This window comes from Mytilus trossulus, chromosome 7, assembly GCF_036588685.1.
Source record: "Mytilus trossulus isolate FHL-02 chromosome 7, PNRI_Mtr1.1.1.hap1, whole genome shotgun sequence".
NCBI classification, from domain to species: domain Eukaryota; kingdom Metazoa; phylum Mollusca; class Bivalvia; order Mytilida; family Mytilidae; genus Mytilus; species Mytilus trossulus.
In genome coordinates, this window is record NC_086379.1 from 54,972,898 (window position 1) to 55,096,748 (window position 123,851).

The window sequence follows — 123,851 nt, forward strand, 5'->3', positions numbered from 1 at the left end:
AAATAAAAAAAAAACATTAGCCATGTTATACCACATACATACAATTATTTGCATTTACATGTTTAAAACCAATGAGTGGGTAAGAATATTTTTAGAGGTTTTTTTTAAAATAACTGTTAAGGAACGAGACAAGACATATTAATTCTCAAGATTGGCATTCTATATGGCAATTAGGAGTTAACTTTGATATTTGTTTTTTCTTTCTTCAAATGATAAAGTCTTTACTAATAATTCTGTTTGTTTTCAAATAGTCTTTTTCATACTTCTTCACATTGGGAGATCGGAATCCTTCTTGAAATTCATTATTTTTACGCAGAAACCAAATAGTATTTTTCACAGTTAATCATCTATTTAACTACAATTAATTGAAAGGATTTGTATATAGGGAGATGTAGTATGATTGCAAATTAGACAACTATCCACCATATATCAAATAACAAGGATGTGCACAACTAGAAAATATATTGCCAGAGTTGTTGCTTACTTAAGGGCATACGATACAGTTACAGTGAAGGTAATGACGTTGCTAACGTAATTTGTTATTTTCGCGACGTCAAACTGTTACATATCGGGAAAAGATGCATTTTTCGACTGATTTTTATCATTCAAACTGATTTAATTTGAAAACGAGTTCATGGACCCCTATTTTTCAAAACGGCATTTTGTTTCATTTTGCAGGGAGATTATGTGACCCAAATTTTATAAAACTGTAAATAGAGGATTTTTTTTAATTTTGATAAACATGCAGTAAAAAATGACGTTTTTTCCTCAATTCATGAACATTTGATAAATATGAGTTATTTCTGAATAAAAAATTGCATACTTTTTTAGAATATTTATAAAATACAGAAATTACCGATTATTTGACAAAAAACATTTTGTGGTTAATACCTTTTATAACAAAAAAGTTATGTCTTTCTTTCGAAAAAGAAATTACGGCCACAAATCTAAATTTTGAGCAAATATACAAAATTTCTACCTCATTTTACTCAAAAAGTAGCACATGAAGGTATATTTTTAATAACATGTTTGATTTAATCAGGTAAAAAATAATCTATATGCAAATTTTCATGAACTTGTAAATACAGGATCAAAACTGTATCGTATGCCCTTAATAGCATCTATTTTGCTCATTGTTGAAGGTTGTATGGTGACCTATATAGATAATTATACGACGAACAACACCCACACTGTAAATTAAGCATCAATTGTGGATTTTAGCAATGGCATATTGTTTTTTAAAGACCAAACACTTGTTCATTTTTGTCAAGGTCAACATTGATGTATTTTTTAAAAATATTATTGTGAAGTAATTTTTAACTCTATCCTTTATAACTATCATTAAGTTAAATAATTTTGCAGTCAAAATCATTTGTGACATAGTCACTGACTATAAAACCTTGTTTGTTATGTTAACATTATGTTTTTATAGAATTAAATTCATGCTGCTGCTAAGGTGTATAGAATACTATAGTGTGCTCTTCCTACCTGATTATTGAATAGCCATTTATAACATTGTTTGGAATTGAAATATTATTTTGACTCAACACAAAATCCTCTGTGAGCCTTGCATTTCAACTTGTTTTTAAGGCTTTTACAATTACATTATATATTCAATGACAATAAATGGTAATTTTATATATAGATATATAAGTATGTATAACTGGAAAAAGATTCTCAGTAAAGAAGCTAACTAAACATTGTTGTATTTTTTGCTGTTTTTTTATTAATTTTTATATCTCTGAATATTTGCAATTTTTTAAATTTTTTTCTTGCTCATATGTTATGATTTGATAGAGAATACACATCACTTAGTATTATATATAATACATCAGCATGATAAGTAGATTTACCTCCTTTTGAATTCACATTTTTGAGGTTCATTTTTAAAGTCATGTGACTTCATGACATCAGCCTGCCCTACACCAAAAAAGATTAATCTAATAGTTGTTGTTAGTTGCTATTTGTTATATTTGTTTTTCATTCCTTGTTGTTGCATAAATCAGGCTGTTGCTTTTCTTTTTTTAATTTTACATTTTGCCATACTTTAATTGCTAGGTTATACTTATTGTTGAAAGCTTCACATTGACTTGTAATTGTTCACACTTTTGTTTTTTTGGTCCGTACAGATAGTTGTAAATGTCTCATTGAAAATCATATTACATCTCTTCATGTTATAAAAACAATGCCTATAATTGTGTATCAAAAAAAAAGTTGGAAAAAGATCAAAGATGTTTTTCCTCATTTCTTCAATAAAACATCAGTTTAACACTTGACTTTGTCTGAAAGTGTTGCATGACAAAACCGATAAATCTCTGTGTTACTTGTATTATTTGGTAGCATTTGATAAATTGTTTTTTTTTTCTCAATAAAAAGTGACTTTGTTTAAACTCTTTCTGTTGAACTAACAGCATTCAGTATTAAATAAAACATGTTGTTTTTAATTTTATCAGTTGAGCTAGATTATCAGTGAAAAATTATGTAGGACCATTGATTACATCTTTTGTAATTAAATACTTATGAGAGACGATTCCCAACATCCTCAACCTAACACAACTTATAACTGTTATAACTTCTAACATTCCATTTCTCATAACATTTGATTTAAATTAAGACAAAATTTGAAATAAGTGAATTTAAAATTGTTTGGTTGCATGCTTTTTTTTGTTTTGTTAAGAAGATAAGTTGAAAATTGATACAAAACAACCGTTTTTGTTAATTTGAATATAATAGATAATTTCACCAATTATGTAAAGTTTTCTTTATTTTTCCTTAATTTGATCATTTTTTTAAATCTTCATATATGGCATTTTATTTATGTTTTGCTTATGTATGCAATAAAGCAGATGATATGTATATACATGTAGTAATTGAATGAAATAATTGTCTAGTCTTATGCTATTTTTATGTTTGAATGTCTGGTTTCAGTACCAGTTGTCAAGAATGTTTTCGGATTTAAAAACCTTTCAAAATCAATACAAAACCTTAGTTGACATAAAACCAGTATATCATACATTTTATCTAATCCATCACTATTTAAGGTCAAATTATCTCAGTTTTTGAAAAGACTATCATTTATGTATTAAGGAATGCTGTATTTTATCTGGAAACAAACCATAATTTGGAATACACCATTATTGCTGTCTGCAAGCAATCAAAATTACAGATTATCATGAAACACATATATTATGTAATTACATGATGTTTAAAAGCAGACATACTAAAATTGGAAATGAAAATTTTTATGATATACATTTCTATAGTATTATCATTAGGGAAAGTTAAACATTTTAATCGAGAGTTCGAGTTTAACCACGATGACACATGTTTATACTTTTTGTAAATGGATGCTTTGTCAGTATTAATTTTATTTGTTTAGGAAATGTTGTTTTCTACTTATTTATTACTGTTTATTCAGAAATTATTGCCTGCATTTATAAAGGTCATTTTTGAAGAATGATAAAAAATGTGAGATTTATTATGACCTTATAAAGAAATCTGCATATAGGTGTTAATATTTGATATAAGAATGGAAGTTCTTAATTTTTGTTATCCTCACTCAGTTGCATTATTGGCAATGATAAAAAACCTCCCAATAATTTCCGAATTAATAGTTTTATATGACCATACACTTAAGGATTGTTGTAAACATATTTATCTCATAGTGCAATGTTTTTCATTTTGCAATATTTGAAAAGTTCTGAAAATGTTTGTTTCTCCAAAGTGTAGATATTCACTGATGTGCTTGATTTTTCTGATTTCTATCCCTATGAAGATGTGTATGCATATCTGCCTTCATCTCTAATGATAGATTAATGTTTGATGATGAGGGAACTTTTTATACATGTTTAGTTAAATTAAATTTTAAAACAGTAGATCAATTAGATAGGCTATAAAGAATTAGTCTACCTGGATGAAATGTGAAAATTTGGATTGCCAATGAAACTAGATATGCAGGTAAGGCAGATAAATATAGATTCTTACACTGCAACAAGTGTATTACGATATTTCTCCACTGGAGACAGTTAAATTTTATTATTTAAAGCGCGAGGCTTGCCGAGCCCGTTAAATAATAAAATTTAACTGTTGGGAGTGGAGAAATATCGTAATACAGGAGTTCTAGTGTGGGAATCTGCTTCTCTAATGCTTTTTATCGTTCTTTTTCAAAGATTTTCAGAAAATTGTGCTCTTTATATGCGACGTCATCAGGCAAGGTCGCCTTTTTCCATGACGTCACAATAGGAAAATTCAGAAGAAAACAAAACATTTAGATGTCATAATCAAATTTCAACTAATCATTTGCTGAGAACAGATTTTTCACTAGTGAGGAGAAATATTTTTCTCACACCGTGCAGGAAATGAGAAAATAGCACAAAAATTAGAGAATTCATGTTTCACTAGGTCCTCTTCCTATCCTCTTAAAGAAATGGCAAGGAGTTTTTAATGAACAGAACATTTTTCATTCCCATCATTACAGTTTCAACTTTAAACTTTCAAAGCAATACTCGATAAATTCTACTACAACGAAATGCTATATTTGGAAGAATGATTTTAAAGGCTTTAATCAGGAAATTGATTTTTAGATTTTTTTCTTTATTACGTTTTTTTTCATGAAAAAGAACTCCTATTCAATCAAAGAACATATCATTGCACTATGATAACTTATGTTTTACAAATTTTATAAACTGTTATATATGATTATACAGATAATTCAATAGAACATTGTGCCATGAAAAATAAATGGAAGAAATGTAAACTTGTTGTTCTTTCAGGCAAATGCTTTACAGGTGTGAAGTGTAAATAGTCAACGAAGGTACCACACACCAAATTACAACTAGATTGTGTTGGATAACATTCCCCATGTTTAATAACTTTCTTCCCAGACCCTGGTGAAGTTTAACAACGTATGAGTAGCAGCTGCAAGCTCTTGAATACCGAATAAATTGGAAGTTATATCCCATGTGTGGGTGAAGGTTGTTTTAATTGCTATCTAGATGGGGGTAAAATTGAGCACTAGCATTTTTAAACGAGTTTGTCTGTGTCCAATTGATAAGTCTTATTATATTATAAAACAAAACCTCATATGGGCAGACAATATGTGTGGGCCTCAATGCAAATGTAGTCAACTAATTAAATGTTTTAATTTCAATTTACACCATGTTAAAACAGTCTAACAAACTTCAACAAGACAACATAAGTTAACAGTACATTAAAAATACGTTATGGTGGCCATATGCTATTTGACTAAGGTGCCTGGTATACAAAGTTATAAGCCTGGTATCTTTAATTAGTTGATACAATAAGTAAATAGATTTCAAGATCACCGAGTACGATTGTATAGCTTATTACAAATATTTAAAAAAAATTACAGAATTAATGTAGAGTTGTCACGTGCAACTTCTTGGAAAAAATGCAACCATATGAAATATTTGACAATAAAAGAACACTCAATTTCCCAACTCATACACTACAACAGTAGTGGATAGATTTAATAACTTTGCAGTTGCTAGAAAAAGGTAAAATAAAAAAATACCGCGCTATCAGAAAAAATCAAAAGGGAAAGTCTGTAATCAAATGACAAAATCACAAGCTCAGACACATCAAACGAACTGTCATATTCCTGACTTGGTAAAGATATTTTCTTATAAAGATTATCTTTAAGCATTAAACTTAGTTTTATAGCTAGCTAAACCTCTCACTTGTATGACAGTCGCATAAAACTCCATTATGTTGACAACGATGTGTAATAAAAACAAACACACATAAGAGGTAAAAATTTCAAAAATAGGGTTCTAACAGTCAGCATTGTGTTATAAATTAATCTTAGGTACTATTGAAACAAAATAATATGTAACAAAAAAACACAAAAAGGCATAAAGACCAAGCACGGTAGCAAAAACGAAAGATGATAAACACTGTCAGTACCAAGAAACTACACTTCCAGACCATCGTGTATTACTTGTGAAGTTGATACGGAATACAACAAGGTCTAGGAATCTTCCCTTCCGATGAACTTTATTTTATTTTAGAAAAAGGACGACACGTTCTTTAACATACCCTAGGTTTATCAACTTTCTACCCATACTTCGGTGACGTTTAACAAAGTATGAATAGCAGCTGCAAGCTCTTTTAATACCGAACAAGTTGGAAAATACATACCATGTGAAGGTGAAGGTGGTGTTATTGCTATATAAAAGGGGGGGGGGGGAATTGATAAATTAATTGAAACCAATCAGAAAAGTTCGGATTGGTTATGGAAAGAACAAGAACATCATCAATATATCTGAGTGTGAAAATAAGTTCAATTCAATTCAATAGTTTATTTAAGTCTTATCTCTCAATAATTATATAATACAACAAATTACATTAAATGTAAAAATATATAAATATAAAAAGAGAGCCATTCTGTACAGAATTTCAAGAGACTATAACATTAAAAATTATACAAAGAATGCATCTATTATAAAACATATTGACATTAACATTATTTACAGTATAAAACATTTCTACGTCTATTTAAAATAAATGATGAGGCTTTTTCCCCTTGTTTTTGACAAATGTCTGAAGGAAATCCGACTTGTTTATTAATCTTAAAACCCATGAAATATCCATGACAATGCAGTTCCTACTCGATATATGAAGACTAAATGCCATTAAAACATGTAATATTAGCGTGCCTTAAAAAGAATCGTTTGGTTTGATAGTATTTCTCTTTTGTCACTGGCTACGGTTACTTTTAACTTTTCTACCCTGTACACAAGTATTCCCCATTCCAAACTAAAAGATAGATTGAAAGAGTTGGTAATGCTTTGTTTCATAAAAAAAGAATGGCAAACGAAGATACTAGTATCTTGTCTTTGGGAGAGATAAATCCGACTTTGTAAAGGATCATACTGGTTTTGAAAAAAAATTCTGAAACTGACAGTATCAAGATGCTTCGGTTCTTGATTGACAACATATTTGTCACGTTATGAGGACTATCGGCATTCTAATTGTATCCCTCTTCTTTTCGACTTGTTTCTTTATTATTATGAGGCTGACTTCATACAGGAACTTCTAAGGATTAAAAATAAGAAGTTAGCAATATGTTTTACCTTTACTTTCCGCTATATAGATGATGTTCTCTCACTAAATAATTCAAAGTTTGAACGCATCATTTCCATCGAACTAGAGATACAGGATACAACAGATACAGTTACGTCTGCCTCATATAAAAAAAATTCAATGCGGGTCGTTTGAAAACAAAATTTTACGATAAACGAGATGATTTCAGCTTCCCAATTGTGAACTTTCCATTTCTATGTAGCAACATTCCAGCAGCGCCTGCATACGAAATATGTATCTCCAAATTGATACGATATTCCCACGCTTGTATTTCCTATCATGATTTCCTTGATAGAGGTTTGCTGCTCACAAGGAAATAAACTCATCATAGATACCAGGACTAAAATTTGCATATACGCCAGACACGCGTTTCTTCTACAAAAGACTCATCAGTGACGCTCGAATCCAAAAAAGTTAAAAAGGCAAAATAAAGTACGAAGTTAAAGAGCTTTAAGGACCAACATTCCTAAAAGTGTTGCCAAATACAGCTAAGGTTATCTTTGCCTGAGGTAGAAAAGCCTTAGTATTTCAAAAAATTCAAAATTTTGTAAACTAAATTAAAAAATATAACCATATCAATAAAAATTCATGTCAGCACAAAAAGTGCTGACGACTGAGCCTGTGCTACCCTCGGGAAAATAATTCTCCACCAGCAGTGGAAGCTATTAAACCAAGAGTTCCAAATTGTGAAGTTGAATTCATCCCTTCGTCAATTTTACGGACGCCAGTACGAGTTGGTTGACCGTTATGGAATAACCGTTTCACAGATGATATCGTATGTTTCTTACGTCGTAACCACAATCCCCTGCCCTTGCCATGAATGTGACCTACCAAATTAGATTATTAATCGGGGTTGTAATAACACGAGTAACACGACGGGTGTCACATGTGAAGCAGAATCTGCTTACCCTTCCAGAGCACCTAAGATCACCCCCAGTTTTTGGTGGGGATCGTGTTGCTTAGTCATTAGTTTTCTATATTATTTATTGTGAACTAATATTTTTGTTTATATTTTTTTCATTTTTAGCCATGTTTATTTTCAATTTGTGAGTTTCACTGGTCCTCTCGTATCTTTCGCCCCTTTTGAAGTCAGAAGGTCAAATATCTCTTATTTGTTTATTCTAGGATATCTTTGAACAGGTGATACTATTCAATGCGAAAAATAAAATCCTATGATTTACATGTAAGAGAGGCAAAGGTGTAAAAAAGAGACATTCAAACTCCTAAGTCATAAATAGTTTTACAATGCCATGACATAAAAGGTAAAGAGAAAAACAAAAGTACACAAAACTCAACCACAGAAAAGACTGTGATCAACAAGAATCACAACACAAACCGGAGCTTCAGGTTGATTTAATTTTACAAATTGAAAGGTAGCATTTACGTAATTAAATAGCACAGAACAGTGACAATATTATAAATAAAGGCAACAGTAGTATACCGCTGTTCAAAACTCGTAAATCCATGAACAAAAAACAAAATCGGGGAAACAAACTAAAACCGAGGGAAACGTATTAAATATAAGAGGAGAACAACGACACAACACTGAAACGCAACACACACAAAAACGGACCAAGCATCAGACAAAATCCAACGAGAATAACACATATAACATCTAAACCAAATATAACACATGCTTTATCACGACTTATTTTACAAACGCATGAATAAATCCACTCGTTGGATGTGTTTGGGCTTTTGATTTTGCCTTTGATTAGGAACTTTCCGTTTTGAAATTTCTTCGGAGTTCAGTATTTTTGTGATTTAACTTTTTTTTAGGCAAACCAGCTATTATATATAAAAAATATACCACACCAGGAAGGAGATGCTTTAATCAGATATATCATCTCATTTTAATTAAAAAATATATTTAACTAAACTCTGGTTGATAATTATAAGATTTTTTATTTTTTACGGTCTCACTTAATTCTTTTTAATTCATACAAAATTTTGGTCTTATGATACAATTTTATCACACGGAGCAAGGACGTATAGGCATAAATACACTTCTTGCATGGAAGTATATTATTTAACTTTGCTGTAAAGAGTACAGTCGGCAAAGAAGGATGGAAAAATTTTAATAAGATTAAATAAATTAGTTTACACTGTAATTGCAAAAAAGTCATAAGTTAATTGATTGTTTGTTAATTTCATCTGTCTTATTGTACAACGAAAAATATTGAGGCTTTTTTATTTTAATGCTGATCTATACACTTTTTTGATATTTTACATGTAGGAAATAACGAGTAGGCGATTTTGTTTTATTTCAGTTAATAATTTAATTTCTATTTGAAATATATAACAAAAAATCGTTCTCAATAATTTGTCATGTGTTTGATAAAGATTCGGATCGAATTGATATCCGTGTTTATTCGAGTGTCACTCATTATTTCGTAGACCATACTCGGATATGCGCGTCTGGCGTTCACAATTAATGTTAATCCGGGTGTCTATGATGAGTTTATTCAATCGGTTAACTATACATTGAAAGAGGATTAAAACAAGAATGATGTTACATAATTGATTTTGATAAGATATAACTACTTCAATCATGAAGAAATTGGAAAACATTTCATCGCATTAAAAATGGTTTGACATACATTATAACTAAAATTGGGTTCACAGACATCCACGTGCTTATCATAGTAGCATAAGGTTTTTGAGAATGTTTAAACAAAATCGTTGAGTCTATATAGTTATCAAAGGTACCAGGATTATAATTTAATACGCTAGACGCGCGTTTCGTCTACATAAGAGTTAGCAGTGACACTCAGATTAAAATAGCTATAAAGCCAAACAAGTACAAAGTTGATTACCATGGACGATCTAAAATTCCAAAAAGTTGTGCCAAATACGGCTAAGGTAATCTATTCCTGGGAAAAGAACATCCTTAGTTATTCGAATAGTTAAAAGTTTTGTGATAGAAAAATTACCATGCAATTGATATTCATGTCAACACTGACCAAGTAAGTAAGTGCTGACTACTGGGCTGGTGATACCCTCGGGAACGAAACGTCCACCGGCAGTGGCATCGACCCAGTGGTGTGAATAATTACCATAAGTTTGAAATGTTTGATTTAATTTTAATGTTATACGTGTATATGTATAAAACAAGTTTAGTCAAATCTAGTCAAAAACCTGGTCTGAACAACGTTTTGAACTGGCCGAGTTGTTTTTAAAGTGATAGTTCCTTGGTCAGACTTCTCCTAATTCCCTATTAGAACTGAACGAACAGCTTCAGATTTGTCGGCCTGTTTCTAGATATTGTCTTGCAGCTCAGTTTTGTTCTTAACAACCAAGATCTAATAGATTCAGAATCAGTTAAGACTGTGTGAACTTTCAGGCTGAAGCTATTCATATTCTTCATTATAAAAGAACGCATGAATCTATCCTTAACTTTTATCTCTTCCGTCCGGTCAGCTGTAAGTTGTTTACACACGTTATCACAAGACGACAACAGAACTGTTAGTAGTTATCAAAGGTACCAGGATTATAATTTAGTACGCCAGACGCGCGTTTTGTCTACATAAGACACATCAGTGACGCTCATATCAAAATATTTATAAAGCCAAACAAGTGAATAGTTGACGAGCAATGAGGATCCAAAATTCCAAAAAGTTGTGCCAAATACGGCTAAGGTAATCTATGCCTGGGTTAAGAACATCCTTAGTTTTTCGAAAAATTCAATGTTTTGAAAACGGGAAATTTATAAAAAAAAAATGACCACATAATTGATATTCATGTCAACACCTGTTACCGTGACTCAGAAACATAGGCGATATAACCTAAGATTAAAACAGGGAATCAGTTTTACATCAGTAAAACGTTGGTATCTCCCTTAGTGTCGGAAGCTACCGTAAGCTTTATTTAAATACCATGAGATCTAGTGCATATCATATTTATGGAGTTCGATATTTTTGTTTATAAATTTTGTATCAATTTATTTCGAAACAATTAATCAGATATTATGTACTTTTATATTAGAGTTAAAAAAGTATTTGATTTAAGTGTAATATTAGTATTGTTTCTGCTAATGGTGAGCTGTTATTTATGGATTAAATTTATGTATGTTACACGTTCGTCAATGTTGAAAGATTCTGGTGTTTTGATATCACACAAATGGAACAATTTTTCAACGTATAAAGGAATATCCATGATAGTGCATCAAACTTGGAGAGATGGGAATGTACCGGAAGGATGGCGGATAGCCCAAAAAACATGGCGTGAAAAAAAGTGCCAGAAAAAAGAGATAACGTACTTATTTTGGGACGACTTGATGTTAAGAAAGTTTATAAATGATGCATTTCCATGGTTCATAGAAACATATGACAGTTATCCCTTTGATATTCAAAGAGTTGATGTTGCCAGATATTTTCTTCTGTTTTGCTTCGGTGGGATTTATTCAGATCTTGATATTGCTTGCCGTCCAAATGCAATAGATAAGATTCTCAACAGTTTATCTGCATCCCAGGGTATCGTTTTAATGGAGACGAAACCATCGGGAATTTCTAATGATCTCATGATTGCTGCAAAACATCATCCGTTTATGGAATATGTTATTTCTGGACTTGTTCCAGCAAAGAGAAATTATATAATACCTTATTTTACTGTTATGTTGACCACTGGATCAATATATTTGACCAGAAAATCTCAGTTGTACAACAGACAGTCACAGATTTTACATATTAATAACTCCTTATACGGAAAAGAATATTTCAAACATTTTAAAGGTGGCAGTTGGCACGGTGTTGACGGAAAAGTCTTTTGGCTTATTTATTCAAAACTTAACTGGTCATCCTGTAGTAAAATTTTCTTGTTGACCTTATTTTTGGCGTTTACATTGATAATTGTAAAGCTAGTCAAAAAGAAAGGACGAAGATACATTTTGATTATACGGAATTTTGTTTGGCGCAAGTTTAGCGACACAAGATAGACACTATCGATGTGTAGCGTAACTTATTAAAGCATGTTTTTTTTATTTTGTTGTGCTGATCTTATAATGCCTGGACCAGTATCTAATTATTTATATTCAATAATAGGTTAAATGTTAATTAAATAAGCGTGTGTTTACTTGACAGTTAGTTTTTAAAGTCATGAAATGAGATACTTTTTATTGTGTTATGGAAATTATTGAACCAATGCATGATTAAACCGGTCTCTAAAAACACCGCAAAGGACCTCCTTTGTGCACAAAGGAGCATAAAGGATTCAAGATTCAATAGTTTATTAAAGTATCACCACATACAACATGATTAAAACAAGATACAATGATAAAATTAATTATACAGTAAACATAGTTAAAACAATTAAATACATGTATTTGCCATTCTTAAAAGAATTATGAGAGACTATTAAAGTCATAAGAAACGAGTGACCGGTGAAAAATAATGTTCTTCCAATTCTTAAACCAATGCATACAAACATCATAAACTTGGTCTTCTGTGCTCGAATTTATCATTTTTTTCGTGTAAATTTCGTATAATCGTCAATTTTTTTTTCAATCGGTCAGTGTTGTTGTGAAAATATGGCAGGTAATTAAAGTTCGTGTTTTGAAGCCGAAGTTTAACGATTGTCACCTGTTTGTCAACAATTGACGAAAAATAAACAAAAAAGCATGGAATTTGAGCACGTGTTTAACATGTGAATTCAGATAATAGTTTATTTTAAGGACATCCATGCGTATTGTGGTCACCGGATTTTTACGAGATGGGTCACACTGAGGTCACCTTGCATACGGAAAATATATCGGGGGAATTGCTTGCTGGAAGGAAGCAATTCAAATAAAGTAAACTTCTTCTAAATATGAATAAATTTACGAATTTTCTTCAGAAAAAAGTATATGTACATAAGTTTTACAATGAAAACTATTCATTGAGTTATAAAAAACATATGCATTATTTTTTTTTGATTTGAGGTTTCTTATGACTTTAAAATACAAATAATACTTATTCATTTTATAAAATACTACAAATACAGTAGTTAATGATATAAAATACTGTTTCTCCTTGTTAAAAAGGAGCACTTAGGATCCCAAAGAGGTTTGATAAGAGCACAAAGGACCTGAAATTGTTTATAAAATGGGATAAAAGGGATTTCTGACAAACAAATGATTTTTTATTAATTATTGAGTTAAATTCGTATTAGAGTTGAAGATTTACAAAACCGTGTCTGTAATCGGTACGGATGCGCATAAGATTACTGCCCTTTCTATAAGATTTATTTTTACTAAGTTATGCATTCATGTATTGAAAAATATTGAGAAAACACAAACACATAAATACAGACTGGACATTAAAACGAAAAAAATAAAGCAAACAATGTTTGTCAAGATTTCAACTCGACAATTAATAAGTAATGTTTAATAAGGACTTGATTGCTCTTGGGATGAACACAGCGTTATTAATTCTTTACAGTTAGTTTTATAAAAGACAGTCTTTAAAAACAATGATATTTATAACATAATATCAATATGTTTTTAATTAATATATTAAGAACAAACAACAAAATAAATTCAGACATATGAACAATAATTTTTGTCTAATATAAATTTCGGCAATCAAAGACATCGTCTATTGAAGTTTAAACAAAAAGAGGAGAAATTTTAACCATTTACTAAATGATTTTTTGGTAAAGTCTCTTGTCTTAAAAACATTACAACAACAAAATATTAAGAATAATAATTGACTTTTTCTTTCATCTGCATTATATTATAACTATTTAAAATTCACATGCATGAACATAGCCCGGATATAAAGTCGGTTCCGAACCGATACCGGTGATAACACCAAATCGTACATTATAGAAATCGCAATTTTTATTGAAATTGTTTGGGTTTTTTTTTCATTTTTCTTCAGGTATTTTCTCTAGGTATGCAAATTTAAAGTTTATATGAATACATAATTGACTTTTTGTTTTACCTGATATAAAAACTTATACACAAAAGTCGTTTTTGTGATACAAAATTCCTGTGAGACACAATTCAATTTTGTGTTACAAAATTCATGTGTGTGTTTTTTTTGTGTAGACAAAATTAAGTATTGTTGAACAGAAGTGAAAATTAAACAAAAGTCTATTTTGTGTTATAAAAGTCATTGTTGTGTCATAAAAGTCATTTTAGTGTAAGTCATTTTAGTGTCATAAAAGTCTTTTTTGTGTCATAAAAGTCATTTTTGTGTCACAAAAGTCATTTTTGCAAAAGTCAATTTTGTCTCAAAAATGCCACCAAGACCGCCTTCATTCAAATGTAGAAGATCAGCACGCTACATTTTACCTTGATAGCGGATAAGAATTTACCATGAACTTTTCAAAAGAAAACTGATTTTTTTTTTCACGTAATAGCCGAAAGGAATCTGTGACGTACCCATCCATATTACAGAAGTGGGAAATACAGGATCCATGTACACCAAAATACTAGACCAAGAACACGGGACCTTTGCTGCAATTTTTGTACTTCAGTAAATTTTAAGTAAAACATTAATGATAGTTTATGCAAAGTATGTAGTCAATGTATTGAGGACGAGTTTCATCTTATTAGTGTGTGTTCAAAATGAGAGACATGGGTTCAAAGTTTAAAAAACCCAATGCTACTTGTATAGACCGAGCGTATATCAACTGATATAGTTGTTAACTCTATAAAATTGTAAGCAGTTTACTTTTGGTGAAAATTTATTATCCTTGCATTTAAAATAGGGACAGCATTTTACAAAATAGTTTAAATTCTCTGTCAACTAAGGATTTTCTTTTTCCAGGCATAGATTTCCTTAGCCGTATTTGGCACAACTTTTTGGAATTTTGAATCCTCAATGCTCTTCAACTTCACTCGTCACTGATGAGTCTTATGTTGACGAAACGCGCGTCAGGCGTACTTAATTATAATCCTGGTACCTTTGATAACTAATTATATGCAATCCAAATTTGTAATTTCTTGTTTACACCGATAAGCTGTAAAGTATAAGGCAAGGGTTTGTATAGTTAGAAGGACTGGTAATAAAGTTTATAATCTAAAATTGTGCTTGTAATTCAGTGCCGATTTATTAATGAAATATTTGTTGAAAATTATATGATATTTGTCTTTATTTTGTTCATTAATAAAATCAACGGTACCAATTTTGTTGCACCAGATGCGCATTTCGACAATACATGTCTCTTCAGTGATGCTCGTGGCCAAAATATTTGAAATCCAAAGAATATATAAAAGATGAAGAGCTATATTTCGTATCCTATTTGTCGTCTCTATTTAGTAACAACAAGACTTTATTTACAAAATATCTCAAATAAGTGAAAAAATACATTTTGAAAGAAATTATAGTCAGTATTAAAAGAAAAATTCAAAAAGTGGGACAATCGTGAAGACACACAAAAAAGCCACATTTTCTTTTAAAAAGATATTTCATAGCAGATTTTAACATTAAAATAACAAATATCAAATAATTGCAATACAAACAAGAAATAACTTAATTAAATTGTTTACACAAGTTCCTATTTCGCCTTAGTAAATTCTTTTTTACCTGAAACTTTGTACGTACTAAGCTAAGGCGAAATCAGCTAAAGCCGTCCACTGCAGGTCACTTTGTTTTTGTTCTTGTATAGAAATATAATCCGGTCAACAATATCAAACAAAAAGAAAATAACAAAAAATACTGAACTTGGAGGAAAATCAAATCGGAAAATCCATTATCACATGGCAAAATCAAATAACAAAACAAAAAAACGAATGGACCAGAACTGTTATATTCCTGACTTGGTACAGGTATTTTCAAATGTAGAAAATGGTGGATTAAACCTGGTTCTATAGCGCTAAACCTCTCACTTTGTTGACAGTCTAATCAAAATTCCGTTATATTTACAATGATGCGTGAACTAAACAGACATAATAAATAAAATAGTCAAAATATTGGCACAGCAGTCATCATCGTATAACAATTTTAAAAGGAACAATTTAACAGAACAAAAACACATCTATCTACAAACACATTCATTGATTAGCGTGTATAACGTCAGAAAGTTTTATGTGTCACCAATTTTTTGTCGTTCAATAATTATACAAAAATTTTTGAAATTTCACATGGGCAATGTTACCATACAGGGTTAAAAAATTGAAAAGTATGTAGAAACTAATGTCAGAAATAGATCGAGATTTATAATAGTCCCAAACGTTCTATAGAATTTATAAGAATCCACAAATAGTTCATTCCACTACGCGATTGAATAATTTTGAAGTTTGTGGTTCAACGTATTTTCCAACTCATAATAGAAATATATCATAATGACATATCATAACACAATAACATACTGACGGGATCTTTTAAAGTATAGAGTCACGTTATAAGAACCAAAGAAACACAAAAAGTCGCATATACAAACACAGCAGCAAAAATTGAAAGATAATATAAACATATTGACGGGATATGTAAGTACGGAGCCACAATAATGGATATCACATAAAACAATCCAACAGTAAAAGTAATATTGATAATAGAACAAAGACAAATGAAAGAATAATATAACACGTTGTTAAGATGATAAACAGCACCAGTACGCAGAATCTTTTCACCTAAACAATAATGTATTATTTGTGAAGTTATAACGGAATATTTTCCAACAAGGTCTTGGTACCTTCCGATGAACTTTTTTTTAGAAAAAGGACGAGACGTTCGTTGACATACCCCTGGTTCATCAAATTTTTCATTTTTATTTTAAAATCGTCTCGTTTGTCATAGATTCTGGTACTGAGATTACTGTGTAAGTCAAATTCGAGATATACGTCTAAAAATGAGACGGAGGAAGCCGTGTCTGTTGTTTCTTTAATTTCTAATTTTGTGGCAAATAATATAATAATATAATTTGTTGAAATAGTACTAGATAAACATAATTTAAATATCACCTGAATTTAATCAATAAATATATCGAATCGACAATTTCTTATCTGCACATGCAGCTACTGTACCCGTAAACAACGAAACAGATGTTTTTATCTCCATTGTTTTCAAAATTTTAAATACTAGTAACCAAGTTTATAAAGTTATGTGATTGACACCTTAAAATGGGTCCTCCACAACTCTTAACTTCAGCAAGATGGCAGTCTATCAACATGAGAAAAGGAGGTATGTCGCTGTGACAATTGCACGTATTGTTGGTCATCACCATTCCACTATAAGTCGTTTTGAGAATAAAAATCAGGCAACAAACGATGTTAAAGACCTTCCGAGAGCAAGAAGACCCCCAATAACATCTGCTAGGGAAAATCAAGCATAATGAAGATTGGTCAGAAGGAAACCCATTGCATGCAATACAATCCTAAAAAGAGAGTGGTAGCCATACAGGAGCCTTTAAACAAGAACTGTTTGAGATCGACTCATCGCTCCTGGTTATCGTGGGATAAGACCGTTTCGGGAACCTTTGCTTACGAACACAGTTTTCCGTATCCAATGTATTGCAGAGCTCGCCAACATTGGGAATTAGCATCGTGAAGGAGGATCCATTGTTCCAATTGAATTCGGTTCATCTTCCTTGGCCCGATCGTAGTCCGGATTTAAACCATATCGATCTTATATGGGACACTATTGGGCGTAAATTGGACGAAAGGACATCCCAGTTCAAACACGTCATGAAATAAACAATGCCCTTCATCATAGCTGATTTATGACAGGAATCAGAAGACGTTAAGAAGCGGTTATCCGTTTGAATGGAGACTGTGCACAAAGTACTTTTTCTTTTGCGTATAACGATAAACCATAATGTGAACAATCATCTTTATATTAATTTTAAAATTTCTGACATTGTGAAGTTCGACTACAGTAAAAGTTGGTACAAAAAACACTTCTTTTTATTAAAATTGTGGTAAGATAAAACATTTTTTTTCAAACATGTATTGTTCGTTTAAATGCCAATGTTTTCATAAACTATGTTACAATATTATGTTACAAACATTTATCACATTCAGTCCAAAACAAAAAAAACCAGGCTGATTTTTCAATTTATAAAAATTCAAGGTGTTGCAATACTTTTTTTCATGTGTATACATGTTATATCAGTATTACAAATCTAATCATGAACTCTAATAAAAAATAGAAATTTAAATGTGTCGTCACTTTTGTGCGTTGATCTCTTCGGCTAATATATTATACGTTGATTTGCTGTGCCTTTTTATGTGCTGTTTAAGGTTGTTTTACGTATTCATTTGTATTCTGTAGTTAGTCACCACTTCGGTGTTAACATGTATCTCTATTATATAATCATTTTTATAAATTTACTGCTGGTGCAAAAGTATGAATTATCTTAAATTCTAATGATGTTCTTTTCCAAGGCAGATTACTTTAGCCGTATTTGGAACGTTAGATCCTCAATGCTCTTAACTTTTGTACTTGGTTTGGCTTTCGAAATTTTATTTAATCTGAGCGTCACTTATGAGTCTTATGTAGACGACACGAAAGTCTGGCACCTTAGATTATAACCTATTGATAGCTATTATTTGTGTGTTTCTCTGTTCTGTATGTTCTCCCATTTATTTGCATTGTAATCCTGTCATGTAAAGTTGTCTTTTAATGTTATATTTAACATTGTCATAAAAAGGGAGGTTTGGCTAGCCAAAAACCCGGTTCAACCATCCATTTTTTCTACAAATGTACTGTACCAAGTCAGGAAAATAGCCATTGTTATATTGCAGTTCGTTTCTGTGTGTGTTGCATTTAAGTGCTGTGTTTCTGTTGTGTCGTTGTTCTCTTGTATTTGATGTGATTCCCTCAGTTTTTTTGTAACCCGGATTTGTTTTATCCTCGGTCGTTTTAAGAAATCAGAACAGCTGTATATTACTGTTGCCTTTATTTATATTTATAACGAATCTCAAGTAGATTTGATAAATATTATTTCAGCCAGTGATTGGTGATCGAAAGCTTATGCACGTAAAAATGTGTCGGAGAATTCAGCAAAACCAATCAACACCGAATCGTTGAAAACATAAAAAAATAAGTGAATTGATATAGGATCATGAAGATGTTTTTCTATTTTTTCAAATTTTCTTTCAACTTTTACATGAAAGTTGTTAAATGATTTGGTCCATAAGAATCAATAATTACTATGTAACTTACAATACACGTTTGGAATACATCCTTTCATCACTGCTTAATCCTCGCCCTTCAGGCTTGGATTGTAAACTTAGTAGCCACTCAACTATATAAAAACGGATTAAATTAAAAAAAAAATTGAAGCATCATATGAATTAGTTATTATGATAATAAGAAAAAAGGCATATAAATGTAATAAGAATAATGATGGAATCGCTTTTGTAATAAATTTTGGTATTCAACCTACCATCAGTAGTCATTTCGAGGAAAAGGTATACATATGAAGCAGATGTATTTGTACGTGTCGGTAGTATCTTTTATTTCAAGTTCACTTGGATATGTTAAATGTAAGTGATCACTGAATCTATTATTATTAAGAGACAGTACATCATCAATATACCAAAAGTTGAAATTAAAACACTGGGCTATTTTCTTTTTTCCTTTCTGTCCATGACCTTGGATAAATTCTGCTTCATAGGAATACAAAAACAAATCTGCAAGTAGAGGAGCGCAATTGATGCCCATTGGGATTTTAATAATCTGTTGGAAGACCAAACCTCCAAATCATAAAATATGTTAATTAAAAAGTCCAGCATGGCAGTGATATTTTCTTCGGTGTATTTTTTGCTTAAATCTGTATGATTTTTCACAAAGTAAGCTGAATTCAGGCCCAAAACTAGATATTTAAAACGTCTTCAGTCGAGCTTTAAGTTTAGTATGTGGAATAGTAGTATAAAGAGTTGAAAAAGCAAAGGTTTTAATGTTGGAATAAAGTTTAAATGATTGAGATTGTAAATTCACCAATAAATCTTTTAAATTTTTCAGTATCCACATCTGATTAACACCACTTCTTGAATACAAGTATGCCGTTTGGGAATTTTTCTGAAGTCCTTCTATGACTGCAGTGAGTATGACAGTAAGAACTTTAGAAAGGGTTTTAGTGGAAAACTGGGAAGAACCTGCAATATAGATTTCCTTATAAGGATTCTTGTGAAGCTTAGAATTCCAATATAAGGATGGAAGATCCTGGTCTTCATCCTTTAGATTACCACGAAAGGAGATTAAAACCGATTTGTGGTTTTCCAGGATCTCCTGCTTTGTAAGCTTACTTAGTGTATATGTAGTATTTTCAAGTGCGTTATTTATCTCGAGTTCCTAAATCAGGCAGTCAACGTAGTGTTTCTTGCAAACAAAAACAATATTGTTTGAGGCTTTGTCAGCTGGAACGACAACATATTTGTCAGGGAGGGAAGACAACTCCCCTATGACCTGATGGTCTTTGAAGATGGAAGGAGCTTTGGTGCTCATTGACCCTTTAAGCTTACTTACTCTTATCTGAATTAATGACCTCAATGATTTTACCCATTTCGAAAGAGTTTCAACCTCAACCTTTCCTCTTTTTGTCCAGTCTTTTGCATAACCCTCAACAGAATCCATTAGTAGAAGTTCTGCTTCCAATTGATTGCCTGTGGCTCTCTGTATTTAGGACCCTTGGACAAAAGCTGTCTCAACTTGTAGTTATTGACTATGTTTGGGTCTCCAGAAATAACATGGCCAGCAGGATTATACACGAAATGGGATTGTGAACAGGCACAATCAGGTGGTTTAGCTTTGAGGTCATCAATATTTAGATTCTGCAACACCTTTTTGTGATATTTTTTTTTAGATGCAACAGGGTTGCTGTAAGAATACGATACTATAGGAGAAGAGTGATCCTTACAGTAAAAAGGAATGTTGCTTTTTACTCTTTTATGGTAAAGAATACTACTTATATTTAGCATCAATACCCTTGTTTGTGGACTTCAAATTGAAGAATGAACGTTTTTGCATTTCCTCCGAATATTCAAAAACGGGTCTGAATAATCTATGGTTGGCAATATCCATCCCCATGGCAACTATTTTATACTTCAATAGAGAGTTCAGTCTAGAAAGCAGAAGTGAGTACAGTTTAAAGTGGATGTGATGAATTCCAAGAACTTTATTGGTATGTTTGGCCAGGCCATCTATAAAAACATCATGCATATCAGGTGCATGATAGCGACGATGTCCATGGCTCCTCGGCCGACGAAGAGACCTGTTGAATAAATCCATCACATTCAATAAACTACAGATAGGGCTACTCATGTTACCTGCAGTATCTATTTTATCGTTACATCCATGAGGTGTTGCAGTACCTAATTCTCTGATCCAATACTCTTCTCTTTGTCTGCGAAACGGTGTACTTAATGTTGGAATATTGGTGTGGTGATAAAAAAAATTCCTTAATGCAACCCTTCATGGAATTTCCTGAATGGTCAATTTGGTTGAAATGTTGGTAAACGATTTGTTGGTTATGAATATCGTTTACACTTGACCTACTGTATGTCCGTTCACTCGGGTGTTTAATCTGCTCTTTGTTTCGCCTACATAAATCTTACCACACAAAATACCGTAAACAAGATTAGAGGACTTACAATCCAAATCATCATGACTACGTGTATTATAAGTTTTGTTAGTTAAACTACTGGTAAAACACGTGTCCGTTATTAACATAACGCACATTTTACAATAATATTTAGAATTACACGTAGATATACTAGTATTACAGTTTTGTTCGTTGTCATTGAAATGTAAAACGTCGGTTAATTTAACAGTGCAAGGTTTTATATGGAATTGACTGTAATTTTGTTCGACATCAAGATCTGAATACTGCGTATGTGTCTCTGTAGAGGTAATCACATTGATCTGACGTTACCGTGTTTGTAGCAACGTCAGTTCCTGTGCGTTTTAGAGGGCAACATCAGAGCCACTGTAGCGTTCCTTTTTTGTTAAGATTTCATGTTTGATAGTTTGGTAATAGAAATTACTGTGAACATATCGATTCAAACTATACAAGTATCGGACTTATATATAACTATAAAATCACACCTGCTATACCGCCAAAGAAATCCTGGTGTAGTACTAACCAACGACTAATATTTAGATACTTATCAAACTAGTTATAGACAGTAACTAAAGATATAAATAGGTAAGGGAAATCCAAATATAACGGAATAGAAATATAAAGTTCACTTGCACACTTTATAACTAATAATTTAAATGTTAGAGGTTGCACTATAAATTCAGCTGTTCTTCAAACCAGGCCTCTTTTTGTGAGATATATAATATTCATAGATAAATAATTCTGTTTACATATTTTTCCCAGATATGATCTCGTAGAGACATACCTTAGGAATGTTACCTGTAAATAAGCATATGCATTTTGGTCTAATTGAAATCTATGGGAACCCCGAGGTCAGGTTTGGGATACTATGTAAGAATTTAGTGTACTGTGAACTCATTATTAATTGTTGGATACCATTTTAGTGCATTTCGTGGGAACAGGTGAACCACGAAATGAAATATTCAACAAATACCAAATAGACTTTTTCGATACTTCGATAAAACCACGAAATGAAATATCCACGAATATGCAAGTTTTCTTCAATCCTTGAAAATTGGTACCCACGTAAATAAATGAATCCATAGTAAGTTTTAACTCTTGAAAGTTCGGGGCATATAAATGTTTTAAATATGCAACATAGTCCTATATTTTGTCCTTTGATAAAAAAATTGTAGGGCATATTAACTTTCCATACAAGGATATATTTTTTCACAAAAATTCATAGTAAAAGTGGTACAGATTTAGCCGTAAAAGGAGTTCCTATGGGAAATTGTATCGTAGATATTTACAAAAATGCAACCTATAAGGATAAGGATAATGATATATAAATATCATGAAGAAAAGGACAATGACATATAAATATTATAATGATTTTAAAGGATCGGGATATAAAAATATTATAAGGATCATGACATGGATATTGATATATATTCATATTATAAAGATAATGATAATAATATACAAGGTTAATGATAACAACTTTTTTTTTTTGGTAAGGGGCTTGACATAAACGTTATGCTCGGTAGCCCTTCACGTTTATTGTAAGCGATGGCCGTACTTTTTTTTCTTCAAAATTTCTTATGGTTTACATTATTGATAGTGTTATCAGCCAAGTGTTTCTAAAATCTATGACCGATTAAATTTTGTTTAAATACCATGTGATCGAAAGCATATCGTTTATCTTGGTGTTCGGTATATTTGATTAACACTTTTTTTTATCAAATTACATCGTGATACCGAATGTTACACTATGTTTTTTCATCGAAGATTTAAGAAAATATTTGTGTTTAGTGTAATATTAGGAGTGTTTCTCCTAATGATGGGATTTTACGAATGGATTACATTTATGTATGTTACACGTTCCTCGTTGATTAAAGATCCTGGTTTATTAATATCACATAAATGGAAGAATTTTTCAACGTATAAAGGAATACCTATGATAGTGCATCAAACATGGAAAGATAGGAATGTACCGGAAGTATGGTGGGCAGCCCAAAAAACATGGCGAAAAAGAAAGTGCGGGAAAATGGAGATAGTGTACTTATTTTGGGACGACTTGATGTTAAGGAAGTTTATGAGCGATACATTTCCATGGTTCATAGAAACATATGACAGTTACCTCTATGATATTCAAAGGGTAGACGTTGCCAGATATTTTCTTCTGTTTTGCTTCGGTGGAATTTATTCTGATCTGGATATTGCTTGCCGTCCAAATGCAATAGATAAGATTCTTAACAGTTTATCTGCATCACAGGGTATCGTTTTAATGGAGACGAAACCCTCGGGGGTTTCGAATGACCTTATAATTGCTTCAAAACATCATCCGTTTATGGAATATGTTATTTCTGGACTTGTTCCAGCAAAGAGAAATTATATAATACCTTTTTTTACTGTTATGTTGACTACTGGATCAATATATTTGACCAGAAAAGCTCAGTTGTACAACAGACAGTCACAGATTTTACATATCAATAACTCCTTATATGGACACAAATATTTCATACATTTTAAAGGTGGCAGTTGGCATAAATCAGACGCAAAAGTACTTTGGCTTCTGTATACAAAACTTAAAAACCTTGCAAGTGTGTCTCTCTTTTTAAATGTTTTCTTGTTGACCATTCTTTTTGTTTTTATATTGATGATAGTAAAGAGAGTTAAAAGAAGAAAATATATAAGGTATATTCTGGGTTCATTTTGCATTTTTTAAGACTGTAAATAAAACTTAAATGAAAGGTCATCACACATGTTGCCCGGAAGAATTTTCTGACAGCAAATGTATGAATACATATACATCGGTATAAATATAACTTTGGATGACAGATTTTTTTTCATTATTCCTCTGCTGTGAATTTGAGAAACGTATTCGACGGACAACACAATTTATGAAATAAGAATGATCATAGATATGAGATTAAAGTGCACACTTGAGTAATATTATTAACGTTGACAATCACCAAATTAAGAAGGATGGTAATGAAAGATACTGGCAGAGAGAACAAAATTTCTTATTAATTTGCGTACGAATGTGAGCATCCGCAATGTATTTCATTTCACCTTGGAGATAGTCGGAAATATGAAGAAAAATCTAACCATTTAAAATATAGATACATTATAAAAGGCAGATACAATCAAACCAGTATGTCTAAAATATCTGATGTTTGCCTGACAATTTCAATGTCTCCATTTTAATTTGTATCTCATAATAAAACCGAGAAAAAACAACAGCGCGTGTCTACAATTTGAGCGTCACTGGTGATGTTTTTGTTTGGCGTAATACAATAACATTTAATACTGGTATCTATGATGAATTTATATCAACTATATTGTGAAAAGTGTTATTTAATGCAAACTGTAATATAACTATGATGCATTTCAAATGTATTATAATTTAAGCAAGCATAAGTGCTATAACCATCAGCTTGTCTACTGTTTCTATCCTGTCTACAGCTTGTAAAAGTCTAATACCGGCACCAAATGCTTCCTGTTCACCGAACTGTGAATCCTTGAAATCTTCTACATGAGCAACACCAACAGTCCTATGAAAAATAAATCTGAATTTAAGGAGGAAAATCTAGTTATAATATAATCTTTCAATTTTCAATCTTTTGATGTTATCAGGATTTTAGTACTCCTTTTGAATTTACTTTGAAGTTCGATAGTTGTGTCAAAAATTTATACGTTGAAGATACTATCAGGAAAAAGGACAATGACACCATATAATTCCGATATATACAAATCGGTGGTACATATTATGACCAAGACATGAAATATTCTTAAAATTTCAATGAATTATCATAAAATAGTATCAATTGATGATAAACATTACCCGATATCAGTAGAGTTAATTCCTATTTTCGACTTCCTTAATTCTAATAATTTACAGTAAACAAGTTTTTAAATTTCAAGCAGACATAAAATTAAAAAAATCGACTTGAATAAGACTGTCTTTTTTATAATTTGACTAAAGGTTCAGATTCTTCAATTTTAAAATTAAAAAAAAATACATTCAAAAATTAAGAAGTCAGAAGATTTAATGCTTCTGTTCATTTGTCCAAAATTTTAAATACTGTATTCAGGCTAGTTTAATTGCTATGAGGACGGGATCAGGCTTAATGGCTGACAAAGTATACTAAAGGAGAGATAACAATTTGAATAGGAGACGAAATGACTATCAAAGTTTTATTTTGCCCTGTAATTAAACAAAATTTTAAAATTCGTTAATCGTTTCATAATGATTTTTATTGTATCGAGGAATATATGGGATAAAATAGTTTGGTTACTTCGTGAAAACATATTTGTTATGATGTTCAAATGACATCATAAGGACGTAAAAACTGGCAAATTTGTTAAAAATAGTCGAATGACAATTTTACATACAAGTTTGAATAAAATCAAATGAAAGCAAGAAGAAATTTTCTAACAAAATGTCGATTAAGCTTCGATTAAGCTGGTGCTACTATTTTCAATTTAATAGAAAATATGAATGATGACGTATTACCGTTACCGTGTATATAATATTATTTGATAGATGAATGCAACACTCAATATTTGTATTTTAGAGATAATTTACATCCTCCTTGTCATCAGAAATTATAAATCATGCATTTATAAATGTTTTTTAAATTATTATCTATATCAACCATTGGCATATCCAAAATGAGGTCCATGGAACTGTAATCCCCCTTTTATGACGATCAATGAATTTGAATGGGGACATATAGTTTATCCCCCTTTTAAAAATGACTGTATCCGCCCCTGTCAATTCAGCTTGTTTACAACTTAAGAAAATTAATAAAAAATCTTTATTCAACTTAATGATTTAATTTCTCACCTTCGTATGAGTTCACAACCACAGAATCCTGTTACCTCTGACATAAAATTCCCAATACTGCCACTGATGCAGGTCATATGTTCCATGTAAATTTGCACTATACAAGTATCAAAAATAAGTATACTAGTAATTGCAACTACTATGTAATGTTTTTAAATTAATGTCTGCATGAATTGTGTTCGGTCGTGAATTTTATTTTGGCCACAAGCATCACTGAAGAGACATGTATTGTCGAAATGCGCATCTGGTGCAAGAAAATTGGTACCATTAATTTTATTACTGAGTCTAACTTCTCAATATGGCGGGTTCTGTGAGCAAAGCATGAGACACTTTTCCCTGTCGACGACACAGTTTGCTCCGCTTAATGGCTTAGAGCTCAAACACAATATAGCGACTCGGTTTATACAGAACAAGCACTTGTGCAAAAATATATATGAGATAAATGTACACTAACATTCTTGTATATATACATTTTATAGTGAGGTACACATGTAACGTAGGTATATAATGTTTTTCTAGAAAAATGAAGCATTGGGTTATTGTTGTCGTTCCTCCTCTGTTTTGGCAAAAGAAAAAGAAAATAAAACGATCTGGACACAATAAAAGTGTGATGAGTAACATTGGTATTAAATAAACTCATCACAGATACCAGGAACAAAATTTTGTACTGAGCACGCGTTTAATATTTATAAATTAACTGTTTACAAAATTTTGAATTTTTGAAAAACTAAGGCTTTTCTTCCCCATGCATAGATTACCTTAGCTGTATTTGGTATAACTTTAAGGAATTTTGTCCCTTAATACTCTTCAACTTGGTACTTTATTTGGCCTTTTAAACTCTTTTGGATTCGAGCGTCACTGATGAGTCTTTTGTAGAAGAAACGCGAATCTGGCGCATATACAAAATTTAGTCCTGTTATCTATGATGAGTTTATTTTGTGTACAGTGATACTCGAATAAAAAAAGTAAATGAAGACAAATAAAGTACGAAGTTAAAGATCATTTGGGACCAAAATTCCTGCAGTTACCAAATACAGCTATTCAATTCAGGGGTTAAAAAATCCTTAGTTTTTAGAAAAATCCAAATTTTGGTAAATTCCTAACTTATAATTCTGACCTAATCAATAATAGTTCATGTCAACACAGAAATGTTGACTACTAGGCTGATAAAAGGTGGGGGAATTTACCAAACCTACCGTGTCATAGATATATGATTTCGTTATGTCCAACGAGCACGCGAGTTCCTATTGATCTGATTCATAATTTAATCAGATTGAACAATAACAAGAGCAATATTAACCTTCGGTGATTAACGTGGTATAAGAGTTATACAAGACGTAAACGATCATGAACCAGATAGAATATTGACCATAAAATTATGAAAATCGCTAATACAGATGAGATGTTATAAAGACATCAAACCAATCTTTAAAGATTAAACATGGTGACCATTAAAGTTCATAAATAATTTAAACAAGTAGAAATTTATAATCATTTCAAAAGAAGATTTCAAAAATGTAAAAATTTTAACAACAAAGGACAAAGAAACTGGCTACAATTTAAAAGACTGCAATCATAATCAATCCTATATAAAAATGGAAAAATTACATCACATGAGTCCATATTTTCTCTCACTTTTAAAGCTCCAATTCCAAATTTCTAAAACTTTTAAAACGAGCTATTGCTCAGCGTTTCACCAGCCTAGTAGTCAGCACTTAAGTGTTGACATAAATAATCATTGATGTGGTTACATTTTAACGTTGTGTTTCTGTTGTGTCGTTTGTCTCCTCTTATATTTGAGTGTGAATTCACATTACTATAAGACGTGTTACGGTACTTTTCTATCCCAAACTCATGTATTTAGTTTTTATGTTATATTTGCTATTCTTATCAGATTTAGTTCGTTTCTGTGTGCGTTACATTTTACTGTTGTGTCGTTGTTCTCTTATATCTATCGCGTTTCCCTAGTTTTAGTTTGTAACCCAGATTTGTTTTTTTTCTATCGATTTATGAGTTTCGAACAGCGGTATACTACTGTTGCCTTTATTCATAATTATAATAAATGACCTGTTCATAAAACTTTGAATTTTTTCGATATACTAAGGATTTTCTACCCAAGGAATAGATTGCCTTAGATGTAGTAGGCATTTTGGGTTCTCACTGCTCTTTCGACATGTCAACTTTATACTTTATTTTGGGCTTTTTATTAAACTTTTTTATTCGAGCGTTATTGAGTTTATTATGTAAACGAAAAGCACATTTGGTGTACAAAATTATAATTCTAGTGGTAATGATGAATTTAAAGATATACTTACCAAATCGTTTGCCTAGATTGACAATACCATAGGCATACTGACGATGGGTATCGTTGTCCTGTTGTGTTGACATATGTTGATAGTAAGTAAAAATTAAGTTTGCTAAAAACATTCCAACATCAAAAGCACATGGTCCAACGAAGGCAAACTCTATATCCATCATCTGAAATGTAATAAATAATATTTTAAGAATGGAACATAAATGTGCAACCTCCTTTCAAAAACTGATTATGTTTGGGGGAAAGATTGAAGAAAAAAGGTTTGCAGGACGAAACTGTGAAAAAAAATTGTGGCAATCATTCTTGAAATTAAATAACGAAAAACTGAGCTATATAATTTATGGGTTGTAAGAAAGATGAAAATTGATATCCAAATATGTATTTTTATAGATCACAAAAGTAAAATTCACAATAAAACGGAAACAATGTTGTTCATTTATTATAATTTGACCAGTAATTCAAACAAAACTTACCTTTGGATCTTTCCCATCAGAAGTACACATAACAGAACCAGTATGCAAATCTCCATGCAGCAAACATTCCTTCTTTTCTAAGAACAATTTTCTCATTCTTTCAGCAGTTTGTAAGACATGGGGATCATCATATATTTGAGGTAACAATTGTCGAACGTTATCTGCACATTGATTGGTTGGTTCCCCATTTACAAATGGTGCAGTAAAAACAAACTGTTTTGTTAATGCCACCATTTCTTCGTTTCTGCAATGTTTAAGGTAGCTTTTATCTAAGGGCATTTTTTATTGTAAAATATTAGGAACACTTATTAAGTACGTGTACTTTATTATCAATATATAATTCAAGAGATGGTACGGGCGTAGCGGGTTATTTTACAGTGTGCACCACATTTTTTTTATGTTATTTCGAATAGAATAAAATAAAATATTACAGTCATTTCTTATAATTTAATTATAAATTTCTATTTTAAACCGTAGAAAACCATGAAAAAACGTTGATGACATCACGGTCACATGACTAAATTATGACTATGGGCTCATAAAAAAATAACGTCAGCCAACCAGAAGACGCGTTACATCCAAAGTTAAATTATATGTGTACAAACATAACTTTACGATTCTTTAACTTGTTGTTTTTTGTTTCAAAATCCAATTGACAAATGCTTCACGATTATAAAAGACGGTTAAATTAACATTTAATGCAATAGGAGTTAAGGTGATGCGATAGGGATGATTGATGGGACATTCGATTGTCAAAGGAATGTGAGGGAATGATTAATAGTTTTAAGAAATTTTGCATCGTTACAGGTAACCTTTAAACCACTAAAGAGGGTTGTTAAAATTCCAAAATGGACGTAGCTTTGTATTTCTATACTGCGCACAACCAAACAGACGTGAGAGCGTTTTTATACAACCCGCACCACGTATCGAAATACTTTAATACTTTTGCATTTGAAAAGACCACAGGAAGACCATGACATACCTGTGTCATCCTTTGAGGTTTTCAATTAGATCATTTAGGACATATACCGCAATTACAACTTATACACATTGTTGTCAATATGAAGGAATTATATACAAGTGAGAGGTTTAGCTAGCTATAAAACCAGACATAATCCACCATTGTCTACATAAGGAAATGTCTGTACAAAGTCAGGACTATGACATTAGACATTATTTATTAAACCAATCATGGGCCCTTGTCAGGCAAGATACAAAAACATCATAATACAGTGATTATATAAACATTAGTGACTATATTTTCCGTTTGTTTGATTTGTTTGTGCTTCTGATCTTGCCATTTGATAATGAACTTCTCGTTTGATTTGTTTGTGCTTCTGATCTTGCCATTTGATAATGGACTTCCCGTTTAGAATTTGTTTTATTCTACTTTTTATGACACACTCCACTGATCAACATGTTTCTGAAATCAAACACATAATATTAGTCATTTTATGCTGCTATTTAAGCTGCAGTTTCTTTTACTTCTTATTTAGTATCTAAAATACAACATATATAATTTAACTGAGTTTTGAACATATATGTTTCATTCTCGTCTTTGAAAAAAACCAAAATAATCCTAATAGAGATACATACTTGAAATTTTCAGTTAATTCTTGTTTTTCTTTCTGTGATAATTTTGAAACATGTGTTTCTTTGTGTATATGTGCAATGTTTTGTGCCAATTTTAAAATGGCTTCCTCACAATTAATTCCTTTTATAAGCAATCGTCTCATTAATTCATAGCCTTTCAAATCCTCCATAAAATCTGTAATTATAGGTAAAATTATGTTCAGAAACAAATTAAAAAAAAAATATATATTCATACTTAGTGGTCATTAAAAAAAAGAGTAGACAACTTTAGAATAACAAATTTTACTTTCGACATTTGGTAGTTAACACTGAATTTTATAAACATCAAGCATGTTTTTTATTTTATTTGTACCCTAAGAAGGACCAATTATTTGATTACATCTACATGAATATAATATAAAAAGATAATCAGACTATTTACTTGGTTTGAAATAATATGAACAACATGTCGGGGACCACGTATGAAGCATGATCTGCTTACATTTCTGGAGCACCTGATATCATTTTTGGTGTTCGTGTTGCTTAGTATTTTGTTTTCTGTGTTGTGTCTTGTGTAGTATTATCAGATATTCTGTTTGCCTTTGTTTTGTTGTTTTGTGATTTTGATTTCAATGTATGAGTTTGAATGTCCCTCTTGTATCTTTCGCCCCTCTTCTATATGAATATGAACATAAATCAACTTACATATATTCTCGTCTGGAGAGCGACACAGTGGTTTTGGAACACAACCTGGTATGATAGAGTCGAATTTGAACAGCGCATCATATTCTACTTTGTTTCTGTTAATGGTCAGTGGATATTCTGGTCCTAAGCACTATAACAAAGTTAGAAAAAAACATTTTAAAGTTTTTGTTACCCTCTTCGATGTATTTATTTTGTTTATCAAATGATATCCCCGATCTAGTGTGTATTTTGAAATGCGTACTTTTGTTCTTTCTCTTCATTCAAAAACTATTGGCATAAATCTAAGAAACTGTCCTAAAGTCTAAATATTTGCACAATTGATCAATATTTACCTTTATATAAGGAGGACCACGTTTTGCAACTGCACTGTTTTTTCCTTTAACACTTGGCGACGATATTCTGATAACATCATTCAGGTTGCCGTCTCCAACTTCTTCAACCACAAGGTCAGAAACGTTGGTCGCAAACTAAAAAAGTGGAGGTAAAAGGCTAAGAATTTTGAAGTACTTAGTAGCTGTTGCACCATTTTTGAGGAAAGCTATTTTTTTCAAAATCACATTTTTGTTAATAACTGACAATAATGCACCATAGTTTTCTTCACTTGAACGGACCTACCTATTATATTTATGGTTGATTTGATCTCATCCTGAATGCAATATTTGTTTAGCAAGCTGGCATTTAACAAACCCAATCAATCCAATTTAACAAGTCCCTATAAAAAGTGTTAATTGCAGAACTGTTCATTAGTTATCAATGAAAGCTTCTACTTTGTACAACACTTTTTTGTACTTTTATTCCAAACATGTCAAATAGGAAACTACAACATAATTTCATTTACTTAGAAAAAGGATCAGAATACACATAACAAATCTAATATTTGTTTAGCTATTATTATACTTTGGGTTCGATTTGAAGATATAAAATAAAACATATCAAGTAGAGCTATAAAGGGCTAGTAAAGATGACACTAAATATGGATACATTACATTCAAACAGAAAGTTCTTTTTCGAAATGACAGTATAGTTAAACAAAAAGATATAGAGACTTTAATATTCGAGCATGGTCCAAAATATGCTTGTGACTGACATTTTAAAAATTGTTCAGACTGTTATATATATATCAAACATCATTAAGTCACGAAAAAAAGTAGGAACGTCTAAACCAAGCCCGTCAAATTGCAGTTAAAAAGAAATAAAATAATTAGTGAAAAATGAAATCTAGTAGTAAGAATCCATAAAAAAAAAACACTGAATAAGAGGTCCGCTACAATGTGTTACAGCGGAATTCATTGCCGTGTGTAGCGAGAGGTAATATCTTTGGTCAGCCTGGTTGTTAGCTGAACCGTTAAGTCATTATTAGGTCAGGTATACTACCCTCCTTTCGAAGTAGCATAGTCCAACAGACAGATCGATTGGTTTTCTGTTAGACTAGTCTATTCTTGACGTAGTACGTGTAGTTTACCTAACCTATCAATGACTTCACGGTTCAGCTAACAAGTTAGCTAACCAAAGATATTACCTTTGGCTACACACTCAATGGAATCCGCTGTAATTGTAATGAAGAAATGGCAATTAATGAAACAGTTATGAATCAAGTATAGGTTTTTAAACAAAAATGTTTCATGTAAATACCATCTTGTTAGAACTTTTTATATATAATAATTAAAACTTCAATTACTACTCATTCAACTATCTTTCGAGGTTCGATGAACAAGTACTTGTCACTGAAATAGGTTTTCATATACCTTAAAAAATATCAGTAAGGTATATATAACTTGTTCTTGAGGGTCGATGATTTATGTTAATTCTTACAGTAACTGTTGGTCATTTTTCTTGAATTTAGAAAAGAGGATCATTGCATTCATTTCCATGCACACAGTTTATATGTATCTACAATTGTTTCCTTGAACTGACGATATCCAGATTTATCGCTATTTTGTGAATTTTTCCTTTGATCTTTTTTTGTGATAATTTTTATATCATGCTACTCGCTTGAGATGGATAATTATCGCTAGAAACTAAGGAACCACGTGGCGTTGTTAATGAAATTGACATGAAATTGACAACGTCGTCATAGGTAAAATAGCGACAAACAGATTATCATTGGTCATCTCAACTCGATTGCTTTTCTCGCTTTCGCCGTGACAGGCTCAAGTGAGAAAATCAATCTCGTTGAGATAACCAACGATAATCTAAAAATATCAGGAGAAATAGGTTATTATCAGAATATTTGTTTACAAGAATGTTAACATTAAATCTTTCATGAGCCATCTGATCGACGTACTCGCTAGTGTAAGCATGATATCAAGGTATGACATTGAAATCCTTGAGTAACACATGTGTTTGTGCAACAAGTAAACAAGTATGTTATTTCAAGGAGCACTAGTGACTTAGGAGAGGGATAATTATGAGTAGGGGTTTGTGGAGTGAATGATCAATCGACAACGAGACTAGAACAAAAACAAAGTAAAACAACAAGTGTCTATGTTTCTATTGTCTAGCAGTCTAGATTTTCATTTCATTTCAATTTTTTTTTTAATTTTCTATAAAAAAAAATCAGAGCCAATAAGGGGTACACTAGCATGTTGGTCACCTGGCTCTTACGTTAGTGAGCACATTCCATATAATTGAAAATTGACGACATTTCATATACCCTATCTCAGTAACGTTTTTCGTGATAAAAAGGTTTGGAATAGTTTTTCGTGATAAAAAGGTTTGGAATACCCCCCCCCCCCTTTTGCTCATACGTCAGGAAGCAAATACTATATGTATAAAAATTGAAGATGGTCTTTTATTAATATATCCTACCTCTAATCCTTTACAGCCACGATTGTCGTGACATATTCGTTTCACATTTTCAAACATTGTCGTGATGTCCTCTACAAACATGTTTAACAGGATATATGAATATATACAGCCTGCAATAAAATACTTTAAACAAATAAAACAAAAATTGACATACAATACAAATATAATTCAGTGAAACGAACTTCAAACATATTTGGAATATGATTATAAATAAAATATCTTATCAAATTTGATGTCTAGTGGCCAACCTTAGTACAGTAAGGACTTAAAGTTCCTAAACGTTTTGTCAAATACAGCTCAGATAATCTATTCTTGAGGCAGAACATTCTGAGCATTTCAAACCTTTCAGTTTAAAACTTGTAATGTGGTGTGGACGGTTGCCCATCGTTGGTTTTGTGATCTCTAAAATTTCTATTTTATAGGCAAACTGAAACAACTTTAACAACTTGTCTTTCTAAGATTTTTCTTTCAGTTGGCAGAGGATTAAACAAATATGCATTTTGAATATAGTAGTATTGTTCATGGATAACTTTGTTATTTTTTGTTTGTTTGGGAGAAAAAAAAATGAAAAGAAAACAGAGCAGAACAGATCATATTAATACACATAAAACTGGATTGAGCAATACAGACGCATAAAAAAAACCCCAAAATTATGAAGTGAATTCATATGCTACGAAAGGTTAAAATCTTCACTACATATATGTTTCATCTGAAAAGTCGCTTCAGACGAATAAAAGGAAAGTTTTATTCCTTTACTGTATTTTTTTCTTTATCGATCTTTAGTTATAATACCTAACTAAAATGTTCGCATTCACATACTGAAATTAAAGATGCTCAAATTTGAAATTGAAAAATCCGAAATGAGTTATCAGTCAGACATTAACCTAGAGAAAAAAATCGAAAAGTTCAAGATACGAAACTGACATTCTACTTTAAGTAGTATCCTTAATCTCAAGTTCAATGGGATATAATATGTGATTCAGTGGCGCACATTTACATGCACTGAAATGTTTTATAGCATGTTAGTAATCTAAGTAACAGGATATAAACGAGATATAATAGTTTCGGAAAATGAAGTTGAAAAACATGGCCGCTGAAAGTTTTAACTATTTCTGATTCAGAGGGTTTTGTATGAATTGTGTTTCACATGAGGACGAAAACAAGTCGGAAAGTAGAGTGTTCAATTATTACCATTTTCTTGTCGAAAACTAGAATTTTTTATCTACTTTCCCCAATAGGTTTGTTTAAAAGTTCTGGTTACCGAGAAGATGTATTCGATCATTGATAAAACAAAATATTTTGACTTGATGTTTCTTTTTAAGTTATTATTTTAATACTGACAACTGAACATGCTAAAGCCAACGCGTGACAGTCAGGTTTCTTTAAAGGTTGTATATCAAACAGGCTGTGGTATGTCAGAATAAAAAAAACAAACATATGTGATTGAATTTTTGACTTGCAAACAAATGATTTATCTCCATTGTTTTTTTCGTAATTTTAACCTAAGAGGGGGCCGTTCCAGTCACGCTTCAATGATTCCCTATACTAGGCAACAATTTTTTTTCCCAAAAAGTGGGGCCCGGGCCCCTCTTAAATCCGAATCTATTTTTAACACAAAAGAACACGACACAATAGAATCAGTGACAAGCCAAACAATAAAAAATGAAATGAATTGCTAATTAATTTACATATGAAGAAAAAATCACACCAGAATGAATACATCTGAAATTAGAAGTTGGATGCATAAAATATTTTGTAGTGTTGGTCAATTTAAATTACGTTGCAGTTTGGTATTTAGATATATTTCGATCAGTTGTCTTTCTTTGTTCATTTGTACATTTCCTGTTTACACAGGAAATAAATGTCTGCTCCCATTTGATGACGATCATGTTGTGATATTGTTTATTCTTCCTCAATCATGGGGAATTGCTTAGGAAGGTGTTTTGGTATTTCTGACAAAAGGTGCATAATATTTTTATGAAAACATTCGGTAAAGAGATTACCTGTAAACACAAGACGACACGCCCCCTTTATTGAGATCTAGGAAAAATTATCTGATATAAATCATACTTACTTTCGATCACCTGTGCACTGCAAACTGGTCTATGTCACGAGGGTCTGTCGAACTATAGTCCCAAAATCGATCACGGAATGAACCATTAGTCCGGTAATATTGTCTTTGACCGGTCAGATGTTTTTAAGATGCATACAAATATAAATATAAAACGGTCTAATCGGACAAACAAAAGTACCCACCATATATCCTATATGAAATGATCAAATCCAGTTTTCAATGCAAAACTTATTCAAATAAAAATATTTATAGTGTAGCAGCTGAGTTGGAGAAATATACATGTCTATGTTGAACTATAATTTCCAGACTATAATTTATATTGAAAGTGCTTTCTTTGAAAATTGAAATGGATTAAAAAAAATGAAATATAGCCATAGGTCTCCAACATGAAATACATTCACCTGTCTATAGAACATTATTATTTTAGTAAAATGATGAAAATATATACCTCTAATCAAAATTCAATTATTTTCTCTCTGAGAGCACTGTATGATGGATTTGAGCTAAAAGCTAATTACCATGATATAAATAAGCATACATGTACCTTACTTTCACTTTGACCATGTTGACAAAAATACTACTTTCACTTTCATCAATTAATTTTTCCCAATGTTTTTATTATTTTTTAACATGTTTAACATTTATGTAATAAAAAGCTGCACTAAACTATTTTACCATTCAAGTGAAACCCGCCATGTAATCAACATTTTGATGCCAATATACATTTGTAATTACATATTAATCATTAAATATTTCTAAAACAAGATAATCAAAATTACAGTCCTAGATTACCAAATAATGAAATAATCATGAATTATTTGGTCCAGTCATCAGATAATCATTATAAAAATGGCCAAGTAATCACATAATCAAAAACTGTATGAGGAGGCTCTCAAATGATACCAAGACAAACCATGGCCAGAAAGTTCATTACCACAGTTATATATATGTACATGTAATACTTGGAAACTACAAATATTTTCAGATAATAAAGAAATGGAGTTAATTGTGATAAGATCTATTAAGCTTTTGAACAAGAAAATAAAAATGTGAAATTTTATCACAATCAGACAATTTCTTAAAAGGGTTCAAAGGGCACTACAATGTAGCTGTCAAATTCATGTTCAATTATTTGACTCAGATTCTTGTATTAGATTTATAAAAATGTAAAACATTATTATTCACTATTTCACTTTTATCAATGATAATGATAAAAAAAATCATAATTTAAACTTTTTTATGTATCTTTTAGCTGGTGCCCCTTTAAGGATGTTGGCTTGTCATGTTTTGGAATTTTGGTAATTTTTTCGGAATCCTCTGGTTTTATCCATTTGAATGCCATTAAAAAAATAGGCCCATTTTTATACGACCGCAAAAAAATTTTCCAGTCATGTATTTTGGTATGAAGTTGGCGTCGTCGCAATCAACTGAAGACACATTGGTTTTCGCAATATAACTGAAGTTTACCAATTGAGTGAATAGAAATCTATGAAATTTATACAAGGTTTAAGACCACAAAAGGAAGGTTGGGATTGATTTTGGGAGTTTCGGTCCCAACAGTTTAGGAATTAGGGGCCTAAAAAGGGCACAAATAAGCATTTTTCTTGGTTTTGGCACAATAACTTTAGTATAAGTAAATAGAAATCTATGAAATTTAAACATAAGGTTTATAAACACAAAAGGAAGGTTGGGATTGATTTTGGGAGTTTTGGTCCCAACAGTTTAGGAATAAGGGGCTTTAAAGGGGCCCAAATAAGCATTTTTCTTGTTTTTTGCACCATAACTTTAGTATAAGTAAATAGAAATATTTAAAATTTAAAACACATGGTTTATTACCATAAAAGGAAGGTTGAGATTGACTTAATGAGTTTTGGTTCCATCAGTTTAGGAATAAGGGGCCCAAAGGGTCCAAAATTAAACTTTGTTTGATTTCATCAAAAATTGAATATTCGGGGTTCTCTGATATGCAGAATTTAACTTTGTATGTAGATTTTTAATTTTTAGTCCCATTTTCAAATTGGTCTACATTAAAGTCCAAAGGGTCCAAAATTAAACTTAGTTCGATTTTAACGAATGTAGAATTCTTTGGGTTCTTTGATATATGCTGAATCTAAACATGTACTCAGATTTTTGATTATGGGCCTAATGTAGCTTTAAGGTTGGTCCAAATTGGGGTCCCAAATTAAACTTTGTTGGATTTCAACAAAAATTGAATTCTTGGGGTTCATTATCACTGAACCAGTATATATTTGTTTAGGGGCCAGCTGAAGGACGCCTCCGGGTGCGGGAATTTATCGCTACATTGAAGACCTGTTGGTGACCTTCTGCTATTGTTTTTTTATTTGGTCAAGTTGTTGTCTCTTTGACACATTCCCCATTTCTATTCTCAATTTTATCTTTGATATGCTGAATCGTACCATGTATTTAGATTTTTGATATTGGACCGTAGTAAGTAAATGTCAAATTTGAAATTTTTAAGTTTTTAAGTTTAAGTTCTTAGACCACATTCATTCTGTGTCAGAAACCTATGTTGTGTCAACTATTTAATCACAATCTAAATCCAGATCTGTTTCAAGGTTGAATGTTGTGTTGATACTTGCCCCAACTGTTCAGGGTTTGAACTCTTCGGTCGTATAAAGCTGTGCCCTGCAGAGCATCTGCTTCTTTTTTTTTTTTTTTATCTTTTGCTAGTATAATTTAAAACCATTTGTAAAAGTCTTATAAAATCATATTAGTTTTTTTTTTATATAGTTTTTGAGAACTTAACTTGTCAATGATAAAGCTATGAAAAATCAAGAGAGAACATTTTTCCCATTGAAATTTTTTTTTTTTGGGGGGAAATGTTCTCTCTTGACTTTTCATAGCTTTATCATCGACAAGTTAAGTTCTCAAAAACTATATAAAAAAACAAACTAATAGGATTTTATAAGACTTGAATTAGTTTACTCTTCTTGTGGTTTGAGTTAAGTATGAAAAAAAGAAATAGAACTCTTCATGCATGAAACAGATATATCAGGCATAAACCATTAATGATTCATAATGCTCTCTTACTGCAATTTTTAATTCTTGAGGTTTTTTTCAGAAGAAAGTTTTTGAGAACAAGATACAATGTAGAAAGAGATATTTCAATAGAGGTAAGTTTCCTTCAGTTAATAGTTTGTAATCTTTTAGAGTGTACATGTATGTGCTGTGCATGTACAGATTTTGTCTGACATGGATGGATACCCTACACTGTGAAAGTACTTTTATTCGTGGGGTTTCAAATTTCATGGTTTTTTGTGGATGACTTTATCCACAAATTTAAGTGTCCAACGAAATGAAACAACCATTGTCCAAATCATCCCCATCGGTAGGTTTGACTACTGATGGGTTTCTAGAGAATATATTGAATAAAGCCAAATCTGAGAATACTTGAACAGCAGTCACAGAACCACAACCACATGCAGGATTATACCATTCAATCTTTAATAACCTAAACTGTACAACTTTTGATCTTTTAATTCTCATAAAAAATATTTTTGATCGATGAAAGCCAGATTTTTCGGTATAGATATGCTAGTATTATAAAGTGTTTTATATCCTCATAGTTCTCGTACATATGGGAAATAATAATTTCATGCTGGGCTTGATTTTGATAAGAATTCTTTGACAATTCAAGATATGTTTATAGCATCTGTTTATGTTATTGTTTTCTTTAGGTGACCTGTTTATGGCCTAATTAACAGTTTGATGGTCTTAAATCCGTTGATCACTTTAGCATGGGTTAATTAGAGTTATCATTACGATTTACACATTTAAACAGGTCAATGTTTACTTTGTAATTTCCTTCAATCCAGACTATTTGTAATCTTTGTTTCTAAAACCTTTTATTTTTCAATAATTTTTTTTAAAAACTAAAATCTACGAATTTAAAAACCCATGAATATGGAAATATTGCTCAAACCAAGAAAATTGATACCCACGAATTAAAGTACTTTCACGGTATCCATTGTTTTTTTAAAGAGGATATGGAAACCACATATTTCCTAATTTGATCACAAATGCAGATTCAATAGCTTACAGTCTTTATTTCAACTGTTGGTCATGAAAATGTTGCATACTGGTTATCTGCATGTTCAACATTGAATTATATTTCCAGTAACTCTTTTATTTCCATGCTTATAAGGTCAAGGTCAAACTTTGAAAAAGAATAAGTTTACAGGGTATAAAAATTCATTCATACTATAAAATTTCCACTGAATATGGTACATGTACATGTACAATGTATAAAAACTTCATTAATTCAGCATGCACTATTTTGTATCTGTATGCACTATTTTGTATCTGTATGAAGAGTTAATTGTTGCTTCATCTTTTTGTGGGACTTAGTTGTTCATGGTTTGTGTAGTCTACTGCCCTGTTTGTTCAGTGCTGAATTCTATAAAATTATGTCTGGTGTATATTCATGTTTTATTCTTTCTTAAAGATGTTTTTACAGTTTACAAACTGTTTATGAATTTTATTTTGTTTTTTGCCAATAATTTTCTGACCCATAATATAATATAACACAGTACCACGATAAACAAAACAAAAGACAAAAAAGTAATGACACAAAAACTAACAAGAAAACAAAATGAGTGACGCAACACAACACAAGTCAACTGGCATTACCCTGATGCTATCCAAATATCCTTGTTAGAACACTGCTGCAATAGTTATGGTTCTTCCTATTATCTTTTTCATGTATTCTGAGAAAAAATGTTGATTTTTGTCTACCTGTATGATGTAAATGTAACTAACTGGAAAGAGTTGTTAAAAAGAAAAAAAATCTCATAAAATGTCAGCTTATTAGAAAGAATAACTTCATACTAAGATAAAAAATTTATTTCAGATACGTATTAATAAGTTGATTTTGATTGTTGATTCCTCACAATATAATCTGACAGTAACTAAACAATTGCTTCATGATTCATGTTTGATTTGTTCTTTATGAGTAACTTGCATGAAATACATATGCCTTTGTTTTTATGATTTCACCAGTATATAAAGTGTCTTATTTTTATTTCTATTAGCAGACACAGGTATGGTTACTACCCAACTATTTTCCCAATCACCAACAAATTGTATTTAGATTAGCTACACATTGAGACCCATTTTCCAACCCAATGCACAGCTACCTCCTGTTTTGAAAAAAAATACTAAAAAGTTAAAGTTATAAGCTGAGACTTAAACATTTGTATTTGTTGGTCCAGGGATTTTCAAAGAGGCCCAAAGCTGGTTTGAATCAATTTATAGAGAACTTATATGTAACACCTTAATGCATTTAGGTAGGCATCATCTTCTTCCTTTGAAATTACAGTTTACACATTGATCTGAATATATATATTATTTGAAAGTTATTTAAGAGACACAATTTGGCATTTTTTCAGTATTTCCTAGATCAGATGAGCCAAGAAAACATTTATTGCAATGTATATTCCCTTAAAATTAGTCAACAAATTACGGTGACAAGTTTCAGTTTAAACTTTTTTATACACTGTTAATTTTTCTTTGCAAGACATTCAACATATGTTTACTAATGAATATCTTTTGAGGTCTATAGTTTTTTGTAAAGTAATATTTTCTGTTGTATTATAAAGTTTCTCTTTGTTATTTCCCTGGCAATACCATAAAAGAAGCTTTGAAAAAAATGACATGTAACAAACAAGGCAATCAACCTATGATTCTATATCATATAGGAATGATAAAACCAGACTTTAAACTCTAAATTAATCTCTTCCATACAAAGAATTTTGTTCACATAAACTGCTCAATATTTCTGAAAATCCAGGTATATATACCAATTTTGTTGGAGTTTCAGATAAAATTGCCTACCACCAATTGTCATGTTTGCAGGTAGAAAAGTCCGTTTTCAATGCTATTCAAAACCCAATTATAAGTGAACAACAATGGAAGTTGCACAATTATACTTCCGAGTTTCATAATTTCAAGTTATTTGGAGGAAAAGTCCAGTCCAAGAGTTAGATTATTCCGTTTGAAATATAGATGACAATTTAATGTCCAGTATATAGTTCACTATGACTTTTAATAACAGAAACAATGAAAGACATTGGACCACAAACTCTGTTTGCATGTTTAGGCCTAGAACATGACAATACTTTGATGTTTTAAAAATGTTTAATGAAATCAATTGATAAACATCAATGTAATAACAAGAAAAGATTATTCAACAACAACAAATAATGAAAATATGAATAACAAAAGTACATTTACGTCAATAAATTATTTAATAAATCTACCTGATATTTTATGATAACATAAGTTTAAATTAAACAACATATCTTCTTTTATGCCATTATTTACGTACATTTCTCTTTTTCTCTCAACAAACTTTGTCTTCTTTCAATATTTCATTGTTGGTTTATACAATCCATGACACTATCCATGTGGTAAATATTGTCAAAAAATAAAAAGAAAATGAAATGATTTACATTCTTACAATATGTAATGATACCGTTCTATTTCTCAGCAGTGTTGCTCATTGTCGTTTTGTTTACGGTGTCAACAGAACCCAGTACATTGTGTTGACCTTCCCACAAACAACTTTTTGAGAACAACGATTTCAAAACAATGGAATTTCAGAACAGGTCATTAAATTTCAATCTTTTCAAACTATGTAACTGGAAATTAAATTTGGTCAGAGAATATGGAAATTGGTGTGATTGTATTTAAGCAGACATACTTAAGGGCAAACAGTTTTCAATTAAAAAAGAAAGTAATATTATAGTACATTTTACAGTACATTGCATCGTTCGTAAAATCTCAAACAAAAATCATTATCCAAAAATTAAATATTTGCAAAATATAAGTACAGGCAACCAGGAACATATATATTGGCGTTAGATATAGTGTTCCCATGCATAGACAACATTAGTATATTGATAACAGAAAACAACATTTATACTTCTGGACAAGTTCTGGGTACTCAATCACACGATTAAGAAAAAACAAGTTTATAGCCTGAACATAGACAATTGGAAACGTTTTGTTTTACTAATATACTTTTATATTAAAAACAATCAGAGACAAGTGCCTGTGAGTCTAAACTAAGATGACAGATTTTCTACTTTGTTTTACTCCAAAACAAAAAAATAACACCACATAATAGATTGTTGGTCAAAAGTTTCATTCCCCGCGATCTTTCAAGCAATACATGATAATTTTTTATATGAGATAATTATACTGCTTTGATTAAAAAAAGTAAGGTAATCATTTGTGTAAAAGGAGGTACAAAGAAATCTCTATTGGCCATATAATTTCGAAATCAAAAAGTCTTACATTTCAAATAACATCATTTAGTAAATGAGCTTGCACAAGACGCGTTTATGACAAATCTGTCAGAAATCAGAATTTATAAATTTGAATTGAACCATTTAAGACTTCAAATTTCTAAATTTGAATTGAACCATTTAAGACTTCAAATTTCTAAATTTTCATTTAGAAAAACTTAATCTACCAAATAGCCTCATTAAATACAGAAAATTTAACGAAAATTACTATACATTATTCTTGAAGGCATTTTTAGCTTAATTGACATTCTATCGGATTTGGGTTATGTAGTAAACATCTATCGTTCATTTCCATATTTCTTTGTGTACATATTTTTCTTTAACGTGTCGATAACGATTTATTTCCATATGTTTGATAATTCCATTTGTGCGATGAAGTCACTTCAGTTCAAAAGCATACATTAACGATAAACTGTCGTTTACTATAATCTGTATAAATTACTAAGAATACGTCTTTAAATTGTTAATACAATATGATATAGAATAACACACATAGGAATAATTTTATATTATTCGTCAACTATATGCTACTATTGAGGCATTGTAAAGAAACATAAATAAAGGATGACCGATGTTGAACTGATTCGTTTTTGAGACAAGGTTTTCGTATGATGACATTCACATTTTATAACAAGGCACTAATGGTTCATGCATGGACTCGCTTATTTGTATCCTCAAAATGTGTCACGCTGCCGTTTAAACTTCTAACAATTCATTCTTGAATCTAAGACAATAACTTGTGTATGAACACTATATGGAATGTAGAAAAGTATGAATTAGAATTTACGTATCCATAGTGAACAGATGACATGTTTATGGTTTGTGATAACTTCTATTTAACAAACAGCGTCATCCTACTTATAAATACAGTCACATTCTGCCCAAATTGAAATGATGACATTGGGTTCTTGTTTACTGCTAGTGACGCGGACCAGGACCCTATTAGCTAATGACAAATAACAGTAACTTCACTTTATCGACAGTAACTACACTTTATCGCGCTTTATAATCATATCGTTGTGAATATTTGGGTGTTCCGTAGCGGCGTTGTGATCTATTAGAGCTATCTGTAAAGGCTGGCGATACAACATCGATCCGCACTGACCGAGGCGTTCTCGGTGAATATGTTTCTGAGGGCGGAGGAAGCGCCTTTCTTTCATATCTTGGACTGTGGTCACGAATATAGTACGTAGGTTGCAAAGGAATTGGTGGTACTTTTTCTTGTGGTTGAACTCTCAGAATGTTGGCCTTTTTCTGTGCACGAAGGTCTCTTATGAGAAGACAACTAGCAACAACATATAAAGCAGCAGCGACAATTGTCAACCCAAGTGACCAGGATCCAAAATACGATGCTGGAATCTCAACCAGCCAGATAATCATTCCAATCACACAGAAAAACGCTGAAACAGAAACGAATAAAAAATACCATGTAATAAAATGTTTTATAAATTACAAATATCAATTGTTATTTCCTTAAGTGAAAACAAAGCGTATAGATATAAGACAGTGTTAACTCTACACGAATATCAACAGGAAAGTAAATTAGACTTTTTCTAAAAATGTATTTAATGCCCCCGTCGTAGCGTAGGGGCATACTGTTTTACCATTGTCTGTCTGTACATCCGTATATCCGACCGTTCGTCTGTCCGTCTGTCCTTATGTCCGTACGTCCCAGAGTGGGTTTCCTTTCTCTAACTTTAGTGTGCCTTAACCAAATGAAACGAAACTTATACACAATGCGTATTACCATTACCACAAAAACACAGGCCAAGTCTGAATTTTGGTAGCGTCAATTTCACAGTCATAAAGTTATGCCCTTTTACAAATGGAAAAGTTGCTGAATTTTTCGTGTTTCTCTATCTTTAGTTTACCTTAGCCAACTCTAATGAAACTTATATACAATGCTTATTACCACAAATACAAATCAAGATTGAATTTTGATTGTGGTATAATACATAAACCCCTCATCCTTATTTCTTAATCAACATTATAATAAATTGACACTAAATTAGGATTTAAAATGGCATTTACATATATAAAGACTGAATTAAATTTGTTTACAGAGGCAATTCAACTTTGTTAATTATAATTAATTATTGTATATCGTATTTTGCATTGACATAACCTTAATCTAAATGGAACAACTTACTTGATGCTAAGCTGAAGGTCATTATGGTAATTGCGAAACATCTTGTTCTAGCCTTTTCTGTAGCAACATAGATAACTATGAAAATAGTTGCTAAAATGTATCCTACCATTGCAAGTGACTCTAAAGCTTGGGTTCCAAGAAACGAACCTGTAAAAAAGATTTTTCTCAAAATTATATGTTCCAATCTATAAGAACTCTTGTTTGTAATTTTTCTCATTTAAGAGATAAATGTAATACTTTCTCATTGTTAAACATTAGTTCAATTCGGGAGCCTTTCAAGAAATACTTTGTTTTCCGAAATTTATGTCTGAAGTTTCATATTTGGAACACCTCGGCATATCTAGCCAACTTCTAAGTTGACGCGATAGGCGGCGGAATATGTCGAGGTGTGTCGATTGTGAAGTTACTAACTTACAATGAGCTGAGAATAAAATGATGACTGTAACATTTGATTATTCAAGAACTGTTATCCAGCCAAACGAATTTTATAGAATACAAACTCTTAAAATTGATTGCTTTACTTTAAATTTGACCCCTTTCAACTTTTTGTGCCATTCGCATACTGTATAGGCCAACCTTAATTTGTTGTAGCATTTGTAAATGATTTATCAGTTTATTTAAATTATGGAGCCTTGATGTAATAGTTTAGAGCGTTTATTTTTTATTTTCTTAGAAATACGATACAACAGAAGTGGGAGATAGTAATATCTTCAAATTAATTTTTTTTTCGCTACTTGCTAAAATGGGCATCAAAAACTTCGTGACCCTCTTGATGACATCATACGCAAATTCTCCACGCAGAATATGAATACCTTGTGGCAGGAATCGAATACTGGTCACCCTTTTTAGCTCACTTGGCCCGAAGGGCCAAGAGAGCTTTTCTCATCACTTGGCGTCCGTCGTCTGTCGTCCGTCGTCGTCGTCGTTAACATTTTACATTTTGAACTTCTTCTAGAGAACCACTGAATGGAATGAAACCAAACATGGCATGAATGTTCCTTATAAGGTGCTGACCAAGTGTTGTTACTTTGTAGACGATCCATCATCCAAGGTGGCCGCCAGCGGAGGACTTAGTTTAACTTAGGACCCTATGGGAAATGCATACAAATGACTTATTTTAGAGAATCACTGAATGGAATGAAACCAAACATAGCTTGAATGCTCCTTATGAGGTGCTGACCAAGTGTTGTTACTTTGTAGCCGATCCATCATACAAGATGGCCACCAGAGGGGGACTTAGTTTAACATAGGACCCTATGGGAACTGCATACAAATGACTTCTTTTAGAGAACCACTGAATGGAATGAAACCAAACATGGCATTAATATTTCTCATGAGGTGCTAATCAAGTTTTGTTACTTTGTAGCAGATCCATCATCCAAGATGGCCACTAGCAGGGAACCTATTTTAACATAGGACCCTATGGGAAATGCAGTCACATGACTTCTTTTAGAGAACCAATGAATGGAATGAAACCAAACATGGCATGAATATTCTTTATCAGGTGCTGACCAAATGTTGTTACTTTGTAGCCGATCCATCATCCAAGATATCATTCAAAATATTTGAATGAAAAAGACCCAAAGCATGTCAAAGTGCATCGCAAAGTGGAAAAAGAAGAACGAATTAACTTTTCAATATAATGGATAATGGTATAAAAAAAACCAGTTAAATTAATATATCTTTTTCAGACTCTTGATTTTATGCCACTAGGTTACACTCAATATTAAAAAATGACAAGAAGCTAGTGAAAAATTCCAGACAAAATTCCTTTTCCGCTGTTGATTTCAGAATCAGCAAAAAAAAAGTTTGGTATTACGAAATTGAATAAAAATATGACGTAAAACCATCTCTTTTAATATCATATTTATACTATAACCCACATCTGAAGAAGAAAAGAAAAAGAAAACTTAAAAGACAACTCCATTAAAATGCTGAGGAAATAAAAGTTCATACTGGGATGGTTTTCAAAGAGCTTCCAAAATAATTGTACGAATAAGAAATCTATGATATTTGATATGTATATATTGCATTTAATGTGTGAATTCAAATTTAAAATATCATTTGGTTTAAATGAAAATGAAAAGTAATTCGTTTTGAATCTCTGCATATCATGCATGTAATAAGTAGAGACTCAAGATATCATTTTCACAATAATATGATACATAATAACATATTTCTCACAGGCACTTGTCTCAGAATTTTTTTTTCCTATATACCTTATTATAATAAGGTATATAGGACATTTTTTTTCTGAGACAAGTAGCCTGTGATATTTCTTCCTTATGCGTAATGAGTGCTAAAAGTAAAAAGTAAAATTGAGAATGGAAATGGAGAATGTGTTGGAGACAACAACTCGACCAAAGAGTAGAAAACAGCTGAAGGCAAAAGAAAAATGGGTCTTCAACACAGAGGGAAAAACCCCTTACCTAGAGACGTGTTTCAGCTGGCCACTTAACAAAAATGTGTACTAGTTCAGTGATAATAGACGTCATACTAAACTCCAAAACATATAAATGATTTTTTATACGCCCGTTTACATGACGTATTATATATACTGTTGTCCGTTCGTCTGTCCATCCGTCGTCACGTATTTTGGACTACCATTGTCCGTTCGTCTGTTCGTCCGTCGTCACACATTATGTTCTACCATTGCCACGGTCCGTTCGTCTGTCCGTCCGTCGTCGACATTTAGGACAATTGCTTAAAATCGCTGTTACCAATTTGCACGAAACTGTGTTGAATTGTTTTTATCGCACCGCGGGTAAATTATGACGTTGTGATTGGTTTAACGCCGTCACGTGGTGACCCCCTATGAGACCGTAGGGGGTTAGTAAGTTTCATAGGGGGTTCGTGACGCTGTAATGGTGACGTCATCTATTAATGTTGTTGTGTTTCGTTGTTTATTTTACAACAAAACGCAGCAGAAAAAGTCTAGCGTGCGATAAATTCGTTATACGGTTAACTACTGACCCCCTACGGATCCATAGAGGGTGAATAAAATCCATAGGGGACTCGGCCTCCGGCCTCACCCCCTATGAATTTAACTAACCCTCTATGAATCCGTAGGGGGTCAGTAGCGAACCATATAACTTATAATATCTATTGGCGTGAGCTCCCTATCGATTTTTATAAATTTTATATTTTACATTTCCGAGTTATGAGGTGTTATTCATTTAAGAGGGAGATTTTTTAGTTTTTGGACAATTTCTCAAAAGTGCTTTGAGAAGTGATGACTGGTTTATATTAAAATAACATACCCTTTTTCTTTTTTTAAATTTCTAATATTCCATTGATAAATTATGGAACTTTATTCTTTAAAAAAGTTATGGGGTGTCACGCGCTCATGGTGCAGCTCTTTGTTTACATATGTATTTCAAATAATAAGTCGTCCAAAAACGTGGATTAAGGGGGTCTTGGATCCCAGGCCCTCCTTATGAAGCTTCTTACTCCGTACTTTGCCTACTTTGCTCAACCTTTTAAAATCTTGGGTTCGCATCTGATTCAGTAAAAACATGAAATAGTTGACTGACACTGTAAGTTAGGCAATATGTTATTAATCGATCTAAATATTAATGTAAAAGAGATTGAAATAGTGAAAAAATAATCTGTAAATAGGGACATAAAATGGGTTATGCTTCTTTTATTTTACGTTTAACGTAATTTTGAATGTTAAAACAAGAACACACGTGAGAAAAACGCATCATTAAGGTAATATTTTACGTATGTTCTTTATTTTAGCTAGAATCAAAGATTATATTTTATCGACAAATGTGCGATATATGGCAAGTAAAATTAAATTACCAAGTTTACGTATTTATTCGCCCGTCATATATGTTGAATGTCCGTCTGTTATTTTATCCGTTCGTTTGTCCGGACTTTATTCGTTAAAAAGAGAATGCGCTGTTCGCTTATCATTGAGCTTGTTTGGAATATTTGAAACGAGGGAAGAAGCTGCTTTTCGATTTATTGATATTTTCTATTTGTCGTTTCAAATAACAGTAAAGTCAGCTTGATGGTAATTTAGCTAGGGTATTTATGGTACTATTGTTTTGATTGGTAAAAGTGAAATCATTTTTTTTAATTTTTTTAATTTTTTTGTCTTTCGTTACAGAGGTTTTTGTTTAATTTAGTTGGTACTTGAAATATCGAGTCACAAAAATCGAGTATGCTTGGATCTATTTACGTCAAACTTCATCTTGTTGTAAAGATTGTCAAAAATAAATTGTTTGTCATTGCACAGTTGTGAGACTGGTTTACATTTATGGGAATCTGTCCATGTCGCGCACTAATACGAATATGCTTGAATCAATTAACGCAATATTAATGTTGGGATTTAAATTAGAGAAAGATCGTTTTTGTGTTAAATGAGTGTTGGCAGTCTTTTTTCAATTATGATGTTGGCCGTCTTTCGTAGACTTATAATTTTACAATGACAGAAAGCTGTAATTTTAATCATTAAGATAAATTTTGAGTGTTTATTAAATAAATGAACTTTCCTTATAGACAACAACATTTTCAAGAATTGAGTCAATGTTTTGCCTTTCAGATACTATGCACGAACTATAATTCATGTAGGTTCCGAAAAGTCTTCGTTGTAAATAATACAAGAACATACCGAACTTATTTCATTGTCAATACAAAGCACAGGCAAACGTTTTGATTGCATGCATACGTGTAAAATTAAGTAAAATGTCTACAATATCATTTAGGCGTTTAATATTCAAATTCCGCGAAATTTAATCAACTTTCCGATTCCTCTTTTGAAAAAAAGACTTAAAACAAAGTTCAGACTTTAAGTAAGATCATTTTCATACATGGTGCTTATGAAAGAAAAGTCACTTTGAATGATAAATGTCGCTTAATGTTAGTGAACAAAAGTTAGTTTGAGTTTGCCCTTGGTTTAAGGCAATTTCTTTTACGACTTTTTTTTATTAAATAATACGAACAGCAAGTAGTAAATCTTATATTTACGTGAAAGATAATATTAAATAATAGATTTATATATTAACTTCGATCACATCCCTTTTAGACTTTCAAATATTTTTTTCCCCCAAAAACAACTTTCGAAGAAACAATATCCTTACCGGTTTTATAAGAATCTGGAACACTGCTAGTTTTACATGACCCTGAGGAGCAATCATTCACTTGCCAAAGTCCTATAGAAACATCTAAAAGTTGTCTGATTGTCTCTGATACCATCCATGCTGGAGTTGCATATCCAGATATAAACAATGGTAATCCAATTAAATCTAAAATTGCGGCAACTTTTGCCCAAGTTGAAGCATCACCACATATACCCATGGTGACTTTAATTTAAAATATTGTTCACATTTACATTTTACCAAATCTTAATTAGAAATGAATGCTACAAACTTCTGTCAAAAGTTTCGTTTGACATCATTTAACATTTGAATTTAAAAAACGTACGGTCTATTGATATGACGTGATAGGTGCGAAGTTTTTTTCATTATTCCATTTCTTATCACGTGATCAAATATTTTAATTAAATACGCGGTTGATATTGTCTATTCATTGCCTTTCATGTAAAACATTTACTTTTCCCATTTTGATTTTTGAAAGGTATGGTATGTTCGTTGTATTCTACAATAATGCGTCATGTAAGAAAACAAATATGTTATTTGCCCTCATATAATGTTTGTAGATTCGTAGACAATACATACATGATATATACACGAAAAACGTTAAGAAACTGATGTTATGAGAATTGAACCATTATTTGAATCATAACAATGATAATACAAGTAGAACCTGGTATCAAATATTATTTAAGATATTTATTTTTATATCATAACGTTAAAATTATATTTGGATGGAACGCTTTTGTACGAATCCGTTGAAATATGATTGAGTAACATCACACGTAGCGCTTAGATACCGATGCACCGTTCTGCATTTAGATATATTAAAAACCAATTTCTATTCTATAATGTACCGTGTAATTAACATTTTAAAATAGGAAATTAAAAGTTGAATAAAGTGCAGACAAAACATATGTTTACATTATCATATACTTTGTAATGTTTGAAATGCAATCTAATGTTAAGCTCCGTCAAATCTGAAGATAAAAGCTTAACTATTTCAGTACTTAAATTTCAAATTAACATTAAGTCGAATATTAAGACGATTTGGAATTCATCTTGCATGACAAAAAGATAAATGATTTCATCTTTTTTTGTAAACTCATTTGTATGGACATTTCAGCAGCATCTACACATAAAGTTGATGCTATATATAGATTTCTGTTTGATTAAAGGGAAATTAGCTGTCAAATTTATGTCCAACGATTCGACGCAATTTTTTTTATATTTGATTTGTTACATTATACCAAAATTTACAAAAACATCAAAGAAACAATTGTAAATGCATGGACTCTTTGTAATCTTATCAGCATTTTGTGCGTTTTTAGAAAAAGACTCAGAATTAACCATCAGGATGAATTTCGAAGAAAACTTCCAAAACACCTTCAATATCAATAAACATATACAGACCAGCACGTGCAAATGCCATTCATATTATAACATTTTTTCTAGGTCTTAGATTCCATGTCATCATGTTAGATTAAAAAATATGAAAATCTTTGTTTAAGCTGTATAATTTTGTTCTGGAGCGTATTCGTCCTCGAAATGGTTCTTTGGAGACTCCATTGTTCCACTTATCAATGTCGACTTTCTTTTCTTTCCAATATCCGAAAATTCACCATCATGCACAAGCAATGTCCGGCTCAGTGTCAAGTTGAAGAATGCATGCATGCATATTTATATGGGGGTGGATTATTGAATTGCAGGCCAACTATAGATAAGCGATAGTTTCCACAGCTAACATGTATTTAGACAAAATTAAACCAAACTGACTCCTAAAATTGTTCTATTATCCTGCTTTTAAAACTGTTCAAAAGAAAAAAAAAACAAATAAATAGGTTGCTGAATTTTATACGCTTGTTCGAATTCATAGAATATTAATTTAGATTGATATAAAACGGATAATTTACGAATTTAATGCACGGGATGTCTAGAAATTCAAATGTACTACACTATTTAGAGCACTATGTGAACTTTTATGGAGCCAACTTTATCCTATTCAATGACAGCGATCTCCAAATAAAATGGAATTAAAATATGGGGGGAAAAAAGAATTAAGATATGATTAAATACCCCTGGCTGTGATCCTTCAAATTGAGCTATATTTTGCGGTTGAGAGGAGTATTGAGAAATGTACTTCTACATGGTATGAGATTATTCCCTGGTTTTAGCACATACATCAAAAAAAGAAGAAGGAATTAATAAATTGGACAATTTTCATATTTATAACCTCTTTATTTTGTTTTAATGTAAATGAGCTTTAGTTTATTCGTCAAGAGTAGGTTCAATAACTTTTCAGTAGCCAAATAGACCTTTCAGTTTAGAGGTAACCTGAAGAATTGGGCTTATCATTCTGACATTTTTAAAATTGTTTAAAAAAAATTGCTTTGAAGAGCATGTTATGTTACATTGTCTACATGTATCTTTTATTAATCAGAAAGACAGTTCAATTATTCTTTTTGTGTTTTGTGTTTTTGCTCTCCTGATTTAGTGTCATTGATTGGTACCCCCATCATTTCTTTTCTACTGAAGATTATAATTGACAAATGATAATCATGATGGTCATATATGATACAGATAAGTGTTCAAGAATTTTCTTTCTTATTTTTTCCAGTTTGAGAATCTGATGGACGATGTAAGTACAATGATAAACAGTAAAACTGAATTTTTATTTAAAAAATAGAAAATATGTAAATATAAAATCGACAATGCGACACCTCACTATGTATATAAGTGTATATTTATTTCCATAAAGAGAAAAAAAGATACAGGATATAGATTTTTTTCTGACATACTGACGCACTGAACTTTGAACATTTCACATATAAATATGAAAAAAATCAAAATTTATCGATGACCCAATTTATAATTTTCTGATACGTTTACACTAAAGAACTTGTATATCATGAAGACGTTATTTATATATAGCAGTGAAACATTAGTATTTCAAGTTATTGAGAAATTCGTCTTTATAACGCTCTGTATGCGAACGACCACTGCGATAGTTTTCCTTTTGAAGAAATGTTTTACCATTAATTCATTAATAGGCGATAATTGTCTCACTTTTTCATGCTTTTGTATAAAACAGTTGAATACGTTACAACGGATAAGTATATATGTTAACGTTGTATGTATTGACTCTTTACAATCTGAAATATACATCTTGAAAGAAAACTAAATTGATATAAGGACTAAGACCTATATTTTTAAATTTTTATTTCAAATCATTTGATATGTTTATCTTTGTAGGACAACAATGAAGATGAAATGACAAGGTAGGACAATTACGACTCGGAGGACGTCAATAACTTATAAATGATCAGTCAAGTCATTTGTATAGGGTTTTATGAGTATATAAAAATCCCACAATGCACGGTAAACGATTGTATTAGTAGATATAAAGAGTAGACTTTTAGGGTATTTGATATATGTCATCCCTATCGATGTTTTATCCCTGTCAAAGGTTCTAATGAAAAGAGAAATCATCATGTTAAATCTGATATACTGTATAAAGAAAGCATGGGTTTTTATCAGTACAATGGTTTTAATCGTATAATTTGTACATGTCACAATCATTATTTGATTACACAAGTACTATTTCTATTAACACAGAATTCAATTTAAGAAATTTATTTCTATTTAAAAAGAAGTGCATGATAAACTGCATACAATGATATATTGAAATATTTTTGTTGAAATAAATAGGTTAAAAGAATTATGTTGTAAAAAAAAGATTAATTTTTCTGCAGGTCATGTTGAGTTTTTGTATGCCAACATTTTGTCTAATAGTTCGACATGTTCAAAAAGTCTATATAAAAAAACGAAATTTATAAAGAATGTGTATATATAAATATATATGAAAAATAAACCTGAAATATAAAGGCAAATAATAAAAAGGTTTAATAATTATTGTATTAATAAAGTAAAATAGATATTCTACCGTAAACCAGTAATTTTGTAAAGAAAGAAATAGAAAAGGTAGCCATCGGATACTTTCTACTCATACACGCGATGTAAAAGCAGTGCTACACTTTCACAGCGTTTATTTGTAGCCATTTTGATTTTATTTCCTCAAAATATTAAGGACAAAGAGCAAACACTGGTGAGCTCATCATTAATAACGATATGAGTGAGATGATGTACATTCAAGTGTGCTAGCACGTTAAAATCTAAGACATTGTTTCAGTGTATAGAACAAAGTAAAATAACAAAAACACTGAACACCGATGAAAATTCTAAACGGAAAGTCCCTTATCAAATGTCAAAATCAAATGCTCAGACAGATCAAACGGATGGAAAACAAATGTCATAGTCATGATTTGATCCAAAAATTTCCATATGTAAAACATGGTGGATTAAACCCGGTTTTATAGCAAAGTAAACCTCTCACTCGTATAACAGTCGCATCACATTCCATTATATTGACAATAATTTGTTAACGGGGATATAATAGGTAAAACCGTCAAAAGTAGGTATTTATATTGTATTATTATATTTCATGCACTTTTTTTTGAATAAATATTGTTTAAACTAAAAGTAGGGATACATCTATAGTTGTTAGTATCCGTGTCATTAGATCTCTTGTTGAGAGTTATCTTATTGGCAATCATACCACATCTTCTAATTTTTATATGTCAACATTGTGTTGTAATCTTAAACAATATTAAAACAAACAGATATGTCAACCAAGAAAAACAATGGCATAAAGATCAAGCACTCAGGCAAAAATTAAAGTCGAGAATACAAAAAAAAGACTATTTATTGCACAAAAAACAATAGCGGGATGAATCAGTATCGAGCCACACCAAAAGAACATGTCCAAACATGGACTAAACACTAACGCATCACTGAAGAGACATGTATTGTCGAAATGCGCATCTGGTACAGGAACATTGGTACCGCTAATGTTATTTACAATTTACAAAGACAAATAAAATAACACCAGAACACGAAATTAAGATGACAAACAACGTCAGTACCTGTAATATACCTCTCGACCACCATGCACTTGTGAATGACACGGAGTACGTTAATACGGAATATTTATCAACAAGGTCTAGGTCCCTTCCGATGAACTTTTTCTTTAGAGAATATACCAGATGTTCTTTGACATACCCCTGGTTTATGAATTTTCTGCTCAGACACTGGTGACGTTTCATAAGTCTGAGTAGCAGCTGCAAACTCTTCAATACCAAACGAGTTTATAATCCGAATAGTGCAGTCGTTTTATTCCGCTTTATTTTGATTTATTAAGATCAATTTTGTTACATCTTGTGATCAATTTTATTTTGCAATCGCCAATGGCAGTGAGCAGGATTAAAGAACATCAGTTGTTCGACCTGTTAGTCAAATGCGATAATGTCAAAACTAATTTCGTCTCCTATGTGATATATTCTGGTACTGAGATGACATCCTACGTCGAATTCGAGGTATAAATCTAATAATGAGGTGGAGGCAGTAATGTCTCTTGTCTCTTTTATTTCTACTTCTGGAGGATATATTAATGGAACCCAATGAGAAAAGTGTGGATTGCTAATCGATAGAACATCATCGATATATCTGAATATGATAATTAAACGACTTAGGTTCTTTGATCTTTTATTTTTGACAAGTGTCTGAAGGTTCTCTGACTCATATGAATGTATACAGTTCTTTCCAATAGGAATGGCGACATTTTGTTGAAAAAGTCTACATCCATTTTCAACATACTTGTATATATGTTGTCTATTATAAACTCTATCATACTGATCACTGGTTTCTCTGTGTCGCATGTTTCCCCTTTTTTGCTTACTATTAACTTATTCATAGAGTATGCTGCCATTTATTTATTGAAAAGCATCATTTTTCAATTTCACATGAATGATGGTATACAGGTTTGAAAATGCAAACGTTTTGATTGAACTATTTCAGAGAAGGATCGAATTTTAGAATTATTCAGAAGTTCTTCATATTTTTTTTGGTTTTTATAAAATCTGCATATGGCAAATACCACTTACAGATGAGGGTATGTTCATACCACTTTATTAAGGGATGGTTAAGTGGAGCTCCTCCACCTAATTTTGCTACATAAATGGTAAATGTATAAATTGTTTACGTGTGTCACAACCCTGACACTGCCTTGTTTGGGTCCCCTTTTTAAAAATTCTGAATCCGCATCTAAGATAATCTAATAACATGTTTCACTTCTAAGATACTCCCGTTGTTAATGTCAATGGGATGGAGAATCGATTGTCATATAAGTAAAATTCATAGCAGATTTAAGCTTTTTTTCAAATGGAGCAGTTGATTTTGTAGAGTAAATTTGGAATTACAACCAGGACCTTTCACAGTTTCTTCCTATGCTGAGAGGGTAAGGTAACTTAAAATTAATACCAAATGTTGTACGTGGCTGTTTTTAATTATTTATTCATGTTGTGCAAATAAAAAATAAAAGGTCTATTTGCAATGTTTTTAGTTTATTAATGTCTGCATGTGTTGAATTTTCCTTTTGTTTTTTTTGTATATTAGATTGGTGACTGAGAAAGAAAAACAGCTTTTGTTGAATAAATCTTATACGGACATCGTTAAACACCAAAAAATACTTGATGCAGAAATCGACTCTAAGGTAGGATAAAAATTCCTAACAGTTTCTTTGGTATAAATTCTTTTGTATCCATTTGTAAAATTATCTTTAAGTGCAAAATATTTATTTTTATTTAAAGTTTCAAATCCAAGACAGATGTTTATTTAATGACTGTCTAGTAGACAAATAAACCCATTTTAATAATTTTATATATGCATAAATGAAGGTTTAGGAGTAATCGTTATTGGGTAATAATATTTATGAATACTCTACTTATTTAGTTTTTACAGAACGCTTCACTTTGCTATATTGTTTATTCTGTTATGTTTATATTTTATTATATTTATATAGTATGTTATTTTATAAAGTTGTATGCACATGTAATATAATTTACGTTTGAATATATTGAAAAGATGTTAATTTTGTTTTGTATTTTGTAACGTCATGTTTATACACTTTCTTCATATATTGTTAATGTTTGTTGGAGCTTTTCTTTTAAAAGTTTTAATAAAAACAGTTTATTATCGAACATTGGTTAGATTTTTTTTTATCAGATCGAACTTTAATATCAAGTTTTGCGTAGTTAATATATTTAACGTATTGCTCAAATGAAGTTTTACTTAGCAAGTTTCGATCTGTCTTTGCAACAGAAACATTATACAATTATAATGATATTTAATCAAGCGAACCCAGAGCTAATTCAGATAGGTAATAATCATTTGAACAATCACTACAAAACTTAGAAGTGCAATCTCAAATAAAATTTTAGATAAAGTAATCATTTATTTTGTGAGTCAAATTCGTAAATAAGCACGAGCTAGTCTTATCATTGACAGAAAATTGTCAAATAATGAAAAAATAAATTTCTTAGAGTAACAACAATCATTTACACTCAGCTATTGCAATTATTGTCAGTAAGTATAGTTAGCAAAGGTTTGAAATTTTAACCCTTTCAATTCTTTTATTTGTTACTTTCAAGTTGAGACAAGAAGAGGAAGAAATCCGAGCTGAAGAAGAAAAGTTCTATGAAGCTAAACGTGAAGCAGCACGGGTTGCTAAATTTCAAAAAGCAAAAGAGACAACTGCAAAAAATAAAAATACTTCCAAAAGCAAATCATGGCTTGGTGATGATGAAACAGAATGGGAAATGTAATTAAATTTTAGAATCTGTAAAAGTTAAGATTGTTCCTCTGATTTGTGGTAACTACCGAAGTATATCACGAGAACGTTGTTTCATGTTCATTGTTTCCATATTATGTCCTCACTTGAACACCAATCTGGTAGATTGACAGTTCTCAAGGTTAACACAAATTTAATAGTCAGTGCCCGTTGATGAATTCATAAGTTGAGATTATTATGAAGCTAAGATTTTAACTGGTTCAGACAAAGCTTACGTTTGAAATAGACGAATTTGTATTTTTTATGTCACTTTAGTCATATATCTTTTCATTGTGTTTTGGTATTATGCAGTATTTGCTGTCAGTTGTTTTAGTTTGAGCGTTCCTGATGAAGGTAGATCAAGAAAAGCGCGTCAAACTCATGATCTTTAAGACGAGATTTTTTTAATTCAATATGAAGGATTTTTATTAAACATCACACAATGAGCTGAATATACAGGCCATGTTGATGTGGTTGTCTTTATTATTTGAAATAAGAAAGTTGATCAAATATGTTGCCTTATTGTTTTGCTGTCTATTTGCTTGATTTTTTGGTATACAGTATTATTATACAATCAAAAAAGATCTTAATGCTAGCAATCATAAAAAAATAGATCAGGTATTTTGAAGATTCTCCAGGACTCTAATCTTTTTTCATTGTAAAACCTCCATTTTTATATAATGTATAGAATCATATGCAAAATAGTGTGGCTGTGGCCATTGATTGACGTCCTAAATTATCCCATTGACTGAGACAGATTATGTGAACGTTTGTCTTTAACGACCACTGCTCACTATGTACTTGTTAAAGACACATAAACTGTGGGGTTACCACAGGTTCTCAATACCTAAATAAAGTAATTCAAAAATATAATCATGAATAACACGATGTTATGATTTATATCAAAAATATAAATCAAAACATAAAGGTTATTACTGATTAATTTTTCGGATTATTTCATTATTAAAGGCGTAAGAACCTTTGGTGACCCTACAGTTTATATTCAATAATAAGTAAGTAGTGAGCAGTGTCGTTGCAGACAAACGTTCACATAATCTGTCCCAGTCTTTGGATGAATTAAGGACATCAATCAATGGCCACAGCCACACTGTTTTGAATATGATTCTATGTATTTTTAAATGTTTCAGAGCAGGAGGAGAAGATGATTTTGATATGTTCTTAGAAAGTGTAAGGGCGCGATCCCTCAAAAAGACTCATTTAAATCACGGTAAGTAGGTGATTTTTGAAGTTGAAAGTATTTCTAAAGGGATTAACACCCTAAAGTACATTACTACCGATGCAATTGTTGGGTATATTTGAACAGTTAGTGTCATTATCACTTGTTCCATACGATTAATGTGTATCTCGATAATGCATATTTAAAACGTTCAGAGGAATATAATTCTTTCATATCAAAACGAGAACAATTGATTTTTATTTGAGTATGGATTCTGCTTATATTGAACCGACACAATGTCCACAGCCTAAAAGAAGATTTATCATCTCCATACTCGGACACATTCTTTTGTATCTGTCACACCAATTATTTGCACTTAATGTTGTGTGTTTAGAGAAGCAAGTCTTGGATTTAGCACGACCGGGAATCAAACCAACGACCTCCAAACTAGAGGCGACCGCGTTACAACAAAACCACCACGATGGTCCATTCCATACCCAATAGAGGCAGTCTTTATGATTGAAAGATAATTTTCCAAATTATGAATAATAGTTTTGATTGTCTGTTTTTATGCCCCACCTACGATAGTAGAGGGGCTGTATGTTTTCTGGTCTGTGCCTCCGTTCGTTCGTTCGTCCGTCTGTCTGTGCGTCCGTTCGTCCCGCTTCAGGTTAAAGTTTTTGGTCGAGGTAGTTTTTGATGAAGTTGAAGTCCAATCAATTTGAAACTTAGTACACATGTTCCCCATGATATGATCTTTCTAATTTTCATGCCAAATTATAGTTTTGACCCCAATTACATGGTCCACTGAACATAGAAATGATAGTACAAAGTTCAGGTTAAAGTTATTGGTCAAGGTAGTTTTTGATGAAGTTAAAGTTACATCAACTTGAAACTTAGTACACATGTTCCCTATGACATGATATTTCTAATTGTAATTCCAAATTAAAGTTCTGACCCCAATTTTCACGGTCCACTGAACACAGAAAATGATAGTGCGAGTGGGGCATCCGTGTACTATGGACACATTCTTGTTTTTCTATAAATTACTCTGATGTAAACAATGGTTGAAGTAAGTCGGTGCCATGAGAGATTCAGTGTTGGCCTTCACGTCACTAAGATTTGAAAAAAACCTAAAAAGAGACGTTTGAATCAATGTGAAGCTAACATTTTTGTAAAAATTATGGTGAACAAGAAAACTGTGTTTTTAAATCAAATGAACGTCTGTCTCAAATATATATACTATTTTACATTGAACAGGCTCAACAGATGGACATAGTTCCACAAGTTCTTTATCAGGGACACATACCAAAGACAAATCATCATCGATAGACTTAGAATGGGAACACGAAGAAGGTAAGCCATACTAAAATATATGAGCAAGAACAGGAAACTGCATATGGATGAATAGGTAAATGTAAAGTGCACTTGATAAAATTTCTCACTTGCTACAAATCATGATTGAATTTTACTGTAAATTGCGTTAATATTATGGACTTGCTACAGGTATCACATTAAGTTAACATTATCTATGATCTATGAAAATGAGATCAGATGAATCTGAGCTGTCATATATAATATCTGAGAAATTGACCTTACTCAAATTTACATTTATCAATGAAATGGGAAAATTAGGTAAAGATCAAATGAACCATGACAGACAGTCAAGCACACCACTGTCATCATTACATATGTTGTATTCTCCAAAAAATGTTGACCTATTAATTAAAGTATTTGAGAAATGAAACTTTTCATCAAACTTAATTTTTACCAATTTACCATAAAAATATGGGCACTGCAAGACAAACATGTCACTTTTAACTCATTTATGCATGAAATATGGTTTACACTTTACGTATAGTATCTGAGAAATAGACCTAATCAAGAATAGTAAATGCTGATCAATGAACTATGCAAATATAGTCATATCAACCCTGTCAGACGGGAAGGTAGAAGTATTACAGACTTCATCAAGGAGCTTTAAATGAAAAATGATAATATATAGATATAGGAAGATGTGGTGTGAGTGCCAATGAGACAACTTTCCATCCAAATAACAAATTATCAAGTAAACCATTATAGGTTAAAGTACGGCCTTCAACACGGAGCCTTGGATCACACCGAACAACAAGCTATAAAGGGCCCCAAAATTACTAGTGTAAAACCATTCAAACGGGAAAACCAACGGTCTAATCTATATAAACAAAACGAGAAACGAGAAACACGTATATATTACATAAACAAACGACAACTACTGTACATCAGATTCCTGACTTAGGACAGGTGCAAACATTTGCAGCGGGATTAAACGTTCCAAACCTTATCCCTTACATCATCCTTCTACTATACGTCATTCTATGGAAGTGATGACAACTCACAATAAATCTTTTTAAAGATTAAGTTAAAAAATTGTCACACTCATTACTTTTCTTCTTCAATTATTTGAATTGATTTTAGGTGTAGTGCCTCAAAAGCGACAAAGATCATTAACTGAAGAAAACCTTTATGCTACCATTGGTACAAGAAACAAAGAAAGTCCAGCACAATCCGTTGAATTAGAATGGGATAATGACTTTGTATCGGCTGACTGTGATACAGAAAAACTTCTTACATCTGATAAAAGATCTCGAAATGATTCCTAATACTACACATTCCAATGTGATATGTTTTTGTGGTTGTTGCCATTAAAACTTAAAATGATGTAAGGTGCTTTGTTTTTTTACGAAAACAAAACATTTCAGGTTGGCTTTATTTGTTTTTTTTTCTAATCACTTTTTTTTTGTTGATACTAATTTATTTAAACATGTTTAATCTTTCATGTACGTACATAGCTAACCCAGACTTTGTAATACATAAGTTTAACTGTGCCGCCAGTTAGGGATGAGGGAGTCTTATGTTTTCAGTACTTTTGGCTTCGTTATTACAGTACTATGTGGTTAAAGTTTTTACTGGTAGATTACAGTTTAGGTCAGATTTTATATACATCAACTTGAAATTTGATGTATAATTTCATTATGAAATCCATTTGTGTATACATGTATATGCCAAATGAAGGTTTTGATCCTTCACGGTTTATAGAACTTGAAAATGTGAAAGGTTTTAAGTTTTGGTTTTTAAGATTATATGAAGCCACATCAAATTGAAAGTAAATACTCATAGAGAACAAGTTCATATATTCCAAATGGGGTTTGAGGTAATTTTCCTGGTTAACAGAAAATTGAAATATGAAATAGAAAGCTGGGCATGGTGTTCTTTGAACATTTTCTTTTGTTTTTAAATTATAAAACCTGATCTTTATCGTAAATTATTTTGTTCTTAACATGTTTTCCTGTTTGAATACACAAAAGTGGATTTGTAGGTTTTCTCAAAATTAAAGAAGCCTTAATTCAACCATATATAATGTCCTATCCATTTGACACAATGTTTGATATGATATATTTGAATCATTATATGCTATAATAAACATTCCAATGCATATCAGATAAGTATGAATGTAGAATATATGTTTTTTTGTTGTGAGCAACATTTTGGAGGATCCAAGTTGTATTTATAATTCAGTGTACGTTATTGAGAATTTATATATACATAAACATATACATTTTATAAAGAAGCCTTTATATCTGCAATAAATGCTGTGAAAATAGACTTGTTGAACTATTATATGCAGTTTTCAAAATAGGACTGGGCTTTGTTGGCCTAGAGTCGTAGTGTATCTACAGCTTCTCTAATCTTTCAATACTGAGGTTATGTGTTGGAAACCCACCATTGACAGGTGCGTAAGCTCCAATCTTTATTGACTAAAAAAAAGATTGAAGATACCAAATTGATATTCAAACACATAATTTGAAAACAAATTGACGACGTTATTGGAAAAAAACGAAAACAACGAAAGGAAAGGACAAACGCACAATTTCCTAGAGGCGTTTAGTAAGTTTTGGTAACACAGTCTTGATTTTAAAAATTAACCAGTAATACAAAAATAACGTTCATTGCAATCCAAAACGTCACTACAGACACGGACATAGCGAACCAGTTTGGATTTATCGGTCATTAAAAGAAGCTTAATCGTTCATCATGTAAATAACAAACCAAAACTTTGCAATAAATGAGTTCAAAAATGCACCGCCACTGAGGGCATAACGATTTAAGTTCTTTCATGTGGGTTCCTTCTTGCAGTTAGAGATTAGAAGTTTTGATTATAAATGATTACGTTTTTGATTGATGTTGGTTCGTGTTCATTTGAAACTTATTGTTTATTTTCATTATGTAGTAAACCGTGTAATATGTTTGCCAAATGAGGTATTTGACCCTTTACTGAACATGAAAATGTGAAAAGTTAAAGTTTGATTGAAGGAAGGTAAACGTCTTGTGCAATGTTCTTAGTGGTCACATAAAGTTGAAACATACAGATGATATTTATAATAAAGGGAACATTTTTTTAGATTCCAACTTAAGGTTTGAACTAATTTTCCCTCCACTGAAAATAGAAATGTGATATTGCGAGCGGGGTACAATATCCTACCGACAAACATTTGTGTTGATGAATTACATAGCTGGAAAAGATCTGCTTTTTCTGTAGAATATCTCCTTCTTACCACTATCGTCCTCTTTAAATAAGCAGAATGGTTATTCTTTTTTAGGATTTGACGCCTAAATTCTACCATATTTAATTTCTAATCGATTTGACACAAAACTTGATTTGATATTTTTAAACAATGCATATTGTAAATTGCATTCCAGTTCATACCAGAACAGTTTGGAAATAGAATACATGTTTTATGTTGTGAGCAATACTTTGGGGGGATTCAATGGTTTCCCCTATAAATCACTGTACGTTATTGAGAATATTGATAAGTTTTCAAATTGGGATAGTGCCTCCTTTGCCGAGTGAACTGGTGAATCTATAACGACCAAAAGTCTTAATATACTGAGGTTGTGTGAAAAAAAAACCCGCCTGTTGCATGGACGTTAGCTCCGATTTTTATTGACATAAAGTGAGATGGAAGTTGCCAAAAAAAAAGATTTTATAATAAAACAAAAACAGGCTGACGACGCTTTGGGCAAAACAAAAACAAACAGGAAAGAATCACTATTTCACTGTTTTAAGTAATTTGATGTAACACAATCTTGATTATAGCTTTTTATCTTCGTTATTGATTGGACCTTGCATATGTTTGGAGCGCAAAATTGTAAGTCTTGTATTCTTGGTCAATTCTTACAGAAACTTTGTCGTTACAATATCTGTTAGAAGTTGTTATATTACATTCAAAGTAATCTAATTCTGTATGGAACTAATACCTAAATCATATCTGTTTTTAAATGACTAGGAATAACTTGTCATAAAGACATAACACATACAATGGAGGGTATATGCTTTATTTCTGAAATTAGACTTCATTGCTTAAATATACACAAACCCCTTGGTATCAAACTTCTACCAATAAAGATAGGACTACAATGTGCACATAATGACAAGGCCAGGAGCCTTCAGTTGAATATGAAATAAAAGTTTAAAAATATTAATCAATTACATTGAGTTATTGTATTTTATGTGTGACACAACATGGTACTGTTTACTGAGATAATATTATTTAGTAATTTAATCTAGAATAACATAACAGATGTATATACTGTCTTTATAGACATTCATTGTATTTTGGCTTCTTGAAACTTAATCTCAATCTGGAATTATGTTAATGATCTAACAAACCGACGAGGCCATTTCGAAGTTAGACAAGAAAAAAACATAATATAAACAACTATTGAACTTAAAGTGTTGTTTGTTTCTTTACACAATTTGTCTAATTAAGTATATACATTATGAATTCCTGTTAAAATTATAACTTAGTTTGCATGAAAAATTATATAGGAAACTAATAATGAAATTAAGGTGCATTACATTGCGATATAATAATATCTATGAGTTTTAGAACTATTTAATTATTTTTTCTTATAAAAAGACCAAGAGTGTGAAATATAACAACACGGAACACTCCTTTTAAATTTAGATGTTGTTATTATAAGTTAAGACTGGTACATGTATGCACATTTAAATTTCTCAAGGATTTCAACTTAAAGTCATATGAAAATATTGACTGGTGACAAATAATGTTAATCCAATTCTGAACCAATGCATGCATATATGGTAAACTTCATATCATAAGTATTCTGTGCACGATTGTCTTATTTTTTACGCATCCATATCGTATAATCCTCCAGAAAATATTTCACTTGGTCAGTGTTGATTGAAAAATATTGCAGATAATTAATGGTCGTGTTTTAAAGCAGAAGTTTAACGATCACCTGTTTTTTTCGACAACGGTCACACTGAAGTTAATGCATACGCAAAACATGTCGGCGAATTCTTCGTTCTTCGCCAATAAATAAAAGAAGTAAAGTTCTTCTAAATTAGTTCAAATTAACGAATTTTCTTCAGAAAAAAAGTAAATGTACATCAGTTTTATAATAATAGCCATATTGTTAAAAAAACCATAAGCATCAAATTTGTTTTTATTTTGCACAGTATTTTCTTTATTTTATATTTCAGAATCCTATTATTTTCTATATTTTATATTTCAGAATCCCATTATTTTTTATTTTTTACTATTTTCCCATATTTTTCTCTTTTATTTTCGTTACTCCTTTTATCGTTATCCTCCACAGGATACCCAATTTCCCTTGCTTCAAACCGAATCTAGGCATCCTTGCATGTCCCTATTAAAAAAGTAAAATTTCGTTATCTGTGCTGGGTTTGTCTAAGACATTGCAAAATATATCTTATATTATAACAACTGCATTTGTCCACACGCAACACTGTCTTATTTCGTAACGCAATACTTCATACACAACAAATGTTAAAACAAGAAAACAATTCAATGTGAATAAATGGACGCAGGTCTTATAAATATCCTTTATAAAACTCGTAAAATCCTTCATTGTCCTTTGCTTCTGTCCCGTCTGGTAAAATAATTTTGACACTCTGTGCCGTACATGGACGTGATTCAGGTCTAACATCTAATTTTGCTGACAAATCATTGTTTCCCTCATCTTCTGGCGCTGCCAGGCTATCCTGAAAAAAGAGGAAATAATGATGTGATATACTACTAGTTGGTAAACTCCACAATTTCCAAACGGGTAAAAATAAGCAATGTCGTAATTCTTCCGTCCATCCGTTTTTTAGTTTGTTCTTCAGTCCAACTATTTTATCTACACCTGTTTCTGAATCATTTGACATAATTGTGTGAAACCTTCAGTTTTGCTTCTTAAATCTGATTGTATCCATCCACATATTTTTTTGTGGTTTGCTTTGACAAGAAACGGCATTTTTCTGTGTTATCATTATGGCAGCTTTGTTCACCATATCTGCTATTAACTGTAAATGGCTGTATTCAAGTAAACTGTTATTAAATAGTCGCATTTCTTACAATAACTCCAAATCTGCTTATCAATGATAAGAACTTTGTTTTGGGAATTAGATTTTTACCATATTACATATGACATTCACTAAATTCTGGTCGTACTTGAAGGACCCATTAAACAGCGTAAATAGAAACTGCCATTTGCTTTGAGGATCCCCTATGATGAGATTCTATACAAAACAAGATGTGGTGTGTGATTACCAATGAGAAAACTCTTCACAAGAGACTAAATGACTCATAAATTTACAACTTTATGTTATCGTACGACCTTCATCAATGAGCAAAGCCCATACCACATGATCATCTACAAAAGACCCCGAAATGACAAATGTAAAACAATTCGAACAAAGAAAACCAACCATCTAATTTATGTACATAAAAATGAATGAAAAACTATAACGTAACACAACGAACGACAATCACTGAATTGCAGGCTCTTGACTTGGGACATGCACATACATCCAAGTACAGATCTGAGAGTACTTTGTTTGTGGAAATGTAACGTTAATCTTGAAATTTGACATTGCTGAATATAAAAACGAATGTTATAATAACTACCTTTACAAACGGAATCTTAATTCTATTATTTGGTAGACCACCTTGTAGCACTGTACATGTATATTGGTACTGTAGATACAAGTAGATAATATTTTTTTTGTTTTCAAACGATGGTTGTCCACTTAAAATAAAAATATTAAAATAAACTTTTAGATTGCTTCGCAAGATTTGTTCCAACTGTTTAAGTCAACCAAACTATGATGAAGAAATCGCTGAATTAAATTCAACTTTACAAATAGTTTCATCGAAGGAAGCAACCATTTTATCAACGGAATAATGATAGGAAATGTAAAGGAAATGTTTCTACAAAATTCGGGAAGCTGCTCAATTTGTTCATGACTAGTAATGAGAAAAGGGTATGACTTCACTATCATCTTAGAACTGAGGTATACATGTTTTTGAACGTAAAATACACAAACTAAATCTAAAATAACATTTTCTGAACTATAAATCTGAATTTCTGATCTATAGAATTAAAAAAATGTTATAGGTCCATGAGGTCAAAATTTTTCCTTACCTTTGGTTTGACTTGTTCATCATCAGATTTAAAATCACCCAATGTTTCTCGTATGAGACCCAACACGTTTGATGTATCTATATCATTGTTGTATTTTTGTTTTCCTCTGGGATCTGAAAGGAGATAGTTATGCATATTGACTGTTCGTACCAGTATCGTATAATCAAATCAGATAGCAGTTTATATGATTAAAACTTCCATTTAGAAATTTGATGTTCATGTGATTGTCTTTTAAAACAAAACTATCCAGATGTAAGCAATTAAATAGGACCTTCAAAAATGATAAAAACTCGCACCAACTTTATTTTGCGCATTGAATTTTGTAATTGTTCCTCTTTCACGAAAAATCTTATAAATATTGCATGCATAGTAAATAAAAGAAAATATTTAAGTATACTTCTATAAAATAGTAACACATCAACCTAATATATTCATGAAGACACATTCGGAGTTGAATATAATTAAATATAAATACTATATACTTACTATCTTTGGTACGTTTTGATTTACTGGAGCTAAATTGAACCCCCACTAAACTTAGTATATCTTTCATAGTTGTTTTCACAAGCTGCATTATGCCAATAGTATCAGCTGCTTGAGCATGTCTCACTTCGGAAATACTCTCGTTCAAAATGGCGGAAAACATTGTCATTAATGTAAATATTACAAAGAAAACATAAACAAAGAAATACAATTCTGCGAATGCTGGTGAAGCACTAATCATTGAATCCAAACTATTTCTTCCTATCAATGTGTTTGTTAAACTCCCAAATGCTATAAACATGTTTCTGTATTCACGTACAGTGGATCCAAAGAGTAGATATCCAAATCCAACGAAGTTGAAAAAAACACACATAAACATCACAGCAAACTGGCATATAGGATTTGCTCCTTTTCGCAAAACTTCTGCAACTTCTGTCAGCTTTTTGTTGTATTTTAACGCACTTAGAATGCGTAAAGTTGCCGCAAAACAGAGCCCGCCAAGAATACATGTAAATATATATTCCCAGACAACAATATGTTGGAAATTGATGAATGCATCTCTGTCATCGTTAAACTGCTTCATAGCTTTTCTCGTATAGATATATTTGAATATCCACACAACAGTTGCAGCATAACTCAGCGTGCACAAAACAATGTCAAGACCATTCCAAAAATTTGTGAAAGTTTGTTTGCAGCCTTGTAGCCGAAACTTTTTAATTAGTTTGTACGTTAAAACGATGATTATAATTAAGTAAATTATGTACAATAGTATAGAGAATGCACCTGTAGCATCAGTTATTGTAGTTGCACGAAAACTTTGAGTGTCGATCCAATTATAAGCGCCTCCGTTTTCCGAAAATTCGGCTAAATAAATAGTATAGGAAAATAAGTTCAAATTAGGGTTAAAAAGAGTAAACTCGACAAAAACAGCACGCGTAAATCTATCTATCCACTTATTTGCCGTTAGTTCGTCAATGGCATTGATAGTTAAAGCTTTTTCTTTATGGAAATTTTGAATAAACCCTCCACCACTATAAGTGTTGTATAAACCAGTGATTGCAATTCCCCATATTTCATCTGCGCCGATATACTTCCAAGCGTTAGATGTGTATGTTATTGGACCTATTGGTACCATGAGTGATTTGTTCTCTTTGTCAGTATCATATGCAGGCACACAAAAACGACTTTCTGTAAGGCCACCATATAAGCAGTCATCTGAAGATAAAAAAAGAAAGTGTAAAATCATTGCATCAAAAATCACAATACTTTTGACAAGATCCCCGTATGATGAGTCTTATGTAGACGAAACGCGCGTCTGGCGTACTAAATTATAATCCTGGTACCTTTGATAACTATTTACACAACTTGGTCGATGCCACTGCTGGTCCCCGAGGGTATCACCAGCCCAGTAGTCAACATATCGGTGTTGACATGAATATCAATAATGTGGTCATTTTTATAAATTTCCTGTTTACAAAACATTGAATTTTACGAAAAACTAAGGATTTTCTTATTCCAGACATAGATTACCTTAGCCGTATTTGGCACAACTTTTTTTGAATTTTGAATCCTCAATGCTCGCCAACTTTGTACTTGTTTGGCTTTATAAATCTTTTGATATGAGCGTCACTGATGAGTCTTTTATTGACGAAACGCGCGTCTGGCGTACTAAATTATAATCCTGGTACCTTTGATAATTATTTGCACCACTGGGTCGATGCCACTGCTGGTGGACGTTTCGTCCCCGAGGGTATCACCAGCCCAGTAGTCAACATTTCGGTGTTGACATGAATATCAATAATGTGGTCATTTTTATTAATTTCCTGTTTACAACACATTGTGTTTTACGAAAAACTAAGGATTTTCTTATCCCAGACATAGATTACCTAAGCCGTATTTGGCACAACTTTTTTGAATTTTGAATCCTCAATGCTCTTCAACTTTGTACTTGTTTGGCTTTATAAATCTTTTGATATGAGCGTCACTGATGAGTCTTGTGTAGACGAAACGCGCGTCTGGTGTACTAAATTATAATCCTGGTACCTTTGATAACTATTTTACGTATTTTAACATCCCAGGCTTTGGAAGAACACAGTTTATAAAATGCTATTTTCCTCTCCATTTTGTTTTTTTGAAAACCGATTCTGACAATCGATCATTTGAACTATTTCACACAGAAATGACGAATGTTCTAAGCACGTTTGAAAACAAATCCGAGAAATGTTATTAACTTCAATTAAATGAAAGTTTTACATTTAACAATTCCATTACGAACTATTTAAATTATTGTTTTAGTGAAAACAACTGTATAAAATGTAACAAATGAATTATGCATGACCCAGGTACTAGTATTTAAAAATACAATAGAAAGTTCACTTAGGCGCATATTGTGTACATTTTATAAAAAGGGAGAGGACTTTGAAATGGAAAATACATACTTACAACACCATTACATGGCCATTAGCACATTTTCTTTAAACAAAATTTGTTTTCATGCCCACCTACGATGGTAGAGGGGCATTATGTTTTAGGTCTGTACCTCCGTTCGTCTGTTCGTCAGTACGTCCGTTCGTCCCGCTTCAGGTTAAAGTTTTGGTCAAGGTAGTTTTTGATAAAGTTGAAGTCCAATCAACTTGAAACTTAGTACACATGTTCCTTATGATATGATCTTTCTCATTGTAATACAAAATAAGAGTTTTGACCCCAGTGTCACGGTCCACTGAACATAGTAAATGATAGTGCGAGTGGGGCATCCATTTACTTGGGACACACTCTTGTTATCTATGTTTGTATTTAGTTATTTCGTTGCACTAGGTTAAATACAACACCAAATATCTGATGCATAATATTTTTTTTTAAATGTGTTCCTCACATAATAAAATTTATTTGAAATCTTAATCAGAAATGGATATTGAATGGTATATCTTGTACGTTTTTACTTTTATACGAATCTTTAGAATATTAGCAACTTCATCATCCTCTAGTGGATGAATAATCTGACGTGCAACTTATTTACATGTGAATATAAATTCTGTGTTCTATTGTTATTTACCTTTATTTGCCCGGACCTGTCGAAGTCTGACTTGTCCAACACGAACATTTTCCATGTCAGCTACATAGTATTTGTCAAAAGCACTGATGCCTTTGCCATTATATTTTTCAGTTGGATACGTAAATGGTATTAATGTTTGTTTAGTCCAATTTACAAATGCTTCTTGTGAAAGAACCTATACAAAAAAGATCGTTTTTCTGAATATAAATATACTAATTGTTTTTATAAGTACTTCATTGTTATCTTCTAATGTAAAATGTGATTGAACTATTTCAAAAACCAAAACAAAATAACCGTTCGACAATGTACATTAAAAAAATGGAAAACCATAAAACATAACTATAACATTTACTTTTCTACATTGGTTAGAGGTATAGGGGGAGGGTTGAGATCTCACAAACATGTTTAACCCCGCCGCATTTTTGCGCCTGTCCCAAGTCAGGAGCCTCTGGCCTTTGTTAGTCTTGTATTATTTTAATTTTAGTTTCTTGTGTACAATTTGGAAATTAGTATGGCGTTCATTATCACTGAACTAGTATATTTTTGTTTAGGGGCCAGCTGAAGGACGCCTCCGGGTGCGGGAATTTCTCGCTACATTGAAGACCTGTTGGTGACCTTCTGCTGTTGGTTTTTATTTGGTCGGGTTGTTGTCTCTTTGACACATTCCACATTTCCATTCTCAATTTAAACATGATAGCGAATGGAAAACACACATCATTTCCCTGAATTGATCTAGACCTGAATGATATGTTTTTGTAGAATTAGAGTTATATTGCTCAGTTTTTAGTGTTCTGTGTTGTGTTTTGCTGATTTCTCGTCTTTCAACAAAGATTTTTGTTTTTTTCAGCTACGGCGTTGTCAGTTTTACTTCGACGTGAAAGTTTGGTTTTCCATAGGTATCGCCTACCACTTTTCATGAGAACTTTAAAAACTATCAATTTTACGTATTGTTTTATATAGACAATTAAGTGCAAACGATACAGTTACAGTTGAGGTAATGACGTTGCTAACGTAAATTGTTATTGTAGCGACGTCAAACTATACATTATCGGGAAAAAAATCAGTTTTCGACTGCTTTTTATCATTCGAATTTATTTAACTTGAAAACGAGTTCATGTACCCCTCTTTTTTAAAATGTCATTTGGTTTGTTTACGCGAGAAGATTATGTGTGCCAATTTTCATGAAAACGCAAAGAGTGCAATTTTTTTACAATTTGGTACATATACAGCAAAAAACGATGTTTTTTTTCTACATTCACGAATACTTGATAAATATGAGATATTTTAAATATAAAATGTATAAATTTTTAGGTTACTTTTAAAATACATAAATTACAAATCATTAATCAAAAAACAATTTGTGTTTATCGTTTAAAAAAAAAAGTTATGTCTTTCTTTCGAAAGAGAAAATATGGCCACAAATCCGAATTTTTAGCAAATATACAAAATTTCGACCGCATTTTACTCAAAAAATAGCACATGAAGATATGTTTTTTTTCTAAATATTTGATTTAATCAGGTAAACAAAAGTCTATATGGAATTTTTTATCAAATGAAAATACGGGACCAAAACTATATTGTATGCTCTTAAGAATGTATGAGCGATGCACTAAATATTGTAAATGATTGTCTGATAAACGTTCTTGGTTTTGGCTTTTTTTTTATCGCGTATAAATTACAATGTAATAGCAGTAAAAGTCAGTTTTTAATCATCACTAAAATAAGTTTTTTCCCTGTTTTACAAAAAGACTAGTATACTTTATTGTAGCCGAATCACTATTTTCAATTTGTTTTCCACTGCAATGCGTGTAATGAACTTTGTTCACAGCTTCCAAAAATATAAACTTGTGAGATTTTTTGACTAGCTGAGAAATTTCAGCTGAATGAAAATGGAAAAACATAAACAAAGACAGCTTACTTTAGAAAATCCGTATTGAGTTTTACTGCATGCATATAGATAGTTATCGATGTTTTCTTTCTGTCTATAAAATCTGTCGTCTCGGTTCACGTAGCTGATTGAAAATATTACAGCTGCAAAAAGTATTTGCAGGATAACCTCTATAAAAGCTTGCTGTGCAATTTTCTCTTTCATTCTTTTAATTCTCTGATCTTGAAGTGCATTCTCAACAGGTGGTCCTGATTTAGACATTACTTCCATTCTAAATGCTGGAAAGAATAAGATATATTTTCAAAAATATGGACTTCATAATGATAGAGGTGTGATGCTGTGAGTTTCCGTTCAGTGGCAAACATAACATGTATACCATGAGGAAAATCTAATGAATATGAAGTCAGTTCTGTACTAGACCAACACATTGAACTAGATTTAAAACGTGCTAGAGAAAATCACAAGGTATTAGCCACAGGAAGAAATTTCACCTTACCCGGAAAACTTATTCCGAGGTAACCAGTTTTTGTTCTGATTTCTAAATGACTAACGCATAGAATAAATACTTCAAATACCCATCTCTCAATAATTTATTTAACGTAACCGAGGAATGACACCACAACTTCCAATCCTTTAAATGCTGATCAAAAACTACATTTTGCTTGATAAATGACAGATATGAGCTTAACATGGTAATAATATTTTGATATAATATGTTTATTCGGAAAATGATGAATTCATCTCGGACAAAACACTTTTGGGAGTTTGAAGTTTAACTTGATATGAGACTTATATAAGAAAACTGGGACGTATTGCAAATCTCAAGTTTATCGATAGGTTGTGGGTTTCTCTATGGTGACTCATTGTGAACTAGTAATATCAGACCTCCTGTGTTTCATATATGGCTAAACTCAGAAAAGGTCTGTCTAAATTATTCATGTATAAATTAAAGATTTCTAAATCTACGTTTGTTATTAAATAACATTAAATAGTACCAATTTCACTGCACCAGACGCGTACTTCGAAAACTAATGTATATATAATATACCAGTCTCTGCAAAGATATTCGAAACCAAAAATCCAATACCACTTTTATAGTATGAAAACTCTGTAGTTATATAACTTGGTCCATTGACATCTGATTCACGTCTGTATAACATGATTATTATGTAGAAAGGGGGATAATTAGTTTTTCCTTAAGTTTACCTTCAATCCCAATATTTCTTAATATTTTACTTACAAAGGAACTGTTTTGAATTATTTTCGGTGCTGTTCTTGCATTGTTCTCGAACAGAATCTAAATCTATCTTCAGATTTATATCATCTGCTGGTTTCTTAATCAACCATGCAATAAACAGCGCAATAATCAACACCTGAAATTAAATTAACAAAATAAAATATGTTTGATTTAAGGTACGTAGCATAATTTTATTTGAAAATAAATTCAAGAATTGAAAATGTTTTTTTTTAGTTTCTTATGTTCAATGACATTGATTCAGCAAAACATCTATTCACCATAGCAAAATAATTGTAAGTTATTTTTACAAACAGTCATTGCTTTTAGTATTTGGTTTTCGATACTAAAAATATTCAAACATGCACAATGAACTTGCATTGATTCTTAAGTTGCTTAATGGGAACAATATACGTATGAAAGGTGTAGCATGTAGAGTTGAATCTGTATACCTTTCAAGAGCAACTGAAATCTCCTCCGTTTGTGTGTGTGTGTGTGTGGGGGGGGGGGGGGGGGTTCTTGTTGTTCAGTCTTTAGGTTTTTTTGTTGTGTTTGCATACTGTCGTTTGACTTTCGGTCTTTTTTCGGACTTATGAGTATGAGCTTCCCTTGTTATCTTCAGTCTCTGTTCTACGAAACGACATATTTTGGTTTATTGACAAGTTTAAAAAAGTGAAAGCATTATAACACGCCGACAGAAATTTCACAACCAAAGCACGAACCATTTTTTCAATGATAAATACATGATGCAATACGATTGTGAGACTCAATGGTTCTCATCTTATGTTTTATGTGTTCTGGTATTTTATTTGTTTTAGATAGAAGCACTTGAGTAGATATATGTTCGTTTTGTTGCCGTTATTAACTTTGCGCTGAATATATTATGTAAAATACAAATGATTTCTTACATAATATTATTAATCTATAAACAGTTTCTTATCACTCTAATTGTTACAAATAAAAAAAGTCTGTATATGTATCTCAAATATCTATATATTTTCCCTCCAAAGAAGTTTATACTGTAATTTCTTACCTTCAATGGATCTACAATAAACAGAGATTCTACAAAGGACAACACGAATGTTGTCATCCATTCTTCAGATTTAGATGTACCCCATTCCATACTATAGAGTAGCATAAAGAATGCTGGAACAATTATAGATAAAGCTACTATTATCCATGATATGTAGATAACCCAATGCGGATATTTTGCCTCTTCTTCCATAGTAATTTCTCTCGATTTAAGAACAGTTTTATCATGCTTTCCATCTTTTACAATTTTCTTCTTCACTCTTGTATTCTTGAATAAGTGTGTAATTATCATAATTGGTATTACTGTTATTAAAACACCAACTACAGAAATGTACGCTGTTTTCAGGGAAAGCCGGAGTTTTCCAATCCGTACCGTGTCCGCAATTACTGTTTCTTCATCTTCGGTTTGAAAAAACATTGCATTTGTAATCATAGTAAGTAAAAGTAGTGACATTAAACAGGAAAGTCTTTGTACTCGGGTGAACAAGCTTCTCTGAGGTCTCACCACTATGGAAAGCCAAAGATGGTTTTCAGATATATTGAGACGTGTTTGCTGTGAAAACACTGATTCAAATCCAGCGTTATCTTTATCAAGGACTGGCAATAACCTATCAACCATTCCATCATCAAGGTCCAGAGCCAACCATCGGTCACAAAGGAATACAAATCTAAAAAAAATACATATATCATTAAAAAATTAATTAGACTTGATGTAAGGATTTGTTTGTAAGTTAGTGCATTCCACTTTAAAGACTTCATATGTACTAATAGTTGTATAGATCGTTCCATTTGTACGGTTTCTAAAATCATCATTTGTATTACTCTTTTTAAAAAAATATATATTTGGAATAATTTTCCCTTCTATAAATATTCCGTTAAATGCATGATAAATGTTTTGGTACACAGTTTGTTTTTTTCAAGTTTCAAAAATCTTAAGCACACCAATTTTCATAGTTCTTCTACATGCACACCAATTTTCATAGTTCATATCAAACATACAGTTTTGTTATCCTTAGATTAATTTAATGATGTTTAAATCTTATCAATAAGAATATATAAATCAAGGTAAAAAAACTACAAATTTAGGAAATTGCGTCAGTAGGGTAAGCGTCTCCTATTGGGAATGCATCGTCTTCCAGTTGAGTCAACAGTCGAATTAAGATGTCATTAGCGGGAATAGGAAATAAAAGACACCAGATAAACATTTAAAATAGGATAAAACGTTTGAGTAGGCCACTTTATTATTTTAATCGTGTAAAGCCTTTGTTCAAAATAGCTGATAGGAAGCATTAGTTATATATCAAGGAAATGCTTATGCTTAGATACTTTATTATGGTTAATGTGTTTTTTTAGAATCTGCATTTAAAAAAAATGACAAAAGCATTCAAAATTAAAGAAAGTGTCTTAATCTTTAACAGGTCTGATTCCTTGTCCGGATTTGGTTATATTTGTTGTGAGGGTTTGGTTATCTTTCTGGTCCTGTCCTATTTTATCAGATCTTCGTCGTTTGTATTAAGTTTACGATTTTAAATTCTGTTGAACTCGAGCATCACTGAAGAGACATTAGCAATCAGAAAGCGCATCTCAAGCGGAAACTTTTTTAACCGTTTAATGTTATCACATACCAATTGGAAGTGCTCACTTTTTTAAACGAATAGGCAGTTGTAAGGATTTCCTTTTTCGTTAGCTAAATTAACGAGATTACAACTTACTCCTGTTTATACACCTCCATCGAAATACACAAAATGCAAACTAAAAAAATAAACATGCGTACATATCCCTATTTTATGATTTGCGAAAAGATTTTCCAAATATCGTATTCAATACTTTCAATTATGTTCCGAACGGGTCCAACATTCAAAAAGGTATAATTCAGGTAAGCGAAACCTCCCGAATAAACGTATAGTAGTGTGTGGTCACTTAAAGATATAGTTAATCTTTGTTATCCATATTTCATAATATGCTTTACTTCAAATAGTGACCACTGACTGTACACACAATATTCAAGAGAACATACATTTAAAACTAATTTATAAATATTCTACTTTACTTTTCTTTTGTTTGTATATCCTCAACGACTATTTGATGTAAATACCATGACGCGTCGTCATCTTCCCCACTATTGTCATGCCATACTCTAACATATGTCAGTCCGCCAAGACATTCAGGTGTCGCCATTATATAACTTCTCACGGATTTACTCTGTATTCCCTAATAATAAGTTCATAATTTGATCTTAAGTACTTTCTGAGATAATTTTGTAACCACAGATATTGCTATTTTCTGAATATTTTGAAAAACTATTTCGAAAAAAAGATCTTTATAAATTCCAGAATAGAATATTCATCAGATACATGTAAGATAGTGTTCAGAAAACATAAATCAAAATATGTTAATAATGATTTCAAAGATCAGGTTTAATCCACCATTATCTACTTAAGAAATTGCGTTTTCCCACTCAGTTGACAGTTGTGATGTGCTTGAGTTTTTGATTTTGCCATCTGATAGGGTTTTTTCCGTTTTGAATTTTCATTGGAGTTCTGTGTTGATATGATTTTTCTCTTTGTCAGTTGTAATTTTTGTTTCAAGTCATTAATTCAAGCGGATTTGTTTTACAATTACTCTCCAAGATATTCCTGTCTAAATATTCTGTACTAGATTATATCAAATATAATTATATCAAATATAACAATATTAATAAAATACATTTTTCACCAATAAACGTACATAAAACCGCTGGAACTTAAAAGTTCTTAGAAAATTAATATTTGTTAACACTATTTTTGTCAAAGTTAAAATAACTCTTACCTCAGATGTTCCATCGTTCAGTAAACGTACACCACTGTCACCATCTTCGCCTCCAAGAATAAAACTAACATTCGACTTTGTCCCTGATCCTGGTCTGAGACCAGTATATACAGATATTAGGTAAAAGTATTCAGCAGATTTTTGGTTATCACAGAGTAACACCGGCATCCACTGAAGAAAAAATAAAATTAACATTTTACCCTGTACTGGTGAACTGATGTGTAGTTATCGTAATTTTTTAATAAAATAAAAAAGGAACCCGTCTTTACCGCGCACATGCAAGTCACAATCGTCTCAATGTTAGCAAAAACAGATAGTCAAGGCATACCCAAAAAAATAAGATCCATATATCAATGTATTGTTTCTTTAAAAAAACATTCTTTTTGTAGTCACCGATTGTGCTAGACCCTCATCTGTAGCAATTGTAGCTTACTAAAACCTCATCGACTTGATCAGGTTTTTTTTAATAACCTGTATGAAGGGGAAAACTGTCTACGTACCTATATTTCCGACTACCAATGAAAAGAAAAAACATAAAGATGTTCTTTTTGTACGGGTCAATATTTTTTTTTATATTTTGGTATCGATAACGGATGATATCGTCGTAAATGATTTCTAGCTGATGATAATATTGAACAAATGAACCGGATCTAATATATTCATAAAGTGATGCTCTCTCCATAAGTTTTACCATTTTGCGATGATCTGCTTCTTTATTTACTAATGTTATATGAAAAGTAATGACGACAAAAGTTGCATTGCAGGATGAAAAAACGATGTATTTTCTAGAATGTAAAACCGTTTAAAGAACGAATAATTTTGTTCAAGTTTCACTTAATAGCTATCTGCTCAAAATGCCTAGATAGGTTAGAAACTAATCTTCATATACAATGGAAAATTAAGGCAACAGTAGTATACCGCTGTTCGAAATTCACAAATCGATTAAGAACAAACCAAATCCGGGTTACAATTTAAAACTGAGGGAAACAAATCAAATATACAAACTAAAACTGGATACACATCAAATATATAAACACTGTTAATATGTAACAGAAACTAACCTTTATCTGGTCTATCTTATCTTTTCGTCTAAGGTAAACCATACCCGCCACGTACAGAACGAATAATGCAATTAATGTTCCATATATGGCTGCATTGTTAACGTCAAATTTGGACCACACAGAATGGAAATCGATCATGTTAGGTACAAAAAATGAAGATGCAAAGACATTTCCTGCACCAGCTTCACATCTACACAATGTTTCGTTGAGAGTAGAATATGACAGAACCTGTAAGCATGCATTTTGTTATACAATCTAATAAACAAAAGTTGTCATTAAGACAAAAACTCTAAGAAAACTCACACAAAGGTGTTTGGAAGCCTGAAATTTATAATGTTATTTTTCGCTGTTTAAAGCAACGTTAGTGCTGTTACTTAGTTTAGTGGTTTCACTTGCTGCGCTAGATTCTTAGAATTCGGATCAAATTATGAATGAATTCGATTCGATACAGTGATTAGCTGTTCTCAGCACACAAACATTAACAGATCCAACATTGCAAAATAAACTCTCTTCAACCTAAAACAGACTGAACATGTTGGCTTGGTTCATAGTGTTTATAATTTCTCGTTTTTTATATACATCATACTTTGTTTTTCTGTTAAATTTGTTTAACACTAGTTATTGTGAGGCCCACTATGTCTTGCTGTTCGGTGTTATCCAAGGCTCCAAGTTGAAAGCCGTTCTTGTATTATCTATAATTTTTCTTTTTAAACATTGTAATTTGGATGGAGACACGACTCATCAGTACTCATACCATTTCTTCTTATTTTCATGAACGTTCATATTTCGAAATTTTCGTTGATAGACGATTTTTAAGTCACTTTTACTTTTTTGGCTTTTTCATTAGAAGGACGATTAAACATTGAATGAGATAGAAAAAAAAAGTATTGGCAATATACAATATAATATCAGATTGCAATTTGAAATTAACGTTTGAAAAATATTAGATTTAAAACCATGACACAAAATGTTCTATTAAAGTTGGTAAAATGGATCATCACAACTCTACAATGATGACACTTACATTGCATCCATTCGAAGTCCATGAATTCGAACTTTCATCATACACACGACAGCCAGTAGTTACTATGGCTACACTAATATTGGTAAAAGTTTGGTTTGATGGATTGTCTAAATCGACACTACGTCGCCTTCGTACCTTCCCTTCTGTTCCTGATGTATTGCGTGGGACTATAATATACAAGATAACCGTTACAGCTATGTATCTTAAAATAATGTTTTGTAAAATACAAACTAACGTTAACAAATGATTCCACTGGGAAAAAAAATCGAAATATTTGAATTTTAATTTGAATGCAAATCTGCCTATTTAATATACACGAAAGACACAAAAAAAGTTTTAATTATGAATTAACGAGAGCAGAGAGCCAAATTAATTTTTTCAAAAAAGTAAAATATAAATAGCACTCTTGAATTTATAGATTGTTGATACCTTCTTTGCTTTTGAGAGATAACACTATATCTCCTTTTGGAAAAGTGCCACTTGGAATGAATACTTTAAATCCGAAAGTTGTCCAACTAAGGGGAGACACAGCTTCTTCAAATTCATACTCTCCAACTGTAGAAGTTATTTTTGACGTCGCATAAACTGTCAAATTATAGGTCTCGGTTGTATATTCATCAAATCCCTCGGGTAAGATGTAGGCTATCAGTGCATCGCTGTCGTCTTGAAGACGAACTCTAAAGTGCATAAGCCCGTCGTGTTCATCATCAAAGATGGCGGTATCAAACTCAGCATAATGAGCCTCTTTTTCATTCTCTATTGTCATGGGAACTGGAAAGTGTATTTCGTTTCCCTCATCGTTTCGAGCTGTTAAGCGGACAATTTTTCCATGAATATTTGTAGCACCACCTGCATGGATTATAGGCGAAGAGTCCAATACAGAAACCTACGAAACAGTGTATTATATTCATGAACTCTATTGTTATTCAATACTACATCTAAACCTCATGCACATAAACATTAAAACTTTTGTACGAAATCATGGAACTTCGCATCGTCAAAATAGTTGTCTTCACTATATCTTATTTTATCATGTCTCAATATGTGTTTCCTTATAAAATTATTGACGAATAAATACTGATTTTACAAAATTGTTAGAAAAATACTATTTACCGGTTTGTAGTTTCGAAAACATTTTTCTAGGAATAAACAATATATTTTCTTGAAGCAAACATTTCCCCTTTTCAATAATTCTAAACCTGTTAATATCTAAAAAAAACACCTATGAACAGGATAGTCCTACTACGGTAAATAATTGTAGCAACAACAATTCCCGTACTTCTGTATCGTTTGAAAATGCTTGTCTCCCAAGACTTCCGAATGATTGTTTATACTGCAGCTGTTTTTCAACGGTCAAATGCTTTGACAGTATAATCATTATTGATATGTAGAGTTACTGGCCATACATCGTCAGCGTTTACAATGTGGTTCCGTAGAGATTCTATGACGTCAATATGGAAAGTAAGTTTGCGTCATTTTCAAGGTGTTCGCATCAAAATAAATCAAATGTGTTTTTTGAAATAGTTCCAGAATATGATTATAGCCATCTATTATCACGAACTATATAACAGATATTTCTATGTGATAAAACACTTTACTTGATATTCAAACAATACAAAGTTTGTGTTTCACTTGACATTTTATAATTAAACCACTCTTGTATCCTCATTTTATATGAAATAATAACATAATATGTTCTAATATATACATGATACATATGTTTTTGGAATTCAAAAACAAATTGTTCATTTTTTTTTTATAAATCTTATTTTATTTGTTGAATTTATTTATCAGTATTATATTAAAGTATTACTATGTTGCCAACCTGTATCTCGACGTTTTCATCGGTTATATTGGTAAAGGTTTCATTTTCCATATCAAAGGTAAAACCATTACGATACAGCTTAGTCTTATTTATCAGATTTGAAACGCTGTCCTTTTCAATTGTAAGCTGGAGATTTGATGCTTTTATTTCATATGGTCCCTGTCCATAAGCCACATTTATTGAGTTAACTTCGTTTACAGTGTCTATACAAGCAAATAACTTTCCAGTTGTTTTCTCAGTCTGAAATAAAATGAATAAATAAGTTTAAAAAGTTGCTGTTTTGAAGTTAAAAAAATGATAATAATGCATTTGAAATAAGCGAACCAAAATGCAATTTATTTGAAAATGAATGATGTTTAAAGCAGATTGTTGTAATTACCAATTTGAATTCCTATACTAAAAATATTGAGATATCTCATACAAAATATTTACGAGGTACATGCAATAATTTGAAAAAAAAATCGATAACTGATAGGCATACATCAAATTATCAATGTGGAGTGTATCATCATGGTTTAATACATGTAAATACTTACAATCGTAATAATATAGAAGCTACTTGAAAACAAAATGTTCCGTTTTGTTGCATATAGCTTAATTTAAGTAATTATTTCAACTTACGCTATTTCCAACTTCTATTTGTTTTTTTCTAATTGTCATACGTTTCTCATACATAGCTTGTATAGTTTCCGTGTTAATTGGATATTTCGATGTTTCTTCCGGATGGTACAGTAGATATTCACGAAGATCTAACTCAACTTGCTCTAGGGTCAATGTGGTATTCAAATCTTCAATTGTTGTATTCTCCAAGAATTTTAGATTTTTAGATATGACGTCTATAACATCTGGGGTAAAAAGTAATAGAAGCAAAGCGCAAACAAAATTAAACAATAGTAAAATATTAATACTACCGTATTTCATGAAGTCCCTTATAAAACGGCAACATCAAAAGCTTAAACACATCAAACGAATGGCAAACAACTGACACATTTTCTTGATATTGGTACATGCATTTCTTTGTGTGAACAATCCAAACATACATAATAAGCAAAAATATCAAAAACAGGGGTACATCAGTCAGCATCCTGTTAATACATTATTTACCACTCTAATATGTGTTGCTGTACTCAGTCTGTTCAATTTGTGTAATTTAACATTGCCGTAAACTTGGTACTGTTTGAACACTATTGATCATTGAAGATTGTGTTTACGTTACTTTCAATGAGTTCCCTCGCTTTAAGTTTACCTGTGCTGCAAACAAACAGAAATACATGAGCACATTGTGTTTTTTTGCAAACCGCTTTACAAGAAACTTCGTAAATCTAGAATAGCATATGCCAAATCTATAGATAAACATATTGGGCGGTTTAGTAAAAACAAAACGTTATTCGTTCACCAAATGGCAAAGTGCCTGTACCTGGTCATGTACAGCGTGAACGGTTGTCAATGATTTGATTTATATCCTAAAAGCATTTTTACAACATATTGCCATCATTACATAGTTACTTACCAAGAGCTCCACCTTTGATCGCATTCAATTCCTGCATTGGGATAGGGTTAGATTTCGATGCATTCTGTATGTTTAGCATAAGTTCATACGTTGTATTTGTTATACCTTCCTATAATTATAATTGTATATACTAAAATTGAGAATGAAAATGGGGAATGTGTCAAAGAGACAACAACCCGACCATAGAGCAGACAACAGCCAGTATATAGTAATATAGTAAAGAGCTGTCATTATTCTAATTTTTCGAAGTCATGTAGAGTTATGAAACATTCTTTATGGTTGGTGTATATCACTTGTATTTGTTTTTTTTATTGTTGAACTATAAATAAAATGTATTGAATACGTATTAAATTGAATATGTCCTATAATTTTCCTGTAAAAATTATTTCATAGCAGTGTCACTAAAATTTCAAAACAAACATAGCAAGCTTCAGTCTTGATTTTGACTGTTCAGTTGCAGTTCAAAATATGGATACCAACAAATGCCATGTCTTACTTTCATAAGTAAATCAAAACTATATTTGTTTTCTTCAAATATTTTGATTATGAACTAATCGCAGATATATGAATTGTCGACATGCGAATCTGTTGCTTTCAGTAGGGTGCCCAATCAACACAATTGATCGATTTGCCTTAACGGAATAACACACAGCTATATTTTATATCATTGGAAAGATGAGAACAAGCTTCATCGAAATGGCGTTGTCGTCGATGTCTGCCGTGGTCAAGTTTTTCCAAATCAGGGTCAAAGGTCAAAGCAAGAATTCAAGAAAAATGCAGTCACATTTATATAGCTTGTTTCTCCTTCATATATGTGTTTGGAGCAAAATAAAAACAACTAATTTATAGAAAAATATCTTGTGTATCTACATTTAGAACTTATTTTCTATTTTTATCGCAAAAAAATTACTTTAAATTGACCTTATTGCATATAGGGTGCAAATTACAGCTGTTAAATAGCAGTGTCCTTGAACTATTTCAATTTCTGTATTGAAATTTTTGTATTCAATTCGTTACAAGTAACATATAAAGATGTTTTTAGATCTTAACTTTAATCTTTTGTCGAAAACAAAATGTGTTTTTACGTCTTTTGATAGTAAGGTGTTCGTCAATTTCTAGTTAAAAATCGAATTTCTGTTATTGGTTGTGAAAGAGTTTATATAAATTGTAGACATGCGAATCTGTTGATTTTAATCATTGATATCATTTATGTTGTTCCAGTGAATATTCAAGAGCAGAAAAAAAACCGACTGACCGAAGCTGATTGCGTTATAGCATCCTGATTAGATATACATTCGTCCAATGTACTGGCAACTAAATGGGCATCAGATGGTAACATTTTGATTGTTGAATTGACAGGTACAAGCTTTGAAATTTCGGTGACAAATTCGTTGGTTTTCTGAAAGAAAATCGTAAAAAAGAATAGATAATAGACGACATTATGGCGTAATCATTCTTTAACAAAAATGATTTTGCATTCAAAAGTCAAATTAGATTGATTGAAAATATATGTTGTCAGTATTTTTGTTTATCAATTAGCCTTATTTTTCGCATTTGAATGCATGTACATTTTCTCATTCTAGGCTTCTGTAATTTACGTTTTCGGTAAAAGCCGTACGATTATATATAACGTCAACTGATATATTCTGGATAACCGTCTCAATTTTACCTCATCGAGTTTTGATTTTCAGTATTATGAGCATAGTTAAAATCAAAGCGATTCTATCGATCCCAAGTTAGACAATTCATTTTAAATGATTGACTATTTGGTTTTTACGCCTCCTTCACATTCTAACCTATCATGGCAGCCATTGCTCATAAGTTAGGGAGCCGGAGTATCCTGAATAAACTATCCAGCCCAGACAAGACTTTGACAATTAAGATCACAGTAATACAAAGGTTATTATTAATTAATTGTAAACTCATAATACCTTCATTTATTATAAGACAAACATTTGAGTAAACAGTGAGAGTACATATTTATCCATACGTATACATAACAAATATCCGTCTCCTCTAGAAATTATTACCTGCCTGACAAGTGCCTGAACATCGTCAATCGTATCTTCCTCGATAGAAGTCAAGTCATATTCTACTTCAGTTGTAGTCGCTGACTTGTTACTCTGTTGTATAAAAAATAATATTTTAAATGAGAAATCAACGGAAACATTTTTACAACCAGTTGTTCCTTGAAAATCATATATATTATGTTAAAATATACTGACATGCATATACTCGTCCATTGGTGAATATCACAAACTGACTTCTTTATATATACTGTAGATTTCATAATGTTGAAATTTTTTCCTGTTGACACACACCCTTTAAGATCCTTTAACATGTTTGATAAAAATTAATTACGATACTTTGTATAAATATTTATCAATACAGCAGAGTACTACGGCACCACACTGCTTATCTGAAATGTAAGCTTCCGATTTGAATAAACACGTTGAATAATACATAAACCAAGTAATTACAATAATTTGTACAATATAATAATTGTACGTAGAATTCCGATTTCTACTAAAAAAACTAAAACAAGTGTCTTTTTATCAAAGCCAAATCCATCTAAAGTCAATTTTTACTGAGGGAGTTGAAACTTAAGTTTCTTATATTTTCAAATGCAAATTACACGAACAATTTAATTTGAGTTGGTTGACCGTTATGGAATAACCGTTTCATAGATGATATCGGATATGTTCCTTACGTAGTAACTTCAATCTCCTCCCCTTTCATGAATGTGACCTACCAAATTAGACTATTAACCGGATGTGTTATAAGTAGCACTTCACAGTTAGGTATGCAGTTTAACATTTTGGCCCTGTGGATTTTTCAAATATGAGAGCTAGTGTGCAATAAAATTCATTTTTGGATAACTGAGTATTAAAATAGCCTTTGTATTGGGTTTATATGAACATCAACATTATGTAATGTATGTAATATAGGCCGTTTTCTGTATGACAGTCCGTATTTGCATGTCCCTACCATACATTGGTCGGGCAATTATTGTAATGTTTTTTTCCAACTTTTTATCGCACGAACTTTGTGATTGGTAAATAAATGCAGATGTTGCCATGGATACACATAAAAGGAATTAATTTTCACTCTTTTAACTTTTGAAATTTCAAATCTAGGGAATATACTGATTACATACATATGCACATCCACATGTACAACACAAACAGTTAATTAAATGCATTAAAAATCCAGGAATAGGAGATGATAAAACATTGTGTGGCTCATTTTTAATTTGATTTTCTAACTGTGGAGTGCTACTATAACATGAGCAACATAACGGGTGCCACATGTGGAGCAGAATCTGCTTACCCTCCCGGAGCACTTGAGATCACTTCTTGTTTTTGGTGGGGTTCGTGTTGGTTTTTCTTTAGTTTTCTATATTGTGTCATGTGTAGTACTGTTTGTATGTTGTTGTTTTTTTCATTTTAAGCCATGGCGTTGTCAGTTTATTTTCGATCTATGCGTTTGACTGTCCCTCTTGTATCTTTCGTCCCTTTTTAATGGTATGTTATAAATTATGTCAGTAACGTAGTATTGACCACTGAGTTGATGATACCATCGGGGACTGATAGTCCACCAGGAGCGGTATTGACCTGATTCCATAAAAAATGAAAGCTTTCATGGGTCCTAGACGCTCTTCTGAATATTCATTCGTCAGGAACATTCATAGCCGAATGGTAAAAAGTCCAGGATGTATAAATACCGAAACAGTCGAAGAGCGCTATGTATAAAAAATATATAAAAACTTATTTCTTACCAGTAATATATTACTGTACATGCTCGCCGTTGATGAAATCAACCTTAGAACAGCGATGTCATTTCCGCCTGCTTTTGTGATGTTGTAACTGTCATCATATTCACCAAACAATTTATTTGCACCTTCTACATTTGTTGGTTCGAGTGATTCATCTCTTGTTACCTGTTAATTTAAAATACGAAAGGGTGCTGATGTAAAATAAGTAAGTAAGTAAATTATTTTTTTATGATGACATGCGTTTTACAAAAATTATAATATAATACAGTGAGATATAAAAACAATAATTAGAACACCCAATCTTTTAGCTCTTTAATGTCTGTATTAGGAAATAATAAAACAATTAAGGCGGAATATACTCGACGAGAGAAACTAACAATGTTATTCATAAAATTAAAAAAAAAAAAACCAATGCTCTAGAAGGATCCTGCTTCACTTATTACACCCGTCGTGTAACGTATGCATAATCTTATGTATAATATGTTGAAAAGTTAAATCAAAGGATAAGGAATCACCCAATAGCGGATTGTCAATTGTCTCTTACATTACCATAAGACATGACCAAATTTGTAAATCATTGTATATATAAACTTCATAACTCTTGAATATGAATGAATATGAAAATTAAATTTACAATATGTTCTTTTTAAGAAAAAAAGACTAGCCAAAAGTGATACTATATATCACAAAAATACCGGTAAAAAGTAAAAACACAAAAATACTGAACTCCGAGGAAAATTCAAAAAGGAAAATCCAAAATCAAAAGTCCAAACACATCAAACGAATGGATAACAACTGTCATATTCCTAACTTGGTACAGGCATTTTCTAATGTAGAAAATGGTGGATTGAACCTGGTTTTATAGCTAGCTAAACCTCTCACTTGTATGACAGTCGTAATACAGACATTAACAGATTGAAAATGGATGATTCAATGTACCCTGTGGGAGTAAACAGATCCTGATATACAAGTGACAACAATTGTGTTACGCATGCTATGTACAGATTCGGAAATGAGTCTCATTTTGTGATGTCACACGCAAGAAAAAAGAGGACGGGTATGTGGTCACGTCAATAGAAACATTGTAGTGAACACTGATATTTCACTATGGTAAACGAATTACTACTAGCGTACGTTCGACAATATTCCGTAATATGATATCGATCTGATGGAAGACACTCGCTCAAGTGTTAAAATAAATAATAAATATTACTGAGGGGCCAGCTGCGGAAAACCTCTGGGTGCAGGATTTGCTCGCAGAGTTGACAACCCATTGGTGGCCCAGGGTTGTTTGCTCTTTGATCGAGTTGTCTCTTTGACATATTCCTCATTTCCATTCTCAATTTTCATAGATTATTGGTCTATTCATATATGAACAGAGCGATACAGATGTTAATGTTTCAAACGAGTTGCCGAAAGGACCATTACTGTTACTGTAGTTAAAATAAAAAATCGTGAAAAAGAAATTCGTATTTGATTCAAGTCTTCAAAGTCGTATTTGAATAAGGAATTAAAATATTCATAAGATATTTCTCATTAAACCACCATCCAATGAGCTTATTCTGAATCGAACATGTGGGTTATTAAGATATTTTTTTCGAAAAAAAAAACACATATAGAGAAGAAATATTTTAACTCTTTTTGACATACAATATCTTTGATATGGTCATAATTATAACTTAACTGTTCACCAAGCTTTAAAGTTTTAAAAATGCTAAAGATCATCTACCCAAATATAGAACACCATAGATGTGTTTGGCAACCCTTTCTGAATTTTGATTCCCCAATGCTCTTAATAGAGTGCATCGATTCAGGGTTTTGTCGACAAAACCCGTCTGTCGTACAAAATTTAAACTTTTGAGTATATGATGAGTTTATATACAATCATCGATATTTAAAGCACAATTTTTATTTTTATATAATTTCCCGATAAAATCCGTAATGAACTTAAATAGGACAAAAAAGGAATTGATAAACTCCCTTTGTATTTATCAGGCATATTGTGTAAACACTATGGTTTTCGGATTTGATACTTATTTAACAGTTGTAAGGCGACACTATAAAATTTTCAAGCCCCCTTACGTCTAAATACAGCGTAATTGATACTGATAACTTCGGAAATAATTTCACTAAATGATTACTTTTAACTCTTCATTGCTTTTATAAATCCCCATAAATGAGCGATATAAACTCCTACCGAACTGAAGTAAAGACATTGACGTTACCAATGTTAATGCACTGGATGCTCATTTCGTAAATTACTGTCACTTCAGTGATTCCAAGAGTAAACTAAGGTGCGTTCGAATGGTCAACAGTGTCAGCTCTACCAGTATCATCATTCATGCAACCCCTATTGAAGTATACTTTGCTTGAAGAGATTGGTAAAACATTTTTTTTCCTTTTCAGCAAATGTCAAAACTACCATTCATAAAAATATTTTGCCCTGACACTCAGTTCAATGAATTCTTGCAATCAGTTACTTACGTTTACAGTCCAGTTTACTGTTTCATAGTCTCCAAACCTATCAATTATTTTTACAAACAAGCCAACAGTATAATCGAAATCTGGACTTCCGGCAGGTAATCGCAGGTCAGTTGCTGTACTCTCTCCTTTATACAAGAAAAATCATTTTTAATTGTTATATTTATTTTATCTAAATTGAAAAGAATAATACATGGCAAAATCCGTATCATATGCCGTATCATCCCGAGATACCAATATCAGCCAGGGGGCCTTTAGGTCAAAGAGATGATATTGGTCGAGAGTGATATGGCATGTGATACAGATTTTGCCATGTTTTATACGCTTTATCATATATAAATACATAGGAGAGTATATATGAATTGCTTTCTGATCCCTAGTACTTGGGCTACCTTCAGTTCTAATTTTGTCTTGTTTTAAAAGCTTAAAAGAGCTACGTAATTACTCATCCGAAGCACCTGGGTGACCTTACAATTTGCATGCTGTTGTTTTATAAATATTTTGATCATTGTGCTTTATGTGTGTTTTGGATCGTATTTCATTGAATTCTTTTTTATAGTTGCATTTCGTTTGTCAGAAATATGATAACTCGACGTTTTTGACTTCACATGCCAAACAATGAATTTCTGAAGAAGGTTGCATAAATTAAAACGGAATTTATGTTAAAATAAAAAAAAACCAGTTGGGTGCGATAAAAGGTTGGGGTTTGATTAAGAGTATGATATAGGGTGCGCAGCAGGTTATTTATCAAATGTTCAAAACTACTGTATTTACTACTAAATGTAGGATAAATATAGAATAATACATGGCAAAATCCGAAAAGCATGCTGTTTCACCAAGAGAAACCAAAATCAGCCCTCGGGTTTCTAGAGGTTATACAGCATGCGATACGGATTTTTTCATGTATTATTCTGTTGATCTTATATTTAAATAGAATCAGATTCATATGATGTACGTTTTTTTTTAAATCGTCCAAAAATGTTATCAAGAAAAGAACATAAGGATTTTCCGGTATTTTTTATAGACTTCTTTATTTGCTTAATATCCACATCGTAATGTTCCCTAAAACTGTAATACATGCTTAATATAGAGCTATGAAACGTTAAGACCATTTATTTAAAAGCTTTTTAAGCATTCCAGAACGATACTGTCTTCTGTTCCCTCCTGTAGAATACGACCTACCTTGTTGTTCATTTAATCGTCAATGGACAAAAGTGAGTTCCCACTAAAAAACTTATTGTATCTTTTTTTTATATAAAAATTGCTCATAAAGTTATGGGGCAACATTTTTTTGAAAAATATCGATTTTTGTTGAAATGATATGACATTCTTGAGACGAAACTAACTTTTTCCTATGCCAAGCAACTAGACGCATAGTTCAAACGTTGACGTATTTGATTTATGACGTCACGCCAGGTGTGCGATACGGAGTATGCGATACGGAATTAGCTATGCGATACGGGGTATGCTAAACGGATATATAGAGATTAATACATGGCCTTTTCAATATCAGCCTGGGTATCCTCCCGATACCTCCATATCAGCCCGAGACGGAGTCGAGGTGCTGATATGGGTCGAGGGATGATAACCAGGCTGATATTGAAAAAGCCATGTATTAATCACTTTATCATATACTTCCGACAATAGTTTTATGTAAGGCAAATAAGCAAATGCAATAACTAAAACAGTCAAAAACTTTATAAAATCAAATATACAGTAATTATCCAACAACAGCATTACTACCTCCATAACGTAAGGGTACCCAAATTGCACCGAGTACCCAAATTGCACCTATTCAGTAAGAATAGCAACGGAAATCTTACAAAGATTTCCTAGAGACTAAACAATTTGTAATTTTATGATTTGATACTATGTACGTCTTTCAACATAGGTAAACATATTTAGATATACACAAAACGTTCACAGTATTTATCAACAGATGGACTGTTTACTGAAAAAGCAAAATGTCCGAAAACGTCATCATGCGACGTCATCAAAACGTCATCTTTTTTGAATTGGCAAATACAATTTATTATAAGTATCCTTTCGTAAAATATGAAGAGTAAGCATGGACTAATATCTAATTGTTCAAAATATTTGAAGAAATTAAACAAAAGCTCGGTTATTCGACTTTTGACGATGAGAATTTAAGCATGGATGCAACTTGGGTACTCCTCATTACAGAATCACGGACAGTTTGGAGGTTGATTCAAACCAATTTTTTTTATATTTCCATTTGGATTAAAAATGAAATTGGTGTACCTATACAATAAAGAAGGATAGGGCTACAAAATAAACACATTAAGGACATTTATTTCTAGATCATAAAAAAACGTAGGTGAAAAAACTGTCAAAATATGTGGAATTTGGGTACCGTCACGTTATATAATTATGATAACATTTCCTATCTATTGAAGAGGCATTTTGAAACATTGCAAATTTGGAAGAGTTCTATGATCATCATTACTCCATGATTGTTGTACTAAAACATGATTCATAATTGTCAATGGCATAATTAAGCAAGAACTAAACTATCCCAACAAAAATTCCCGTAAATTTTGACGTCGTCATAAAAAACATCTAACGTCACAATGGAAAAGTAAACAACCGATACCGGAAATACCGGGAGTAACTTGCACGAGAGGCACTATTATGGGTTTTGTGCACTAGGTGCACCTCATATGGGTTATCAGCCCGGGTGGGAATTATGGCTTGTGTACTTCCGCTCATTACACATATGTGTATGAAATACAGGGTATGCGATACAGGGTATGCGATACAGGGTAGGTGATACAGACTGGAAAAAAGAACCTTTATTAGATATACAAAATTGCTGTATTTTGTACTGAATATATTATGAATATATGCATTCATTGACCTGTTGGAGTGTTTTAATATACGAACAGGCTTACAAAAAAAAATAACGCTTAAACAACTATCGCTCATCCGAATTATTTTTTCCTGGATTCTTCACCCGGAACGCTCAAACATTTGACCTTTAATTCATAGATGTATACCTCACATATAATTTTCTTCATATTCTACTTCTATAATTTTACAAATATAGCTGAAACTAATTACCTCCTTTGTAAATTGATGTATTGGTGCTCAAATCAAAATCGTTACTTCCTTTATGATACTGAACAATGATGTACTCATACATTAATGGTTCCTTGATGTCTTTAGATGCATCTCGTTCTGTTCGATTCGCTTCATCTTTCCAATTAAAACAATAAACTGCAAATTTCGTAGAAAATGCCTTTCCCATAGGCACGATATTTTCATCTATTTCTTCTTCTGTTGGAGGGCGACCTAGAACTGTATAGATTTACTTTTAAACTATTATCATAACAAATTTCATGCTGATAATGATTAAGAAATAATTCATGGAAGCCATAAATTATTGGACATTTACACATGGCCTGGGCCGTGATATTCGAATTTTATCCTAAGCGTTAGCGAGGGATAAAATTACCGTATATCACGACCCAGGCCATGTGTAAGTTTCCAATAATCTCTGGCTTCCATGAATTATTTCGATTCTAGTAGGAAAAATACGACCATTAAAAAAACTGAAGCGAGGGTGGGTAAAGCTGTGTGTGTGGCTGTTTTTTTTTTTACTCCCTGTTAAATAAAGCTAAAACATTCTAATAAATCCGTAGCTTGCATGGATTATTTCGTGAACAACCGCTAAAATAAAAATCTGTTTCATTCTCAAAACCAACAATTGTCATTTTGATTTACATGTTTTCTCGTAAGCTACCGTCAAATCAAAATTTGACATTCCGTAACTAAGGAGCCGCCATATTGACTTGCTGAAATAAGTAAATATGCGAATAATGCAATAGAATAGAAAATCAAACAAAACCTACCTTCATAATCAATTTTAATACAATAGTAAACAACACTTCAATGGTTCACGTAACAGAAAACTTTCAACTCTAGCGTTTTCATTTTGTATGACGTCATGTTTTGAAATGACTTAAAAGCGCCAAAAACATTAATAGACTTTCTCGGAATTTTATTTTATCTTTATTTTGTTGGTTTCTCCGAGGCCTTTTGCATTACTTCTTTTTATTATGCATCCGAATAAGAATAAAAGTGATTCTGTCTTTTTCTAATTGCAATTTTTCAAACAATAAAATCGGCAAAGGGTTTACAAATATGTTTCAATACATGTGGATTTACGTGGGAAGTATATTGTAACAGCCATTATCATGTAAACCACGAAGTCTGCGCTAAGTATAGATATATCGAGAATTTTATCACAGTGTTGTTTACAAAGCGAACGAAGCACGTCATATTAGAATGAGCATTTGCCTTTTCATCTTTTTTAATATACAATTTAAAATTTCGATTTCAAATTTAGTCTTATATGATAATTTTTCTGACAAAATCATTAGAATTCGTAAAGCAGAATGAGTTGAAACTGCAAGCTGCAAATACAAGTCAGTTGTGTTGTAACTGTGTGTATATTTAAAAAAAAGTGTGTCTACTGAGTGCCAATTATCACATGAACCAATGATGTCTGTTCGGGTAGCTCACCAAATTTGGTTAATATAACTAACCTATAAAAACACTTTCACACAAGCGGAATGTTTTGCCATTTATATAGCCATGTTTAACAAAGTAGGGTTATCAGACAATGGGGGTACAAAGTCGGGAATATCCGTTCGTTTTATTGGTTGATATATACCGTTTGTTAGGTTTTATCGTTTCTCCATTTTTAAAATTACCTTGGAGTTTTGTATTTTGATAATATAACCTAATCTCTTGAAATTATGTATATTTTAGAAAATAAAACCTGTTCTAGTAAGATTTTAAGTGAGTAAAATTGAATGTATCCACTAAATTTCAAACGAAATGTTTTCTTCAATTCGTTTTTTATCGGATATCATTTATTTAGTGGCATCGTTTTCTCGTGTCGATTGTTATGAACTAAGTGGAACCCTGAATTGAAAACATTCATTAATCTGGAACACTGATTTGATCATGACGCTATGCAATGTAGATATTTGTAATGATAATTTAATATACAACGAAGACACGTGTGACAACAAAATTAATATATTCAACAGGAGTCAATAATAACCAACCTTCTGTTAAAACATTAACTAAATGAATGAGTTCTTTTTCACAAATAGATTCACTGTTAATCATCATTAAAAGTGAGAGAAAACAAATATTGTGCCTAGTTCGCAGATTTTTTCATATTAAAAAAAAACCAAACACGTTACTAATTTTGTTGGATTGATGACACCGCTGGTGGACATTTTGTCCCCGATGCCATCACCAGCCCAGTCAGTACTCGGTGTTGACATGAATATGAATTATATGGTCATCTTTATAAATTTCCTTTTTTCGCAAATATGAATTTTTCAAAATACTCAAGATTTTCTAATCCCACATATAACCTTAGCCGTATTTTGCACAACATTTAAAAATTCTGGGTCCTTTTCATCTTTGTACTCGGTCTCTTTAAAACTATTTTAAACTGAGCGTCACTGATGAGTCTTATGTAGACGAAGCGCACGTCTGGCGATAAAATTTTTAAACCTGGTACTTTTGATAGGTCTCAACTCAGGAAAGTTTCTATATTTACCTTCATCAGGAGGTCTTAATGTAGACCAGTCATACATTTGCAATAGATGTCATAATTTTTTAAGCCTTTATTTTTATAATCTTCGGAAGAAATTATTAATTTAAGCCTTCGACGTAAAGATTATGCCATCAGGTGCCTCAGGTATATAACATAGCACAATTAAAAGTAAAATCACGCAAATACTGAACTTCAAGGAAAATTCAAAGCGAAAGTCCCTAATTAAATGGCAAAATCAAAAGCACAGACACATCAAATGAATGGATAACAATTGTTATATTCCTGAATTGGTACTGGCATTTTATACTTTTAGTTTTTTATTTAAGATAATAAGGTTGTAGTTGTAGTTGTATTCTTATATTTCTACTTGTCATACTTGTATGATTTACTGCTTTACAGACACCATCATACGGAATCGCATTAGTAAAGAATGACCATTTAGCTTGTCCTTCTCCATTCGTATCTGTTACAGATACTTCTATTCTGTAATGTTTACCCTGTGTTAAACTGAAATCCTCTATGTCGAATGACTGCTTTGTGCAACCTGAAATATTTAGTTCAGATAAGTCAAACACGGAAATTAATAATACTAAAAAAGGTGTTTTGAGCTCAAATTTTCATTCCGACTATAATATTGAAGAAAGTTTTAAGACTACAAGGCCAAATTCGAGTCATGATTAAATATACCTCTTTTCTTATGTCCTTCATCGGAAAAGTTCGTTAATAATTTGTGGCTTTAGTATGTCATTTACCAGATCGACTGTATACCTGCACTATTAAATTTCACCATGCGTTTTCATTATGGAAGATAAACTAAATCATGTTTGCTCCGTAGATAGTTAATCAAAATTCGCAAATGCCAACACTTCTTGTTATCAATTATAAAATTTAATTCGCCGAAAACTTCGTGCAATAAAGCATTATATTTGTTCAGCTGCTTGTTCAACATGGGAAAGGAAGTAACAATGACCAATAATGCACGAAGGATGTAAACTCAAACCAAATTTTTGACGGAAATACAATGATCTGAAAGGTGGTCTATGGGTTTAAAATTTACAACAAAATTCGATAGAAACAAGATATTGATACTACATACATATTTATCAATGTGGAATTTATATTATTTAAGGTGGTACCCAACACTTCCACTAAAGTTTAACTTTGCTCGTTTAATTTTCAAAAAATTTTGTCGAAGTATTTACTTTGACCCTTTAACAAAACTATTACAATTTCAAATATTTTGAACCAACCGTTTTGTCAGAAAAATTACACTGGTTATATAGCAGTTTGACAAACACCAATTTTGATCATTGAGAAGCTTAATATTCCTTTTACAACCCAACGTTATTAAAACGTTTAGCTGACTTTACAAAGTTATCTCCCTGTAGTGTTAGGTACCATCTTAATGATCATATTACAAATATATTGTATAACATTTTCAGAACTTTTTCTGAAAAATAAAACAGAATTTTGACATCGAGCACTTGCAACCTATACTTGTTAAACATGTAAATAGTAGCAAAACAAGTACATATTAAATGTATTTTTTCTTTACCTGTTTTCGTTTTTAATTCTGTCCCTGAAACTTCTGACCAGTACAAAGTGACATTATCTTGTTCATTTAACTTCCACATGTATGTAGGTGCACTAACGCAATCAATGCAAACAACTTCCCATATAGAGTGAGCAGTAACAGCGTATTTCGAATCACAGTTGAGTTTGCACCTGAAATAAACGACTAAAACTCTTACATGTACTAAGTGTGATACTTGAATACTAAAGTAAATTTAGAATATAAATAACATCAATAATACAGGCCGACGTCTAAAACCTTGGAGAACAAACTTTTCATTAAATACTATATTTCAAATTACATATGAAAGTATTACCTGCGCAAACGATTTACAAAATCAGGAAGTTTTACGTCACATATTGTTGTTTAAAACATCCAACAGATCAACCATGGTTTAAATAATGCAACAATCAGGAACACCGAGAAACTAGAACCTGTCTTACACAGATGATTAGAGTATCTTTTATTTACTTCCATTTTTGTAAGCTCAAATCAAATTAAAGAAACTGATGGTGCTATGATCGACACGAATAACCAATACTCGTTAATATAACTTTTTGGCTAAGTTGCATGATTATTTGGGAACATAATTGAAAGCATCTGAGATCACCTCCAGTTTTGGTGGGGTTCGTGTTGCTTAGTCTTTAGTTTTCTATGATGTGTTTTCTGTTCTATTATTTGTCTGTTTGTCTTTTTAATTTTAGCTATGGCGTTGTTAGTTTGTTTTCAGTCTATGAGTTTGACTGTCCCTGGTATTTTTTGTCCCTCTTTTAACTGAGTCAAATAAAGTATATGTGAATTTGCAATCTACAAATATTTGAGTAATCGCTTGGGATAGTTTTAACAATTTTGAAAACAATTGAGTTATTGAATCAAACTATAGGGTCTTTGCATCGGACTAAACACATTTATTAAAAAAAAACAGTTGTTGGCATGACACGGATAATGTTCTTCTCATATATGTTATGATGGTATGATTCTAAACCCCTAACGGGAAGGATTGTGCCTGATATTCATATGATGAAATCATCATCCTTCAATCAGTTTAATTGAAGTCTGGAGCTGGCATGTCAATTAACTGCTAGTAGTCTGTTGTTATATATGTATAATTGTCATTTTGTTTATTTTCTTTGGTTACATCTTCTGACATCATATTCGGACTTCTCTTGAATTGAATTTTAAATGTACGTATTGTTTTGCGTTTACTTTTCTACATTGGCTAGAGCTATAAAAGGAGGGTTGAGAACTCATAAACATGTTTAACCCCACCGCATTTTTGCGCCTGTCCCAAGTCAGGAGCCTTTGGTCTTTGTTAGTCTTGTATTATTTTAATTTTAGTTTCAATTTGGAAATTAGTATGGCGTTCATTAACACTGAACTAGTACTAGTATATATATGTTTAGGGGCCAGCTGAAGGACGGCTCCGGGTGCGGGAATTTCTCGTTACATTGAAGACCTGTTGGTAACATTCTGCTGTTGTTTTTTCTATGGTCGGATTGTTGTCTCTTTGATACATTCCCCATTTCAATTCTCAGTTTTATTTTTATAGGTACATGGAATCAGCTGGGGCGAAATAGATAAGAAAGCACAGAGCAGAGATAAGTGCAAATATCTGGTCCTTGCTCTATGTGTCTCCGGGCTAAATAAGGACTATGCAGGTAGGTACATTCGACATGTTTCGACGGACGAATAGGTTGGGTGAAATGAATGACGAATTGAGTAAAGCATTAAATAAACTTGTTCTAGCAATTGGCGACGCTAAAACGATAAAAAATAATGACAAAAATGAATCTTAGGACCAAATGGGAGAAAAAAATCAGAGTAAAAAGGACGTTTTAGAAAATTTTAGAATCTTAAGGTTTATTTTACACAGCGTTTACGTAGATTAACTTATACCGCCATCTTGGATTGTGAAAAAGTAGTTCTAAATAGTCCAAAACTTTGATTAAATGGGTTAGACTGTTAATTGGAATAAAAGAAATTAAATGACTTATTTGTGCTTATTTGAAACAAATTTTCACCTAAGCCTTTTAAGGGTAGATAATTTAAAGGGTTATTTAAAAAAAAAAAAAAAAGAAATGATAGAAAATAATTTTAATGATTAACTGTGGTAATCAAACAAGGTAAGTGACACCATTTTTCTTTTAAATTTCAAAAAGCATATTTCGAAACCTATCTTGTCGTGTTTTATTTCAAAATTCGACCTCGCAGTTTTTTTTTCACAAATTTTTTTTTTTTAATAAACAATCTATTTAAATTTTAGCATTTTTCACGACTTGTAGTTTGCAATATCGCACAGTGATCCATTTTTTTGTATTATATTTTTGAAAAAAAAACCATTCAAAATATCCATTCCAGCAGAGTCTTATACAATTTTATCTGAGGAAATGTCTACGAATGACCAACCATAAATATATTAATTGTTGTTTATGATCCTAAGGATAAAAGGATCACACGGGGTATCTTATCAAAATATAAGTTTTGACCTAAAATAGATATGTCATGCATAAATTTTAGTTAAGGTGGTACCTAACACTACAGGGAGATAACTCTGTAAAGTCAGCTAAACGTTTTAATTACGTTGTCTTGTAATCAAAATTGGTGTTTGTCAAATTGCTATATAACCAGTGTAATTTTTCTGACAAAACGGGGGTTGGTTCAAATTTTTTGAAATTTTAATAGTTTTGTTTAAGGGTCAAAGTAAGTACATTGTCCAAATTTTATGAAAATTAAACGAAGCCAAATTAATTTTAGTGAAAGTGTTGGGTACCACCTTAAAATATGTAAAGGTGTAATAGCTTGTCCCAAAAAAATAAGTACATTTGGAAATGCCTGTATCAAGTCAGGAATATGACAGTTATTGTCCATTCGTTTTTGATGTGTTTTGTTATTTTATTTTGCCATGTGATTATGGACCTTCCGATTGGATTTTCCTTAGAGTTCAGTTTTTTTGTGATTATACTTACTATCACATCTTTAACATATTTCTTTAATATATTTGTAGCAAATGTCTTTGTTTGCGTAAAGCTGTTGTTCCTATCAAAGTATTAATACCACGACTTCAAGATGTGGCTAATTTAACAGTTTTTTTCTTAAATTTTGACTACATGATAGAAGTTTACGGCCTAATGTAAATATGTTAGACGAAATTCAAAAATATAAATACTGATTTCAAACAGACAACTGTCTTTTGAACATCTAGATAATGTTATTTAGTTGATTTATATTACTTTTACATTTTCAAATTCAAAAGACCAAAAACTAAATGACCTCAAATGTATTTAACTTTTGGTGCATCATCTAGATCTGCAAGTCTTGCCAAAAAAAAAAAAAATATAGGAAAGAAAAGTTGCATCATTGGCTCAGCAAAATTTGGAAGTGAATTTTGTGTGTGTACGTAAGTGGTTATAAATTTTCATTTTGTATCCACTATCTATCACTCCTTTGTTTACCATAAATGTGTAATACAATTTGAAATATAAATTAGTCAGATACCGTTCAATAAACTTTGTTATATCCACTCGCTCTATAAAAGCAACTGCACAATTATTTGAAAATTTGACACTGGATTCAATTTTTGAAATGAACCATTGGTTTCATTACAAACACAAAACAGTTTTTGCTACTTTAAAATGGTTATTGGTTATATGATTTTTAACTGAGTAACTCAAGTGCACATACAATATTTAAATAATAATTTCATCATATTGTCATACTTTACCGAATGTATATATCGGGGCTAATCCCATCGACCGTCATAGTCAGTTGAGTGTATTCTGCAAATACATTTTCCAAAATAACCTTGACTGTTACTATGTAACCTTGCTGAATTCCTTCTTCAAATGTTAAATTTGCTATACCACGCGTTGTTTCATTTATTTCACAGGATGTGTTTCTATAACCATCTTCCTCATATTTGTTTGCCAAATCATCCAAGTCGGACGCATTTATTCTACGAAAACAAAAAACATTTTTTTTATTTCTCATAAGGATTTGATGGTTGAATCATTATTTTATTCAAAGCAAATTCAAGAATATTGGTTTAATGTTGTGAAATGTATATCAAAATGTCAGATGTGAAGGCCATTTCTTAAAATTAAATGACTCATTGAACAATGATTGATAACAGGAAACATTAGACTTAATATATTACGAAAGTCGTAAAAAATAAAAACAATAAGAAACAAGAATAAAATAAATTGTTTTTCATAGATCAACATGCTTATGCCTCTTTAATAGGTAACACCCAGGCGTCGATCCAGTCATTTTTAAAACGGAAGGTTTGAACGCACGCTCGTCACATAAAAGTAGGAACATACCAGTGTCAACATACATTAGCATTAGTTATCTAACAAAAAACGGTAAGGGGTGATGCCACCTCCATAATACTCCACTGGATCTACGTCTGAAGCTTTTACTTTTCTTATATTTGCGTAATGAAAAATAAAATAAAAGGGGGAGACACTTTTCGCAATTGCAAAGAATAACTTACCGGTAACATGTCCAAGTGAAGTTTAAATCTACATTCCCACCATATCCAAGACCAATGTCATAAGATGATGTCAAAGCATCTATTGTTAGAAATTTATTAGAAAGTTTACTGGTCCTCTGAAATCCACCTTCTATAAATGCAATTGGAGCAGGCCTTATAAACCTCAGATACGTTCTCTCTGGAATCCATGTTGTTGATAACGAAACATTAAGAAATATTTCATATAACCCCTCCTTGAATTTTCCTTTAGAAAATCTGTATGCTCCTCTGTTAGCTTGATCAGCCTCATTCCCCGTATTATTTATACGTTGTTTATTCTCTGGTTCTATAATACGATACACATCCCAATTAAACGTTATTGTCTGATTTGAACAGTGAACCCCCATTCGATTTGCTAAATCAAAATTTTCCGTTGTGTACACTATCATTGGTGTAGTAGGTCTGGCATATTGTCGATCAAAGATTCCTTCAATTGTAAAACATTTGTTTGTGACTGTAATCGTACTCTGATAAACAAAGGTGTCGTAATTATTTGAACAATTGATAGTCACATCATGGTCTCCAAGAGTTAAATATTCAAAAGTATATATCATAGGACTAGTATAGGTAATATTGTGTGTTAAAGTCACAACAGAAAAATCAATAAAATCTTGCATGTCGTATGTACATGACGTAATTGGAAGTGGAATTGTAGTACCAACTAGAGATGCTGTTACATTAACTTTACCCGGATTCGGCATTTTTAGAGTTTTTGGCATGTCAATTTGCATGACAGACATGTTATAGTCGACAACAATAGGTTCATGAAAGTAAAGGAACTCAGTAAAATTTTCATTTCTAGCAATTATTCTTGGATAGAATGATCCCCAATCGACATAAACTTTGTAGATGTTAACGCCTTCGTTTTCATTTAGTTGTTGTTTTTGTATCACGGTATCAATACCAGGAAAGAGTTCATATTCTCCATTGCCAAGTCCAGTCATAGAAAATGTAAAATTCGTAATTCCTACCCCTCCGAGGAATGAACTAACATCAAAATCTACCGCGCCTATTTTAATATCAAGTTTCTTAGTTGTTTCAGCGGAGTTGTTATAAATCTTAATTGAAATTGTATATCTTCTCCTTTCTGTAAACGTATGTTCAATATAACTACTTTGTGTTGTTACTTTTGAAGAGTCATTAAAGTTCCACATAAATTGTACTTCTGGTGGAAATCGGACACACTCAAACAAAGCGATATTAAATTCAACAGAAACAGGAATATCAGTTGCATTTGATGTCATATTCATTGGAACGACAGGTGGATACAAAAATGTAAAATGCTCTAATTCAACTTCCTTTATTTCTATCTGTGTCGTAAGTGTAACACTACTGACAATATTGGAACATATAATTCTAACATTTTTAAACCCCTCGTCGGTATAGTTATGAATCCTCGATACGTTTTTATTATATGTTATATCAACTGAATCATTACTAGATACAATTTCATTTTCATAACTAAATTGACAGGTAACATTTGTCGGGTCTGAATTATTACTGGTCATATTAATCGTAAAAATAACTTCGCCATCTGGAAAAGGATATTGTACTGCAGGTGGTTGAGGTGACAAGTAAAAATCAACAATAGGGTACTGGATTATTATAAGATATTTATGAAAAACTTTGAAAAATGGGTTCCAAAGTGTCACGCTTACTTCATAAACTTCCGGTGATGAATAGTTGTGGGAAAACGTGGTCTCAGTATAGTCTTCGTAGAGAATATTGGACGGACTGTGCTCTACAGTTTCATCTCCATATTCAATTTGGTATTCAAACCCACATCTTGGAACATTTATGAAGGAGAAAGTTATTGGTTCGTCTACTACCGCACTCCTGTTTGATGTTAGTCGTAGGTTTGTTATATTATCCCATACATATACAACATGCTCCATGGTCTGTGAACTTAGACTAGACATCATAATACCCTTCACGGTATAGTTTCCTTGCTTGGTGTATTCATGCCTATTGACGTATCCGTCGGCATTCAAAGCTTGATCGGTCAAGTGTTCATTAAATGATATGTTACTGTTTAAAAGGTCACCATAGTATAAATTCAAAGTTAAGTTATGCATTGGTAACCGACTTGAGTTATCCAATTTTACAGTCAAACTAGCGTTCGTATAAGAATCAATGGGATCTATAGGACCATCGATGTCAAATCCTTTAATAGGTTTGACAGTTTTTACTTTTGTATATTCTGTGTTGGAACTGGAAATAGTATTTCTAGCTACAGAATTAATGGTATAGTCTATGGCATCAATGTATTGATAAGGGACTTGATTGATGCGTTCATTTCCTTCACATGACACCAATATGGACTCGGTATCCCTGATAACTATTTCCACTTCTGCATTACTGCCTGTTGTAAAACTAACGTTAAATGAAGTAGCCCTATTCACTAAGACCAGATCAGCTTCTTCATGTACCTATAATACGTACATATACTATATTATGTCAATATAAAAACAAAAACTATCAATTTTTTGCGTCAGGCTAAGCCGCTGGGGAAAGGAAAGTTATATTAATAATACGAGATGGTGTTGAGCTATTTTGACAAATTTAACCATAACAGGCTGCTTATAGCGTAATATTATTTCACCAAAGAAATGTTTACAACAAAACAAAGTAATATTTTTAGTTTCCGTTCACTAAAATCTCCAAATTCAAATAGAATCTTATACCGATTTATCAGATGAATATTGATAATGGATCAGTTAATTTAAAAAAAAAGTTCTTCACGTCGAACATGTTATTTCGTATAAAATGCATACAAAAAATTATGAATTAGACTATTTACCGGATTTTTAACCACATAAACAACATGACGGGTGTCACATGTGTAGCATGGTCTGTTTACCCTTCCGGAGCACCTGAGATCATCCCTAATTTTTGGTTGGGTTCGTGTTGTTTATTCTTTAGTTTTCTATGTTGTGTCATGTGTACTATTTTTGTCTGTTTGTCTTTTTCATTTTAAGTCATGGTGTTGTCAGTTTATTTTCGATTTATGAGTTTGACTGTCCCTCTTGTATATTTCGACCCTCTTTTATGATTATATATTTTATACATGATATACATGCTATTTTAGAGAGAAATTTACCAGAATATTTACCTTTATTTTAACTGGTCGTAATTTGTTCATTCTCCTTATTCGTTTTGTTAAATATTACAAAAAATAAGGAGAAGAGGCAATGAACTTTTGAATTTTCCTCGATGTTCGGTATTTTTGTAATTTCTATTCTATTTTTTCCTATTTTGCCTTTAAATTATTTTTTTTTATAGAACGTTGAAGGTTACCTCCTAAAATATTTAGATACTCCAGGTACCTTCGTTTTCCATTCATAGATATAAAATTAACTTTACTTTTTTTTTAATATATATAATGCCTATGTGGAAAACAAACTTTGAATTCATAGAGTAAACGTAACTTCATGTTTGGGAACAAATATTTAACGACATAAGTATGAATCTCTTACGACACAGTTTTGAACGTGTTTGGAAATTTATTTTCGACACAAACGTTACCGCATTATCTAGGCATCATACGTAATAAAGGTAAACTTACAGAGCTCATTTACTCAAAATTCGTTTTTATAAGGGTGTTTCAAATTTTATTTAGTTATGTCAGAGTATCGGTTAACTTATTGATTGATAAACTCAACTTTAGACTCTAACACATTTAGACTGATATTCCAATGTTAACTTCAGGGACGATGGAATATAAAGTTCTTCTGGTTTCGGAATCCCTGTATTTCTATTTCATAATTTCAATTAGTGCACTTTTGAAAATTAAAATAATTTTATAACTAAACTTCCGAATATATTTTATAAACCATCGATAATGAGTATATTCGTGTTACCACTTACTTGAAAACCAGATATTGGCTCTTCATAGAAAAGTGCTAAAATCATTTCATGGAATTCTCCAGAAATGCTGTGGAGCTCGAGTGTCACTTTATAGCTACCATAAGACACATTTGGTAGGTTTTCCTCTTTGATTTTAACATAACCAGTCTTTGTGTTATTATCAACAGTGCCTGTTATATAAATTATCTCGTCTGCATGTACTTTGATTAAAGTTGACATCAATGTACCTTGCGAGTAACTGAATTCTGAGGTTGTAAAATTGTTTGTCGGTAAAGATAACACATATCCATTTGTTACCTTAAAATCCTTTATCCCAGGTAACATTTCTATCCTCGTGGTTACCATTCCGTGGCTGACATTGTTCGAACAATTAACAGTAATGTTCATTTCACCTGTGTCTGTGTAATTATGATTTATCGTGTAGAAATTATCAGATGAAAAATCAACATCTTTGCCTGCAGAGCAAGTGCTTGAATCAAAGCAAAATTTACAAGTCATGTTTGTCGGTGGAAGGCTGTTTTCATTTGTCATATTCAACGTGAAATCTACACCGCTTGGTATTGCAGGGAAGAGCGATAAAGGCGACGTCTCCAAAGGTAGTAATGTTAATAGTGGTACTGGATTTTGCACTTTCACAATATATTTACATTTCTCTGTGTAAAATGGATTCCAAGCTTCAAATTCAATCTCATAAATTCCTTCACTTGCATAACTATAATCCCATTCACTTATATTTAGCGGTTGATTATTCGTAATGATATCAGGAGAGTTGGTTTTATTCCTATTATCACCATATGCAATATAGTACATAAATGGAGTATTGGTAATGTAATCAGAAAGGAACAAACCATTTTGTTTAATTTCAATGTAGGACACGGCTGTTGGAAGTGAAATGTTATTCCAAACAAAGGCTGTACGACTAAATTTTGTTTCGCTTAATGATGTGTAGGCATAGGAAGTAATAGAATAATTTCCTTGTTTGTCGTAAGTATGTTTGAAAATAATCCCGTTTGTTGTTAAATCACTCGCAACGTTGTCAGAACTAATATCATTGATTCCATCTCCAAACGATATGTTGAAAATGATATTCCCCATAGGCAATCTGTTGTTGTTGTCCAGTAATATAGTAAATGTAATCGTTTCGTTGACACTTGCTACTGTAGGTGATATGCTAAAAGAAAACCCTTCTACAGGTTTCCAAACTATGACGTCAATCTGTGCAGAGAGATTTTGCCCTAAACTATTGATAACCAAAACAGTCAAAGTATAATTCTGCGCTGACGGAAAAGCTATGGTTGTCTCAATTGCCTCTAGACTTCCGTTACAAACACCATATGTAACGAGGGAATCAAAATTTGAAATCCATTCTACAACTGCACTGCTTCCACCTGTTAATATTGCACTAAACTGTGTATCCTTGTTAACTAAAGTTTCAACAACATTGTTTTTGACCTGTAAAAACAAAATATGAATTATATCAAACACAATAAAAATATTAAAAAAATAATACCTGTTTGAAAGTTCGCGCAACTTCAAAACATAAGATGTTAACCACGGACCTCTCTAACACAGACATAATTAACTACATTTTGTAACATCCCGATCACACTATCTTCACATAATAACAAATCGCCGGCACATTTCAAATTGAACAAACTCAAAACCAACAGTATATATATAATTTCACAATCTAAATGCATGGTAAGAGGTTCTGCTTTTGAAGTATTCTGTAAAAATGTGCTTTTGCTTACCCAAGTCTGTCAAATTCAATTGACGCATTGGCCTCAAGTGATGAAATAAAGTGTATAAGTTGCCTACCGTATTTTATCAATTTATGAAATAATTAATGATAAATGCTTCTCTATATGAATATCAAAATTAGAAGATGTGGTATGAATCCGATTCTTAATATAGGTCCATTTATTATACTAGGTTATTTGCTTGTTAAAGCTTAGCAGGTAGGCTATTGTTAACGTATTTAGCGAATATAATTTATTATTAATTTTAAAAAGAAATATAAGTCTTGTGTAGCAATCGAAAGACATACATAATCTTAAAAAAGAGAGGAAGTACATAGCTCTTTATTATGTAAGTGCCCTGGTAAAAATTCGCTAACAATCATGTCTTTTGAAAGAATATGTAAATGTAAAAAGAACAAAAGACGCTTGTCAGTTGGAATCATGCAGACTTAAAAGTATCCGGCCACGTCCACTTGTATTTTTTCCATCTGATGAGTTAAGCCTTTTTCAACTGATTTTTATAGTTCGTTCTGAAGTTGTACAGTTATATCACTGTACCAGGTTAGAGGACGGTTGGGATCCCGCTTACACGTTTACCACCGCCACATTCTGTAATTATGTGCCTGTTCCAAGTCAGGAGTGTAATTGAGTGGCTGTTGTTTGTTTATGTGTTTCATATTTGTTTTTTCGTTAATTTTTTGTACATTAATAAGACCGTTTGTTTTCTCGTTTAAAATGTTTTACATGGTCATTTGGGGCCTTTTATAGCTGACTATGCGGTATAGCTCATTGTTGAAGCCGTACGGTGACCTAAAGTTGTTTATTTCTGTGTCATTTTGGTCTCATTTGGAGATTTGTCTGACTTGCAATCATACCACATCTTCTATTTTTTTAATATATATTTACACTAACAGGTAGCATACGAATAAAATATAATTAGAAAACTTGATGAAAAAAAACCTATATAAAGTACGGCGGTACATTCCTTTCAACAATGTTTGACATTCGGACTGTTATTTTTGCGATTTACAATAGCTAATCGTTCCTTTACATCCAATTAAAACTGTTCTACTTCAGACACCCTCCCCCCCAAAAAAAAAAAATATAAAAAAATATAAGAAAACAAAATAAGAATATCTGTAGACATGCATGCGTGACATGTTATTGATATACAAACTGAATAGTTTCTTCTCTCATACATTAAAATTCTTTGTCATAATGAAAGACCATTACTGTGAATTACTTATTAATAAATCTTAATTTGAATTTATGATGCGACTTTATTTTCAAAGCCGTTGTTTTTTATACTCTAAAATTGTAACTACAAAAGTATCGATATGATTAACTATTTCAATAATGAGAGAATTTATTTGAATTCGATATTAAGCTATGAAATTTGTTTAAATATTCTCTCTGTAACGGTTTCTGCTATTGATTTGAAATAAATTTTAACTACTATTTAATTTTTTTTTAAATCAAGTTGATAGTAGTTTCATTTGCAATCATATAACATCCACTCATTTTTAGATTTTAACTTTAAAATCATAAATCAACATTGATTGGTATTTTTTCTCAACTTTATATATATTGGAAATAATGACCAATTAGTTTTCCAATTTAAAAGTATAACCATGTCTGTTTTTACAAATGAAATTAATAGGGCCAGTTTTCATGAAATAATCATTTTAAAACATTTTTATACTTATATGTATATAAAATGAGAAAAAAAGAATATGTATGATTAACCAAAATGTATAGCAAAAATACCTAACGCCAAGAAAATCCTAAAAATGGACGTCGATTAAAACTGACAGAACCAAACTGTATCAATCAAGGGACGAACTGTTATATTCATGACAAGGTACAGGCATTTTTTCGAAGCAAATAATAACTACACATTTTTGGTCACGCGCTCGATCTGAAGTAAGGCTGGTTGTCGTTTATTTCCAACCCAATAGGACCAGTATGATACAAATAATCGTGAAGACGAATTTTACAAAATAACAAAAGGCTCACAAGGAGTGCCTGCTCAACCTGCGGAAGTTCTTGCTGTCGAATATTTAGTTCAGCATGTATTGTCTTAGTTACAATGCCGTTTAAACATTTCATTTCAAGCCAAAGGCAATGCATTAAATGTTTCTGTGTGAGCAAACATTGATGTTCAATCATTCAAAGAATTCAATGATTACTCAAATTTGTCTATACAGTCCTGGATAAAGATTTTCCGGAGCATTAAAAGTATTGTCTTTCAACCAATGCAATCAATAGAACATACATGTTTTAAGTGTTTAAACTTTATTCGTAATGACCTACGTCATTCAATTGTATGAATTTTGACAATGCAGCAGTTTCTATAAGGACTTGATTGAAGTTTTGTCCTATCTGTTCAAAATGTAAATCATTAAATATATCCAAAAATAAATCTTTTTTTTAATCCTTTATGATGATAATAACATGCAATCAATTTACCGTTCCATAAATATGAAAAGAAAAACACATAAATGCATGCATAGTACATCTTTTATTTGGTAATTCAACCTTTCCTAAAACTTTTTGACCTAAAATATCTATTAAATATGTGCACCCGGAGGTGCCATTCAGCTGGTCTATTATAATTTTTGTATTCTGGTCTTTCATATTTGCTCTTTTTGAAGAAGAACTACACATTAAGCATATAGACAAGCGGCATGAAAGAAAGGTAAATTTCGAATTTACATGCTGCAGAAGGCATGCCAAAAAGAACTATAGACTATATTCTTTCATACTTTGGACTACACAATTATTTCATATCTCTACCTGTGTGACGTTGATCCATTCTGTCGTCAAACAGGTAATTCTACGCTAGAGTCAATGTTAAAGCAATAAATGAAGTCGTTGAATGTGATACATGACTTTTTTGTGCTTCTATTTGTTTGTTTTGGGTAAGATACTTGTGGTACCTGTACATCCTGTCATTATGCTATTGTGTACGCTATTCTCTTATTCTTGTCTTTCATTTTGCTAATGTGCAATGTCTATATGCCTTTGGTGTTACTTCGATACATATTGCGTGGCTCTGTACTTATACAGCCCGTTATTGTGCTATGATACAACATTGTTGTATGCTTGTCGTTCATTTTTGCTGTGTGGATGGTCTTTGTGCATTTTTCTTTTTCTTTTATACATACATGACGTGGCTCTGTACTTATACATCCCGTGATTGTGTTATTATACACAGGTACATTTGTGTATTCTTGTCTTTAATTTTTGCTAATATGCTTGGTCAAAATGCCTTTTTAAGCTTCTTTGTTACATTTTTTCTGTGTTTTTTCAATGATTAAGATTAAAACACAATGTTGACGACTGTACCCTTATTTTTGACATTTTAACCTGATACGTCTGTCTGTTTTGTTCACGCGTCGTTCGCAATATAATGGAATTTGATGCGACTTTCATACAAGCGAGAGTTTAGTAATTTTTAAATTATTTTTACGAAAAATCTTATAGAAGAACATTTTAAAAAAGATTGTTTTAAAACTTCATTTTTATTATAATAAGGTCTATTCTTTAAATAAAGTTGTGGCATGGTAAAACATCCGGTTTTAGAAAAATAAAAAAAATCATTGTATTCAGGATATTACATTATATTTAAAATTCAACAACAATTAATCGACAATAAAATATATTCAAGTTTAATAAATTATTAACATGTTTTTTGTTATTATAAATTGCGTTTTGCCATCAGAACACTTTTTTTCTGTACACTATTAGTATCCAAGGAATTTGGAATAAAACATATCTAGGTTTAGAATCAATTTTGTTTTTATTTTGGATTATTTTTGGACAATTTGATACAATAATCAACAAAGAGGTTTATATTTTTTTTACGTTTTTAATAATAAAATTATTATCTATAAGTACTTTGCCTGTTTTTTTGTACTAACGTAATGCACATATTTTAATACATTTGGTACATTGTGTCATTCGGTAAATACATTTTAAAAGGACTTAACAATTGCTTTCCTATATACAAATTATTCTGAAATGGTCATTTGTTTCAGCTCTCCAAAAAGTATGTTTGACACTTGATACCTTTAATGTGTTGTTGTCTTTTTACACCACTGGATCGATTTCTCTGCTGGTGGACTATTAGTTCCCGAGAGAATAATAATCGAAGTGTGGAACACAGCAATATTTCGATTTCAGAAGAAAAAAATAAAATCGAGTGGACATAAGAACAAAATTAGTTTATAATAGCTTAAATTTCACACGATAATGGCCTCTTACAAATGTTAAGACAATTTAGTTTAGTTGTATAAATTTAATTCAAAATTTGTTACCATATGATAACGTATCTATTAACATTACGTTTAAACTTTGATTTTTTTTCTTCCTCATAAACGATGCAGCTACCCAGCCTTTACATTTAGTACTAAAAAATAAAACTATTTCATTTAATTCTCCACACATCGATGTTAGGATGGTCCAAGGCCAATGGTAGTTACAGCTGTTCTAATATATCTTTGTTTAACATCCTTCGATATGTCTCAGACGCGTCCCAAGACCATTTTAAATAATGCCATAAGAAATTTGTTACGACGTATCAAAGGATATTTTCATTACCAGGGCCCTTGTACTTAATTAAAAATGCTTTCGACAAATATAATGTCCATTATGTCAAATAAAGTCCAGCAGTAAATATTCAAATTTTGGAAACATTTAATATTTATTCTTGACTAATGCGAAGAGCCAAGTTTCCTTTTTCTATTTCTGTAATAATTGATCTTAATTGTGACGTCGTGACTAGATTTTTTGAAATTTTCTTTCTAGAGCTTGTAATTGATTGCAGTTGACACAAGTTTGTGTTGAACAAACATTGAAATGAAATGCAAAATTATGTGATAATCGACGTTAAGTCGAACATGGTTTCTTTTTCGCAGGATTCTACTTCAAATTTCTTCGTTCGTTAAAACGTGTATATGCATATGGGATGATGTGTTTTAAGTATCGATTTTGCCATTTTATAACGGACTTACGTTTTGGATTTTCCTTAGCATTCTTTTTTGTTTAAAATTATTTTACTCTTAACGTGTATTTAAGTATTTACTAAGATTCTTCATTATGCAAAACAATAATGTACAATATTGTAATTATTTGAGGTTTAAAAACAAAAGTATGTTTATGTTTTTTATTTTCCATTAATATTCAAATCGATGCAAACACTTTTTTCATATAAAAAGCCATATTTAATCACTGCAAAATAAAAAAAAAACAAAACATGTAGAAGATAATTTATCAAAGCAACAGAGAGGGGAAAAGCAGAATATTACAATTATTATAAGTAGATTTCATTAAAATGAGAGAAGAAATCACCTTGTTGTAGGCAATCATTTAAACAAGTCAAATTTTGAAAACACAAAAAGGAGCTTTATCATTAAGATTAATACATGAAGGCATGTTAATAACGGATTTGTATTAATATCCGGTAGATAAAATAAATACAATTAGACCGCGCATTTGATAAGAAATTATTTAAAATTGACAAACAAGTCAACACAAATCTAGGTAAGTATTGATAATCATTACATGTGCTGTTTAAATTGAGAGCGCATCTATTTAATAAACAAATATTAATGGTTAATGGTCAATCATTCATTAGATTCAAACACTTCTGTGAAACGTACTATATTGAAAATATAAGGTTTTGTCAGAAAAAGCAAGAGTTTTTTTTAGAGTTCGATGTAGCTAGAATTAAAGAAAAAAACGGAAACAAAATTATTTTAAAAAGTGTGCATTTTACAGCCCAAAATGTGTTGCGGGCTAGATAAAAAGATAACAATACCCAAATAACATATTAAGATAATTAGTTAGCCTGTCTATTTACAAACACAAATATTAAAGACTTAAAATTATAATAAGGATAAGAAGTAAGTATCCCATAAACCCATATATTCAAAAATACAAACATGAATATGACATAAACATGCATAGCAAATAGAAGCCAGGTACTAGCAAAAATGTTTGCTAGTTTATGAAAGTTCTAGACTTTTTAAGTGTATTTGGTTTCCTCTCTTATTGTTTTCAAATCGTATTCAATGAATGTGTTAGGCCTAGTGGTACACGTGCTGAATGTTTTCCACGTTGAACTCGTAAAGTAGCTAGAACATTTAGCGCGGCTGTTGCTCTTATTATGAATATTTTAATACGTCAATTTGGTTTGCACAATACTCAACGTGCATGTATTAAGTGTATAGTAATCTTGTACATCGTAATCAATTGTCAAAGCTGACTATATTGTTATCAAAAGTACCGGGATTATAATTTAATACGCCAGACGCGCGTTCGTCTACATAGACTAATCAGTGACGCTTAGATCAAAATAGTTGTAAAGCCAAACATGTACAAAGTTGAAGAGCATTTAGGATCCAAAATTCCAAAAAGTTGTGCCAAATACGGCTACGGTAATCTATTCCTGGTTAAGAAAATCTTTAGTTTTCGAAAAATTTAAAGTTTTGTAAAAGGAAATCTTTAAAAATTACCATATAATTGATATTCCTGCCAGCACCGAAGTGCTGACTACTGGGCTGGTGAAACCCCCGGGATCGAAACGTCCACCAGCAGTGCCATCGACCCAGTGGTGTAAATAGTTATCAAAGGTACCAGGATTATAATTTAAAACGTCAGAAGCGCGTTATAGATTATACACAATTAATTATGGTAAAATGATTCTAAAATTTCAGTTCAGTCATGACGTAGTCAAAGTAAATTCCGGATAACATGTATACAGTCATCATTGTGATCAAATGCGTTTTGGTTAGACGAACACCTGTGAACCTGTTCGTCAATAGTATTGAATTTGTATTTAAAATTTGATTTTATAAATTGTCAAACAAATAATAGTCAAATTTTGAAATAAACTAGGAATTGTATATATCTTGAAGAGAATCGTTTTCATTTTCATTTTAACATATACAATATTTATAATGCTGATAGATATCACTGTATGTTGTGTTGAACTAACTTAAACAGCACATATTTCCTGATCCCTTGTTATTTAATTTTTCACTGATTGGCTGGGTTTAGATGTTAGTTATTAAGGCGATTGTGTGTACGTCATAAAATATAGATGATGACTGCTTAGATTGGATACAATTTATCATTTAAAACTCAATACCTGTTTTTATAACGAAATTGTGTCGACAAATTAACAAGACGTCTTTTTGTAAAAAGAAATTAAATGGTAAAACATTTGTATATATTCAATTTGATCCTTAACTCCAAGCAAAAATATCTGGTTTTAGTCTTTCGATTTCTTTAATTGATTGTGACGCTGTGAAATCAATGTAACATTTTCCATTTAGATTTTCCTTTAGAGATATTTTGATTTTTTTAAATGAATAATGAATATAAGAATTATAAGAACATGGGGGAGGGGTAGATTTTTGAGTTGAAAAGAAATGTTACATGTGTTATGAGTAACCAGAATTGGGATATTATTTTAATCTACAAAATTGGGAGGATACAAATCAACCTAAATGATGACCAAATGGTGAAGGATAGGCCACTGAAATTAACAAATTTTTCGTAAACCTTTTTCTTTTCTCAATCCATGCAATGTAATACAAAATATGTCTCCTCATGTGATACATAGATCATAGAAAGGGGAGAAGGGATCAGAATTCATAGAACTTAGAAGGAGATGTTACAATTAACATAATTGGGAGAGAATTCTTGATATGACAGAATAAGAATGAGATGTTATTGATAACCGACATAAATAGAAGATAATTAGAATTTAATTAAAATGATACGAGCTTAATTTTGATTAGACAACAAAAGAACACAAAATACACAAGAAACAAAAGTGCACAATAAAATACAATAATATATTTTTTTCTCTCTCAAATATTATATGTTCAATAAGATTCAAAGCGGGAAAATGTGCAACCGTGTCATGTTTCTTACTATTATTAATTGCTTACCGATAGACACAAATCTGTTTCGTACAGATAATATTGTTATAAACTCCACAATCATGTTGATATATTTATCTTTTACGGAGATTTTTCTTAGTACTTCTTAGATATAGGAAGATGTGGTATGAGACAACTCTCCATTCAAATAACAACTTAAAAAAAGTAGACCATTATAGGTCAATGTACGACCTTCAACACGGAGCCTTGGCTCACACCGAACAACAAGCTATAAAGGGCCCCAAAATTACTAGTGTAAAATCATTCAAACGGGAAAACCAACGGTCTAATATATATATAAGAACGAGAAACAAGAAACACGTATAAATCACATAAACAAACGACAACTACTGTACATCAGATTCCTGACTTAGGACAGGAGCAAACATTTGCAGCGGGATTAAACATTTTAATGGATCAAAGCCTTATCCCTTTTTCTGAAACAATAGCATAACATCACGACATAGAAAAACACAGGTTCTTTTAAATATGCAAAGTTATTGACTTTGTAATATCTAATTGACGTTAACTCCATATCCATTCTGATTAATATTACTTTGAAAGTATAATGCTTTCATGAAATAAAATTCCACGAATAATACATAATTTAGATAAATTGATTATTACATACATTTCGTGTATTGTTTTACTAAGTTTATATCAATATCCTAATTACCTTTTAAATTACGTTTGTAAATTAAAATACATTCTTTTGTGTTAAAATACATTCTTTTGTGTTTTTATTTCAATTAAACAATTACAAAAACCGTTTGATATACAAGTATACTACAAATATACCAAAGAGATCAATATAAGTTTTGGTACATGCATTTTAAAAATAAAACAAATCAAATATGCGAAATAAAGAAATGTGCATCATCATTTCATTATAACATGTAATTGTTCAAATATAAATTTCAACACGAAATGAAATTACATAGTTTTATTTCAAGTTTTTGTTTTACATACGGTTGGTCATGGTTGAAATTGAGAAACATATAACAAGTTTTCTTAAAACAAGATTGATATTTGTTCATTTGGTAGTATATAAGTATACATAACAAACTCGAAGGACTTTACATCTTCTGTAAAAACGAAAACCTATACTTAATAAATGTAATGCGTTTGAAGCGCTCTTTTGGATCACCTTCATCAGAAACGTCAAAACCCCAATATGTGCTAACCAATGATGCATATAAACTGAAATGGTGGAAGTTGGACCTAAATGTAATAACCAAATATATCTTAATCTACTTTGCTCGAGGATGTATGATTATGCTTTTATCTTTAACAATAATGTAAGTACTGTATTTCTGATGTCGGTTACATTGTACTATTACTATAAAATGCATGCATATCATTTGAGGTTGAACAGCAAAAGTATGATGATCCTTGTTTTACCTTCCAACAATATTTATATCAATTCAAATAGATTATAAGTATTCACTGTCACATAAAATGTGTGCTCCTGTATAGGCAAAGTTCATAGAGCAGCAGGAGATGGAAATGAAGAATAGTATTATCAGTAGGTTTCATTTAAATGTCAAATAATACATCATGTAGCCCCGAGTTGTAAACGAAGTATTCGAACCAGCCAGATATTAACAACCTAAAAACAAAAGCAAGCTTAAGAGCAAGTAATGGAGAGAAGCGGAAAAATCGCTGTATAGCTACAACAAATCAACTCAACTGATACATTTACTGATTAACTACAACTCCTATACGTACATGCTCATGTCAACAGTAGATTTTCATCATTCAGTAAATGACATTATTACCATTAAAGCGCGCATTTGATAAGATATTGTTTAACAGTGACAAAATAGTTAACATATTACGAGAGAAGCATTATTAATCATTATATGTTCTGTTTAAATAAAGCGCTCATCAATTTAATAAACAAACATTTACTTAATTTTGAATCAATCGGTTTAAATAATTCTGTATGTTTACAGAATAAAGGTGAACAACATTCAATCGAAAAACAAAAGAGTCGATGTAAAAAGGATTTTCATAGTAAACGGTAACAAGATTCCATTTAGAACTATGCCACGTGCCAAGTATCTAAACTGAAAAACAGTAAATGTCTGTGGAAGCCCCAACTTGCTGTAAGCTTGATCGAAACTAGTCAGAAAACGTCAAAATACTCAAATTACATGCAAACTTCACTAAATCAATGAATGTACACATGGAAGCAAACATTAAAGACTTAAAAAACCTATAATGTCTATTTATTTAGTTCACGCATAGTTGTCAATATTATGAAAATTGATGCGACTGTCATACAAGTGAGAGGTTTAGCTAGCTATAAAACCAGGTTCAACACGCCATTTTCTACATAAGAAAATGCCTGTACCAAGTCATGAATATGATGTTGTTCACCATTTGTTTGATGTGTTTGGTCTTTTAATTTTGTCATTTGATAAGGGACTTTCCGTGTTGAATTTTCATTGGAGTTCAGTATTTTTGTGATTTTATTTTTTTCGAATTAGGATTGGATGTGAAATACTAACATGAATACCAGAAAAACATGGCTCATAGAAGATAGTTTCTACAATGTAGCAAGTATGTTTTGGAAAAAGTAGGATAGCAAAAATACCACACTCCAAATAAAATTCCAAAACAGAAAGTCCTTTATATTATGGCAAAATGAAAACTCAATCTCATCAAACGATTTCAAATTTAATAGTCTTGACTTGTACAGTGATTTATTATGTAGATAATAGTGGATTTTGCTGGAGGTACAAGGCTTTTAATATGTATTTGGTCAAACGTTCTCTTTTTTGCATTTGTTTACCACGATCGACGATAAGAATGAAGTAAGCACAGTGTTATATTCAGGCATAAATTATAGATATATATACTACTAGTATTATCTTACATTAGACTACAGGACTATATATCATTAAGTCAGAAAATACCGACATACGTTTATTTGGTTTTCACGGTACCTCGTGCGTTTCATAAGCTCGTCACCTTTTTGCACTTCGGTTAACAGAACTGTTAATATATATTAATTCCGCAAACAGTATTCAACTGGAAAACTAGATATCGACAATTATTCTATAACATTCTATTTTTTTCTTAGGTTTTTAATTTTTTGTAATTATGGTATTATTCTTCACGTGTAGGTGTTTTGAGATAATAATCAGATTCAAAACTTTTGTCATTAATAAGCATGAGCAGGGACATGAGTTTCCATAGTTCACATTTTTAATTAGTTCCTTATTTTCCCCCCTAAACTATCTCGATTTTAAATGATGAGTCAGATCAAATCATTAAACATTTTTAATCAATAGAATAATACTAATGGGTGATTTATTTTGTTTTAAATATACGCTTAAATAAAAATTAATTAAAAAAATACTGGAAATTAATTTACTGACAATCGTTAGCGGAACATAATTACAGCAAGCGTCCATTTAGATCGATTGATTCTTGAGAATTTACGTTTATGTGAGTGTTTCTTATATAAAAGAAATAAGAGATGTGATATGATTGCCAATTTGACAACTTTACACCAAAGTTAAAACAAAGTGAATATGAGCCATTATATGCAACCGTACGACCTTCAACAACGAGAAAACTCCATACAGTATAATTATAATCTAACCGTGCAGTATCTCATGAATACTTTTATGTTTAACACGCATGCAAAGTTAAAGAAAAAAATAATGTTCATTATATAGACGCTTAAATAGTATATATTTCAATTTTTCATTAAATTTCCAGCTATAAAACGAGATTTAATCCATCATTTGTAAAATAATAAAAAGCATGTAACAAGTCAGGAATATGTTTGATATTTTGATTTCCATTTGATTACCACTTTCCATTTTTGAAAATGTCCTCGAAGTTTTTTGTTTTGTTTGTTATTTTTTTTTTCTACCATTCAGTAAATGACGTTATAGCTATAGGAAGATGTGGTGTGAGTGCCAATGAGACAACTCTCCATCCAAATAACAATTTAAAAATTAAACCATTATAGGTTAAAGTACGGCCTTCAACACGGAGCCTTGGCTCACACCGAACAACAAGCTATAAAGGGCATTTTAAGCAAGCATTTGATAAGATTTGATTAGAAAAAAAGTGAAAAATAATTTAACAAATTACGTGGTAAGTATTGATAATCATTATATGTGCTGTATATAGTATATCTTAAAAGTCTCTCATAAATCTTTTTAAGATTGGTACATGCAATGCAAATGTTTTAATGTTTTAAATCTATGTATGTGAATCTCATTTTATGTTTGTATGTGGTGAGACTATAATAAAATATTGAATCTTGAATACGGCGATCATCTATTTTAAATAAACAAACAGCAACATAAATTTCAATGAATCAATCGATTTAAATATCTGTATATTTACAGAATAAAAGTGAACAACATTCAAACGAAAAACAAGAGGATTGAAGTGAAAAGGATTCAGTAGAAAACCGTACCAATATTTCATTCAGACATTTACTATGCAGAACGTATTTAGAAAAAAAATAACAAAATGTCTATGATAACCCCAACTTAGCTGTAAGCTAAATCGAAGGTAATAATACCCAAATTAAATCCAAACATCACTTTACTACTAAATCAATCAATGTTCATAAGCAAATATAACAGGCTCAAAATCGAAATATAATTAGATGTGAAAAACAAACATGAATACGACGATAAACATGGCAGATAGAAGTCATGTTCTACAATATAGCAAGAATGTTTGGGAAAAAGTAAAGTAAAAAAAATACCGAACCCCAAGTAAAATTCAAAACAGAAAGTCCTTTATAACATGTCAAAAGGAAAACAAGTTAAACTCATCAAACGATTGAAAACAACTGTTATAATTCTGACTTGGTACCAGCATATTTTTAAGAAAAAATGGTTGAAGTTTCTGAAGATTCAAGGCTTTAAATATGCATTTAGTCTCAAGTCCCGTATCGGTGTATTTTCTACCACGTTTCGAGAAGATTGTTAATAGCAGAGTGTATTTTGTTTAGGCATTAAGTATTCATGTAGATATTACTAATGCTATCTTACATTGGACTAGTGTAGCAGGAATATATAGTGTGTTTGTTAGTCGTATCATAATTATAAATACGGCAGAATGGACAGACATATGTCATCTACATCTACATCTTCATCGTTGAAATGCAAATTGTCTGAGACCCATCGCGCAGGTTTGGAACCTTGGAAATTCGTGTCCCCGTCACTTCTATTTGGTTTCCACGGTACCTCGTGCGTTGTATAAGCTCATCAATTTCTACTCTTCGTGAAACAGAGCTGTAAACGTTTTTTTGTTCGACTGGAAAATTTGTTATCGACAATGCAATTACACCTATTTTGTTTGGACAAATGTTCTATAAAATTCCATCAGGGTTTGGTTTATAATTGCAGAGCAATAATAAATTATAATGATACTATTCTTCACTTGTAGTTTTTAAAGACGACATTTCGATTCGAAACTTATGTCATTAAAAGAGCATGAGCAGGGACATGAGTTTTCATGGTTCACATTTAAGATTACTTCCTTAATTTTATAATTTCATATCCGAATGATGAGTAAGTATATGCAGAAATAAAATCATTAAAACGCTTTACCTTAATGTAAAAAAATACTAATATTCAGTAAAAACATTTTTTTAAATATATATTTAAATGATTTACTGAAAATCATTTCTTGAAATTGATAGTAGCTGTTCATCACGTTCAATTGATTGTTGCGAATTAACATAATTATATGTTTTTCGTATATAAAAAATAATGAGATATGATAAGATTCTCAATAAAATAACTATCCACCAAAGTTAAAATGAAGTGATTGTAAGTAATTCTTGACAATCGTACGGCCTGCAACAATTAGAAATCCCATACCGTATAGTTATAGTCTAGCCGTTGACTATCTAAACACTACTTTTATGTTTGTTATACTAGTTAACACGAAGAAAAAAGTAATGTTCATTATAAAAAACGAGTTTATAGTATATGTATTTTCATCAACTTTCCAAATCTGACTAACAATGAGTCAATCAAGCAGAAGAATGAGATGATACGACTGTCAATTTTATTCCTTTCTATGCACTTTTAATGTACATGCACATCATGTATGGCCTTTTTTTTCATTCAACCGTTTACAATCGCATAAATTCATTAAGCTTTTTTTTGAGTTTTCAAAAAAAGAGGATAATAGTACACTTTTTGTTTAGGGCCAAGTTGAAACCTGCAACCAGGTAGCGTGATGTTTTTGCTGTGTTGAAGACCCTTGAGCTGTTTTTCGCCTATTGGTCGGGTTGTTGTACTTTAGACATATTTCTTATTTCCGTTCTTTTAAAATTGTATAATTGATGATGATGAAATGATATTGCCAGTCAACAAAGGCATGGCGTAAACAAAAAGAAATTATGTGGGAGTTCAGAGCAATGTTATAAATGAGTGCAATTACAAAGGATGAGTACGACTCATTAAATGATGTTTTTATAATCAACAAAGATGTATACTTCATACAATTTATTTCATATGTTGGGGCTGATTTATTTACCTTCTTTGTGTTCGTTTTAAGTGAACTCATGACGACATTTGTTGTCAATTATAAAATGAAACAATTAACTTACAGTTAGTATACAATGTGCAAAATTTATCAATCAACTTAATGCAAGGTATATACCTTTTTTTGTATCCCAACATTCAATCAATTTTACTATTAAGAGCCTCGTATATATACATTGTAATACAAATGAACACGATAAACACTCCTTTATATTTAATTAAATTGTAAAGATTTTTTATCAGAAAACTAGACCAGTTGATGCCACGGTCAACTCAATGCCAGACTGTATTTATACCTGTTATTTGTCTTATTTAAAATTTTATAGTAATTGGCAAACTTTTGCTTACTAAGGCAAAATTCAGAAATTAATTCATAGAGTTTACTTTGAAGATAACACTTCTACACTTCGAACTACACCTGTAATTTCAAAATAACAATGTAATTGAAAAGTCGGATGATTGATCTAAGAACCAAACGGACTATATACATGCATGTATAAATAGTTCTTAAGAGCAGACAAATAGCTATAGCTATCCTTTTTCCCCAGCTAGTACTCATGGTACTCAACTGTTTTTAAAATCTATAAATGATATGAATTGGTAAGATACAATATTTTGATTTAAACAAATAAAAAAAATTTTAAGATTAAAATCTAAATAGTTAGACAAACTCCCGTGTGTCCCCATGTTGACATGTACAATTTATTGATAACATTAAAGTCATCCTTTAGAAATGTTCATGACGACATTATGAGATGGTAGACTTGTATTGAATATCTGTATAACAGATTATCATGCACTCATTTTATCTAATCTAAAAAAAAAAAGGAAACATGATTTGCCAACTTCTCCGGATCTAATAGACCATCCACAGTTTTCGATGGTTTAAGTGTTGCTTTTTCTTTAGATTTTTTTTTATTGTTGTATGAATACATTTTTAGTTATTTGAATTTTCGTCGTTCTGTTTTGTAGACTAATTTTTGCAATGGTTCAGCTACGACTTTTTACTGTTTTGGTTTCTAAAGTTTCTTTTGTCTCTTTTAAAAAATAATATTGACGATTCCAATCAAAATATTTCAAAATTCAAAACATAATACAAATTGTAATAAGAAAGCGATCATTTATCATCACATAGAAACAATCAAAGTATAGTGAAACTCTGCCATTGAACTACAGCGTAAGCATGAGGGAGATACTTTAATTTAAATGATGTTTAAAATTTAATTACCACAAATTTCTATAAAACAAAATTCCTTTTTCATGCTATTGAATGATGATACCCTCGGGGCCTAACATTTCAAAAGTATAGACATAGAAAACTAGTATAAATACTGCATCAATAGGGTTTATTCCTTGAATGCCAACATTCTTTGTTCTACCGACAATGTACCTGTAAAATTGTGTTGGCATTCAAGGAATAGGTGCAAGTAGTTATCACAACAAAAGTGCATGCTTATCAAATCAATCATAATAATTAAACAAATAGGTAAATACAGGTAGCTAAATCTAGTTCATGTTTGTAAAGTTGTTAAAAATCATATTTTGCC

General features: G+C 31.4%; 4 protein-coding genes across 6 annotated transcripts; 1 reads left to right on the forward strand and 3 right to left on the reverse strand.

The window, feature by feature from the left end:
- Nucleotides 1–24,958: 24,958 nt before the first annotated feature.
- LOC134725329 (methylthioribose kinase-like) lies at nucleotides 24,959–34,402 on the reverse strand. The gene is made up of 8 exons (XM_063589049.1): nucleotides 34,292–34,402; nucleotides 31,816–31,950; nucleotides 31,484–31,613; nucleotides 30,803–30,974; nucleotides 29,207–29,450; nucleotides 28,735–28,897; nucleotides 26,420–26,516; nucleotides 24,959–25,124 (listed from the first exon to the last, which is right to left on the reverse strand). Exons 1-8 carry the CDS (start codon nucleotides 34,370–34,372, stop codon nucleotides 24,977–24,979), a joined length of 1,170 nt encoding a protein of 389 aa, XP_063445119.1. The 5' UTR covers nucleotides 34,373–34,402; the 3' UTR covers nucleotides 24,959–24,976.
- Nucleotides 34,403–36,129: 1,727 nt separating this feature from the next.
- On the forward strand, nucleotides 36,130–63,486 carry LOC134725330 (AP-1 complex-associated regulatory protein-like). 3 transcript variants are annotated; one of them, XM_063589050.1, is made up of 9 exons: nucleotides 36,130–36,253; nucleotides 39,448–39,499; nucleotides 53,559–53,579; nucleotides 54,194–54,219; nucleotides 57,452–57,548; nucleotides 58,486–58,655; nucleotides 59,813–59,892; nucleotides 61,102–61,197; nucleotides 62,299–63,486. In XM_063589050.1, exons 1-9 carry the CDS (start codon nucleotides 36,210–36,212, stop codon nucleotides 62,481–62,483), a joined length of 771 nt encoding a protein of 256 aa, XP_063445120.1. In that variant the 5' UTR covers nucleotides 36,130–36,209; the 3' UTR covers nucleotides 62,484–63,486. The 3 variants fall into 3 exon arrangements, with proteins under 3 accessions (XP_063445120.1, XP_063445122.1, XP_063445121.1); XM_063589052.1 differs by having other exon boundaries at nucleotides 61,111–61,197; XM_063589051.1 differs by having other exon boundaries at nucleotides 39,451–39,499.
- Nucleotides 42,624–51,368, reverse strand: LOC134725328 (uncharacterized). Its single transcript, XM_063589048.1, has 3 exons — nucleotides 50,930–51,368; nucleotides 45,843–45,989; nucleotides 42,624–45,093 (listed from the first exon to the last, which is right to left on the reverse strand). The coding sequence occupies exons 1-3, from the start codon at nucleotides 51,144–51,146 to the stop codon at nucleotides 44,687–44,689; spliced, it is 771 nt and encodes a 256-aa protein (XP_063445118.1). The 5' UTR covers nucleotides 51,147–51,368; the 3' UTR covers nucleotides 42,624–44,686.
- Nucleotides 63,487–66,739: 3,253 nt separating the features above from the next.
- On the reverse strand, nucleotides 66,740–109,925 carry LOC134726531 (uncharacterized). Its single transcript, XM_063590937.1, has 26 exons — nucleotides 109,833–109,925; nucleotides 106,078–107,529; nucleotides 102,172–104,639; nucleotides 101,401–101,631; nucleotides 97,662–97,831; nucleotides 96,483–96,650; nucleotides 93,589–93,825; nucleotides 90,511–90,635; nucleotides 88,030–88,191; nucleotides 86,282–86,374; nucleotides 85,507–85,650; nucleotides 84,252–84,360; nucleotides 83,363–83,586; nucleotides 82,742–82,981; nucleotides 81,346–81,802; nucleotides 80,917–81,083; nucleotides 79,893–80,120; nucleotides 78,832–79,002; nucleotides 78,074–78,234; nucleotides 76,025–76,691; nucleotides 74,998–75,130; nucleotides 73,788–74,035; nucleotides 71,870–72,044; nucleotides 68,821–70,032; nucleotides 68,335–68,447; nucleotides 66,740–66,910 (listed from the first exon to the last, which is right to left on the reverse strand). Exons 1-26 carry the CDS (start codon nucleotides 109,923–109,925, stop codon nucleotides 66,740–66,742), a joined length of 9,819 nt encoding a protein of 3,272 aa, XP_063447007.1.
- Between the last annotated feature and the right edge of the window lie 13,926 nt (nucleotides 109,926–123,851).

What these genes read in the sequence shown, in the direction of transcription:
- LOC134725329 (XM_063589049.1), bottom strand. Translation starts at nt 34,372, where the DNA reads ATGTTTGTAGAGGACATCACGACAATGTTTGAAAATGTGAAACGAATA. An exon ending in GTGGTCCTCCTTATATAAAG is followed by an intron (nt 31,614 to 31,815) that starts GTAAATATTGAT and finishes ACTTTGTTATAG; the next exon opens with TGCTTAGGACCAGAATATCC. An exon ending in CAATCTAGGCAAACGATTTG is followed by an intron (nt 26,517 to 28,734) that starts GTAAGTATATCT and finishes ATACTTGTATAG; the next exon opens with TGCAAATTTACATGGAACAT.
- LOC134725330 (XM_063589050.1), top strand. Translation starts at nt 36,210, where the DNA reads ATGGGGAATTGCTTAGGAAGGTGTTTTGGTATTTCTGACAAAAG. An exon ending in AATGAAGATGAAATGACAAG is followed by an intron (nt 54,220 to 57,451) that starts GTAGGACAATTA and finishes TTTGTATATTAG; the next exon opens with ATTGGTGACTGAGAAAGAAA. An exon ending in ATGCAGAAATCGACTCTAAG is followed by an intron (nt 57,549 to 58,485) that starts GTAGGATAAAAA and finishes GTTACTTTCAAG; the next exon opens with TTGAGACAAGAAGAGGAAGA.
- LOC134725328 (XM_063589048.1), bottom strand. Translation starts at nt 51,146, where the DNA reads ATGGGTATATGTGGTGATGCTTCAACTTGGGCAAAAGTTGCCGCAATT. An exon ending in TCCAGATTCTTATAAAACCG is followed by an intron (nt 45,990 to 50,929) that starts GTAAGGATATTG and finishes TCTTTTTTACAG; the next exon opens with GTTCGTTTCTTGGAACCCAA. An exon ending in GACCTTCAGCTTAGCATCAA is followed by an intron (nt 45,094 to 45,842) that starts GTAAGTTGTTCC and finishes TTTCTGTTTCAG; the next exon opens with CGTTTTTCTGTGTGATTGGA.
- LOC134726531 (XM_063590937.1), bottom strand. Translation starts at nt 109,925, where the DNA reads ATGAAATGTTTAAACGGCATTGTAACTAAGACAATACATGCTGAACTA. An exon ending in TAAAGCAGTAAATCATACAA is followed by an intron (nt 93,826 to 96,482) that starts GTATGACAAGTA and finishes AAATCTATACAG; the next exon opens with TTCTAGGTCGCCCTCCAACA. An exon ending in TTATTGTAGATCCATTGAAG is followed by an intron (nt 75,131 to 76,024) that starts GTAAGAAATTAC and finishes ATTTAATTTCAG; the next exon opens with GTGTTGATTATTGCGCTGTT.